The sequence below is a fragment of the Girardinichthys multiradiatus genome, chromosome 18, assembly GCF_021462225.1.
Source record: "Girardinichthys multiradiatus isolate DD_20200921_A chromosome 18, DD_fGirMul_XY1, whole genome shotgun sequence".
Classification (NCBI taxonomy): Eukaryota; Metazoa; Chordata; class Actinopteri; order Cyprinodontiformes; family Goodeidae; genus Girardinichthys; species Girardinichthys multiradiatus.
Window position 1 is genome coordinate 5,442,296 of NC_061810.1, and position 144,179 is coordinate 5,586,474.

The 144,179-nt window shown below is 40.5% G+C and overlaps 2 protein-coding genes across 4 annotated transcripts in view; one reads left to right on the plus strand and one right to left on the minus strand.

The window, feature by feature from the left end:
* The first annotated feature begins 4,273 nt into the window (after positions 1 to 4,273).
* On the plus strand, positions 4,274 to 62,985 carry snx19b (sorting nexin 19b). 3 transcript variants are annotated; one of them, XM_047391694.1, is made up of 14 exons: positions 4,274 to 4,331; positions 6,310 to 6,567; positions 8,205 to 8,399; positions 8,495 to 9,682; positions 15,150 to 15,348; positions 16,505 to 16,605; positions 16,702 to 16,821; positions 18,411 to 18,535; positions 20,924 to 21,017; positions 21,194 to 21,350; positions 26,731 to 26,860; positions 54,844 to 55,028; positions 55,519 to 55,606; positions 58,230 to 62,985. In XM_047391694.1, exons 2-14 carry the CDS (start codon positions 6,364 to 6,366, stop codon positions 58,351 to 58,353), a joined length of 2,910 nt encoding a protein of 969 aa, XP_047247650.1. In that variant the 5' UTR covers positions 4,274 to 4,331; positions 6,310 to 6,363; the 3' UTR covers positions 58,354 to 62,985. The 3 variants fall into 3 exon arrangements, with proteins under 3 accessions (XP_047247650.1, XP_047247652.1, XP_047247649.1); XM_047391696.1 differs by lacking the exon at positions 4,274 to 4,331 and adding an exon at positions 5,914 to 6,112 and having other exon boundaries at positions 26,734 to 26,860; XM_047391693.1 differs by lacking the exon at positions 4,274 to 4,331 and adding an exon at positions 5,915 to 6,112.
* Positions 62,986 to 134,279: 71,294 nt separating this feature from the next.
* Positions 134,280 to 144,179, minus strand: part of LOC124884738 — a 14,158-nt gene continuing 4,258 nt past the window's right edge. The window contains exon 3 of the mRNA XM_047392785.1: positions 134,280 to 134,506. Coding sequence (XP_047248741.1) covers positions 134,354 to 134,506 — 153 coding nt within the window. The 3' untranslated portion in view covers positions 134,280 to 134,353. The remainder of the gene's footprint in view (positions 134,507 to 144,179) is intronic.

Consider the following 144,179-nt stretch of genomic DNA (forward strand, 5'->3'; position numbering starts at 1 on the left):
CCGGCGATGGTTCTCCTGGGGTTACTGTGTTCTGGGGGGCCTTTGGATGACTGTGACTCGGATCTCCTCCGTATCTGTCCCAGGTCCAGGGGGGCAGGTCTGTGGCTCCTCACACTCACTATTGCATATTTTTATGGAGAAACCTTGTATACACAAGCACACTCACACTCCGACCCACAGGTGCTTAGATTCAGGTGTTAACAGATACACAAATGTTCTACATTGAGCCACATTTACCACTAAATACATCTTGCATTCATAAGTACCGTGCACTTTTCGGTAAAAAAGCTGGTAATATGAAAGTTTCTGCAGGTGTAGAAGCAAGCAGGGTGTTGTCTTGTATTCTCTTCATCCTTCTTTCTTTCCTCCGTTCTTTTCTTTTCTCCTCTCCCCTTTTCCTTTTTGCCCTGCGTTTCTCTCTTTCGTGCTTCTTTTTTTTTCCTTTTAATGTCTGTCTCCGTGTCTGTAACAATTGAAATAATCCGAAAGCATTTTCTAATAAAGTTTATTTTTATAAATATCTAGCAGAGCTTTAAAGCATTAGCTGTAATGCTCCAATTGTGAAAGTAAATCTGCTGGGCTTTTTCTTGGCACTCCGACAACAATTCTGAGCCCTACTCTGCCGGACAGGACATGGTTAAAAAAAAAAAACTAGGAAATAGGAATTTTGGGTTTTCATGAGCTGTATGCCAAAATCATCCGTATTAAGACAATAAAAGACCTGAAATATTTCAGTTAGTGTGCAATGAATCTAAAATATATGAATGTTAAATTTTCATCATAACATTATGGAAAATAATGAACTTTATCACAATATGCTAATATTTTGAGAAGGACCTGCTGCAAGACAGTGGTGAGGTGTGCTGTAGGTGTGACAGAGGAATTCAAGGTGGAAGTGGGACTGCATCAAGGATCGGCTCTGATCCCCTTCTTGTTTGCTGTGGTGATGGACAGATGAGGTTAGACAGGAATACCCATGGACATGATGTTTGCAGATAACACTGTGATCTGTGGTGACAATAGGGAATAGGTGGGGAGAAATCTAGAGAGGTTGAGGTTTGCCCTGAAAAGGAGCGGAATGAAAGTAAGCCGAAGCAAGACAGAATACATGTGTGAATGAAAGGGACCAAAGTACAGGTCCTTCTCAAAAAATTAGCATATTGTGATAAAGTTAATTATTTTCCATAATGTAATGATGAAAATTTAACATTCATATATTTTAGATTCATTGCACACTAACTGAAATATTTCAGGTCTTTCATTGTCTTAATATGGATGATTTTGGCATATAGCTCATGAAAACCCAAAATTCCTATCTCACAAAATTAGCATATTTCATCCGACCAATAAAAGAAAAGTGTTTTTAATACCAAAAACGTCAACCTTCAAATAATCATGTACAGTTATGCACTCAATACTTGGTCGGGAATCCTTTGGCAGAAATGACTGCTTCAATGCGGCGTGGCATGGAGGCAATCAGCCTGTGGCACTGCTGAGGTCTTATGGAGGCCCAGGATGCTTCGATAGTGGCCTTTAGCTCATCCAGAGTGTTGGGTCTTGAGTCTCTCAACGTTATCTTCACAATATCCCACAGATTCTCTATGGGGTTCAGGTCAGGAGAGTTGGCAGGCCAATTGAGCACAGGGATACCATGGTCAGTAAACCATTTACCAGTGGTTTTGGCACTGTGAGCAGGTGCCAGGTCGTGCTGAAAAATGAAATCTTCATCTCCATAAAGCTTTTCAGCAGATGGAAGCATGAAGTGCTCCAAAATCTCCTGATAGCTAGCTGCATTGACCCTGCCCTTGATAAAACACAGTGGACCAACACCAGCAGCTGACACGGCATCCCAGACCATCACTGACTGTGGGTACTTGACACTGGACTTCTGGCATTTTGGCATTTCCTTCTCCCCAGTCTTCCTCCAGACTCTGGCACCTTGATTTCCGAATGACATGCAGAATTTGCTTTCATCCGAAAAAAGTACTTTGGACCACTGAGCAACAGTCCAGTGCTGCTTCTCTGTAGCCCAGGTCTGGGGAATGCGGCACCTGTAGCCCATTTCCTGCACACGCCTGTGCACGGTGGCTCTGGATGTTTCTACTCCAGACTCAGTCCACTGCTTCCGCAGGTCCCCCAAGGTCTGGGGGCCCTTTTCCACAATCTTCCTCAAGGTCCGGTCACCTCTTCTCGTTGTGCAGCGTTTTCTGCCACACTTTTTCCTTCCTACAGACTTCCCACTGAGGTGCCTTGATACAGCACTCTGGGAACAGCCTATTCGTTCAGAAATGTCTTTCTGTGTCTTACCCTCTTGCTTGAGGGTGTCAATAGTGGCCTTCTGGACAGCAGTCAGGTCGGCAGTCTTACCCATGATTGGGGTTTTGAGTGATGAACCAGGCTGGGAGTTTTAAAGGCCTCAGGAATCTTTTGCAGGTGTTTAGAGTTAACTCGTTGATTCAGATGATTATGTTCATAGCTCGTTTAGAGACCCTTTTAATGATATGCTAATTTTGTGAGATAGGAATTTTGGGTTTTCATGAGCTGTATGCCAAAATCATCCGTATTAAGACAATAAAAGACCTGAAATATTTCAGTTAGTGTGCAATGAATCTAAAATATATGAATGTTAAATTTTCATCATGACATTATGGAAAATAATGAACTTTATCACAATATGCTAATATTTTGAGAAGGACCTGTAGAACCGTAAAGTTACAGTGAACAAAGATAGGGAAGGTGGAGGATTTTAAGTACCTAGGGTGAAGAAATGTGTCCAAGCAGGTTGGAATAGGTGGAGAAAGGTTTCAGGAGTGTGATAAAAGAGTATCAGCAAGAATGAAAGGTAAGATGTACAAGACAGTGGTGAGACTAGCCACGTTGAATGGTTTAGAGATAGTGGCACTAAGGAAGAGACAGGAAACAGAGCTCAAGGAAGTAGAAATGAAGACGTTGAGGTTCTCCTTGGGGTTGACAAAGATGGATAGGATCATGAATGAATACATCAGAGGGATAGCTCAAGTTAGATGTGTAGGAGATAAAGTCAGAGGAGGGGATAGTGAGTACATTGGTAGAAGGATGATGAGGCTAGAACTACCAGGCAAGAGGCCTAGAGAAAGACCAAAGAAGAGATTTATGGACGGAGTGAGAAAAGACATGAAGTTAGTAGGTGTGAGAGAAGAGGATGCAGAAGATAGGGTTAGATGGACACAAAAGACTCCCTGTGGCAATACCTCAAAGGGGAAAGCCAAAAGAAAAAGAAGATCCATGTCTACCAGATTATTAGGAACTATTCCCAAAATGTACAAGGTTGGGTCCAAATATGTTTCAATCCCCAGTGTGCTCTTTATGTCCTATTGCACATATTTCCAAAAATCTACAACTCACAACCATCTATTCTTTTGGAATGGAATAAAATTCAAAATACATTAAAAACCATGTCTCTAATAGACAAAGCAGGCAACATTACAGAAACTTAAAATACAGAAAACAAAAATTCGATTTTTGTGAAATATGTAAGATAAAGAGAACACTTCAAAAACCAGCTTCATAAATTGGATCCTAGTTTGTCATCGTATTAACTATTAGTCCAGGCCTCCTAATGCAATTTCTTCCACCAGACTTGGTACTTGCAGAAAAAGCAATAACATAATTCTGTATTGGGAAAATACTTTTTACATCGGTGTATAGACACACACACTGTATATAAAAGTATTCTGTTGAGCACTGTGTAGCTGTTGGTTTAATGAAATTAAAGGGTTTAGAGCTGTTGTTTATGTGTTCTTTTCAGGTGAGTCATTGTGTGAGGATCATAGAGCAGCTAGTCACAGTGACAAAAACAAACATAAAAATCCTCAAAATCAAAGTAACTCATGTAGCAAAATTTCCTAAAAATATTACAATTGAGTTTTTCTAAATATATTTAAAGTTTTACAATGCAATATTGTACAATTAAATTGAGAATGCTGAAACAGCATTCTCACATGATATGCTAAATGAAAAATGTCATTACACTGCTGATGTTCTAATGTTGCTTGTCCACAACAATACTTCTGAACTGAGTTTACCATAGATTTGTTATGGCATGTCATTTAGTAACATATTATCCCTTTGCTATGTCTGCATGCAATTCCCCTTCGTTATATTAGGAATGTGTCTGAACTTTTATAACCAAACCGTGTGGCTATAGACGTTTCTAAGCTGCAGCTGTCATAGGTTTGGTCATAAAACGACATTTCCCATCAGCCCTTTAGTCACTGACTTCATAAATCAGGAAGTAAACGCTGAAGAAAATGTAATCAAGCGGCTTCCCAGTGCCATGACAGATCGCACAGGTTGCAAACCTTTTCTCTTCTCTAATCGGGTATCTGAACCTGCTAACCGTGTCTGTTTGCTAGTGATGCAGCTGAAGCTTTACCGTGATGCTGTGCAGCCGTAGCTGTTCTGTTGGTTCATGGTGGCTTGAATAAAACATCCCAGCTGTCATGTCGTGGTTTCAGACTGCTGACACTTAAAGGCTCTCGGATCATTGCGGTGTGCTTGTAACAGATATAGCGCTGTCCTTAATGTTCTCCACTGGTTTCAGACGCTTTAACAAGAGGTCTGTTAGTGTTTGCATGAAGGTCAGCGAGCTGGGAGACATTTAACGGCGTTCATTTAAAAAAAGCATCAGCCCGTCAAATTGTCGCGGTCCATACTTAAAAACAGCTAAGACAAATTAGCAGCTGCAGAGTGTTTACATATGAGAAGCAAACAGTGTTTTAACACCAAGCTAAACTAAAGTTAGTGTCTGATTTGCACCTTCCTATTAGATTCTTGAGTTAAGGGCCAATTTCACTGCTTTTAAAGAATCAAGGCCGATTTAAGCTTTTTTCACGCTTACATCCCTTTGATGGAGTAAAGCTTGTAACTGCACTGACTGAACAAAGCTGATCTAAATACTCTGAGATTCTAACAGAAAACAGCTGGCTCCATCTCATCCTCCTCTGCCACACTAAAGCTAACTTAACATAGCAAGGCTTCACATTTGATGTGACACAGACTTAAAGGTGGCTTTCACCCTTTCTTCTCTGACAAATGAACTTACTTATGTCCAAGAAACAATCCATCCTTGTACTAATGGTAGAAATACAGTCTGGCCCTGATATCATTTCTTGAATGGTTTTTGCTGCTCTTCTAATCACAAGGTCACTATGCCAAAGCTTCTCTTTGCTAAGTGTGGATATGCATACGCATCCTTCTGCTGCCAGTTTTGCTCAAGCTCTGTACCGGTGGCAATACAATTCTGTAGCACACTCTTTACTAAGACAGGTCCTGAAGCTGGGTGGACACTTTTGTGTGTCTAGAAGCCTCATTCTGCTTTCTGCGGATGATGTGGTCCTATTGGCTTCATCAACTCGTCATCTACAGCTCTCACTGGAGCAGTTTGCAGCTGAGTGTGAAACGGCCGGGATGAGAATCGGTGCCTCCAAGTCCAAGGCCATGGTCTTGAGCCAGAAAAGGGTAGAGTGCCTTCTCCGGGTTGGGAGGGAGGTCCTGCCTCGAGTGGAGGAGTTCAAGTATCTTGGGGTCTTGTTAACAAATGAGGGGAAAATGGAGCGGGAGATCGATAGACAGATTGGTGCTGCGTCAGCAGTGATGCGGGTTCTTTACTGGTCTGTCATGGTGAAGAGAGAGCTGAGTCAAAAAGCGAAGCTCTCGATTTACCGGTCAATCTACGTTCCTTCCCTCATCTATGGTCGTGACAGAAAGAATGAGATCACGGATACAAGCGGCCGAAAGGAGTTTCCTCCGCAGGGTGTCTGGGCTCTCCCTTAGAGATAGGGTGAGAAGCTCGGTCATCCGGGAGGGACTCAGAGTAGAGCCGCTGCTTCTCCACGTCGGGAGGAGCCAGTTGAGGTGGCTCAAGCATCTTGCTAGGATGACTCCTGGACGCCTCCCTGGTGAGGTGTTCTGGGCACGTCCCCCTGGGAGGAGGACTAGAGGAAGACCCAGAACATGCTGGAGGGAGTCTGTTTCTCGGCTGTCCTGGGAACGCCTTGGGATTCCTCTGGACGAGCCGGCCCAACCATAGATAGAGAGTGGTGTCAGCTACTCTGATGATGGCCATACTAAAGTAAGGTTGATCAAAACTACAGTGATAACTATCACAGAAGAACTGAAGCCACAAAGTTAATAAAACCCAACATTTGTAGACCTGCGATTTTACTCTAAAGCTTGTCCCACCCCATAAAGAAATACCTACACAAATGATGCCTCTCGGTCTGTTAAAGGGTCACTAAATCTTTAACCTGGATTTATTTTTTATTCCAGGCGTTTCCCTGGCATGTATGATTGCTGCTTCTCTCTGTGAGGGTGCTCAGGGCCATGGCTGAGGTGATGGGACAGAGGAGCCTTGTGGGCTTTGGTGTGGTGTTGGCTTGGCTCGTGCTTTTTCACCTCCTGGTCAATATTTGGCTCCTGTGTGTGTTCACCAGCCTGCTGTTGGTGCTCGGGGGCTGGTTCGGCGCACAGGCTATCTTGAAGTCCAGCAGCGTGGTTCACCTGGACAGGTTCATCACCCTGGAACAGGTAAGTGCATTACTAAATGTGTTGGTTCGTCATTAAATGTGTTGGTTCAATAGTACCTACTAAGGAAACCTTACCCTTTAGTTCCTTGAGTAAATACAGAGCCTTGCAGAAGTAGTCATACCGCTTGAACGTTTTCACAGCTTGTCAAATTACAACAACAAACTTAATTGTGTTTTACTAGGATTCAATGTTAGAGTGCATTATTTTGAAGCGGAAGAAAAAATATGAGCAATTTTCAAAACATTGTATAGATCAAAATCTGAAAAGTGTGGCATGCATTTGTATTCAATGTTTTTTTTACTCTGAAGTAAAACCCAGTGCAACCAACTGCCTTCAGCAGCCATCTAATTAGTAAATCGAGTCCATCTGTGTATTCGTCAATTTCAGTCTATATCTAGCTGAACTCTGAAGGCCTCACAGATTTTGGTAGAGAACAATGGTGAACAAACAGCATCATGGAGACCAAGAAACACAGCAGATGGATCCGAGCTTAAAGTAGGGTTGGGATGTAAAACAGTGTATAAACTGTTTTAAGGTTTGAACATTTTATAGATCTTTGTTTAATCAATCATCTGAAAATGGAAAGAGTGGCACATCTACATGCCTAACAAGACACAGCCATCCTCAAAAACTGACAGGTCGCTTAAGGAGAGCATTAATTAGATTATAGTAACTCGGGAGGAGGTGCAGAGATCCACAAGTCAGGTGAAAATACCTGTTCAGGAAAAAGCTTTTAGTTGAACTGTAAATATGTGTCCTTTATGAAAGAGTATCAAGAAGAAAGCCATTGTTGAAAGTAAATCTGAAGATGTTGCATTTGCATTTTGCAAAAAGTCATGTAGTGGACATGGCAAATATGTGGAAGAAGGAGTTCTGGTCAGATGAGAGAAAAGTTTAACTTTCTGGCAGATATGCAAAATGCTATGTGTGGTGGAAACATGTCAACCAGAACAGACCATCCTTAATGGTGAAACATGGTGGTGGCAGCATCATGCTGTGGCATGCTTTTCTTTAGCAGGGACAGGGCAGTTGGTCTGAGTTGATCGGAAGATGAATAAACAAAGAAAGCAAGAAAACCTGCTAGAGACTGCAAAAAACTGGCAAAGGGCTCACCTTCCAGCAGGACAATGAACTTAAACATACAGCCAATGCTACAATAGAATTATCTAGATCAAAGCATAATTTTCTGTTAGAATGGCTTAGTCAAAGTCCACAGGTTAATCCAATTAAAAATCTGTGGCCAAAGTTGAAAACTGATGTTCACAGATGTCCTAAATCTAGTCTGGCTGAGCTTGTGCTATTTTGCAAAGAAGTCTCTAGATGTGCATATGTGGCAGAGACATACTCCAAAAGACTTACATCTGCGAAAGCAGCTAAAGATGGTTCTCCAATGTCTCGACTCAGGGGAACTGAATACAAATGCAACACTTTTTTCTTGATATTTGTAGGAAGATTTGAATATTATGCATCATTTTCCTCCACTTCACAGTTAAACACTACATTCTGTTGGTCTAATACATAAATTCCCTCCCAAAAGTACATTTAAGTTTTTAATTGTATAGTGATAAAATGTGAAAAAGTAATGCGAGGCACATTTATGTCTGGGTCAAAATAATTTGTTCTCTGCTACATTCCAGGTTCAGTCATCTGCTGAGGATGATGAACATTTGGACCAGGAGATCCATAACACAGTGAGAAAAATAATTAGAGACTTTGTCACTTCGTGGTACTCCACTGTGTCCGCAGAGAGTGGTTTTGAAATGGAAGTTCAGGAAGCCATGATCTCCATGGCCATGGAGCTGAAACTGCGTGCCAGACATGGTGATAGAAAGGTGAGAAACTTTAACAACAGTAGAGAAGGTACATTCAGAGTTTGGAAACCATACACTGTCATTACTAGGACATGCAATGTTTTGTGTTCCCTTAGGAACTGACACAGAAGGTGCTGAACCTGGTGGGAGGCCACCTGCAGGATTACCTCGGAGCTAAGGAGCTGGTGAAAGAAAAATGGCCCAGTGACAGCAAGCAGTTGTGGAAAGCTTATTCCTCTGTTGTCACACCTCATGTTGTCATGAGCCATGATGCAGCAGAGGTCAACTATGTTCGAGCCATGGTGGATTTGCTGCTGCATGTTTTGGTGCCATTACCTCATTTAGAAACCCACACGGGACGGTTTGTTGTCAGGGAGCTCATCACCTGTAATGTTCTTCTCCCTCTAGTTGCTAAACTGTCGGAACCTGACTGGTTAAATCTCCTCATCATAGAAATCCTTGGTAAGTCCAGCACGCCGGTGAAGATGGTAGCATCCGAACCAGAGACTTGCACCCTACCAGTACCTGCTGCTGATTTAGAGACAGCTCCACCTCTACAGGCTGCACGTGTATCTAAGGCAAATGGCGAGGCACCTCCACAAGCGGAGACAGAGCGGACTGATGACACTGAAGCAGTGGTGCCTGAACTTGATGCATATGATGTGGTTGACTCTGAGGAGGTAAAGTTTCCCCGGGCATTCTCTGAAGAAGATGAAGCTTCTCTACCCTTTTTAAGGTGTTACATGAGAGGAAGAAAGTCCAACCCATTTTACCAAGAAACTGATTCTGACCCAGATTCTCCTTTGGCGGACTATAAACCCAGCTCCGCCGATTCCTTGCTCATGATAGGTCAAGAAGATTGTAGCACAACTGGTGAAATCAACAATGGTATAGACTTGGAGGAGGTTTCCCCAAGTCCCGTAGATGGCTTTTGCCCTCAAGTCTTGGTGAATGCAGTACTAGTAGACAGTCCTAATGACAGATGCCTATCACCAGTTAGGGATGCCGATGGGACTTGCAGTACCAACAGCCTTCAGGATCTGAAAAGAGAAAACAGTTCCCCTACAGTAACCCAAGGCAGAGAGCTTATCTTGGGTGTAGAGCAGACTGGAATGGGGAATCCCAACGAGCTGATCGCTGCTAGTCCGCTTCAGAGCTGTTCTCCCATGTCAACGTTCAGTTTTGAGCCCCTCAGCAGCCCAGAAGGACCAGTCATCATCCAAAACCTCCGCATCACGGGTACTATCACAGCCAAGGAACATCGTGGCACTGGCTCACACCCCTACACTCTTTACACCATTAAAGTAAGTCACTTATGTCAATTTCAAAATTAGTTCTCTCTTTAGGCTCAACATCATGACTCAATATTTCCTCCTCTTGTTACTACCGCTGCATCCATGCTGCATCCACCGTGCTTTTACTTGCCTTTCATCTGCATCCTATGATCCATACCACCCTATCCATCATAGGATGCAATGGTAGAGCTCTTGTTATCCAGCAGGGAGGTGTGTGCAAAGTTGGAAAAAGTAAAAAAAAAAAAAAAAGCTGTATGTGGCATCACCCAAGCAACAGGTAGCATAACTGCATCCTAATGTTCAGGCATGTTCAGTAAGATTTTAGATCCAGACGGAAGCATGTGTCTCAGTCGGATCCTTAGCTTCAAGCCTGGAGACAGTGTTGTAGCGACATTAGGTATGGGATGCCATAGCTGCCACAAATGTGTTGCTATTGCATTAATTGATGGACTCAGCGTGATATGTTTTAAGACATTGAGCAACTGTGATGTCTTCCCTGAATCATAATGGACTTTTTTATATTAAAACAATCCCCGCCCCCCATGTCAAAAAGGTAGGTCAGCCACAGAAAATATGTTCTTTGTCTTTATTATTTAGTTTTTATTAATATGTCATAAATGTAATGCTTATAATGCTTTTGTGTTTTACTTAAATTTAATGCCACTAATGCTAAAATACTTGTAATGTGTAAGAAGCAAATGGCCTGTTTAAATGTGATACATTTTCATTGAGATGGTCCTCTGTATTTTACTAGGTGTTACCTCTACATTTCCTGAATCAGTTAAAGTTAGATTTATTACTTTCCTGTCAGTTTTTAGTTAATTCTTATAATCCCCACATTCTAACACAACTGAGAAAACATTATATAATTTCATTTGCTTAAACAGATCGCAAGGTGATCAAAAAGAAAGAAATTAGAGTTAGGAAAACATGTAGGCTGAAAACTAAAGTAGAGAGAAAACAAAATCTTATTTCCTGCGGCCTTTTAAACTTACACAAAGAATGAACAGTCAGATCCAATAAAGGAACTAATGTTTGCACAATGTTAGCTTAACAACGTAGTATTTTTGTGCTTGCTTATTTAATCGTGGGGCCTGGAAAGTCACAGGTTCCGATGCGTAAAGGGAAGGTTTCTGTGCTTTGGGTTGGAACCACAAACAAAGTCAGAGCATCTAATCTGGCAGATTGCAGCACTATAATCCTGTTTTCTAAAATGAATTTGATCACAGAATAAATTTTTATACAGTTGTATAAATAATCTGAAATTACTCATAATATTCGTCAAAGCAGGTTTGTACTGTTGCACCAGGTTAATATGGAACACATTTTTATTTTTCTGGAAGTCCAGTTATTTTTTGCTCATTTTCTAAATTATCTGGTTGTTTTGTTTACTGTAAAAAGCAACATCAGCCCTGATGGTTTTGAAGTTCACTTCCTCTTGCTTTGCAAACAAAAACACCTTTTGAAATCATTTCAAAATCTCAAAATAATTATTTCTCTGAATAAATTACATATTTGGTCAAATAACTTGTTTCAAGAGTCAAAATAAAAAGTTTAGAACTACGACTCGACTCAAGACTTGCATGCCTTGACTTTGATTTTGACTTGTGACTTTCATGCCTTTACTTGGGACTTGACTTGAGTTTTCAGTGAAAAGACTTGAGACTTACTTATGACTTGTGATACAATGACTTGGTCCCACCTCTGGGTCTCCAAGTAATATTTTTCTTTATTGCTGTCCAGGTTTTAGTAATGGTCACTGTTGTCACCAACTTATGTATTGTTCAAAAGTCAGAATTTAAAGATTCAAGGCTACAAGAAAACACTCACTGGCAACTCTATTAGATACATGTATAGCTTGTTAACACAAATATTCAAATCTGCCTATTGTATGGCAATAACTCAATGCATTTAGGCATCTAGATATCGTAAAGACAATTTGCTGAAGTCCAAACTTAGCATCAGAATGAGGAGCAAAGGGGATTAAACTGACTTAATACTCAGACAGGCTGGCCTGAGTATTTTTTTAAACTGATGATCTCCTTGAGATTTCACACACAACTATTTCTTGTGATAGAGAATCATGTATGGACAAACATTCATTTTTGAGGAAAATGGGCAGATTGGTTCAAGATGACAGCAGTAGCTCACATAACCACTAAGATTGTGCAGAAATCCATTTATTAGGTTGTTGAATATTTTCATAGCATACACTGGACCCCATGGTTGCAATTGAGTATCATTAAACACCACAGCCTACCTGAGTGTTGCTAACCATCCCATCTTCATCCCTTAATGACCACAGTGTACCCATCTTCTAATGGCTCCTTCTAGGAGGATAAGACACTATGTCTTAAAGTTTAGATAATCTTAAACTGGTTTCTTGAACATAGGTTCACTGTACTCCAGTGACATCCACAGTCACTAGATTCTGGTTCGTTCGTTCGTCGTCTTCCGCTTATCCAGGACCGGGTCGCGGGGGCAGCAGACTCAGCAGAGACGCCCAGACGTCCCTCTCTCCAGACACCTCCTCCAGCTCCTCCAGGGGGAGCCCAAGGCGTTCCCAGGCCAGCCGAGAGACATAGTCCCTCCAGCGTGTCCTGGGCCGTCCTCTGGGCCTCCTCCCGGTGGGACGTGCCTGGAACACCTCCCGAGGAAGGCGTCCAGGAGGCATCCGGTATAGATGCCCGAGCCACCTCAACTGGCTCCTCTCGATGTGGAGGAGCAGCGGCTCTACTCCGAGCTCCTCCCGGATGGCCGAGCTCCTCAACCTATCTCTAAGGGAGAGCCCGGCCACCCTACGGAGGAAGCTCATTTCAGCCGCTTGTATCCGTGATCTCGTTCTTTCGGTCATGACCCAAAGTTCATGGCCATAGGTGAGGGTAGGAACGTAGACCGACCAGTAAATTGAGAGCTTTGCTTTTCGGCTCAGCTCTCTCTTTACCACAATGGACCGGCACAGCGCCCCCATTACTGTGGCAGCCGCACCGATCCGTCTGTCGATCTCCCGCTCCATTCTTCCCTCACTCGTGAACAAGACCCCAAGATACTTAAACTCCTCCACTTGAGGCAGGAACTCCCCTCCAACCTGAAGAGGACAAGCCACCCTTTTCCTGTCGAGTACCATGGCCTCGGACTTGGAGGAGCTGATCCTCATCCCAGCCGCTTCACACTCGGCTGCGAACTGCCACAGCGCATGCTGTAGGTCTTGGCTAGAGGGGGCCAGCAGGACCACGTCATCCGCAAAAAGAAGAGACGAAATCCACTGGTCCCCAAACCAGACCCCCTCCGGCCCTTGGCTGCATCTAGAAATCCTGTCCATAAAAGTTATGAACAGGACCGGCGACAAAGGGCAGCCCTGCCGGAGTCCAACATGCACTGGGAACAGGTCCGACTTAGTGCCGGCAATGCGGACCAAACTCCTGCTCCGCTCGTACAGGGACCGGATGGCCCCTAATAAAGGGCCCCCGATTCCATACTCCTGGAGCACCCCCCACAGGGCATCACGAGGGACACAGTCGAATGCCTTCTCCAGGTCCACAAAACACATGTGAACCGGTTTGGCAAACTCCCATGAACTCTCGAGCACCCTGTAGAGGGTATAGAGCTGGTCCAGTGTTCCACGGCTGGGACAAAAACCACACTGTTCCTCCTGAAGCCGAGGTTCGACTATCGGTCGGACTCTCCTCTCCAATACCCTGGCGTAGGCCTTACCAGGGAGGCTGAGGAGTGTGATCCCCCTGTAGTTGGAACACACCCTCCGGTCCCCCTTCTTATAAAGGGGGACCACCACCCCAGTCTGCCAGTCCAGAGGCACTGTCCCCGACCGCCACGCAATGTTGAAGAGGCGTGTCAACCATGACAGCCCTACAACATCCAGACACTTGAGGTACTCAGGGCGGATCTCATCCACCCCCGAAGCCTTGCCACCGCGGAGCTTTTTAACCACCTCGGTGACTTCAGCCTGGGTGATGAAAGAGTCCAACCCCGAGTCCCCAGCCTCTGTTTCCACCACGGAATGCGTGATGGCAGGATTGAGGAGATCCTCGAAGTACTCCTTCCACCGCCCGATAATGTCCTCAGTCGAGGTCAGCAGTCTCCTGCCCCCACTATAAACAGTGTTGGCAAAGCACTGCTTCCCCCTCCTGAGGCGCCGGACGGTTTGCCAGAATCGCTTCGAGGCCAACCGGTAGTCCTTCTCCATGGCCTCACCGAACTCTTCCCAGGCCCGAGTTTTTGCCTCTGCCACAGCCCGGGCCGCAGCACGCTTGGCCTCGCGGTACCCGTCAGCCGCCTCAGTAGTCCCACAAGCCAACCACAGCCGATAGGACTCCTTCTTCAGCTTAACAGCATCCCTTACTGCCGGTGTCCACCACCGGGTTCTGGGATTGCCGCCACGACAGGCACCGCAGACCTTACGGCCGCAGCTATGGGCAGCAGCATTGACAATAGATGCAGAGAACATGGTCCACTCGGACTCTATGTCTCCAACATCCCCCGGGATCTGGTCGAAGCTCTCCCGGAGGTGGGAGTTGAATGCATCCCTGGCCGAGGGCTCCGGCAGGCGTTCCCAGCAGACCCTCACTATGCGCTTGGGCCTGCCAAGTCTGTCTGGCTTTCTCTTCCTCCAGCGGATCCAACTCACCACCAGGTGATGATCAGTGGACAGCTCAGCCCCTCTCTTCACCCGAGTGTCCAAAACATGCGGCCGAAGGTCTGATGATACGACAACAAAGTCGATCATCGACCTCCTGCCTAGGGTGTCCTGGTGCCAAGTGCACTGATGGACACCCTTATGTTTGAACATGGTGTTCGTTATGGACAATCCGTGACTAGCACAGAAGTCCAATAACAAAACACCACTCGGATTCAGATCGGGGAGGCCATTCCTCCCGATCACGCCTCTCCAGGTGTCACTGTCGTGATTCTGGTCAAATAGATTAACTTTGGGATGTGGTGGAACATGAGATTGCCATCATGGATGTGCAGTTGACAAATCTGCAGCAACTGTGTGAGGCTATCATTTCAATATGGACTAAAATCTCTGAGGAACGTCTCTGACATCTTGTTAAATGTTTTAATTCTTGGAGAATTAAAGCAGTTTTGAAGGCCTAATTGGGTCCAATCTAGAACTAGATAGGTGCACCTAATAGTCAGGTGAATGTAGATGTTAATTAGGCAACCTTCTGATGTTTCCAAAAGATAGTCAGTGCACACCCACTTCTTTGACTGATTGAAATCTTTGGCAAGTGCTTGTAGCACTATTGCTCTAACAATGATGCTCCAACAATGATGCCACCACCTTTGCCAATGTCGATGATACAATGTTTTTCAGCAAAGTAATTGTTGATGAAATGTCAACCTTGCTGGCAGTTTTTACAAACCTTTTACCTTAGAGATGTCTTCATTTGAAATGCACTAATGTATACACAATATAACCTGTAGCAGACATAAATAAAGCTGTTTTGGTTTCCAGTACGAGACTTCAGTGGGCTGTGAGAACCCAGAAAGCATCCAGCCAGGCTCTGAGCTCTTAGAGTCTATACAGACAGGCTCAGAGAATCCAACTCCCATCCAGCCTGTAGCATATCACTTGGTCAACAGACGATACAGCGAGTTCCTTAACTTGCAGACTCGGCTTGAAGAAAAAGCGGAACTGCGGAAACTCATCAAAGGTATGTATAACTGTTCGTAACTGACTTTATTTTTCTCAGGTCAAAAATAGTCCTCTAAAAAAACCATGCATGATGTTTTCACAATGATTTCTAATTAAAACTGACTATAAATAAAAACAGAAGCTTGATCTACAGAGTGAATATGAGTTTAAAGATAATAATTCTTAAATAAGCACTCAAACTAGTAATAGTGCTGATTAATATCTAAAAGTAATCAAAAGACTATTGATTTTTCACACCCCAACAGGAAAAAACAAAGAAAACCCAAAGTTTCAGAGCTGCCACGATAATCTGTCAGTTTTCGGTACAAGACTATTGCTAGCAATTGGACAGTGAAAGATGCCTTACTTTTGGTCCAACACATGCTGTTTTTCATCTTTCTTTTCGGAAGTAAGTTGGTTTCCCCAGACATTCAGTACTACATCTGTCAGATACCAGCTTTACAGGGCAGGAGGTCACCTTTGGACCAGTGCACCATCAGGCACCAGAACCTTGGATGTTTTGAGGTTCCTTACTTTAAATTAAAAACCATGCTTTGAGTTTGCAATCCCAAAGCTGATGAAGTTAGAGGGTTTGAATGCAACATCAGAGATTTGAAAAACAAAGAAGTCCTGCAGAACTTCCCAAAAATAGACAACTTAGCATAATGTACAATGCCAACAAAAACATCTATTGCAAGCTATTCCAAATAGGGTGATCAGTCCTGGTTCTCCAGCTTCTCTGATTGACAAACATTTCTCTAAAGAACAAACACAGCCTCTCCAGAGATCAAGCTATTGGGAGAGGACTCATCAAGAAGAACTGATCAGCCAATCAGAAGGAGAGTTTAGTGCAACTATGGTCACAGGTTGATAGATGATGATGTACTGCATTACCCAAGATAGACTTTCTTTACAGCATCTAAGAGATAATGCTTGTGTAGATGCACTGTATTTACATTGACCTTAAGAACAAAAAATTACAACAGTTTGGGAGGCCATTATTTTTAGAAACCAGCTCATTATTTTTAAAGCCGGTCTTATTGATAAATCTGAATACTCAGCTAGTCAGCTGAAGCGGCTGGAAAGCAAACTGGCTTTGCAAGTGAAAGGTCAACATTAAAATGTGTACCGTACGTCGGTTCACCAGAATAATGTTGTTGTAATACGACTTTTAGGTGTGAAAGGTCCGAAGAAAATCTTTCCAGACATGCCGTTTGGAAACATGGACAGTGACAAGATTGAGGCCAGGAAAGGACTCCTTGAAGCCTTTTTGAAGGTTAGTTATTTGTTTGTTTTGTTACAGTTTGCTGGTTTAAAACACTTTGGCCCAATGTAACAAACTAATAAATGCTTTTTCTTTTGATTTCTACAGCAACTTTGTGCCATCTCTGAAATAGCCAACAGTGAAGAGATACAGGAGTTCCTTGCTCTCAACACAGATGCCAGGATTGCCTTTGTGAAGAAACCTTTCAATGTGTCACGCATAGACAAGGTTGAAAACTAAACTTTTTATTATGACTCTCTTATGACAGGCTGGATTTTTCAGTATATTTTTCTTTACGACACTATAAGATACGGTTCATCTGCCTAGGTCATTTTTTGCACACATGCTCCTTTCTGTTTTTTTTGTCCACTTGTCAGCTTATTTTTTTCTTCATCTTCTTTTTTTTAATTTTTCCCCTTCTTTCCGGTGCCTCTTTATTCATCGCCACATTGGATCATGCGCCTCATCTCAACTCATCATCACCACCTTCCTCTGTCCTATCCATACTTTCCTTCACTACATCCATGAACCTGTTCTGTGGTTTTCCTCTTTTACTCCTCCCTGACAAACAATATTCAACATCCTTTGTCCATATATATTTTCTGTCCAAACTCCAGCTCAGTCTTTTTGTTAGTGCAACCATCTCCAAACCATATCTGACAATAGCTCTCACACACATATTGCTTCCTGTTTCTACTGACTATAAGCTCTCTTCCAGCTTCTTCCTGTTGTCACTACATACATTTTTAAGCACACATTGCATGATATGCTATCATGGTCAGGCTTGTGGACTGGAATATATAAAGTGGAAAAAAACAGCTAATGTCTAAAGAAATATTTTAAAATAACTTTTGTTAAAGGTCTACTTCAAAATACAAAAAAGTCTGGCTGCTTGGAAGCAAATTACAGATTGCAGGTGAGAGAGTTTATTAAATATGTCTTAAATTTGTACTTACAGGTGTCTATTCTTTGCTTTTTCCACTAACTTTAAAAAAAATGCAGTGGTAGCATTTATTCGTTTTGTGTGTTGTAAGATTTTGGGTAGTATGATGTTGTGCCACAGCTACAAGGTCCATGAGTCATGATGGCAAACAGGTCTGTCAGAAGTTGTTAGCTACAGTTTGCTGAAATCTGTTAGTATTAAAGTATTAGACTTATATAAGCTGGGTGTAAAAGCTTTTAGGCCAGAGCTAAAACACAACGCATAATATTTTATTTAAGTTAGTAAGGTTAAATGACATTTCAGTAAATAAGTTATGCTAACTTGCGTTTTGTAATTAATTTAGATCTTATGTTTAAATCATAATGATCTTAAAAAGAAGTCTAATATAAAACTTCCTGAAACTTGCAGAAAACTTCATTTCAGAGTTCCCAAACTGTGTGTAAAGTTCCCACCATGTTATTATACCCCAGGCAGATCACACAGGAACAACTCACTCATAAATCGGATGGTTTTCTGACATTTAACTTCATGATAGCTCCTGAGGATTCAGGAAGAACCTAAAAATTAACTCTGACAACTTTATCAGAAAGTAATGGCAATAACCTGCTGCCTTTTGTTCCCAGAATATTTGTAAATGTGTTCCACCTAATTCCTTACAATTTCACTGCACATATTTATAACAAACACAAATCTTTCTACAAATGTACAAATTTTATTTGAATACAATGTGCACTCTTTACAGCTTTGGAAATCTTTGTGAAAAAAACATCAGTGTCAGTTTGTCAGTGAGTCCAATTTGAGCCTGTGGTTGTACTGTGAGGAGCATGCTTAAGGCTTTGAGTTTACCTTCATATGTTTTTGTTTGCACATGTAGATTGTAGTGAATGCTATTGTAGACACCCTGAAGACAGCGTTCCCTCGCTCTGAACCTCAGAGCCCTACAGAGGATACCGAGGCCGAGGTGGATGGAGGGAAGATAACTGCAGACAAGAGGAGCAGGTAGGACAGTTGTGGATATAATGTCTCCAAGGGAGATACTGGTATTAAAAACTGATTGAAACCCATTTCTATCAGACTTTAAGTAATTATTATTATTACAATCATGAAACAGTTTGATTTTGTGTGGTATGTACTTAGATTTTACATGAGTTTTTCAGCACCCTGTGCCTAACTGGGAGAGGCTCGTTCTAAATACACTTCACTTGCCCACATACAGGTCCTTCTCAAAAAATTAGCATATTGTGATAAAGTTCATTATTTTCTATAATGTCATGATGAAAATTTAACATTCATATATTTTAGATTCATTGCACACTAACTGAAATATTTCAGGTCTTTTATTGTCTTAATACGGATGATTTTGGCATACAGCTCATGAAAACCCAAAATTCCTATCTCACAAAATTAGCATATTTCATCCGACCAATAAAAGAAAAGTGTTTTTAATACAAAAAAACGTCAACCTTCAAATAATTATGTACAGTTATGCACTCAATACTTGGTCGGGAATCCTTTGGCAGAAATGACTGCTTCAATGCGGCGTGGCATGGAGGCAATCAGCCTGTGGCACTGCTGAGGTCTTATGGAGGCCCAGGATGCTTCGATAGCGGGCTTTAGCTCATCCAGAGTGTTGGGTCTTGAGTCTCTCAACGTTCTCTTCACAATATCCCACAGATTCTCTATGGGGTTCAGGTCAGGAGAGTTGGCAGGCCAATTGAGCACAGTGATACCATGGTCAGTAAATCATTTACCAGTGGTTTTGGCACTGTGAGCAGGTGCCAGGTCGTGCTGAAAAATGAAATCTTCATCTCCATAAAGCTTTTCAGCAGATGGAAGCATGAAGTGCTCCAAAATCTCCTGATAGCTAGCTGCATTGACCCTGCCCTTGATAAAACACAGTGGACCAACACCAGCAGCTGACACGGCACCCCAGACCATCACTGACTGTGGGTACTTGACACTGGACTTCTGGCATTTTGGCATTTCCTTCTCCCCAGTCTTCCTCCAGACTCTGGCACCTTGATTTCCAAATGACATGCAGAATTTGCTTTCATCTGAAAAAAGTACTTTGGACCACTGAGCAACAGTCCAGTGCTGCTTCTCTGTAGCCCAGGTCAGGCGCTTCTGCCGCTGTTTCTGGTTCAAAAGTGGCTTGACCTGGGGAATGCGGCACCTGTAGCCCATTTCCTGCACACGCCTGTGCACGGTGGCTCTGGATGTTTCTACTCCAGACTCAGTCCACTGCTTCCGCAGGTCCCCCAAGGTCTGGAATCGGCCCTTCTCCACAATCTTCCTCAGGGTCCGGTCACCTCTTCTCGTTGTGCAGCGTTTTCTGCCACACTTTTTCCTTCCCACAGACTTCCCACTGAGGAGCCTTGATACAGCACTCTGGGAACAGCCTATTCGTTCAGAAATTTCTTTCTGTGTCTTACCCTCTTGCTTGAGGGTGTCAATAGTGGCCTTCTGGACAGCAGTCAGGTCGGCAGTCTTACCCATGATTGGGGTTTTGAGTGATGAACCAGGCTGGGAGTTTTAAAGGCCTCAGGAATCTTTTGCAGGTGTTTAGAGTTAACTCGTTGATTCAGATGATTAGGTTCATAGCTCATTTAGAGACCCTTTTAATAATATGCTAATTTTGTGAGATAGGAATTTTGGGTTTTCATGAGCTGTATGCCAAAATCATCTGTATTAAGACAATAAAAGACCTGAAATATTTCAGTTAGTGTTCAATGAATCTAAAATATATGAATGTTAAATTTTCATCATGACATTATGGAAAATAATGAACTTTATCACAATATGCTAATTTTTTGAGAAGGACCTGTATGTGTTGTCTACTGAAAATGTTCACCAACATGACCTGAAATTATTCACACCCTCTGAACATTTTCGGTTTTTATCACATTTCAAACAAAAAAAATTCAAGGTCTTCTTCGTGGGACAGACTAACAAAAAAACCTTGAAACCGTTCTTCTTCACAATGATGCACCTCTGTGTGCACCTCGGTCTGTCACATAAGACCCCAATAAAACACGTTTCAGTTTGTGGTTGTTATGTGACAACATGGTAAAACGTTCAGGGGCTTTTCGTACTCTAGTCTTTCTTTGCTAGACTTCCAACTTTACAACAGCTAGTAATCTAATTGTTTAATGGGGTGACTCTCTGTATTTTGCATTCAAAGAAAGTTGCAATGCTTGCTAACTTCATGAGTCTTCTTATTAATTATAGTTTTATTCAGCTTAGTGTTATTTAAAGTCCTTTTTATATTCAAATACATTTTTTTTCTGAAATTTGTGCCGTTAACATCAGCCTCATGTCTTATTGTGGTTTACTGGCTGAACAACTGTGATTCCTGGAGTTGATTTATAATCCTATGCTTAATCGTAGGTCCCGTCTGAAGCTCTCAAGCAAAGGCATCCCCTTCATGAACGGCTCGGACATCAGGCCTCCTGTGTTGTTTGTTTGGGACCAAACCAGCACAGTTCGTGAACTTTGTTAACATTTAATCACAGTTCTTGTTCTGCAGCAAAAGTTACTGTTGCTCGTTCTGATAAGCGTTTGAGCAAAGAAAATGATATACCTACATGTTATTTCCCACTCAAAATAAGAAAGTTGGACTTCGTTTTCTCATTTCCTTTTCCTGCTGTTTCTCCACAGGTGTTTCATGGCATGTCTCTGGTGGACTTACAAGCCTTTATTACTGAGGAGGAAAAGCTACTGTTGAAGGAGGCAGACAGGGAGGCTGGTACAGTGTTAGGAGAGTGTGTAGGCGGCCGGGGTCACAGTGTGAGAGGAAAGTGGAGTGAGGAACACGGTAAGGGAATATCGCTATTCAGTCATTTTGTTCAGCCTTTCAAATCAACATTGACATTATAAACACCGTCCTTATTTATTAAATAAAGTTGAAGCCAAACTGTCAAAAAAAACCCAAAAAAAAAAAGTACACCCTTGCTTCTTCCATCAGATGTGAGGGGAATGGCAATAGTTAGGTGATGCAAATCAAATTCACTTGCGGAACCATCTCTATAAAAGCAGAGGTTTTTACAGTGTGCTGCCGAGAAGCATAAAGGTGTGTCCTACTACAATGCAGAGTAGAAAAGACATCTGGTAGTGTAGTGAGAAGAACATCTGTGGAAAGATTCTTCATAAGTGGTAGACATTCAGGATATATGTCACCTCAAGAAGTGGATGTCCAATCAAAGTCACCCCAAGGTTCAGACTGTCCTTAAAATGTCCCAGGAGCTCCATCTCAGATTTTACAGGCCTCTGTTTACATCTTTAGTGTTGAAGTTACATGTCAGCACAAATACCTCAAACAAACTGTTAAACATGGTAGAGGAGGTATGCAGCCACCTGACCTGAATATATTGTACTCACTGAGCCATTTATGAACTCGCTTCTTTATTTCGAAATATTCTAGAGTCCTCTATGATCCCAGCTGAGGGGTGGCCCAAACTGGGTCCTGCAGGCAGTGAAGCAACATTGGAAATTCCTCCACAACAATGTGAGACATTTACTGTTTACAGAAGGCAGGAAACTACTTCAGGTCATTGTTACTAAAGGTGATTCTGACAGCTGTAGAAATATGGGGTGTACAGAGGTTTTAACACATGTTTTCATGTTTAACTTCATCTTTGTTCAATAAATAAAAACTTTATTTTTACTGTGACTGCATTTTATTATCATCATCCTGACCCAGTCAACTGCTCCAGGGTTTAAAGTAAAACATCAAATTTTCAGTGTGATTTTAATGACTTTAAGGAATCTTTGTAAAAGCATATAATATCAAACTGACTCTGTTCTCAGATGTTTGGATTTAAACAGAAAATCTGAAGTCCTATGCTGAACCTCCCAGACTGTCATCATCCCTTCAACATCTCTGTCTCTCTGACTCATTCTAGCCCGTCTCCTTTCGTTTTCCTTTGTGTCTGACCAGCTCGCTGTCTTACCGGTATTACACTGAACCATGTGACAGAAACTAGTATGTTCCGTTTCATTGGGTTTATGTGTTGGTAAAGTTTGGAATCACGCAGGAGCAGAAGAAATAGAAAGGCAGTGGTGGTGAGGAAACCAAAACAAGAATTGAAAGTGGAAGTTTGCTTTTTCCAGTAACATTTGACATTAGTTTCTTTGTTATTTATAAAATAACACATTGCTGCCCTTATAGGACCATTTTATCAATGCAAATGAGAGTGAAAACTTAACAAGGCATAGAATGTTTAAAACCTGAACGTTGGTCCTGATTATTTTTGGTCTTGCAAAACCTCAACTAATTTTGCCAATTCAGGGCACACAATCTAGGTCTCTTTTTTTTCTATATTAAGATTTTTTTGCAGGACTAGTGGCCTTTATTTTTGTTATTTGGGTTAGGGTTAGTAGTAGTTAGAAATAGGCAGACAGGAAGTGGGGTAAAGAGAGAGGGGGGAGGACATGTAGCACTGGTCACCAGGTTGGAGAATCGAACCAGGGACAGATGGACTGAAGCCTCCATATAAGGCTCACGCTCTCTACCTCTACACCCCATCTAGGTCTAATTATTAACTGTACCTTACTATTTCATTAAGTCAATTACGCAATTAGATACCCTCATGAGAATTCATTTTTGAGAGCAAAACTGCCATGACACATGTAAGTGAACAGCTTCTCTATATGGTATGCCTGCAATGCTGAGAAACAACAACAAAAAAAACCACCTGTGCTGTTTCTTTTTTTTTATCATTCTGTAATTGCAGTTGGAGGCCGCCCTTTGGACACCCATGATCTACAGTGGGACGTGCTTTTGACTAGTCAATAAGAAGTGCTGCACATTAGTTTTTGGCATCCTGTTGTCTTGGCATTGATCACTTCAATGTTGAATTATTGAAGAATCTGTGTCATCTGCAGTTGGTGCAGAAATCTACATCCAGATCCCTAACATGCACCAAAAAGAGAGACAGCAGTACAGGTCCTTCTCAAAATATTAGCATATTGTGATAAAGTTCATTATTTTCCATAATGTCATGATGAAAATTTAACATTAATATATTTTAGATTCATTGCACACTAACTGAAATATTTCAGGTCTTTTATTGTCTTAATACGGATGATTTTGGCATACAGCTCATGAAAACCCAAAATTCCTATCTCACAAAATTAGCATATTTCATCCGACCAATAAAAGAAAAGTGTTTTTAATACAAAAAACGTCAACCTTCAAATAATCATGTACAGTTATGCACTCAATACTTGGTCGGGAATCCTTTGGCAGAAATGACTGCTTCAATGCGGCGTGGCATGGAGGCAATCAGCTTGTGGCACTGCTGAGGTCTTATGGAGGCCCAGGATGCTTCGATAGTGGCCTTTAGCTCATCCAGAGTGTTGGGTCTTGAGTCTCTCAACGTTCTCTTCACAATATCCCACAGATTCTCTATGGGGTTCAGGTCAGGAGAGTTGGCAGGCCAATTGAGCACAGTGATACCATGGTCAGTAAACCATTTACCAGTGGTTTTGGCACTGTGAGCAGGTGCCAGGTCGTGCTGAAAAATGAAATCTTCATCTCCATAAAGCTTTTCAGCAGATGGAAGCATGAAGTGCTCCAAAATCTCCTGACAGCTAGCTGCATTGACCCTGCCCTTGATAAAACACAGTGGACCAACACCAGCAGCTGACACGGCACCCCAGACCATCACTGACTGTGGGTACTTGACACTGGACTTCTGGCATTTTGGCATTTCCTTCTCCCAAGTCTTCCTCCAGACTCTGGCACCTTGATTTCCGAATGACATGCAGAATTTGCTTTCATCCGAAAAAAGTACTTTGGACCACTGAGCAACAGTCCAGTGCTGCTTCTCTGTAGCCCAGGTCAGGCGCTTCTGCCACTGTTTCTGGTTCAAAAGTGGCTTGACCTGGGGAATGCAGCACCTGTAGCCCATTTCCTGCACACGCCTGTGCACGGTGGCTCTGGATGTTTCTACTCCAGACTCAGTCCACTGCTTCCGCAGGTCCCCCAAGGTCTGGAATCGGCCCTTCTCCACAATCTTCCTCAGGGTCCGGTCACCTCTTCTCGTTGTGCAGCGTTTTCTGCCACACTTTTTCCTTCCCACAGACTTCCCACTGAGGTGCCTTGATACAGCACTCTGGGAACAGCCTATTTGTTCAGAAATGTCTTTCTGTGTCTTACCCTCTTGCTTTAGGGTGTCAATAGTGGCCTTCTGGACAGCAGTCAGGTCAGCAGTCTTACCCATGATTGGGGTTTTGAGTGATGAACCAGGCTGGGAGTTTTAAAGGCCTCAGGAATCTTTTGCAGGTGTTTAGAGTTAACTCGTTGATTCAGATGATTAGGTTCATAGCTCGTTTAGAGACCCTTTTAATGATATGCTAATTTTGTGAGATAGGAATTTTGGGTTTTCATGAGCTGTATGCCAAAATCATCCGTATTAAGACAATAAAAGACCTGAAATATTTCAGTTAGTGTGCAATGAATCTAAAATATATGAATGTTAAATTTTCATCATGACATTATGGAAAATAATGAACTTTATCACAATATGCTAATATTTTGAGAAGGACCTGTACTTGTGGACTCTGGCTTCATGCTAAATATAGGTTTGCATTGTGTGGCTCCTGAAGACATTCCTGACTGCTTTGGCCTTGTTCCTGTTCCAGGTCTCTTAAATCTCCCCAGATCTGGATTGGTTATTATGAGACTGTGCCTCTGACACTTCTAAATCAAACTCAAGGCAAATTTATTTTTACACATTTCGCGTTTTCTTTAAAAATTTTAATTTAAGCTTTATATTATGTGAAGAGTTAATAATTACACAGTGTAGTCTTCTTCATAAATCTGACATGCTGGAAATCAGCTTCTGGGCCAAGTCCTGTTTGGTGGTGACCCATTCTTATCTTCTTGGTGCTGGAAGTTGATCACAGTTTGTTGGCTTTTGTTTCTCTACCTAACTGTCCACAGGTTCCCAGTGTGCTTATGATCTGGGCACTTTCCTGAACATTAGCCCGAACAGTGAATGTTCTGATCTTGGAGCCACTTCATCTCTTTTTGCCTTGTGACACGGCACTCCTTTGTGTTGAAAACTTCAAAGAGCATCACCACATTGTTCCAGGATTGTGGGAAGAAGGTGCTCCTGGAGCACATTGTGATCCGTCTCTTTATTCTTGGTTGTGTTCTTGGGATTGAGCACATTCCCTTGGATGAAATGCAATCCTGCACATGGATTGGATCAGGGTATTTTCACAGCTGCCTCAGCACAGGGCTCACTGTGTTGCGGACATTTTATTTTCTGGACAAATATGTTTTAATATTCTCACTCATCAGAGAAGAAAAACTTTATCCAGTCTTCTTCTGTTAATCCTTGTACCTCCTGAATTCCAGACTCTTCTTGATGCCATTAATGAACAGACGTGACCAATCTTTGCCTCCCTGCTAGTGGAGATGCACTCCCACCTGCACTGCTCTGTACTGCCAGCATCATGATTCTGTAGATAAGCCCTCATCAAGCACACTTGCTGGACACTTTTGGACATCCTGAAACCTTCATCATTGCTACTAAACTCGTTCTTGATGATCCAGAAAACAGATCTTTTTTTTTTTTTTAGCAGCGGTTTCCTGCTTATGGGGCAATTTTGATTCAAAGAGATCATGACTTTTTTTAAGGCAGCCATTGCTAACACAAGAATTATATCTCAAGCACAATTTCCTCTATTCAATAGCAACCAGCCTGTTAATTAGATTGAGTGAGCGATCTTAATGAGTTTTTTTTTTTCACATCTTTACCTGAGATGATAATCTGGCCATAGTGGCAAGAAGTTAGCGGATCCTTTTGTACCAGAAAAAAAATACATGGAAAAATATATATTTTTATAAAGTAAACTTTTAAAGCAGTTAAGGTCTTCGAAAAGTATTCCTCTGATCACTCTGTACAATAGTAGAAAACCACCAGTGTGAGGCTTTGTGCTTTCCCATTGACTGAAATCAACACTTCTTGCATTGTTAAAGGTTAGCCACATGGGGGCAGTGTCAATAAACCTATAAGATGGTTGGAACTGTACTCATCAGTTTTGCACATCTATCATATTCAAACAGACAGTGTAGATCTCTTTGTTACTGAAAATAATGCATGTTTTTTCTTCCATCAAATCTTCTGTCAGTCACACGTTTCACAGTGTTGAGTCAACATATTGAACATGTTTGTGTGTTTCAGCAGGTGAGATGTCCCTTGCTGAGGTGACTCTGAACATCCTGTGTCTTCTGATGAAGGAGCAGTGGAGCTGGTTATGCTCGGAAAACATCCAGAGGACCGTCAGGCTGCTTTTTGGAACTCTCATTAACAGGTGACATATTATTTGACACTGCTGGGATGCTACAACATGGTGCCGCAAGAAAACACTGGTCTAATAAGGCTTTTCAAGAAAAGCTTTCCAAGCAAAAGCTAAATAATTTCCCATCTGCCTTTCTTCTGCACATCGCATGAAATGCAGACATTCTTGGCAGCAAATGTTCTGCACATAAAACTCAGTGCTTGAAGGAATTTTGTTTTTTGAGCAACATTTCAGCTGTACACTCATGCTAACAGTGGTTTTAGAGTGCTCTCAATATACTGTAGAGTTTTACTTTTTAGAAAGATATATGAAAAAAGTTAATCTGTGTAAAAACAAAAAATAGTAGAATATTAGCATTGTAACCTTTTGTAAAGCATTTAGCTCACTGCATGCCCCATCAGATCACAGCAGGGTAAAGGTTGGTCCTACTTGTCTTAAGGAGATATATCTATCTATATATAACTTAATTACAGATATCAAACAGCCTAAACTTTAATCTGTCGGATCATTTATGGGGGGGTGGTTGACTTACCCCAGACAATGATCCAACCTGCAAAGCTGATCTGAAAGCTGCTACATGAGAATGTTGACACCTGACTGATGAGCAATATTGATTCCTGAACATTTCTTTATAAACTCAAGCTTTTCAGTAAAACAACAATGTTTTTAATTACAAAGTTTCTGTACATTCACTGACATAAGAAGTTAAGCATCAGCATAAGCATCCAGAAACATTGATCTGATTTGGGTGTAACTTGGTTCCAACATCGGTCCCTATTATATCTGTACAACCCTCATGTTGGTGAATTACACAGCATGAACACTGCGATCCCTATCGAGCTCTATGGAGCCACGGCAATGCTGTCTATTGGACAGGGGTTGGACAATGAAACTGAAACACCTGGTTTTAGACCACAATAATTTATTAGTATGGTGTAGGGCCTCCTTTTGCGGCCAATACAGCGTCAATTCATCTTGGGAATGACATATACAAGACCTGCACAGTGGTCAGAGGGATTTTAAGCCATTCTTCTTGCAGGATAGTGGCCAGGTCACTACGTGATACTGGTGGAGGAAAACGTTTCCTGACTCGCTCCTCCAAAACACCCCAAAGTGGCTCAATATTATGATCTGGTGACTGTGCAGGCCATGGGAGATGTTCAACTTCACTTTCATGTTCATCAAACCAATCTTTCACCAGTCTTGTTGTGTGTATTGGTGCATTGTCATCCTGATACACGGCACCGCCTTCAGGATACAATGTTTGAACCTTTGGATGCACATGGTCCTCAAGAAGGGTTCGGTGGTCCTTGGCAGTGACGCGCCCATCTAGCACAAGTATTGGGCCAAGGGAATGCCATGATATGGCAGCCCAAACCATCACTGATCCACTCCCATGCTTCACTCTGGGCATGCAACTGTCTGGGTGGTACGCTTCTTTGGGGCTTCTCCACACCGTAACTCTCCCAGATGTGGGGAAAACAGTAAAGGTGGACTCATCAGAGAACAATACATGTTTCACATTGTCCACAGCCCAAGATTTGCGCTCCTTGCACCATTGAAACCAACGTTTGGCATTGGCATGAGTGACCAAAGGTTTGGCTATAGCAGCCCGGTCGTGTATATTGACCCTGTGGAGCTCCCGACGGACAGTTCTGGTGGAAACAGGAGAGTTGAGGTGCACATTTAATTCTGCCGTGATTTGGGCTGCCGTGGTTTTATGTTTTTTGGATACAATCCGGGTTAGCACCCGAACATCCCTTTCAGACAGCTTCCTCTTCCATCCACAGTTAATCCTGTTGGATGTGGTTCGTCCTTCTTGGTGGTATGCTGACATTACCCTGGATACCGTGGCTCTTGATACATCACAAAGACTTGCTGTCTTGGTCACAGATGCGCCAGCAAGACGTGCACCAACAATTTGTCCTCTTTTGAACTCTGGTATGTCACCCATAATGTTGTGTGCATTTCAATATTTTGAGCAAAACTGTGCTCTTACCCTGCTAATTGAACCTTCACCCTCTGCTCTTACTGGTGCAATGTGCAATCAATGAAGACTGGCTACCAGACTGGTCCAATTTAGCCATGAAACCTCCCACACTAAAATGACAGGTGTTTCATTGTCCAAACGCTGTAACTGTCAGATGTTCCAGAAACTGTCTGATAACAGTTGATTCGCTCATTAGGCCACCATTTATGCCTTCCATCAATGCTTTACAGATCATGTCCAACCTGCAGCGTTGGTTTTGCATTGCCTTACCTGTTTTTTTCAGTAAATGTTTTTACATTAAGTTATGTTTGACAAGAATGTTTATTCAGTAAATAAAATGGTTCTATTTCATATCTGGGATTAAAATAAAATAAAATTATATACAGTACAGACCAAAAGTTTGGACACATCTTCTCATTCAAAGAGTTTTCTTTATTTTCTATGAATATTGTAGCTTCACACTGAAGGCATCAAAACTATGAATGAACACATGTGGAATTATATACTGAACAAAAAGTGTGAAACAACTGAAAATGTGTCTTATATTCTAGGTTCTTCAAAGTAGCCACCTTTTGCTTTGATTACTGCTCCGCACACTCTTGGTATTCTGTTGATGAGCTTCAAGAGGTAGTGACCTGAAATGGTTTTCCAACAGTCTTGAAGGAGTTCCCAGAGATGCTTAGCACTTGTTGGCCCTTTTGCCTTCACTCTGCGGTCCAGCTCACCCCAAACCATCTCAATTGGGTCCAGGTCCGGTGACTGTGGAGGCCAGGTCATCTGGCGCAGCACCCCATCACTCTCCTTCTTGGTCAAATAGCCCTTACACACCCTGGAGGTGTGTTTGGGGTCATTGTCCTGTTGAAAAATAAATGATGGTCCAACTAAATGCAAACCCGATGGAATAGCATGCCGCTGCAAGATGCTGTGGTAGCCATGCTGGTTCAGTATGCCTTCAATTTTGAATAAATCCCCAACAGTGTCACCAGCAAAGCACCCCCACACCATCACACCTCCTCCTCCATGCTTCACGGTGGGAACCAGGCATGTAGAGTCCATCCGTTCACCTCTTCTGCGCCGCACAAAGACACGGTGGTTGGAACCAAAGATCTCAAACTTGGACTCATCAGACCAAAGCACAGATTTCCACTGGTCTAATGTCCATTCCTTGTGTTCTTTAGCCCAAACAAGTCTCTTCTGCTTGTTGCCTGTCCTCAGCAGTGGTTTCCTAGCAGCTATTTTACCATGAAGGCCTGATTCACACAGTCTCCTCTTAACAGTTGTTCTAGAGATGTGTCTGCTGCTAGAACTCTGTGTGGCATTGACCTGTTCTCTAATCTGAGCTGCTGTTAACCTGCGATTTCTGAGGCTGGTGACTCGGATGAACTTATTGTCCGCAGCAGAGGTGACTCTTGGTCTTCCTTTCCTGGGGCGGTCCTCATGTGAGCCAGTTTCTTTGTAGTGCTTGATGGTTTTTGCGACTTCACTTGGGGATACTTTCAAAGTTTTCCCAATTGTTCGGACTGACTGACCTTCATTTCTTAAAGTAATGATGGCCACTCGTTTTTCTTTACTTAGCTGCTTTTTTCTTTCCTTAATACAAATTCTAACAGTCTATTCAGTAGGACTATCAGCTGTGTACTGTATCCACCTCCTGCACAACACAACTGATGGTTCCAACGACATTTATAAGGCTTGAAATCCCACTTATTAAACCCGACAGGGCACACCTGTGAAGTGAAATCCATTTCAGGTGACTTCCTCTTGAAGCTCATCAACAGAATGCCAAGAGTGTGAGGAGCAGTAATCAAAGCAAAAGGTGGCTACTTTGAAGAACCTAGAATATAAGACACATTTTCAGTTGTTTCACACTTTTTTGTTCAGTATATAATTCCACATGTGTTAATACATAGTTTTGATGCCTTCAGTGTGAAGCTACAATATTCAGTCATGAAAATAAAGACAACTCTTTGAATGAGAAGTTGTGTCCAAACATTTGTTCTGTACTGTATATTTTCTAAAAACAAAATAATTTAAAAGAACATATTTAGTCTTGCAGCAAGCTATACAGTAGTAATACTTCACTTCACCTGATTAAGGTGCTTCCAAAACTGTTTACTATCCTGCTCTGTATGTTGGAACATCTAAAAACATGTTTTGTGATACAGCACATTTGTCAAATTTATAGCTAATGTGTGTTTCTGCTGTTATGTTTAATGCATGTCTATTGGGATAAAGGGTGTAGATTTCAGTACAGAGTATGTGCCTTTTGCTTTGATGTCTCTGTTTCATATTAGTTCTTTCTCTCCAAGTTTGAGCATCAACTGGCCCTCTGGAGTTGGAAATTTATTGGTCCACAAGCGCCAAATGGTCAAGTAATTATTACATGGGTTAATCAGACAGTAGATCTAGCTGCCATCAATTCAAGCCATTGTAAGCATGAGACATGCTGAGGTGAGTGAATCTTCATCAGTTCAGACAGAGCATCTGCAATGCATAGTACTGGGATTCTCATTGCTAAATCCTGGAGCAGTTTTACATATATGAGGTATATATGGGATCTCAGTGTTGTGATGCTTATTCCAACAAAGTCTTTAACATTTTCAAAAATGTCTGTTGTATCCTGGCTTACTTGGTGATCAAACTGTGCATGCTAATGTATCAGGTGCATAAAGAAGTGATGAAACAGGCTTATTAGCTTATTTAGGTAGCATATCTTTCTGAGGGTAGTCATATCACCCCTTCACCATTTTCTACTTTTTTGGATATGAATGGTTGCCATTTACTGCGGGACATTTTGCACCGAACATGCATAAGCTCATACCCCCCTCTCAGTACATTGAAAGCAAAGTGAAACCAAAGTCAAATTCCATGTCTGTGTGCACAAAGTTGACTAATAAACCTGGTTCTGATTCTAAAAAACATAAGATTATAATGTAAACATATGCACAATTGTAATTATTTTTTTCACAAATATCTAATTATCAGTGTAGTTATTTCTGTGAGATCTCTGCAGGACATTTTGGTTTTGTTCTGTCCTGAAGCGTCTTTATTTTTATTTCCCATCTGTTAATTGTTCAGATTTTTTACCACAGACAGTCGGACCTGATTTTATTTTTCCCAGTGTGTCACCAGCTTTAAAATATGAGAGGGCCATGCGCCGTGCCCATTTCTCTTCTTACTGCTTTCTTGGTAAACTTGTAAGTAAGCTTGAAGAGTTTTCAGCAAGGATTTCTGCAGCAAATGAATGATGGAAACATCTATGTTTTAGAGAGCAGCTGTGTATGCTGACTGAGCCAGGATAAGACAAGGTGACACATGTTTCCCAGTGGAGATTCCACAGAGAATGCTGTTCATGGGCTGCAGAGGGATGCTGGCTGACAGGCCAGTCATTAGTCAAAAGCAGTTGATATTTTAGACAAGAGTATGAGCTTTTAACAGTTGTCCACGCCCTAACAACACCAGGACATTTCTATCCCTGCAGGTTAGCTGAAACAAAATCTGCACTATGTAAAATGAGAACATTTCTCTCACCTTTTGTTTACAAGTCATTTATCTGCAACATTTGTTGTAAAGTGTTTCAGTGCATGTGTATACATGCATGCCTGCAGGGTTTGACCCTGACATCAACTCCCCAAGCATTTGGCACCGATGGTTTTAGCTCGTGCTCCCAGTTTCAAACATGCAGACAGTATTTTCAGGATGCTGTGTCCTGTGACCTCACATTCTCTGGGGTGTCAATACCAGCGTATTGTGTCCTCATTTTAATACTCGGAGCATTATTTTAAGAAGTGCCATCCAGCAGGCATAAAAAGCCCCTTGCTTTTTGTTTTCTCCATCTGAGTTAGACAGCACTGTCAACAAAACGCCGGCATCTTGGAGCTGGTTCTACCGTCATCAGCTGTTTTTTCCTTTCAGAGGAGAGGAACTGTTGATAGAAGTGTTGATGACTGTTGATGGAAACACAACAAATCAAACTGTCCCACACAGAGTTCAGATTACAACTTCATCGATTCCACATATATAAGAAAAAACAAGACCAAGAACAACCTTTGATTACAAATTCCAGGCTTTCATTTTATTTATTTATAAAAATAATTAACAAGCATCTATCAGCAGTACTACACAGAAAAATTGGCTATTTTATTTTTGCAAGCATGTATATAAAATGGGTTAGACTTTAGGGTGAAGAAAAGCATCTCCACACCATGATGCTGCCACCACCCATTTCACTGTCACATGGTGTGGTCAGAGTACTGTTGTAAAATGGGAGTTTTTACTCTGTTTCCTCCCTGTACACCACCGGGTCCGTTCCTCTCCAGTTCCGAGACCCAACCAGTAAAACCAACAAAGTATTTACCTTGTGAAATAATGAGAAACGGTTATGTATAAAATCAAGATTTAATGCCAAAATGATCAGTGTACAGAGTACACAAATGAACAGATACAGAATGACATTCACCTTCGGTACCGGGCCCCCCTCAGCCCATCTTAGGGATGAACCGAGAGGAGCAAAGAATGGAGCGTGAGTCCTGCTTTTATCCATGCCTGTTCTTAACACTCCTAAAGAGTGTCATCCTCTTGTATCAGTTTATTCTTGACTATGTGTTGCATCTTATGTGAAATCAACAGTTATGTTGTGTAAACTGTAGCAATGAGCGGTGCAGCAGATAAGCAACAAGGGAAGATATATTTAATTAAGGCAGCAAAGAGATGATTAGAAAAGGCCACAGAATCATACATCCATAACAATCCTCCTGTTGAGGTGGGGAAAACCCACCTCACATCAATCAATGTGTCTGGTGCATATGGACCTAAGCTAGAATATGGCAGGCAGTTCCTTCCGGCCGTCGCATAACTCCACCTCCCCAAACGGAGTGCCATCTCTCCGGTTACTGCCTGCAGTCCTCAGTCCTCAGTGTGTGCAACTCCTCTATTTCCCATAGAACAGACCTATGCTGATGTATGTCTGAAATTTAAATGATTAAAACATCGCAAATAGATAATAATGCCCTGTTGAAAAATGAAAAACAACAAAAATAAAAACCTAAAAGCACAGCGGAAATGAGCAGCACAATGGGTATCAGTATATTGTAGACCCTAAATCGTAGATCCTGTTCAATTATCTATTGCAGTTGTCTGGTCCGGTCCCCCTCCAGGCCGCAGGAAAGGGTTGGTCATCCTCCTGGTGTGGCATCCTTGGTTTATGGCTGTGATTGGATTTTGCTCCCATTTTCAGGCTGGCTCTGAGCAATGGGTTTCGACCTCCTCACAGCACAGTATTATAATTTCTCCAACACTTTGGTTTGGTTCTAAGGGATCCACATCATCACTTGTGCTCAAATATTCAGTGGACAACATCAGTGCGTGCTCTGGCACCACATCCATTTGATATTCTCAGAATCTCAAACCTCTGGTATCAGTGGAACCAATCGCACAATCAATACACCTGAGTATGAGAGCTCGAATACATGTTGCACAATAGCAAACACAACCTGCGATCACCTCAACAGTCAATGAAGTGAATATACTCACCAGTAGGTTTCCCCATTTTCCAAACCACGTCTCAAACATGTTTGTGAATTGTTCTTTGATTCCTGAGTGCGATTTTAATTTAATGGATAGTGATTGCAATCCTTTTAGGGCCTTCGTTAGAGATCCATCAGGTGCTGTAATTGTTGGGAATAAAAGAACAACACGCCTCTCCAGAAACACCACACAACCTTCTTCTTTTTGCTAGGATCATATCCAAAGCTATTCTAATTTGACAAGAAATAATTTCAACATCCTGGTTACACAGCCTTCAGCTGTCCTGTATTGCCGTGGTGTCATTTAAAAGATTAGAATCGGTTCTAACAGGAAGCAGTTTGTATTCTAGCAGAACTATCAAATTCAAAAACACATTTTCTGAAAGGTTCCCTCTGACAAAGTAGGCCAATCGGTGTCAGGGCATCCTGGATGGAGAGGGTAACCAGGGCACATCTTTACTGTCCAGTCAATAGGTAGTCACCCCCAAAGCAATTATTACCCATAAATCAGTTCTGTTCAGCAGCAAGTAAAAGTTCAAGGCCTTGTATCAAGTTAATTTACAATCTAAGTTGCAAACAACATCATCTATAAATAAATAACTCAGAAGCACATGGGAAGTTATAATTTCTATTCATGAAGTTATTCAAATTGATTAAATGGTTGAACACTCCTTTAACCCTTTATGCAATTTATTCCACAATTTCCCACATTCACAGAAGTAAACATTTGTTTATTGACTCTTCACACAGTTTTACTTTAGAAATCCTTCTCCCCTCTGTGATTTTTGATTTTGTGTCTTCCTTTCATATTTACCGGGACATACTCCCTCAAGCTTTAACCCAACAAGTAGAATTTTTATTCTTTATTTCTTTATCACATTCCCTCTGTTGAAGTAACCCAGCCCACTCAGAAATTCATGAAACAGGTTCCACATAATTGTATTTTGTTAGTTGAAAGCAAAGAGATGAGTTAATTTTACCTTTTGACCTTATGGTTACTGGAATATATTAATTTAGTTTCACAAGCATATTTATGATGTGTTAGCTGGAAATGAAATGTTAAGTCAAAAGATATCCAATCGCATTTATTCGTATGTTCTTCCTCAGGTGCTTTCTGATTTCTCTGAGGTTTCCTTCGGAGGATGGCTCTCCCTTCCTGCTATATGATCTGCTGACCTTAGTTTTGTCCTCATCCAGAGCTCCATTTGTTTCTCCTGTTGGTTCTTTGGTTAGAGCCTCATGTGTGTTATGAGACAAAAACTTCACAGCAGATTGAAATATTGAGCATAGTGTGTCAGTTGCTCTCTCTGTGAATCCAGATGGGTGCACAACCTGACTGAAAAGAGAAGGTGAAAGGTCAGGGCATGGTTCTTCCTGTCAGCAGCTGATGGGGAGTTAAACCCATGAGCTCAGTGGGTGATGATCTGATGTAAAACATCACCAAGGGCAGCACATCCAGCCACTTCATTTTTGTATCAGCACAAATTTTAGCCAATCGTTTTTTGATTGTGTGATTAACTCTCTCAGCCGACCTGGTAAAAGTGTCAAGCACATAATGTTTCATAGATCCAGCCTATGATCAGTCAGCAAAACTTCCACACAGTGTGATGTTATTTCTGCGGTAGGTGCAGTTGTTAGTATCTCATGTAGACTGACATATACTGTTGCATTTGGAGAGGATCTCATATTAAATAAACATAGTTAGAGCTTCAATCCAGGTTAATTTTGTGTCTGCAGACTTTAGCCAGTTTTTCTTTTTGTATAAATAGTTCTGTTAGCTCTCCATACTAACCCATGAGATGCTGGTTTGAAAACCTGCACCAATTTACATTTTACTCCCATTCATCTTTCAACTTCCCCTGGATCTTTTATTGGAGAAAATGAGTGTCATCATCACATCTCATGATTTCAGGCACTCCCATGGTGTGATTTCCTGGTCTTTCCCTTTTTAGAAGTAACATTTTCCTTCAGTTTTGTGTTCTGGTCCCATCTTAGTGAAATCAATCATTATTTGATTCCATGGAGCACTGTGGACTGGAACGCTGCCCAGTCCTGCTTTTAATGAAACCTTTTGATTAAACTGATTGCAGATTTAACACAGTTACACAAAATATGTTTTTCAAATTATCCTTCAATTTATGACTTTTGAGAAATGGGACTTGTTGCTTTGAACCAGCACAGTGACTTCTGCTGTTTTCCTATACTTCCCCCTATTGAGAGAGAAAAGGTTATCGTATCTAAGGTTCTACTTCTCGAGAATCACATAAACTTCTGGTGGGCGGTGTTTTGGCCCGCGGGCCTTGAGTTTGCCACATGCAGGGTAGAGTTACAATCTTTATCAGAGCTCTCAGAGCTTCTGCTGTGTGCAGAAGTGTTATCTTTGTTTTCAGGCCGCTGCATGTCTGTGTCAAGTTTAATGCTGCAGTCATTTCACAGAGCTGAGGAGAGAATTGAACTTCTCTCAACAGAGGAAAAATCAAAAATGCACAGAATCTGGGTCAAATATGGAATTATTTCCCTGTTAAATGAATCTTCTGCACGTTATTATAGTGTCGCTTGTAGAGTAACACCATAGAAGGATTTTCAGGCACCTGCTTCACCTTGTGGGAGTTTTGATTGGTTTTAGCTACTGGTCTGAGTTTTAGATTCCTCCTCTGAGTAATTTGGAACTACCTTGGTGTTCTGAACTGGGATGGGTGGCGGTCTGCCCCCTTTTTGTTTTACGTTTTCAGTTGAGCTGAAATGTCTGCCGTGTGCTTTTCAACAGGCCTCAACATTATGGCTATGTTAGTTAAAGGCTGCTCTTGCTGTTTTCTCTGTTCTTTAATTTTCAATCTAGTCTGACACCATGCTTGAGTAGACTAGGTTTGTTTTGTGAGTTTTAACAGAAAGCGGGGGAGGCGCACACTGAGTTATAAAACTATTTTCTTCACCTGTTTATGAATTGCAGTGCCACGGCGGCTGAATGACAGTGGGAGAAAATGATTTACCTATAAAATCTCCATGAATGTCCAAAACATTCCCACAACCTGCATGTATTTGCACCAGCTGTTAAGAGTCCAATTGTTGTTTTGTGGTTTTAGCTGGATTTATGATTCGCTGTTTGCCGTTTCCACCAGCGTCCTTGTGGACACTGCTGGATAAGGACTATTACTCTCATTCATACTCACTCAGTTTCTCATGGGGCCGCCCCCATGACTTGCTTTTTATTCACAACACTCAGTTTTGGCCAACCGGGACGTATGACACGCTATGTTCCAAGCTCCCGGTCCAATTGAAAGCGCTCTAATCGGCTTCCAAGACACCAGAATACATTCACTCCACCGGAGGATGGATTCAGTGTGCAGTCTTTGTTATCACCGCTAGGTTTCCAGTCTACACACTTCCTCAATCCACCGACCTCTTTCACACAGTACAACAAGTTATGTAAAAACATTAATCATCATTCACAGTACTACTGTTTAACGAGGCGAGCCTGTAAAAACAGGTGGAGACTATCTTTTGCTATGCCGGAGTTTCAACCAATTTCCGATCCTCCAAAGCCAATTCTCTATCTTATTCAACCACTGTGAGAAATTTCCTGATCACTCTCAATCAACATCAAAACTACTGTTTACGTGAGGCGTGCCTGTAAAAGCAGGTGGAGACTTATTTTGTATAACTTCGTACGCAAGTTTCCCGGAGTGTCAAGATCATTGAGTCATCAATCAATTAATCAACCAACCAATCCACAGATTAAATCCATATAGATAAATTCACCAATTAATTCAACCAATCAGTCACCCTGAGGTTAACCGATCCCCACTCCTCAAGCCGGATCCGCTATCTTATTCAAACCTTTCTTCGTTAAATCACTGATTCGTTTTTCTATCTCATGCATGAGTTCTCTACCCCTGACATCTTTTTACCTCTTCATCTTTTTCACCAGTTTCCACAACAATATAGACTAAGTGAATGTCACTCTGTACTTAAATTTGGATCAGTGGAAGTCCAGAAAAAGAGACATGAGAGTCGAGCCTTGCAGTAAAAGCGTCTGTCTACCAGGTATTTCTGCTTACCTGATGAGATGACCGCGGTCTGTACTGAAGGCTCGGTCCCCCCGCCGCTGTCTGGGGTCCTCCTTGCAGGGTTGGTCTCGTTTGGAATCTGGACAGTCGGACGAGCCCCCACTGTTGTAAAATGGGAGTTTTTACTCTCTTTTCCTCCCTGTACACCATCGGGTCCGTTTCTCTCCAGTTCCGAGACCCAACCAGTAAAACCGACAAAGTATTTACCTTGTGAAATAATGAGAAATGGTTAAGTATAAAATCCAGATTTAATGCCAAAATGATCACTGTACAGAGTATACAAATGAACAGATACAGAATGACATTCACCTTCGGTACCGGGCCCCCCTCAGCCCATCTTAGGGATGAACCGAGAGGAGCAAAGAATGGAGCGTGAGTCCTGCTTTTATCCATGCCTGTTCTTGTATCAGTTTATCCTTGACTATGTGTTGCATCTTATGTGATCAGACGTTATGGTGTGTAAGCTGTAGCAGTGAGCAGTGCAGCAGATAAGCAACAAGGGCAGATATATTTAATTAGGGCAGCAAAGAGATGATTAGAAAAGGTCACAGAATCATACATCCATAACAGTACATTGTTAGTTTTTTGCCACACAGAGCATGTTGCATAAAGCTACCAATCATCCTCCCTCTTTAAAGCACATTTGCTACTTCAGTAAGAAGCATCAAAAAGCCAGTGACTTTTGTAAAGAAAACTGACAGTTACACCTAAACCAGGTGGGTCAAAGGGCCAGACAGAGATTAAAACCACCTACTGATATGGATGGCGTAGGACTCCACTGGCTTCTTATCTTTTAATGCTCTGAAAAGTTAATTTTTGTATTGGTGTGGTTATAAAAGCAGCTAGCTGGGTAAACCAAGTTGTTTGGTTTGCCGTTTCTTTATTTTGTATTCAGCTAATAGCCCTGACTGAATTTGGTTTGGTAAAGTCTTTCACAAACCTCTCATTGGCACTTATTTTTCAGCTGAGTATGGAAGTGCTGTGGAAGTTTTTATATAATCTGACAGCTCTTCAGTGGGATGCAAACAGCAGCTCCAGGCAGTAAAAACTTTAGTCTCCCTGGTAGACTGCATATGTCTTTCTGAATTTAATATGGAGTTTGGGAATAATAGAAAAAGTGTGTAAGTGATGAAGCCAAATCAGGGTCTTAGTCAGTGTGTGAGACATGTGAGGCTGAAAAAGCCATCTCCTGCTCCTATAAAAGGGGTTGGACAGGTCTGGTTTGTGATATGTCTGTTTTTTGTGGACTGGAACCCAGGCCAGTTCAGGATGAATATAGTTTCTCTCCATTCACTGTCTGGATGGAAAATCCAGCCTGAGCCAAATTGTTCTCAAAGTCTTGTAAATAAGGGTAGAATTGCTTCTCTTATTAGCTAACAGGCTTCAACACAAATACTAATGAACAAAATGACCAAACAGCTTACAGCTAATATATCAGTTATGTAAATGCATGAATTAAAGCTTTTTATTTGGGTATACACTATGATGGACTAATACATTTCCTCTTATCTAGAAGTAATCCCACTGGAAGACTTGGGTCTCAACAATGAGGCGGAGAAACTGAGTAAAAGATGATGACAGTGCATTACATCGACTGCAGTTAATTAAACTGGACTGAGAAGTTCCGTTTTTTTTTAAGAGGTTGGCTGTAAGCCTGAGGTCAGTAACATCATGTCAGGAATGATTCTACAACAAACATCTTTTGCACAAGTTAGAATTCATTTTGGATTTTCGTCACAGGGTCAAAATCATACACACCATGCTTTTCAGGAGCTTTTTATATTCCAGAGCCATTGTTGATGTGTTTGACATCATTATCTTGATGGAACTCAACTGGCTCACAGTGTAAACCATCTATCTGTTAATTCGAAATGAAGCTGGAGACTTAGGGGGATGACAAGTATCGCTGGCAACAAAACGGGCTCATAGCATGATGCTACCACCACCATGTTTGACAGTTTGTATGGTTCCTTAAATCTAAGAGACTCACCTTGACTCCACCAAACCCACTTTTTGTCAATGGGATCAAATAGCTCAATCTGTTTCGTCTAATTAGAAAATCTGTCCTAGGGACAAATCGGACTTGTCCAGCTTCACTGTGGACACTGACACTGGTGGATCAGGACCAGCGTTAGTTCCAGGCCAGGCCAAGGTGGTTCCTGGGTTGCACTTAAACATTCTCCTGACTCTCCTTGAACCTGAGGCTAATATTGTAGGTAGTTGAAACAGGATAGCGATCCAAGATGCACAACAAATCTGGTTTTGGAATGAATACCACATGCTGAAATTAAGCTTGTGGAATGGCCCAGATGTCAGCTACACTGAAACGTTGTGCACTATGCCTAAAACCCAGCTATGTGCCAGGAAACAAATTTACCGCATGGAGAGAAGAGTTGACCCATAATTATCTATGAAGCTTGTTGATGTCTATCAAAACCATCTGGTTAAGGTGCCACTATCTAGGGGACATTTAACCGAATATCAGTGGAGGTGTTTGAGCCTGTATATACACCTTTGACCTTGTGTGGATTAGAGAAAATCCACTATAAATTCCAACTTGTACACCTAATTTTTGTGTTGTTGGTTTAAGTTCATCATGTGTTTCACTTCACCAGAGTCCATGTGGCCCCTCTCTTCTTCTAGTCACATGCAGAACTTGTTATACAATTACAATTATTCTTTATTTTTACTGCCTAAAACAGCGTATTAATACTTCCATAAACAATTCTGAATGACACTACAAGTCCTTGCTGACAGCTTGATGATGCAGGGCAGAGTACAGGGGCGTTGGAGCGATTTAGACTGTGTCAACAGTCGTCACGAAGAACGCTCTCGCTCAGCCTTTTTCTGCTAGTCGCTCTGATTCTACTTCTGGTAGGCTGTTAATTAATACCCAGGGATCTCAGTCTGATACCCAGTGGTCTGCTTTGGTGAACATTTAGCTTGGCTCCAGTCAAAGTGGTTTCTGAATCCCTGCTGTGCTATTCAGCTTATGACCACATTGTGTTATTCGGAGAGGACTCTGAAGCTGTGGTTGGAATGTGTAGCAAGAGCTGTTCCTCCGTGGGTTTTCTTATTTACTATTCATTCACGTTCCTGTTTGAAGTTGGCAGCATTGGAGGTGTGAGCAGGAATTAAACTGGTGGGCACATTTTTAGATTTTTTTTTGTGGCACTAGTGGTCTATATTTTTTTTGTTGCTTTTTGAAAGTAGGCAGGCAGGAAGCAGTTTGGAGAGAAGGGAAAGACATGCAGCACAGGCCTCCAGTGTTGGGACTTGAACCCTGGACAGCTGCGTCAAGGACTGAGGCCTCCGTATATGGGTCGCATGGTCTACCCCTGTCCACACCCTGCGGCCCATTCAGTACATTTTAAGTAAGAAAGCTTACAGCTACTCCCAGGGAAGTGTTCTCGCTGATATTACTTCAGACCAAAACACATGCAATGTACAGTACATTTAACCCTATGCATTTTATTTAGTCCCTCAAATGTCCCACAGCACTGCTTAAATCATGTTTTCAGTTCTGTTAAGAGTACACCATGGCTTGTTACTGAATGAGGGCCTGCTGATTCTTTATGACAGTGAGAACTAAATCTTACTCTAAATAAATAGCCTCAGCGACATATATCTGTCCTCAATACCTGGACATTGGTGGTTGTTTCTGCAGCGAGGAGAAAGATTAAACCCCTATGCTGTCCATTTTTGTTCTCCTCTAATGCTGTTCCTTGACACATGGAGCCTGTGGAGATAAAAACAGGGAAGCCTGCTGGGAAGCAATAAGCTTCTCCTGTCAGCAGGAATTTGCTCCCTGGCTGAGGGAGCTGGTGACATAGACGGGGCTAACATGAAGAATTTGGTGCTGGTGAGGAGAGGGAAGGGATTGTTGGGAAAAAAAGGGCTGTTACATAATAAAGTGTGTTATCTGTCTACTCCTGAAGAGCAGACGAGGTGGGACATCTAGGGACACGCTGTTCCTGAGAGGAGACAAAGTCAGAAGTTGTGGTGTGATCAGGCAGTCTGAGGGGTTTATATCTCACATCATGTATAGGTCAACACCTATATATGAGGTGTAGTGTCACTATCTTGTTTGCACAGTCCAATATTTCTTTTCAACAGCTTTTTCCCAAGTTACACATACTGGGTTGTTTCAGGATGGGATTTTTTTTCTCTGCTGTATGTAACACCCTCAAAGGGCTATAACATGTCATCCAGCAAAGTTACTTTAGAAGCATATCAAACAGGACATCATCATCATCTGAATGTGCCAACAATTAACCGCAGACAGCTTCTCTGTGTATTCATCCTTATTTGGCATTAGAGAGACTTGTTGCGACTCTGAAATCCTCCCTTGGTGGCACGTGTAAAATTACACAGCTCATTATTGTCTGCAGTTGATAAAGTTAGATGGAGGACGAGTGGTGCGTGCCTAAACACCGCAGCCAAGTTTGCAGAATTAACTCGGTAAGTGATAAACACATGTTTCAAGTAAGAAGAGTCATGCTGAAGTCATGCAGTGACCCCTTGGCCTCTCCACATCCACGGTGTCCGTTTTCACCACTCACCTGAGACATGCATCCAAAAGGCACACTTCATCTTCTGCCTCCAGAGACATACTTGTGCAGTGACATCTTGTCTGTGGAAATCTGGCTGTGGGCTTATTTTAGCTCTAACAGGACCTGGTTGTACTTGTCTTCGTTGACCTTAAATGGCAACTAAAATAAATCCATCTGTAGTCTAACACACACACACACACACACACACACGTCTTGCTCAGCTGGCCTTATGTTTTACACACATTTGGACTGTGTTGTGTCGGTGATTGATTTGTTTCTTGGTATTCCAAGCATCTTGCTTTCATCTCGGTTGTTCCTGGTAATTATCAGCTGGGTCAGTTAGCCAATTGACTCAGACCTTCTAGCAGCTTGTGATTGTTACCTTCTCACCTTTGGCAGAAAGATGAGAGATATAGTTTTCATTTGGCACATAATTGCTTTTATTAAAAACAGAAATGCAGTCTCCATTTCTAGAACTGCTGCTGTAACAATATTACACATGGCTATATATTGATCACTGATGTTGCTGTAATTTTATTTTATGATGTTTACCATTTACATTTATTTTGATTTTGATTCACAGACTTGCATATGAAAGTGTGAGAACACCTAAACACATTTTAGTGTGATTAACTAACCTAACATGCATGTTTTCGGACTGTTGGAGGAAGCTGGAGTATCCAGAGAAAATGCATAATGTGAACGTGGAAACTCCACCCTGATGGTTTTCGTCTTAATTTGATCGTTTTACAATATGTGAGCATCCCATACCAAGTGCTACTAGGTTGCACTACCAGCAACAATCTTTAGTGTTGCCACTTTTACTGAAGGAAGTAGCTCTATGTTAGCAATCTTAGTATCAGTCATGTTTTTAAAATGACGTCTGAGGAATCACACAGCTGTAAGAGACAGGAAACTGTATTTACATGTGAAATTTAAGAAATATCTCGAGGCAGAGAGAAGGACCCCATAATTTTTAGCAGATATCAGTAAGGCTAAACAAATTGCAGCAAAGGTGCTCTTTTTTATTCTTTTCAATTTTCAACTGCTTAGTAAAGCTAAGTATCAATATTCTCTAGGAAAAACAGAGAATCAGTTGCTAATGTAAGATGCTAAAGTTTACCAACTTGACCTTCATGTTTCATGTTTAATTAAAAATAGTAAAACCCTGTTTTACAGCGTGACATTACTTCTGCTCCTAATATAACTAATGAATGACCGCTCATGTCAGTAAGGCTGTTTTTGTATCTTCCTAAAATACCATTCTTAAAGAGAGGTCAGTATCTGCTAACATCAACTTAGGCAGGTCAAAGATTTACAAAAAATGGTTATCTGACACTGGTTGTTCATCTGATCAGTGGTTCTCTACTTGGTTTGTTCATTCAGCACACAGCAACAGGTGGGGTAGGGAAGGGGCTACTTAATGCTGCGTACACCATAGTCACTCTTAATGAGCCCTTGTCCTCTTGTTATAAAAAGAAGGAACAGCATGATGGAACATTCCACTGGGTTTGGAAGTGGTTTTAAAACAATTTATTATAATAGTCGAATGTTTCTAAGTTACACTGACTTCACTGAACACTTTACAAGTCTAAATCAGTTCATCGTTGTACTTTAGATTGTGTTATTAGTTATCATTAGGTCCAAAGTATACAAGCTGTGGAGCTTTACTCTGCTTACAGCTCTCTATGATTTTTTTTACATCTGTTCCCTGCCTTTGTGCCTTTGCAAACCCAAGCATTACAGTGAAGGGGACTTTTATCTTGGGTAAATGTTTCTTTCCTGGCAGGTCCATCTAAAGGACTAGAGTAATCAGTCAGAGAGGGCAGTTTGCTCAACTCTTCTGCTGTGTTGTGAGGCCAAAGTGTTTTTTACTCAGGTGGCTGTGTCACCTACAACCATGCAATCAATACCTGCGTACAACACTGCTTGACTCTTTCTGTAATACTCCGCCTTTCTTTTTCTTTGGGCTTCTTCCTACTGTGTGTATCCTGTTGTCGAGTAAAGCAGACATTTGTATACACTGTTTCAAAATTTTGCTGGCTGACGGAAAAACGTAGTGACTTACACATACTTTGCAGGCTGTGCCCGAGCTGATTTAAATTTGTGAGTCACTTCATTTAATAACACTTTATGTTTAGTTTGATTTAAGCCACATGAAGCTCACAGGCAGAAAGCAGAACATTACTTGGCAGACTTCTCCACAATTTCCAGCTTAAAAAACATCTCTGTGGCAGAGTGGAGCTGGAAAACAACTCTGGTGGTTTTCATGGTCACAGTCTAAGTCTCAACTGGACCACAATCTCTCGTATAGAATTACTTGGCATTTGTCAGCTTTAATTGGTCAAAAGTGCTCTGCTGTGTGTATTAACTGTGCAGGGTCTAAATCTGTGTGTGGTTGCCTGCTCTGAAGGGAGAAGTAATCTTGCAGGTGATTGGCATAGGATTACAGTGGTGATGACAGCAGAGGCTTAATTCAGTAAAAGATGTTGCATGGACTGCGACATGGAGCTGTGTGCACGCATCTTTGCATAAATACAATTGTTAGTGCATAGTGCAATAACCACTTAGCAATGTGACTGCCCTTTGCTCCAAAAGAGCAGAGTTTCTACGCTGCAGTGACAGAAAACTGTGACAGCCGGACTGTAAAACCCAGCGACGCGTGGGTGGTTAAATTTGGGCACGAGTCTGTAACGTTACATGTCTGTGTTTTGACCAGATACGAGGACAGAGGCGCCCCGACAATAAAAAAAAATTTCCAATAAAACCAGGCCCGGCACACTCTGACACACACTGACACACACTCAAACATACACTGAAGAGCAGAGCAGACCTTAAACAGTCTTCAGATAGCTGTGAAATGGCGCCATAGCATGAATAAAGGTGCTGATGGTATTAAATTTGTGGGCTGGACCAAAGATATGAGGGCATATACATCACAGTAAGTGGAAACCATTGCAATCACTTATGTGTAAAAAACATACATTATGCTGATTTGATTTTTCTACTAAAATCAATCTATTTTTTTATACCTGCTGACAGTGCAGAATCGCTGGGTAGCTGGTGTCTGTGTCTGGCGGTCATTGGGCTAGAGGTGGGGTACACCCTGGACAGGTCATCAGTCCATCACAGGGCAACACAGAGAAACACAGGACAAACAGTCATACACACCCTCACACTTAAGGACAGTTTAGAGAGACCAATTAACCTAATAGTCATGTTTTTGGAGTTATGGGAGTACCCAGAAAGACCCCACACATGCACGTAGAGAACATGTAAACTCCATGCAGAAAGACCCCAGGCTAGAATCCAGGCCCTACTTGATGCAAGGCAACATTATACCAACTGCACCACCGTGCAGCCCATTCTTTCAATCTATTTTCCTAATGTCGTTACGCCTAAAGTGTATGGAGAACTGTAGAAAAAGCAGCACAGAGAAAATGACATATTTGGTTTTAGATTTTCATTGTAATATTTGTTCCTCAAAATCTGAATTGTTTTCTGGAGGATATTATAATAAACTTTAACTGCACTCTGGTTATGCAGAAGGACAACGATCCAGAGCACACCAGCACCAGTCTGTACCTAAATGGCCCAAAAAGCTGTAGTTAAAGGTTTGGAGTTAAATCTTATTGAGATGCTGTGGCATGGCCTTAATATGCTGTTAATGCTTGAAACCCCTCACCATGGCTGAATTTAAACAATTCTACAAGGAAGAGTGTGTAAATATCTCCCTGTAGCATTTTAGTCATTGCAAATGCATGATTAGCACACAGATACAAGGTTTACGTGTCAGTTAGGTTTCCCATAGGCCCTGCTTGGTTTGCATGGCCTTATTCCCTTGACACATTTGAAAACAGCCTTTTGTGTTTACTCAGGTTATTTTTGTCTGATATTAGAACATACCACTGGTCCAAAAATCACAGAGCAGTCACTAATATACATACAGGCTCTAATAATCCCAGCAGTAAACTGTCACTTTATATCACTGTTGGCTGTTGAAGCAAATATAAGAACAGCTTTTTTTTGGTTTTCAGTGATTTAAAAAACAAAAAAAACAAATCCGTGTTTTTTTTTTACTTTTTTGCCAAATTATTGATGCATTTAATGATTTAATGAAAACTGGGCATTTACAACTGAACCTGGACGTTCTCGTATTGATTTTACACTAAATTGTTAGAACTTTATTATGTTGTTTATCAGCTCCTTATCCTGTCACTAAGGCTAAACCCGGTTACTCTGTGGCAGAAGTGATTTGGTTCTTTCATTCATGATCCATGTCATATTTTCATAGGTAAAAAGTAGAGCGTTGACCCATCTTGTGCTCCATCTCACTAAAACTTGTGACCATGACACCATGATACTTGAACTTCTCAGCTTAAGGCAGAGACTCTCCCAGAACCTGGGAGAGGGTTCCACCTTTTCCCATTTGAGAACCAAGGCCTCAGATCAGATGGATTTTATTTTTTATAGGGTCCTGTTTTACTGACTGATAACATGAAGTGGATGGATGTATATGTATGTATATGAAACCTGGATAACTTGATTTAACAAATGGTAAACACCATCAGGCAGTGAAATCTTTAGCATGATAGGAAGGTAAAAGGGTTAGGGTTAGCCCTAGAACTTCTAGTCCACCAATTGTTTTGCAGCTATGAGCACTCTGTTCACACTGGACAATAAAAACGTCCCCACATTGACTAAGCTCTAAATGTATCCTCACGTTTAAGGATCACCTGATCCTACCTTTATTTATACAGTACTGTGCAAACGTTTTAGGCAGGTGTGGAAAAAATGCTGTAAACAAAGAATGCTTTCAGACATATAAATGATTATTTTTTTATCAATTTACAAAATGCTAAGTGAGTGAACCCAAACATACAGCCAAAGTCATTAAGAACTATCTTCAGCGTTAAGAACAAGACTTATTGGAAGTGATGGTATGGCCCCCAAAGAGCCTTGATCTCAACATCATGGAGTGTTCTGGGATTACATGAAGAGACAGAAGGATGTGAGAAAGTCTACATCTACAGAAGATCTGTGGTTAGTTCTCCAAGATGTTTGGAACAACTTACCAGCCGAGTTCCTTCAAAAACTGTGTGCAAATGTACCTAGGAGAACTGATGCTGTTTTGAAGGCAAAGGGTGTTCGCAACAAATATTGATTTGATTTAGATTTCTCTTTTGTTTATTCACTGCATTTTGTTGATTGATGAAAATATATGATTAAAACTTGCATTTCTGAAAGCATTCTTTCTTTACAGCATTTTTTCACACCTGGCTGAAACTTTTGCACAGTACTGTAAAACAGTAGTTTTTAATTTAAATGCTGGATTTTTGTGGTAGATATTGTTTATAAGAGAGATGTTCAGAATGTCAGAAAAAGTAGGTTTTAGGTTTTTTGGGTTCAGTTTTGGGTCTGTTTCCCTCTGTGCCTCAGGTATTACGCTATCCATTAAGACAGGGTTTTAAATCCACATGTTGTGTAACTGTTAAAGTCACCTTCTAAGGCACTATTTTAAGTCAAACCAGCTAAAGCAAAAGGTTATCTTTAACTCAAGCCAGCTGTTCCTCCTTGTTAAACAGCTTTTATTGTTTTCATTTTTCACACGGGCCTCTTGGCTGTCATGGGAAAACAATACGATAAGTTGATCAAATTCAGTCCGTGTTATTGACACGAATGGGCGTCACACTTTGAACAAAACCAGCAGTTCAGGATGAGGTCTGTGATTGGTGCTTAGATAAGCCAGGGGTGAAAAAATGAACATAGAATTTGTTGTTGGTCAGTTAGTAAATCAATAGAAAAAAAAGGTTTACCCCCATAGAAACTTTTTCAGGTTTTTCTTTTTTGTCACACTTAAACATTTCAAATCCTTGAACAAGTTGTAAATCAGACAGACGACCTGAGTAAACACACAAAGCAGTTTTGATTCTGTCTGCTCATTGATGTTCTCTGAGAAACCTATGAGGCCTTCGAGAACAGCTGGAATGCTCATTCAGTGCTGAAACTTCTTAATCCTACTATTAGAATTATCCAACCATTTTAAACCAGATAATCTGGTATAAAATGTCCCTGTAACTCACTCCAAGATGATGGTGCAAATACTAATGGTGCTAATTATGTGACTACTGAAGATGATGGGTTTCATGGGATTTTATTTCTGGCCACCAGAGTAAAGAGGGCTGAATACAAATGCACAACAGACTTCTTAGATTTTTCATGTGTTAAATATTTAGAAAAGCATTTTCTTCCACTTACCATTTGGCACTACTTTGTGTTGTTCAAACGTTGAATCCCAAAATCTCAGTAAAATTCTATGAAGTTTGCAGTTGTAAGATGACAATTAAAGGTGTGCGAATATTGTTGAGGCACAGTTGAGTCATCTCAGTCACCTTATAGAGAAAATATTCCAGCTCATTTGATCCAGTCAGGTCTCAGTTTGAACCACTTCAATGTACAACAGCTTAATCAACTCAGTTCAAACAGTATGCAGAGTGGGAAGAACATGCAAATGAATTACTTAAAAATCACAGTTTGATGTTCTGGATCGTTTTAGATTCCGTCTCTAACAATTGAAGAGTATCTATGATAAAAATGAAAGACTTCTACATGCTTTGCAAGTGGGAAAATCTGCAAAACTGGGAAGTGTATCGAATACTTGTTTGGTGTTGGGTAGGGATTGACAATTATTGTATCGTCTATTACTGGGGAACAATGTTATGATAGTTGTGATTTATTGTGACAATGATAAAGTCTAATTGATGTTGATGTTTGATGATGGCCGGGGTTATTTTGCTCTTTGAACTATGTTTTTCTACATAATATAACTGGTGTGGTTAGTTAGCCTATTTAAAAATGACTGAATGTTAAATTCAGAGCAGGAAGTGGGATTGACTGCATACAATGACAGATTTTACTGATAATGAGTTTAATGAGTTTTTAAGTACTACTCACTTTTATTGTTATCACAATAAATACCACAAAATATCATGATAACATTTATAATCTGTCTTTTACCAAAGTCGGGAAACCTTGAAAATAAGACCTTTTAACAGGAGTAGACCTCCTAACCCAAGAAGGGTGGGCATCTGGGCCCAGTATGGGGAGGCAGCCCAGTCTGCAGTGTGACCGCCAAAGTGGAGCAATGAAGGCTACAGCTTAACTGTGTTGCCAACTACGTTGTCAAGGGTTAAGGTTATTAAAATCAAGGAACGAAAATTGAAATGCACATAAATCCGTCCATAAACATGGCACATACAATATTCAGTTTTTCCATCTATAGTTCTTTAAGGATTTGCTAATTGTAAAAAGATATATATGTGACTTTAACTTTATGATTCTTTATCCAGGTCTGAAGAAGTACTAAAAGACTGGACACCAGCTGGTTTTTTAAATTAGGAAACATATCCTTAATATGTTCACAACGTTAATGCTGGGGGGTCCAAACTGACCTCAGACCAGCAACGTTCAGGGCGAACCATGTTGCTCAGTAAGCTGTGAGATGGTTTTATGCTTTTCTGCTGGTAATTGTCCCACCTGTCCATGTCCTTCACTCAGAAAAGGAGTCCACGTTCTTACAAAAAGGGGTGCATTACACTCAGGAGGCTCTTTCCTGCAGAAGAAACATGTGGAGATCATTTATGATAGAAGGCAGACCTGTCTTTGTGAGTCTTGATGCACCTATTTAGACCATAGTCATAAAAAAACAAGTTCATGTTCTTCTTTAGGGCTTTAAAAAAGCAAGTTTGCCATGTTTTATTTCTCTCTCGAAAGCTCGATTTGAGGTGGAGGTATCATGTGCACAAATGGGCTCCAGCAAAAAAAAAAAAGGCCTCTCATCACTTTAATGTTTGATGTACAGCAGGGAGGTGTTTTTTCAGTTAACAGGTTTTACAACAAGGTTTTTTTTTTACTACCAGATCTGTTCATGAAATGAGGTATATAATGTAAACTTTAATGTTTGGGCTTCTTTCTTTTTTGGGCTTTTCACAAAATCAATCTAACATTAAAACTATTTGAGTAATACAATATTTTTTAAATCTGACGTATATAACAATATTCATAACCTAAGTAATTTTTATTCACATGGCACCTTTCAAAGATAAAAATCACAAAGTACTTCACAAGAATAAATATAGTAAAAGCCTGTCTAACTAAGTACATATTTAGGTGTAGTCAGACTATGGAGCGTAGAGAGAAAGGGAGTCCAGATTCTCAGAGCCGCCGTCTATAAAGCCTGATCTCAGCAGGTATTCAAATGAATCCAGGGAACCACCAGCGGCATCTGGTTAGATGATTAAAAGACAGGGGCTTCAATATGCCCGCAATATTTTTAAGGGCTTGGACAGAGAGTTCCCTAAAATGTTAAAATTAAAATCTTTAACGCATTTCTAAAATGAACAGGGAGCCAATGCAATAAGGCAAGAACTAAGGTCATGTGGTCTCTCTTGTTAGCCATGGTTAAAAGTCTTGCCTTCGAATTCTGCACAGTCTGAAGGTGATCTAGACATGCCTTATTTAAAGTAAAAAGAAAAAGAAAAACAAAACGAGATGAAATAGAAGCATGGATGGTCATTTTTCAGTCAGTTTTCACCAAAGACACCCACATTTTTAACACCATCTTTTACAGAAGCAGATAAAAAGCTCACATGGTGCATGATAACTGGCATTTTACCATTGGGAGCAATGATCAGAGCGTCTGTCTGCTTGCCATTAATCTGCAGATAGTTATTGTAGGGCCACAGTAATGACAAACATTGGCTAAGTTAATGCAGTTTGTACAATTCTGACATTTTAAAGGAGCAATACATTTGAATGATTAAAATACATTTTCCACTGCCTTTTAGAGTGGCGGAAACAGAAAGCGCACAGATTATCTGGGATTTTACCCAGGTAAAAACATTCTAGGTATTTAAATCCTGCGTCTTTTGCGGGAAAAGAGGCCAAAAGAGGTCATTTTAGAAAGCTCCAGCAGAAATGAATGGATGTTTTCAAACCAATTAACATGATTTAACACTAACCAAAAGCAAAGCACTGATTTGATTTTCAACTTGCTTTCATTTTTCATGTTTTTAAAATTTCCTGAAAAACCAAGTAAATAATGTCATTCATACATTAATATTCAGAAGGGGATTTTAGAGACAAGGTCCTTCACCAAAATTAAAAATATTAAATAAATCGGACAAAAGTGAAGAAATGAAAACACGAGTTCACATTACAGTGAGTATCTTGAATCACTGTAGCTGTCAGCTAATATGTGCCTGTAAGCTTAAAACAATGTGAACTGTTTGGTCTCCTAGGTTAAAAAAAAGCTCAATATCAGGACGTTTGCAAAAACTGTTCAGCTTTTTTTTTGTTTTGGGACCCTAGATTTGCTGTTGTCTATCTGTTTACCTAGTCAACGATAAATGTGCAACTGATGTTTGTGCATCTACGCACAATCCTACCTACAATTTATAGGAGTTAACTCTGAGGGAACGTTAGGGGAATAAACCTTTAATTGAATCATTAAAGGGAACACAGCTTTCATTAAAGTCTAAGCAAATTAGAGACAAGAGCAGCAGATTATTTATAGAAACCACATAAAGCCATCAGGGCTGAATTCTCACATCAACCTTAGTAACAAGAAAACATTTCAATCGTGGCTGTTTAAAGCCAAGCAGGTGGACAGAGATGTTTAACATTCCCCATAGCCCTTAACCCTCATAGAGAAGTAATTTACAACTGGACTGAGATTCCATGCTCTCTCTACTGCTCCACTGTAAATCTTTACAGGGCTGGATGCTGCTGCAGGATGGATATGTTCATTGTTCTCTAAAGCACTCTATGTACTTAACTTCCTCGGAATTATTTTGAGCTGTGGACAAGAAAAGCCTGTGTCCAATCATCTGGTCGGGTAAACGGTACAGACAAAAAAATGATCCTTGTAAGCTATTTGGAAACAACACATCCATGAAAGTGTTATTAAAGGATCCTCAGTGACCCAGTTTCCAAAGCAAACCACAGGTCTACTAACTCATTTTTGGATTCTAAGTCCATTCAATTATCACCCTATATACTATAGACTGTAAACAATTGTATTGTGAATGTGTGCAGTTCTCTTCAAATGTGCCTCTTCAGAGTGAAAATAATGGCTTTGGCATTTCATCCTATTTCATATGATTAAAAAAATAAGCTGAAAGTCCTGAAGGCATCTTGTGTTTTTTTGTTATTTTGCTGTGGTTATAAGTTTGATTAAATTCAGATTAGAAAATAAGTTAGACATTAAGTGCAGTAGATTGAGGCTATACTACACAGTGCTGTTTGTTCACTAATGTTCTCTTAACAAACCTCTAAGGCCTTCAAAAAGCATTTACACTGAGATTAAACCACACAGAAGTGGACTTTGTTTACTAATTAAGCACTTTTGTGAAAAAAATTAGATAACAATTTGTAGAATAATTTGAAAAACAATGGTCCTTTTCTTTGTACTTTAGTTATGCACTACGTTTTTGTTTAAAACATAAAAATCTAAGGGGTATAACTGTACACATATTTGTACTAAAAATATCCGGTATTGTCCTGTCGGTTCGATAAGCGCATGTAGTGAATGAATGTACCGTGAACAAATGCAGAATATTTATGTGCAGAACAAAAGTGTGCAATGCAATGTTCCTTGGTGCAGCTTTAAAAAACTGACACCAAAACAAAACAGAGAGGACTCCCAGGTATCAGTAAAATCCCCTCTGGCCAGAGTAAAGTACATCTGGTACATTGAAGTGTCTAAATATAAAAAAAAAATCAATATGGATTTAAACTTTTTTTTAAATTCTCAAATCTCTGAACAGTCTTATTAAAAACGTCCGTCCGTCCGTCCATCGTTCGTCCGTTCGTTCAATCCTTCGTTCCTTCCTTCATCCATTCATCCATTATACCCGCTTATCCTTTATTAATGACGACCAAATTTCCAGTGAGTTCTGTAGAGGCCACTTTTTACTTGTTTCTGAATCAAGTATTGTGTTTAGTGGTTGTAGCGTTACAAAACATGGAAAAGGTCAAGAGGGGATGACTACTTTTGCTGGGCATGTCGCACTAGAAATCTAGAATATACTGTAGATCTGTGAGAACGTGTTCTATTTGTGTGCTAAGTTTGCATCTTTCACATTGCAACTCAGGCCTTAAAGAGGGTCTCATAACAGCATCTGTCTGGTCTTTTTACCTTTTCATCACTACAGATTGATCTAAACATGCTGTACAGAGCCTAAAGGTCTGAGCTGCTCAGAGATGTTTCACTTGTTGCCTTTAATAACCTTCTTTGGATTTGGGGAGCATGTTGGCTGTTCCCATTGGGTGCAATGTAAATCCTGCCTGGAAAAAGGTTCAGGTCAAAACAGAACTGTTTAAAGTCCTTCGGCACCTCTTGACCTATTAAATTCACTCATCAAGATGTTAAATGTAGCCGATGTGTTTAAGGCTTTTGGGAAATGAGCTTGATTTGAGACGACTTCCTGTACAAGGCTGTGCCCGGTCAGGCTCCTCTGGTGCTGCGTAGCTTCAAATCTTCGTGGGAATGCAGTGAAGCTTGACATTGGCTTACGTGTAAAAGTACACACTCACCAGATGATGACTCAAAGATCAGTGGACCATTGAGTATTGGTCCGGTCAGGCATAACAGGGTCACGATACATTGAGCTTCTAAATCCAGGTTGGCCCAACTGGTTTCAGAATTGTTCCACTCTGACATGGGACATGGGAAAGTCCTGCAAAGGTCCTCTGTGTCCTCTGTCTCCTCAGTCTCAAACTGGACCATGCTAATTGAACAATAAATAAATACACTGTGTTAACTATAAACCACTTTCATGTTGTTTTTGTGGATTTTTAGATGGCTCGATGTGAGTGTAGCCAACCTGACATGTACCAGATACTGGGCGGTGTACCTGCAGGTAATTCAGGAAGCTGTGTGGCCGGGAGGGGTTCTGCCATCCGCCCCTCCACCTGAACGCAGCCAGCAGCAAAAAGACAGCACCAAGCAGGAGGCCTTAGACTGTCTGATGAAACTTCTGCCAGGTACAGAGAACCTCAATCATTCAACATACCATCAGCTGTGGGGCTATGTATCTTTTAAAGTAGCCCATAGTCCAAAGTATTATGTTCGTTTTTAGACAGCCATTCCTGTGACTGTATGGTTAACCTGAGAAAAAATACCACAGTTTCATGATATCACTATATGTGAAAAACAACAACAGTTTAATGTTAAATTAATTCAATGTAAAACACAGAAACACCATGACTGTCTCTGTTTTTTGCAAATGGAAGTAATGCATAATAATGCATAGTGGGAGGTGTAATAGGGTTCTTTGAGGAAGCTGACCAGCAGTGTGCAGCAGGAGGAGCAACCGGAGAAAACTCCACTCACTCCCCCACTTTGTCTGACATCTCATTAAGAGGACATTAAACAGCTGGAACTGTTTGAACCTTTGCATATCTCGATGCATGAAACCACTTCATGCCTGGTCATTTCAAACTTACCTTCATCTTCTGGGCTTTTTCTCTTTAGATTTGGTCTCAGATATGCTGGGTTCTGATAAGTACAGGCTGAGCTGGCAGACTGCACTGGATTCTTTTCAAGACCCTTACATTAACAGGTAAAGATCCACCATACACTGTGTGTATGTTATTTTGGGGCTCTTAACTTTTACATATTCTTTTACAGTATCAGAATGGCCATGATGGATTTTGTAAGCAAATATAATTCTACTTTTTATGGAATTTCATGTCATAGACCAACAAAACGGAGCTCTTATTTTTAAAGTGGAAAGAAAATTATGCATAGGTTTTTTTTGTTTTTCAAATATAAATCTGTTAAGGTTGTTATGTGTTTGTCTTCAACCTCCTTCATTCTGACTCCTAAATAAAACGATTTATTTAATTCCTGACAAACTTCTAAATAGATAAAACATTATGAGGTTTTAAATTTGTGGGTATAATAAGAAATAATGCAAAAGCAGCATTTTTATACAAGTGTGTTCTTAGTAAAAACAATCGTAAAGTTCATTTAACACAGATAAACCATGTTAATTAACCTCTCTAATCACCTCAATTGTTTTGTTTGATCCCTCTTTTTAAAGCACAGCTTCAGCTAACTTAAATTAAATTTATAGGCCATTTCTGTGCTGGGATTCTGGTAGGTTTACACGTTCGATATTAAGCCAGAATGTTCTGGTGTCCTCTTCTCTCTGCCTTGTCTGCATGCTCAAATCCTGCCTGGATGCATGACAGGAACTTCACGTAGAACTAAACGTTCTGGTACAACTCGATATAAATTTGTAGCTCTTATTGTTGGGGCGCCAGCCCTGAGTTTTTGTAGCTACATTTAAAAATACACAGGGAGAGCCAGGCATTTTATCAGTAACCAGTTGCAACAAAGATAGAGGTGTCCTGAGAAAGCAGATGTACCCTGACCTGGCAAACTAAATCGTGTCCTCACAAAGGACACTTTGTGCTGCGTAAAGTTGACTGGTTTTTCTTCCTCTACAGCATCCATTAAACACCGTTAACCGTTTCTAGCCTTTCATGCTCAGTTCATGTCCCTTTGTTAAAAACAGTCTTGTTAGTGCTATAAAGACTTGTTATAATGTGTTTGTGCACAACATGGAGATGTGTGTGAAACATTAAGCCCAAACTTACTGTTTCTGCAGAATTTTAGTGATGAAGAAGCGTTCAGGTACAGAGAGACACACTTTAATGAAATGATTATGATCTGGTGTGAGTACTGCTACAAGGCTACGTCTGTAAGTTGACTGACGTTCACGTAAATTAGTGTGTTTTCCCTTTAACAGTCTTGCCTGGAGAGGGCATTTTAAAGGTTAGACCTTCCAGTAAGGAGTTTACCATTCATCCATTGAGGGGATACATGATTTTGGGATCACAGGACTAGACTAGATTTTAAAAATATTTTAAAGAAAACTTAAGAATCCCCATGATTGTGTTTTTTAAGGATGTGCAATCAGTGTAGAATAATATAAGTTCAGGTTTGAAGAGTATTTATCGTATTCTTTACCCAGGTCTTGTCCCTCGTCTATGATTTGTATTAGGACCACTTACAGTTGATCCAGAAACAAAAAAAGAGCAAATTTAAATACTTCGTTTTCACAAATTCACATATTTTGTCATAAATAACAGACTGTATTTTAGAGAACCTCTAGTGTTAAACAGTTTTAGCTCAGGTTTGACCAGCCTAAGTGTTTTTAATTTAGATCTAGAGCAGATCCAATTCTAGAATAAATATTCAAAGTCCCCTTTAGCTTAGGACCCAAACAGAAGCTGCAAAGCATATGTCACCTGCAGCTCTGTTAGCCAGTCATGGTGTAAAGCCATGTGTTCTTACAGTGCTTACAAATGGATCTAGTCTTTATTGCCACTGTGTGTTGTTTATATCAGATGCCTAGGAATGCTGCCTCACTGATGAGTCAGAAGTTGGTTTAAGCTTCTTCAGTTTTAAATTCAACCGATGAATTCATGCTAAAATTGCTTTGCCTTAACAAGAAATGTTATCATATTTTATTATTATGAGACTTCATTCCATAACATCTCATTAAACCTCAATTTCAGATATGTTGAAAATACAGAATGAATAAACAATGAGACAAATTGAACCTTCTCCAAAAGAAGACTTACCAAAATAAAACCTTTCCTCTCTTAAAGAACAACTCTTGAGAGCAAAGCTTAGGATTGCAAGGTTGCATCTGAAGAAATAAGATCCTAGTAGAGATAGAAACCAAACTGAAGACTGAAATATTTTCAAATTTATTTTATGTGATTGCAGGTGTTCAGGAATAAGCAGATAACCACCAAATGTCAAGCTTAACACAAATCTGGAGCTGCATTCGGTTAGCAGTATGCCAGAACATTTATGGCTACAAAGAACATGTGCTCCAGATGCTACTTGCTAAAGGAAATGTAACCAAATGTTACTAGGGGTGTATGTATATAATTGAGGCTGTTTGTATCATTTTGACCCTGTGTGGAAAAGGAAAACCCATAATAAATTCAAACTCAGTTGCTGCTTTTAAAAAACATTGACCTTTGAAGAAGTACGGTGTCTAATTAGCCCACAGTGAAGACAGAATAGTCAGTGTTTCATTTGTAGTCCTAAATGAGCGACAACCATGCCAGGGATGTGTATATGTAAACTTATGACTGAAACTGTAAAATAGTCCTAGTGTCTCAAATTACAGGAGGGTGATGATTTGCTTTGTGTTTCTGCAGACACCTGGTCTATTGTATATTTGACCTTCTGTTGGACTTCTTGGTTCCTGAATTACCAGAGGAGGATTTCCAAAGAAGCCTTCTGCAGACTCTCTCTAAGAACCCAGAGAAGATGTTGGCATGAGAAGACAACTCAAATGCAGCTCAAATATTTTTCTGTCATCCTAAGTGACCTCTGATCAGTGGTGAAAAGGGGTGGAGCTGCTCCCATTCCACCAATATTCAGCAGTGAGTGTGAAAGGTGTTGTGTTCGATCAGGCTCACCATCCTCCGTATTCACTTTAAACTTCTGAGGTCCTTCAGTCTCACCCCCTGATGATATCCTAAGGTCATATTGTTTCATTAGACATTACTAAGGTTATTCAACAGTGTCACATACACAATAATACAGTCACTAACTTTCAATCTGCTTTTGATCACAGTCACACACGGCTTGTGTTTGATCCCAGAGTACGGCTGATCTTTTGTTCAGATCCAAACGTGGTAAATCCTCATCCAACCTTCAAACTTCACCTCTAAACTCCCTTTAGACGCTCCTTATGCTCTGACTTATCCCTGGCCTCCACACTCTGACTTCTTCACCATTCCACCAGCTTTGTATAGAGCTCCACATGGTAGCCTCACATAATGTGAGCTTTATTTCCTTGAATCGGAGCTTTCCTGAGGGATTTACATGACAAGTGTCGATGTGCAGGCAAAGTACACACTGTATGGGATGAGTTGTAGAGTTGTCCAAGGGAGTTTGTTTTACTGGTTTTACAGGCACATGTCTCAGCTGTTTAAACAGGCACTTTATAAAATGAAACCAGGCATATACCATTGACATAATATGGGTTGAACTAAAACGTTACATAAGGGCTGTGTGATAAATATTGGCAGAACTTCATTTAAAACCATACAAAACATGTTAATGAGTTAATGATATGAGTTATGTTGATATGCAATGGTGACAAACAATGCCACCTATGATTCTTTTTTCTGATTTTTGTCTTTTAAACTCCCTGAACAGATATACATCACATGACCTATACTAGTTGTTTGCTGCTGTTACTGTATTTTACAGAAACATGTGAAATTCCATGTCCTCGTGATTTTTATTGAAAATCTATTCTTCACAGGTCGGTGTTTTCTGTTCATTATTTATCCAGTTATAATTAGATTGCACAAATCTGGTGGAAACACTCAGGATGTTCTGTATTGTCTGGGATATCTGCATCTGAGTTGCGCCTGAAAAGCGTTGTAAAGATATGTGGGAAGAAAGTTCACTGAACCTGCATATAACCCTGTGTACCTGGTTCATGGCACAGTTATATGGTTTTGTTCAGAAGTGAGGTTCTAGGAAGTTATCAGCAAATGTTCGCTTAGCAGTTGTAAAAACATATATTGCCACGAGTTTGTAGAAAAGAGAAGCCATTTTCAGCGTGGTGCAGGGCTAACGGCTGGATATGAACTGAAAATGTTCATATCCAAGGGATACAGTGCTGTAGTGTTCCATCAACTGAGGCCGCTGGCTGTATCAGTCCCTCTTAAATGTTTACCCGACACCTTTTCTTCTATTTAAAATTAAACCTGCATGTACTGTTCACGGTCTGTTAGATTCCAGTCAAAAATGCTGTAAAAGATTTGGTCCGCCAGCAGGTGGCGATGTTAGCATTAACTATATCATAAAGAAAAAGAAAGAGATTCCTAGACTAGCACTGCTAAAGCAGTACTTGGCTAAAGATTCTCCCGAAACAACGAGCAGCCTGTTTTCTTTGACACTGTGGCTCTTTCTGCTATTGGTTATGATCTTCTTCAGTTTACAGATGACAACATGATGGAAAAACAGTGAGGACAATGCGAGAACGATGTGGAAAACCTCTCAAAAACGTCTTCACTGTTGTGGTTTCTATCACGAAGGGCTAGAGGATGAGGTGAGCCTCTGTGCTGTCCTCACATCTACACCTCAAACAGACCTTTAAAACATCTCAATTTTGAAAAGCATTTTTCTTTAACTTTGCATGCAAACACAGCAGAAGCGCTCTGTTTTGCTGGGTTACTGTGGACAGGGCCTATGGCTTCCAAGAGTGGTGTAACATTGTTCAGATGAGAAAATGGCGATAACATCAGCAATGGCCTCTTGTTAAAGTGTAGAAAGTTCATATCTGCTACTTTACTGTTGCATGCCATGGATATAAACATTTTCGATTTGAGTCATTGAAATAGCTAAAATCAGCTAAAACGCTGGACTGTCTTTTAGCCTTTTACCGAACTTATTTCTTCCTTCTACAAACTCATTGCAATATGACTACAGGTGATGAAAGTATTACAGATAAAAACTTCACAGAACCTGACTTCAAACAATTCAAACTGGCATGCTGCCACCTAAATGACACTGTTGAAGGTTTTGCACTTTAAAATGACTGCCTTAGCGTTTGATGGCCTTCATCAGTGACTTTTTTTTATCTCAACATCCTCATTATGTTTGTTAGAATGCACATTATTATACATCTTTGTTAGAGAGCCGGCAGCTAGTAAAGTCCTGCAACCAGGTCTACTTTTTCCACCTAAGCCTCACAAGCTTGGGATAAATGTTACAAATGTCACATTCCAAGTTGAAGAAGTTATAGAATTTTATTCCAGTGTTTTGCATTCATCTTGAATAAGTTGTCTTTATTTTGCCTTTCATGCCTGTTTTTTTCTTAGTATTATTCGGTGTATTTATGAGCCTATTTATTTGCTGGAGTTTAGTAACTATAAGCTAGTCCTGACATCAGGAGATGTGCCAATGCTAACAGGGATGAATGTTTTTTCTGACCATTTAATTTCAGCTTTAAAATATAACCCCATGAAATTCAGTTCCATGTCCTTTTAGTAGATTGTTTTTTTGATGAAGAAATTTCGTAAATGTAATTCTAAGCCTATTTTTCTCCTTTTTGCAGTAATCATCATATAACTGAAGTGATCTTTATTACTGAATTTGTCCTTTTATACAAAGTAATTATTTCATCTTGCCATAAGGGTTGTCACAAATTAAAATTTCAAGACGAGTACCAATGCCTAGAAAATTCTAGAAAACATTTTCAATAATACAGAAAGAAAAATCTATGAAGGTTTTCATATCGTTTTCACATTTAATGAGAAAATGTCAGATCTTAATGACTCTATCAAAGTTTTTTCTAATTAGAACGACTTTTTTATCGTAACATTACGACTTTACTCACGCAATATTATCAATAAGTATTTTTCTTGTAATATTAAGACTTTAGTTTGCAATACTATGAATTTATTATCGTAACTTCTAAAAGTTATTTCTTAGTCTGGCCCAAATACTCCGTCGTACCACTGCATTCAAAATCTAATAAAAAAATAAATACATTTATTTATTGGGTTAACTAATTTTATTTTACGTATAAAAATGTTTAGGTAAAAGGTCACGAGGAACTACAGCTTTAATCAACACAGGAGACCAAATTAAAATAAAACAAATTGGTCATTCTTATGGCTAAACTGTTTGCTCATGACCAAAACACTTCAGAGTGATGCAGTTAAAAGATTAAACCTACTATCCCCACTATGAGTTCCATGTGGGGATTAAAGAGCAATCAGGCTGTGGCAGCAGTGGATTTTTCTCTTCGTTTCTTTATTTTGTATAACTATAGATTATTTTGTACTCATAGGCAAGATCCCAAGATTGTCCACCAATCTTTCCCCATGAAACATTCAGTACAACATGGATCATGTTGAGTTTATTTGGCCCCAATAATGATCTCATACCAAAGTATTAAATAGTTTTAGGTGAACCAGATCAGATCACAGTTTTAGGATTGTAGAAGTCTGCTGTGGTCTGGACTCAACATGGATTAGCTGTTGGTCCAACCTTTAGAAACAACTAAGATGGTTTTACACAAAATGAAGAAATTAAGATGTTTGTCTACTTCTACTCAGATATTGACTCCAGCCCACATAAAAAATCTGATCTGTCACTTTAAGTTGACAGCTCTACCTGTCAGGCTGTGTGAAGTAGCTGGATGAGGGAAATGAGCCGCATGTATCTTTATCTAATCATCTGAAAACTTACAGGATTATTTAAGGATTATTTTGACAACTGTACATTGTATATAATGAAGCTGTCTTGTCCAAAATCAGTGTGGTTCATTAAAACAGAGGCGAGCATCTGCATTCTAACTTTCTAGAATGCATTAATAAATTATGAATTAATAATAAATGGCCAGATTTAATTTTACTTTGCTATATGCTGTGTGCGTTTTGTTGATTGGTCCCCATTTGGTGTAAGAATATGCTTTAAGGTGCTGGGTTTGATACATGAGCTTAATGTTTTTCAAAAAGCTAAAAATGGGAACGGCTGCCAACTACATCCATAATGTTTCCAAGAAAAAAAAGTCAGTAATGAATAATATCTTCTTTGTCTAATTCATAGAGCCATAAACTATATTAATAAACCGCTGTGTGTTACAGGGAGACCTATTATAAATCAGTTTTTGGACTAAAATGTTAGATACTATCTACTTTGCTTTTACAGTCGGATGGATAATATGCCAACTGATTATTAGAATAGCCAGAAACTAATCAGCGATAGAGACACTACAGCTGCTTTTACATTCAGAATATCTGGAAGGACCGGCTCTTGGTACTTTCCTTCAGTGTCTGGTGTTTCTCTGCTCTGGGATTTGTGAACATGTGAATGTGTTGTGCATGTGTTATGCTGTCCTGTAAATATTTTCTGCTATCTGCACAATAAAGTTACCAAACATGAGGTATTAAATCTTCAGCGCTTATTCGTTATGGTCTTGGCTTGTGCAGTGGATGGGAACGTTTTACAAGAGGCTGGATAGCGTTAGGTTTTATTAGATCTTACTTTTGCTTTGTCCCAGGCATGTTTTACCTTTGATGTGTTCCAGAGATCTGCCCAGCCTCTTTGGGTTCGAATATAATCTCTGCATTACGGTTCTGTACTGCTTTGCGTATATTTCCCATTTGATGTCATCAATCAGCTTTTTATTTATTTGGTATATTTTGCAGATTTGGGTTTGAATTCAGACAACAAAGATGTGTGTGAAAGCTGACCTTTAAGCACCTCATAACAAGAACCAGAACCATCCCTTTGAACCATTCCTTATAAGCCCCACTCATTGAGCAAGACAGGGGAGATTGGAGAGTTCTGGAGGCCGGATTTGCATTGCTGAGAAATCCTCTTAAATTAGATTTAAAGATAAAGAATTGGAAGCAAAACACAGGATTAGGACTGGGACATGGAGAATTGTGGTTAAATGGCTATATGGTTTGGATTTATTTCAGTTCACTAAACCATTACTGCCATCTCCTTACTTCTAAGGCACAATCTTGTTCAAGACATTCTCATTACAATTAGATTTTTTGGGATTTTCTACTGATGTTACAGTATTTCAATTCAGTTTTTAGAACATATTAAGTGTAAATGATGCCAACCATTTTGTTTCCACGTTTTTAAAGCAACAGAAGCCTATCAGAAGGATTATTTAAAGCCATTATTTCTAGAGTCAGAAAGATTTTCCACTATAGTCAACATTTTTCTGGGAATTCTTACCTATCTCTCGTTAAAAGTTGAACAGATGTCTGCAGCGAACACAGATCCATTGAGTTGTTTAAACATACCCCTGCTGACATGTCAGGGTTTTGTGATGTAAAAACTGAGACCGCCAGGCAGTTGAAGATCTTGCGTCAAAACCAGCTGGTATTTTAAACTTTTCATAGTTTCTTCCATCTCATTTTCAAATAATAGCACGATTGTGGAATGTAGTCCAATCATCCTGGGCTAGAATACATTTTGACAGGTTCTTGAAGTTGGTTGACTTCATACATGACATAGATGTGAAGCGGTTCTCAGAAACAGTAGTTATACAACTAACTATTAGTTTAGTGATTCACAGGAAAGCTGAATCTTTTAGCATTTCTTTCAGTTTAAATAAAATGTTTGAGTTTGGAAAGAAAAGTGCTGACGCTGTGATATTCTGAACAGCCTAATATTCATTTTCTCTCACCTTCTGCTGAGTGAGAACAAATTTGATCAAATGTAGCTTCATGTTTTGCTGTGGAATGGATTGTGCAGTGTTCTCAGTGCATTTGGAAAAAAAAAAATCTTTTATAAGCTTGTTTGAAAACAACTATAAGTAAGCTGTTCATATCTCTGGAGACATACTGTAATGTGAGTATCTCCTAGAATTTCAATAACTTCTGACATCTGTTCCAGATTATATGTTAAGAGAGTCCTTGTAGTTTTCAGGACACTGTAAAAAACAGTGCCAGTAAAAGCGACGCTGTGCTTGGTGAGCATCAAATCCTGGAAGTCCATCCACAGAGCTGTTTATTGTTCTTAGAGCAGGAAGTGATCCAAAGTCAGTGATATCTGTTGGATTTTATGGTATCAAACCTGATGAACCTGTGCAGGAGATCATTAATAATTCTTTAATAACAGCAATAAATCATAGTAATTATTATTAATAGTTACTCCCAATGCAGATCCCTGATGACATCACCTGGTTTAAAAACATCACTGTGGTCATGAAACATGCATTTTATTTTGCACGTAAATGTTTCAAATCCTTAAATTAACTTTAATATCAAACAAACATAAAAGTCCATGCAGAAATCTGCTTTTGCGTCGGCTCGGTTGACAGAAATCCTGTTTTTCACAACTTTAGTTTTTATGGTGGTAGTTTGAAGGTGGTTCAAAGATAAAAATGCAGATAATTGCAAATGTGATGAAAGTTAGGAAAAATGAACTTAATCAGAAAAAACTAATCTGTTCATATTACCCTAATGTTAGGGGTAAATAGGGGAGAACAACTGATATTCTTCTGTTGTCTGCTGTTACCTCTCCAAAGAAATATGTGCTGTCATCAGTGCTTTGCATCAAAAGGGTTTCCCAGTGCTGCTGGTAAGCAGAGTTAACCATCAATGTCAAGGAGAGAGATTAAACAGCTGTGAAGGATGTTTAGAGCACTTTGAGTGTCTCGTTGCTGAAAGGTGCTATATAAATAAACTTACCTTACCTTACCTTACCTTAGAGCATCTGACAAATCCAAGGAAATGTTAGAAGCATCTCATGAAGATGATTCAACTAAGTTATCAAGTTAACACCAGCATAGAGCGTGCTCTGGAATGGCAGCAGACTGGTGAAAGAAAAAAAAGAAGTCACTTCTCTCCAAGAAAAGGTTCGTGGGGAGGCTGACACTGGAGGTACCAGCATTCGCTTTCAGAAGACTGGGGGCAATTAGTTTCTCAGATGATGTTTCTGACATTGGCATCTGCAAAAAGAACAGTTCTACAGTGAGTTCTGTGTCATGGTGACTGTTTAGAATCCTCCTGGAGCAACTTTGCCCAAAGATCTAGGATGAATTTCCATCATGATGGAGCAGCATTTCTTTGATTAAAAATGAGGACTAACTGCTACAGGAATGACAACACTTAACGTTTAGGTTCCACGGCAGGAGATTCCTTAGATCTTACCCCACTGAGAACTTCTTGATGCTTTGCATAACACTGATGTTTTTTTCTCAATAGAGCTCTTTGAAACTCATGAAATGTTTAAATGTCAAACTTTATTTTGACACAGAAATATTTGACAAAACTATCTAAAATCACTGAAGGAGGAAGGTTTGTGTAAAACAAACTGTCCTGCAACCTGCTTGTGTTTCTCCGGCAACCGGAGACTGATTTGGATTTGATAAAGATCTTTGCAACGACCCAAAGCTACAAAGTTTAAGATCCACTGTCCAGTTTTACATTACCACCTTGTGATGTGTTTGCAAAGCTCCAATAAGTTATGAAACATAAATAGATGAAGGTATTTTTGTCCTCATGTTCAAGTTGTTTTACAAAAATGAATTCTACCTCTTGCTGATTTAATGAGGCAACAGCAACATGACTGATGTCCTTAAGGGAAGACTATCTTGTTTCAGACCACAGAGCTAAATTAGCCATGTTAATAGTACTCCTGCTTCACACACACACACACACACACACACACCATGCACAGACATCAGCATCAGTGTGCAGCACGAGCAGGTTTACATGAAAGCCACATGTTTTCTGTCCTTGATAAGTTATGCAATCTACTTTCGCCACTCCCCCTCCACACACACACACACACACACACACACACTCCAAAATGGTTTAATATTCTGTGGTCTCTGGAAAATGTCTAGAGAGACACAACACACTCATTCCTTGTCTAACCCTTGTTTTCCTTCTTACATAATAAAAAACAAACACATATACGCAGACACAGCCCTGCATCTTAGAGGACACACATGTTTGAGCTGAATGCCCTTTAAAGGACAAAATCTGAGACAGAGAACCCCAGAAAGTATGTCCATCTAAAACCTTCTTTTCAAAGTCATGGCAAGAACGAAGTGTTTAAATCTTCTGTGAGGTACCAGGACTATATATATATATATATCTTTTATTTTACACCAAGGATTGTTCTCTAATGTATTTGTTCCCAACTGTTAAATATCAGGTCAGGACACCCATAACTGGAACAACATGTTGGCGGTTTTTATTTGCAGATGTCCTCTGCTAAAGTCCTTTGTTTTGAACACTGCACCTGATAACGGTCGTGTCCTTTTACAGCCCACAGATGTATTCTTTCTCAGTGAGCTCACTGAGGCAGTCACATATGGAGGAGTTTACTGATTTGGTGCTACGGTGCTGCTCTACAGGGGCCTCTTGTGGCTCAGAAGAAAGAGAGCTTGATCTTAACTAAAGTTTTCTTTCAGAGCCATACTGAAAATCTGGATCTTCAGCTCACTCTTCTAATTTTCTAAAACAAGCCACTATATGCTGAGCTGCAAACAAGCAAAGATACACAATGGATGATAACTGATACAGTTTTAAAGGTGTGGATAAAGAATTAAATAATCATCTGCATAATAAACACAGAATAAAATGCACTTTCTTAGTCCTAATACCGACTGGATTACCCTTTCCTTAAAGGAAAGTGTGAGACTGACTCAAAGCCTCCAGATGGCAACATTAGCAAACTGGTGACTTAGTGTTCTTATTTCCACAAACCGCTTGGAGGTGCTGACTGTTAAGCTTAAAGCAACCCATCTGCAGCTGTAGGGATGGTGATATGGAAAGAAAGTATGAGGAGGAGGGTGAGGGGAGTTTAAGTTGGCCTTATTGGTTTTCCCCCCTGTAGAGTATAACATCTCATATTACAGTACAGGTCCTTCTCCAAATATTAGCATATTGTGATAAAGTTCATTATTTTCCATAATGTCATGATGAAAATTTAACATTCATATATTTTAGATTCATTGCACACTAACTGAAATATTTCAGGTCTTTTATTGTCTTAATACGGATGATTTTGGCATACAGCTCATGAAAACCCTAAATTCCTATCTCACAAAATTAGCATATTTCATCCGACCAATAAAAGAAAAGTGTTTTTAATACAAAAAACGTCAACCTTCAAATAATCATGTACAGTTATGCACTCAATACTTGGTCGGGAATCCTTTTGCAGAAATGACTGCTTCAATGCGGCGTGGCATGGAGGCAATCAGCCTGTGGCACTGCTGAGGTCTTATGGAGGCCCAGGATGCTTCGATAGCGGCCTTTAGCTCATCCAGAGTGTTGGGTCTTGAGTCTCTCAACGTTCTCTTCACAATATCCCACAGATTCTCTATGGGGTTCAGGTCAGGAGAGTTGGCAGGCCAATTGAGCACAGTGATACCATGGTCAGTAAACCATTTACCAGTGGTTTTGGCACTGTGAGCAGGTGCCAGGTCGTGCTGAAAAATGAAATCTTCATCTCCATAAAGCTTTTCAGCAGATGGAAGCATGAAGTGCTCCAAAATCTCCTGATAGCTAGCTGCATTGACCCTGCCCTTGATAAAACACAGTGGACCAACACCAGCAGCTGACACGGCACCCCAGACCATCACTGACTGTGGGTACTTGACACTGGACTTCTGGCATTTTGGCATTTCCTTCTCCCCAGTCTTCCTCCAGACTCTGGCACCTTGATTTCCAAATGACATGCAGAATTTGCTTTCATCCGAAAAAAGTACTTTGGACCACTGAGCAACAGTCCAGTGCTGCTTCTCTGTAGCCCAGGTCTGGGGAATGCGGCACCTGTAGCCCATTTCCTGCACACGCCTGTGCACGGTGGCTCTGGATGTTTCTACTCCAGACTCAGTCCACTGCTTCCGCAGGTCCCCCAAGGTCTGGAATTGGCCCTTCTCCACAATCTTCCTCAGGGTCCGGTCACCTCTTCTCATTGTGCAGCGTTTTCTGCCACACTTTTTCCTTCCCACAGACTTCCCACTGAGGTGCCTTGATACAGCACTCTGGGAACAGCCTATTCGTTCAGAAATGTCTTTCTGTGTCTTACCCTCTTGCTTGAGGGTGTCACTAGTGGCCTTCTGGACAGCAGTCAGGTCGGCAGTCTTACCCATGATTGGGGTTTTGAGTGATGAACCAGGCTGGGAGTTTTAAAGGCCTCAGGAATCTTTTGCAGGTGTTTAGAGTTAACTCGTTGATTCAGATGATTAGGTTCATAGCTCGTTTAGAGACCCTTTTAATGATATGCTAATTTTGTGAGATAGGAATTTTGGGTTTTCATGAGCTGTATGCCAAAATCATCCGTATTAAGACAATAAAAGACCTGAAATATTTCAGTTAGTGTGCAATGAATCTAAAATATATGAATGTTAAATTTTCATCATGACATTATGGAAAATAATGAACTTCATCACAATATGCTAATATTTTGAGAAGGACCTGTATATGCACCACCTTTCAAAATATTCACACCCCCAACAGTTTTTGCCAACCTCAAACATCAATTGATGCTTTATGATAGACCAACACAAAGCAACACATTAGTAAAACGGAAAGAAAATGATAATTTGTTTTTTGCATTTCTTAACAAATAAATATCTGAAGGACCACCTGTTGCTGTAATTACATCTGCAAGCCTTCAGGGCAACGGGGGCTCAGGTGGTAGTGGTTTGTCTTGTAACTGGTGTGTTGCCAGTTCGAACCCTCGGTCGAACCTCTGCTCCGTCCGGGATCGTTGTGTCCTTGCACAAGAAACTTCTCCTGCCATCAGACCTCCTGATGGTGATCAGAGATAAGTATCACCACAGGATGATGCTACCACCGCCATGTTTCCCAATAGAGCAGCTTTATTCAGGGTGAAATGATAGTTTTCTATAAAAATGTAGCGTTTTCATGTACTGTTTTTGTCTCCTTTGTCCAGAGCAGCTTTTTCATGTTTGCTGTGTCCCCTACATGGCTTGTAAACAGAATACTTACTTGTTTTATTTCGAGAATGCCTTTCTCTAAGTTCAACCACTCATGACTCTGTTTGCACCAGGCCGTCGCAATGCAGCTGGATTGCAGAACAGTCCAAACAACCTCACAGCTGCATTAAAAAACAGAATCCTCCTCAGCCAGATTAAATGACCCTAGCCCGTGTGACTGACTTCTGCTGGATTTGGTAGTGTTTCGACACAAAGCTGTATGATGGCTGAGGAGTCTGGGGAAATCAGCCTGCAATCATCAAACCACACCAAAAGTCAGAGGCAAAAAAGAGCTCTACAACATTCAGCCGAAAAGTCTTACTTGCAGGCAGTGAGCTCATAGTGAAGATTAGATATTCTCCACTCATTACGTACCATAAACTAAACTGCCAAAATGGCAGGTAAAGTGGTAGAAAACGTCATTATTGGCCTTTTTAAGGAGATGTTTGTCTAATCAAAATTCTGTTCCAAAAATGTTTGAACACTGCAGCTAGAGGCAATCACACTGAATTAAGCACTGTGTCTTTGCCTGGCACCACCACCCCCTCCATCATTGAAAAAAAACAAAAAAACAACCACATTTCCTCAAGAAAACAGTCACACTTTGCTTTGCATCATGACTTGGAGAATGTAAAATATTATGTAAATGCTTTCATATTGAAAATGTTCCCCTGTGAAACGGGTTTTATAAACTGTGACTTCAGTTTTTGGGCTGAAAACTTGTTTCAGGATATTGTCCACAATAATATATTACAAAGAACTTTTTTACCTCAGAAACTTTACTTTATAGCAACTTTTTCATTGTATTTTTGCCCTGGTACAAAACGTTTAGCTAACTGCATTTCAGTATAGTCAGGTAAAAGTTGAGCTAAAATCATTTTATTAATGTAATTAGATTGTTCAAAAAAACAGAGATGTTCTTGAAATTATTTTCTTTCTGTGGTAGAAATGGTTCCGGGTCATCCAGAACTTCAGGGTGAAAGCTCGACTGCAGTGAATAGAACGTTAGGACATTGAAGAGGACGCACCAGCTCCTGAGGAATGTTCTACAGAATCATGTTGCCACCTCTGCAGAGCTTGCTCTACATTGCCAGTAGGTGGGTGCATATGCACTCACTGTGAGATAAAGTCTTTTGGTCAGAAGCACAGAAGCCAAGTCTATGAAAAACATGAAATACAGAGTGAAATTCTACAGGAAGTAGAAAGATGAGCAGAAGACTGGTGCAAGGTTATTGTAGATTGTTTGGGACATCTGGAAAATAATTTGTGTAGAGCTGCTTTTCATCCAGAGGTTTACCTTCAAAACCAACTGGCAACACTTATGAGGCAAATCATAAAATCCTCCAATAGCAGCTTCTTCTACAGTCCAGACACAGTTAGGTGATGATATGTGGATTTCCCAGCATGATGGAGCATTCTCTCACTAGATAAAAATGATAATGATGTGGTTCATAGATAAGAACAATGATATTTTGGCCCCGAGTCATGGATGCTCCCCAAAACAGAACCCCACTGACAAGAATGGGTGAGAAGATGTGGCCCAGAAGCTGATATTGAGAATATCAGAGAGAATTACAAAAGCCACAAAGAAGAATGTAAATATTAACTTTCATTAACTGAATAAATTTGCAAACAGCCCTTTAAAATGTAATTGTTCTCTACCAAACCACTGAAACATGAGAATATTGCAATACAACTTTCTCCTTCAGGATGTTCTACCAGAGCGCAGAATTTATATCTCCATTTTTAACACAAGCTCTTCAGGTCCTAAAGCAAGACAAACCACCACACTTCCACCTCGGTGTTTGACTTTATGTAAAATGTTTTTTTTTCTTAAATGCGGTGTTCGTTTCATGCCAGAAGTAATTGGACCCACACCTTCACAAATGCTCCACTTTTATTTTGTTGGTCTACAGAATATTAGCCCAAAGTGTCTGGGAATCATCAATATGTTTTTTTAACCACTGTGAGATGGAGGTTTGACACAGTGGCTGTTTAAATGCGGCCTTTTATGATTAGTTTCCATAAAGAAGGACATGGCTACAAACAGCTGCACTAATGGAACCAACGATAAACAGGAGTGGAGCCAAAGGGTTAGGGTAAGCAGTGGTAAACAGACACTTGATTTCTACATGCACTCATTCTTTGAACTGTTTTATTGTGGTCAAGTTTAATGGTTGTGTTTGTTGTTCAGTTAGTTTTTCTCAGGAACATTTGGTCCTTTATATAAAGTTAGAATTTTCAAAAGCAGTTTAAACACTGATAGGCTCACATGCTCTTAAACTGGTCTTTAGAGACTGCCAGACATTAAGGTCGGTTAACAATAAGTTCTTGTACTTATTCTGTGTGCTCTTTAGTTCATATCTATGATGTGTGTTTAATTAGATAGCAAAACAAGTGAAGGCAAAACTAGGACAAAGTTTTCATCAGTTTTAATTCCCCAGACTCCACCCTTACCCCAAACCAGATTTCTGGCTCTTTCTTCATTTTATCTTCACTTGTTGTGGTTGCATCAAATTTATTAGTTAATGTGCAGCGGTTTGGGCTCCAAACAAAATCAACATTTTCTTTGCTGCTCGGTTTGCAAATTTCCTGAAGGAAATGGCAAATATGAAATATAACAGTTGGTGCAGGAAAAAGCGCAAGTATGACGTGTTCTCCGACATTCCACAGACCCCAAACAAGGCTGACGATGACAACTAACAGAGTCACACGCACTATATACAGAAAGTAAAAGTATTACCCATTGTACTCTAACAACTGTATGACAGACCAACACAATGTAGTGCATACTTGCAAACAGGAAGAGACACATGATTTTCAAACATTTTTGCAAAGAAAAATCTTAGAAGCGTGCCGTGCATTAGTATTAATTCCTCTGAGTCAATACTGTATAGAACCTCTCCTTTGCTGCAATTACAACTGCCAGTCACTAAGTGAATGTCGCTACCATCTTTGGACATCTGGGGACTGAAATCTTTGTTTATTCCTTGCAAAATAGCTCAGGCTTAGTATTGGATGATTATTGTGTATGGATATAAATTTTCAAATCACACAGATTTTTAATTGGATTTTGACTGCGGCCTTCTAACACCATAATCTAAATATTTCCATTGTAGCTCTGGGTGCTTGTTTAAGGGTCATTGTCCTGCTGGAAGGTAAACCTTGACTTAAGTCTCAAGTGTTTTGACTCAAACAGGTTTCTTCCCAGGATTGCCTTGTGAATACATATTATCCATCTTCCCATCAACCCTGGCTAGTTTTCCTGTTTCTACTGAAGAAAACGTCCCCACAGCATAATGCTGCCGCCACCATGTTTCACGGTGGAGATGGCATGTACAGGGTAAATGGGAGTATTGGCTTTCTGCCATAAATAGTGTTTTCCTTTTAGGCTAAAATTGCTTTATTTTGGCCTCATCCGATCAGAGCACCTTCACCACAGCTTTGCAAAGTGTAAGCTGCATTTTTTATGACTTTCCTTCAACAATCTATTTCTTATTCTGAACCTTCCTAAATTACACATAGGAAGATCTGCTTACTGTTTAGGAGACATTTATTTAGGGGTATCGGAGTAAAGGGAGCTGAAGATAAATGCATGCCACACCATTCTGTTTAAATTAAAATAATGTAAAATGTTCCTTCAATTTCACAGATGTGTTACAACACTGATGTTTGTGGTTGCAATGTCTAATCTTGAATAAGTATTAGGGTTCCCATGTACTCTGCAAAGCACTGTAAACTCTGTACACAGCAACATGCTTGCAGAAAAAGAAAAGTGCAGTTTGATAGTGGAGATGATAAGAAAACATCTTAACAAGGGTCACTCACTGCTCATCTTCTGTCACTTTCCCTAAAACACAAACACTCGCAGAATTTTTTGTTATCCTTTCTGACAAACCTCTCCTAATGGATGAGGATGAATGAGGGAAGAGGTGAATGGGAGGTTAACTGAAGGCCAGCCAAACTCGGGAATGGACTGAGCTGATGCAACTGCAGCCCGAAGCACTGACGGCACAAAGCTGGGGTAAGCATCAACTTCCAGCACCATCAGTCAGACTTTAAAACAGAACCCCTTCACAAAATCATCACATCAGTGAACAAGAGAAGAGCAACAGACACAGCAGGCAGGTCAGGGACAAAGTTAGCAAGTTTCAAGCTGGGTTACATTATAAAACAACGTCCCAGGATAATTAATCAGAGAAGCCAAGAGGCCCATGGTTACTCTGGAGGATCTGCAGGAATCCACAGCTCAGCTGGGATAAACTGTTAAACAGGACAAATGTTGGTTCTGCACTGCAGAAATCTTGTCTTCGTTAAGGAGTGGAAGGAGAAAGCCATTGTTGAAAGATAGTCATTAGAAATCTGGTTTAAAGCTGACCACAGGCCATACAGGGAGCACAGCAAACATGTCGGAAAAGGTGCTTTGGTCAGATAATAGAATATTTGAACTTACTGGACATGCCAGTATTATGTGGTTAAAAAAACTACACTTGGACCTACCACTCCTACTACTGGCACATGGTAGTGGCTGAATCATGTTGTGGGACTGGGAAACTGTTCCAGAAAAGGTTTGAATCATCTAACAGGTTTTGTTCCAGGATTGACCAGTATTTAGTTTTACGTTTTGTCATGTAATGTGGAGTTGTAGGCGGACCCAAATGCAGACAAGATGACAACAGTAGTAGATTTTGTAAATCAAGAAACTTACAGGGTTGGAGAAACAAACAGTTAACCACAAGGAAAACAACAATAAACACAAGGGCTGAGGACCATACCAAGTAGGACAAACAGAGGGATCTGGCAAAGAGCTGACAAACTGAGAGATATTTAAGCTGAAGTGGTGATTGCTGAACAAGAAGGAGGTGGTTGTTTAATAGCAGGCTGCAGCTGTGAGGGAAACTAATTGGACCCGAAGTTCAACTGAGGATAGAAGAAGAAATGGCTGAGCAGAACTAACAAAGAGAAGCACAACAACTGAAAAAGAGTACAAACAGAAGTAATAGATGAAAATGTTTTTTTTAGGTCACATACTGAACATGTTCTAAAATAGTTCAGATTAAAAATAGGGTTATTTAAAAGAAATAAGTTCAGTTTTACATATAACAAGAAAAAATGACCTGTCGCAACCCTCTAACCTCAGATTAATTAAGGCTGCATTATAAGCAGCCTATTGCCCCATTTCCACTGGCTCGTTTTAGCCGGCGCGGTTCTGCACCACTCGGTTTCGCTCTACTCGGTACAGTAACTGTTGTGTTTCCACTGACCCGCCGAAGGCTGAAGTTATGGCGACTGAAGCCCCGCCTCCAGCCATGAGTGTAGAGCGCTTTGCTGCTATTAACATTACTGTGTTACATTGTCACATTAAAAATAAATAGAAAATAAAAACTTAATAAACTAAATACTAATAACGTTTGTATTAATATATATGCAACAATGTGTTATGCTTTTTCTATGTCTAAAATGATCCACTACGATAATTATCTGGACCATAACCTAGCCAGAACTTATAAAATAAGGCTCAGGGATTCAGATGTTAGGGGGGTTAGGCAGGAGAAGCAGAGAGGAGAGATGCTGCTGTCTGGATGGTGAAGCTCTAAAGTTTGTATAAAGTTACAATTTTGGGCTTTATGAAAAAAGTTTTTGTCTCAGCCATGGCAATAACGAGGACAAAGACTTAAAAGCGCAAAACCGCTGACCTATGACCTTTGAAGTTAGTTTTAGGTTGAATATTGCATATCCGTGCTCAGCAGATTCAGTGGACTCGTCCTCCTGTTTGGTCCGATGATTACGGGCAGCTGCTCTCTGCCTGCTCCCTACTCCTGCAGACACTGGTTCTCTTAAGGACCGTCAAGAAATGTCCGAACCAAACATGTTGTTTCATGGTGGTTTTGTTTTGTGTGTTTTTGGGGGAAATGTTTGTACCTCTGAACGACTGAGTTTATGTGTGACCAGCTGGTTTAGGATGTTATTAAATACAGCGATCTGCCTGCGTGTAATTCAGAAAGCTGATGTGTCCTTTTTCTTTTCTGTCAGCCTTCAGGCATGGTTTATGATCTGTGAATGTTAAAATTACTCCAGCCACTGTGGTCTTTAATATTATTGTAGTTGCTGTTGAGTTTTTTAACTTTTTCCTGCACTGTCTCAACGAAAACCTTCTCATTTCTCCTTCTCCCACAGCCAATCAGTGAACAGCAGTGTGTTCACGTCACATGTAGTCCCTACTCAGCCCCGGTCGTACCTGCTCAGGAGCAGGGACCAAAAAACTAGGCACCGGTACGGAAAAAACAGTAATGGAAACGCTTGCAAAGCGAGCCGAGTGGAGTCGAATAGGGCCAAATCGAGCCAGTGGAAAAGGGGTATGCTACTGCTGGCTCTTCACAGATGCTGGACAGAGTTTATCATGGAGCACTGAGATCCATATCATGATGTAAACCTCTTACCCACCTGTGCACTTTATTCTCTTAGATTAACTGGCCTTCATTGTCCACACAAGACTTTTGCTTCGGTGTCTTCTCATTAACAAATTAATTAATTAATTGGCTTACTAACACTGTATCTAACTTCGGATATGTCACCTAGGGAGAGCAAGTACAGCCTCCAGTCACGGGCTTTACTTAAATTCAGAGTTCCTTCGTTATGTACAGAACCTAACCTAACCCTAAAGACAAGGTCGGTTCTCAATCAGATTTAAGTCTGGACTTTGACTAGGTTATTTCAATACCAATTCCAAATGTTTTGAGCCATACAGAAATGGACAATTTTCTACTGTATAACCAAAGTGAGCTTGGGCTTTTAGTCTGTTGACTGGATATTTTCCTTCTGGACTTTTTACAAGAGAACAGAATTTATGGTTCTATTAATGTCGGCAAGTTGTCCAGATCCTGAGGAAGCAAAGCATTCCAAGACCATGCCTTGTTTGACTGTTAGCATGATGATCTTGGCTTGATCCTAAATGGACTCCAAAAAGTTTCACTTTTACTTTCTTTTTCTGCTTTCTTCATTTGTAATCAAAATTAAATCTGAATATGACACCATTTTGGTAACATTCAGACTTGTTTAATTAGAACCATAAACTCTAGATAATAAAAGGAAGAACTCAGCAGTGGTTTGTGCTGAGAAATCATTGTCAGACATTTTATTAGAGCATTGCTCTATCTGTCTTCTAGTTTCTGCAGTTTCTAATCCTATTTATTAGAGGCACTCCTGCTGCAGAGCAGAAGATGAACCAATCATCAGGGCTCAGCTGTTGCTTCAAATCTAATCACTGAAGAGAGAATGACAGAGGCGCCTGTCATTTAGCTCACATTTAACATGATGATGAGCACTAGATCTCTCTCTCTGTTATGATTCCCTAGGAGTTTGAGTATTTGGGTCTCTTTTGTGTCTGTTGTCTTTCTTTCCTTGTTGTTTATGTTTTTCAGGTGTTGCTATTTTATTTTGTTCTTTTGTGTATCAGTTTCTTAGTTCATTAATGTGTTCTTTGAACTTTAAGATTTATTCTGGTAGATTTTTTCCCCCATTTTTCCACTGGGTCTCCTGGTATCTCTACTCCTCTGCCTTCCTTCTATTTCAGTTGTTCCATATTTTCCTCTGATTAGCTCTTCTGGTTTATAGGCCATCTTCAACCCCTGCCTGAATATTTTAGCTCATTGGTTTTCATTGTTCTCTGCTGGGTCCTTCTGTTGTTCATATTTCTCTGTCATATTCTATGTCCTGTTCCTCTTCTGTGGTTCTCCATCCATCCATCCATCCATCCATCCATCCATCCAGTAATCTCTGTGATCTATGCAAAAAGTAAGAATGATAAAAGCAACCCATCCCCCATTTTCCCAATAGAAAACAATGATATGATATATGTTGGCCCTGTTGACAGAGAAAAGCTGACAAAGTCCATTGCTTGCATACTGTTTGAAATAGTTTAACTCCTTACTCCATACTAGAAGGCTATAAACATCAGAATCAGAATCAACTTTATTGCCAAGTTTGTACATACAAACAAGGAATTTGACTCCAGTACACTTTGCTCTTTTGTTCTGTTTTTGCATTACAGAATATACAAATTTACAATTTACAATTTACAATATACACATATCTAACAAAAGAGGTGCATTTGCAACATCTGTATGCTGTTGTTTTGTACTCTATTGAATGTTCAACAGAGAAACAGCCTGGGGGAAGAAACTGTCTCTGTGGAGGCTGGTTTTAGTGAACAGTGCTCTGTAGCGACGGCCTGAAGGTAAAACTCTAAACAGTTTGTGTGCAGGGTGTGTGGAGTCGGCAGAGATTTTAGCAGCTCTTTTCCTGACCCTAGACCTGTATAAGTCCTGGATGGAGGGAAGGTCAGCTCTGATTATTCTCTCTGCAGTCCTGATTATTCGTTGCAGTCTGGACCTGTCCTGTTTTGTGGATGAGCCAAACCACACTGAGATGGATGAAGACAGGACAGACTGAATGATGGCAGTGTAGAAGATGACCAGCAGCTCCTGTGGAAGGTTGAACTTCTTGAGTTACCTCAGGATGTACAGTCTCTGCTGGGCCTTCTTCTGAACAGTGTCTATGTGTGAAGACCATCTCAGGTCCTCAGAGATGGTGGTTCCTAAGAACCTGAAGTCGTCCACGGCCGATACAGTGTTGTTGAGGATGGTGAGGGGGGTGTATGGGGGTGGTGTTCTCCGAAAGTCCACCACCATTTCCACAGTCTTGAGTGGGTTCAGTTCAAGGTAGTTCTGACCACACCAGTGTACCAGCCGATCCACCTGCTGTCTGTATGCAGACTCATCACCGTCCTGGATCAGTCCAATGACAGTGGTGTCATCTGCAAACTTAAGGAGTTTCACGGACAAGTCCGATGAGGTGCAGTCATTTGTGTACAGAGAGAAGAGGAGTGGGGATAGAACACACCCCTGGGGGGCACCAGTACTTATTGATCTGGATCGGGAGAAGATGCTCCCCAGTCTCACCTGCTGCTGTCGGTCTGTCAGGAAGCTGTTGATCCACTGACAGGTGGAGGCTGGGACGTTGAGCTGGGTGAGCTTCTGGTGGAGGATGTCTAGTATGATGGTGTTGAAGGCCGAGCTGAAGTCTACAAACAGGATCCTGCGTAAGTCCCTGGGTGGTCGAGGTGTTGCAGGATGAAGTGTAGACCTAAGTTAACCGCATCATCTGCCGACCTGTTTGCTCGGTAAGCAAATTGCAGGGAGTCCAGCAGGGGGTCTGTGATGTCTTTCAGGTGCTTCAACACCAGCCGTTCAAAGGACTTCATGACCACAGACGTCAGGGCTACAGGCCTGTAGTCATTTAATCCTACGATGGTGGGTTTCTTGGGCACCGGGATGATGGTGGATCGTTTGAGGCACCATCTTCACAAGGATCTTCAACAAGTCACTGGAGATCCTTGTGAAGATCGGAGCGAGTTGATGTGCGCAGGCTTTCAGGCATGATGGGGAGGCGTTATCAGGTCCTCCAGCTTTCTTTGTTTTCATGCGCTGAAAGAGCCTGTTTACCTCTTCCTCGGAGATCTTTAGTGCAGGCAGAGGATCTGATGGTGGGGGGTTGGTTGCTTTATGGGAGGAATTTGTTCCTGAATGGGATGTAGAGGGGATGATTTGAGGTGTGAATGGCTTCTTGTCATATCTGCAGTAGAAGCCATTCAGACGGTTGGCCAGGAGACGACTCTGTTCAGGATGGGTGGAGGGGCTCTTGTAGGCAGTCAGGTTTCTCAGACCAGACCATACAGCCGAAGTATCACCAGTAGAAAGGCTGTTCTTAAGCTTCTCACTGTAGCTTCTCTTGGGTGCTTTGATCTCTTTTGTTAGTATGTTCCTGGCCTGCCCAATCTCCACTGCTGAGCTTCTTCCTTTTCCCTGCGCAGGTTCCTGAGGTGTAGAGTAAACCATGGCTTCTGCGCTATACGACTTTTTGTAAAGCAAAAGTGAATGACAAACACTGTCACAAGAACTGAACTTTTTTTTTTTTTTACTAAAGTTACATAAAGACACAAAAAGGTAAAAAATGAATTAAGCACCAATTCTGATACGTCTTTATTTCTGCTTGCTGAACATGCTGTTCTGACCTGGAGGATCTCTGTGGAAAAACTGCTACAGTTGTCAATAGTAGAGTGGAAATTTAACTATATTTTAGTTTCTGTAAAGCTTTCCCAAGCTAAAATACAGCTTTTAAACTTTTAAAAGTTGCTCAAATAAACTGTGAGGTTTTGTCAATAACTTTATCAGTTGCTCATTTTTTCCTGAAAGAATTATTAGTAAAATACATTTTTGTATAGCTCACTTACTGCTGTATTTATGACAGGGTTTTTATGCAGCCTGGGAAAGTATAGAAAAAGTATGGAAATTTCATATTAGTATTTTATAGGTCTAGATAATATTGGGGTCTAACCATGGGAGTAACAAAAATGACTAAACTACAGAGACTGATAAAAACTCTAAATCCCAGGATGCATGGTTACCATGCTTCACAGCTGGTATGAGGAATTTGAGCAGAAATGCTGAACTTTTACAACTGAGGCCTGTAAAGGAAATGTCCCGAGTACTACACGATCCACCGTGTAGTAACCACGTCCACCCCCTAGGAATATTCACAGGTGGTTTAAACCTTTATCCACTTGGTAACAATCTTTAATACAGTACAACACAAACCTCCAATTATTTTTAGAAATGCATTTAACAATGTTTGTCTTAAATCTATCAAAGCTTATAAAGAAGCAAAAATTGTTTAATTGCTGACACCTTTCCTTCCTGCTATTGTGGTATTACACAACTGTATGGTCCAGAGCAGCAGATTTGTGCTCAAACCTGTTGATGTTCAATTGGATATGATTTGCACAATTTGGCCAGTAAACTAATTGTTGGAGCATCATTTTCAAAATGTATTGCCTGATGTAGACCTGTTTCATCTTGACAAAAGACAGCAGGGATGTAACAAACCATTTGTTGAAAAGCTTTCAACTTCATCTATAAAGCCCCTGGGTTAACTGATGAAAAACAAGTTGAAAAACAAGATGGTAAAAAGTAATGCAATAATCCTTCACAACATGTGGAAAACATCTAACTGCTAACCTTTCAGACTAATTATTACTTTAAGTCAGTATCTTCTTGTTCTAGTTGATTTTATGCTCATTTCTGCAGCAACAACAGTTAAACACACCATTAGTGACAAGCTTTGGGATGCAGTATCACTGAATTATGGCCTTACTGGGTTAATAAATGAATTTCATGAGATGCTTGGTGAATCACTGTGTTTATTATTTCATTTCCGGCCTCATTTGTGGGTTCATATCTGTTGGCGTGTTTCTGTATACACCCTTGAAAGGAATTACCACATTTATTTTGTGTTAGTATGAGAGTACATTTACATATAAACTAGGATGACTGCAGACTCAATGCCTTTATTGTCTTTTTAGCTGTAAAGTCGTTTTTCTATAATGTTCTCTCATCACAGCTCTGATTCCATTAGTTTTACTACTTATTCACAAATGTCTTAAAGCCACTTCACATTCCTCTAGTCTGCTGAATGAGTTAGAGATAACTGGGAGCTACATCTTGAGGGGTCACCAAGACATAAGCAGTATTTATGACCTTTCAGCATCAGTAAATCACTGTCACATTACTGTGAAGGGTGAGTGATTTTCTGGCTTTTCAACTGGCTTTTACTCTGGATGGGTAATTTATGACTTAAAAGAATTCACCAAAGTGTAGCGATAACTCTGCAAGAGGTCATGAAAGAAAACCACCCAGAGATGACACATTGTTATTGATAATAAAACAAATATTTCCCCACTGTGGGACAATAAAGTATAACAATAAAGGGCAACAAAGGACATGTCTATTCTATTCTGTAAAACATGACTTTATTAATTTAACTTTGTTTATGAAGGAGATATAAATTTGTATGGTAGTTTACATTCTGAGCTGTTCTTTAAAACTATCTTCATCATTTATGGATTCAGAGTAGCAGTGGAAACAGTTAAGAAACAGTTAAGAGGTTTGTCTTGCAGATTTTGGGGGGTTCCTTGGTTTTTATCTGCTAAGACCTAGAGCTCTCTGTGAGTAACGCAATTTTTTCCTCCCACTTTTGCAATGACTGTTTCCATTTCCAGTGAATTGAACCAGTCAATCCAATCATACAAATCCCAAGTCAAATAGGCCTACATACATTCCAAATTAATCCTGGCTATCAAACATAATAGCCAAGTTTAGTTTATAACTTGAAATGGGTAAAAAGTTTTTGACCTAAGGAAATCCAGCATATTGCACTGAGTCACTGACTTGCAGCATTGGGTCCTTGAAAAATATAAACCTTTAAATAAAATGTAAGTGAGTTATCAGTTAGTGAAAAAGCACCACGCTTCTCTCAGATTATAATTATGTGAGGTCACAGTTGCCTTGATGCTGAAACCAGTTTTAGTTATCTCACTTAACATTTTAACATGTGTCCTCTGACCAAAGCCAAGCACTCTGTCACTGAAGCACAAAAACAGATGAAAGATTATTAAAATAAAAGAAAGTCAGGGCTGGAACACCTATCATCTATCCGTCCGTCCCTCCGCCTCATTTAAGAGCTCCTTTGGTACTTGCTGAGAGAATGAGGAGATATTAGGGAACATCAAAAACATCCAGGATGCCAACCCTTCATCATTCCTCCAATTATACCCTGTCTGTCTCAGGTCTCTGGTTTCTCTCATTGCTAATTTCTATCGATCACCTGTGGCCTCATGTACGAAGCGTACTTACACACCAAAATCTTACGCCGCAACGCTTTACGCACAACTTGACAGGTACAAAAATTAACGTTGTGTGAAATGTGTGTAAATCCATACAAAGCTTTGACCTGTTGTGAAAATGTGCAGCACCCACGCAAACTTTTTCAATCGACAATAGTAATCTATAGAAAACTAAAACTCCCCTAAATACACTGAAAGATGACTCCATTCAGTTTTATTTCATTCATGGATCATCAAACCCAATGTTTTTTCATATGTTTGAGCTTTTATGGTTTAAACCCAGAGCAATGAAAGTGAATCACATTTGACCTCATACAATAACATAATACCTCTGAAAATGATGGAAAAAAACGTAAGATATAAACTCTGAAACATCCTCTGTTTCTGTCACATGTAGGTGGTCTGTGCGCTGAGCATAAAATGCATGTAAATCATTTAAGGGACACTTTCATTCTCCCTGAAAATAAAAACAGTGTTGGATCAGCAGATTAATTTTACACAAGTCAGGTTTGATGCTTACTTAGGTGAACAAGCCGGAGACAATCACAAGTCCATAAACAACTGTGTAAAGTTGCACGTTATTGTGGAACGATGGCAGATTTGGTAGAGCTGGAGAATGAAAGAAGTTGGAGGGAGCATTTTATTCAGAGATCGTACTGACCTGCTGGCACATGATGATGCATGGCTTATTGGCTGTTTTTTATTGCCCAGGGCATGTAGCTGGCCTCAGTGTTACTGAGGAAAACCAGGAGGAATCGTGCGTCTGTGGTGCCAGTTCAAGTTCTCACTACGCTGCTGTCCTTTTAACCGGAGCTTTTCAGAAGGAGCTGAATGACAGCTCTGGTATTTAACAGTCATCACTGAGTTGGGCCATGTCAGCCATATGGTTCAGCCTCATCCTTATGTTGCTCTGATATATACTTTCCCCTAAGCTGTGGCTCTCATTTGCAGCGAGGAGCTAATTTCTGAATAAAATCAGAGCTATGGACTGCATTCATACTACTATAAGGGCATCAGCTGTAAGTGAAAATGAATTTATGAAGAGAAATTGTATTCAATATATGTGCAACCTATTTGTGATGTGCAAATGCACTGGCACAATGCCCTCCTCAACTCATGATTCCTTTATACCAGGGGTATTCAACTAAAAAAGGTCCAGGTAAAGAAAATTTGCTTAAGCAGGGGTCCGGAAGAGTATAAAATATAAGTATTCAATGTCATATATATTTAAGTAGCCTTGTAGCTGTCTCAGCATCTGCATATGATCAAACCTTACACTCAATTTAATTCACTTCAACTCATAGAACGTTTTCACAGTATTTATTGTTGTTATACTGTGACATATTATAGAACGGAATATATATGTATAACTGCTCATATGTGCAATTTTCTTTCATTTACTAAATAAAAATTAGTTCTATATTTGCAAATAAGAAAATATTAATGAATAATAAACTTAATTTTAAGTCTCAATCTCAACAGGTTTACAGATAATAAATTTGAACAACTTTAGAAGCAAATTTTCATCATCTTTCGTATTGAGTTCCCTCCCTTTTTTGCTCAGTGAGAAAACTGAGCTCGTGCTTCCCCTGCCAGGACTTTAATCCTGGGCTTGAATGGACTCAAAACCATTCACATGCACATATGGAGGTGTTCATTAGTGAGTTTTGAACAATATTTAGTTTTGATAGTGTTCATAGTAGAAAAGGCTACTTCACAGTTGTGTGTGGAGCAAAACATGGTCAGGATGTATATGGCTACTTTCTTCAGACCTGAGAAGGTTGTTTCAGGGACCATTATAGCCAGAAAATGGGAGGGTCTGTTCTTTCAAACTCCTCTTCCAGGGCCACATCTGCTTGAAGATTAATCAACTGCATCTGGAGAAGCCCATGATCTACCCATTTAAGGAGCTTTGCTACTTCCTTCTTGACATCTTCTTGACATCTGTTATGAGAAATGGGTCCTGAATGAACAAGTTGAGCTGCGGCCCAAAGTTGAAGCTGTTAAAACGGTTTCTGTTTAGTTTAGAATCAGCTTATCAATAAAATCAACAAAGAAAGACACATCTCGCCCCCCCATCTGAACCTGTCCTTGTAGTGCTGGGAAGTGGGCACACTCTCCCTGCAAGTCTTCCTTGAACACCTCAAGCTTCCTTTGAAAGGAGCGGACGACTGTCATCAGCTCGGAGATAGAATTGTCCTTGCCCTGTAGTCTCAAATCCAGTTCATTCAGATGGGAGGTAATATCAACCAAAAAGCCCATGTTGTCCATGTATTTCTTATTTTCTAAAAAGGAAGAAAACTGTTTTGCCTTCAGACTTCTTAGCTCTGTCAAAAAAGATGCAACTTCCTTCCTAATGGACCAAAAGCATGCTAATACCCTCACTTTGCTTAGCCATCTCACATTGTTCCAGAGCAAAAGATCATCAGCATCGGCATTAACTTCTTTGAGGAATCCCCTTAGCATGGTGGTAGAATGAGGATGCCCTGAGAAAATTGATCATTTTCATCATTATATTCATCACTTCAGCATACTCATCTGACGGGGATGCGCAGGGGGCAGACTGGTGAATGATGCACTGGTATGCTACTAGATCAGGATTGGCCTTTTTCAGTCTTGCAACAGCTCCTTTTTCTCTACCTATCATAGCAGGAGCTCCATCTGTGGTTATGGAAACAATTTGGCTCCATTTGTCATTCTGTTAACATCTCCTTAATGGCCAAGTAGATGTCCGCTCCTCTTGTATTGGTCTGAAGGGGAGTGACACCTAGGAAGTCTTCACAGACTATTTTCTGGTCTGTGTTGAAAAACCTGACATAAATGTCAGTGGACTCATTCACAGTTAAGCCGACGCATGGCTTCATCTAACTGAGATAGCACATCCAGGGTCACAATTTGACCTCTTTTTGTTGCAGATGATACTGATAGGGCTATTTGCTTTATGTTATCACACAGCACTTGTTTTTGTTTCCCATCAATTAGTGTTTCAGCTATTGTGCATTCTTTGACAACCCCTGCCTCAGTAAATGCTTTTTTGCGTTGACCCAAAATCCAAGCAACTCTAAGGGAACATTCATGAGCTCGTTGTTGGGCAGTGAAAGTGTGGTTTATGATCCTGGTGGACTGCTCATATTGGACAACTAAATTTTTTTTTTCTTCAGATTTGACTGTTAGGAATAACATTAATATCACTCATAGCTGTTTTTCCCATTTATACCATAGTGATATAAAGCATAAGTTCTAATGTTTCCCTTTTGTTAAAATAGGATAAGAATGCTCGACATACATTACATGGATAAATGGCCCAAGATTTGTCATGAATGACCTGAGGCTGGGGCACTGGGTTTGATAGTGGAGCAGCCGATATAACTGGTTTGATTAGAATGCCATGGCACACTTAGATTAAGGATGGACACCCGCTACTACACAACCTACCAGATAAACACCACAATGGTGACACAGAGTCTACTAACAATCACTGAGGCATTGGAGTGCCAGATATAATACTACATGTGACCTTCTTTCGAGGCTCTTTTGTCATCCTTTCACAGCTTCTGGGGCCCAAGGACCAGAGGAACTCTGAGACATCTGACTGCCAACAGGGTGCTGTGGCTCGGACAAATTGGTATGTATGTTCAAAACATTTATGTTTTGTCTGATAATGACCTTTCACACTGGCACTTTTAATAAGTACTACAGTTTCTGACCATATGAGACACAACAGTTTAGTGCTTCCAGCGGGAAGGATTAATAAAAATGACTCTGTCCATTCTGGATTAAGGATCCTATTTTCACTGTCCACTTTTCTTTTTTTAGAAAGTGCCATCTGTTCCTTATCTTTTTGTTTCTCTGTCCCAGCCATCTCGCAACTCTCTGCAGCACAGTCCTGACTTCCTTTCTCTGGTGCAATTGTTACTCTCCTTTTCTTTGTCTCACTTGTCTCTTTCTCTATTTTCTATGAGGCAGCTGTCTGTACCTTCTCAACCTTCTCTTTTTGTTTCTCTCGTCTTTTCGTGTGTGACTTGGCTTCCTTCTAATCTGACTTCTCTCTGGACTTGCTGCAGTCGCAATATTTACCGCCAGGAATGCAAGGACTTGTTTGGCTGAGAGGTATCACATGGTGTGGCTTAACTGCCATGCAATTGGTGTGTCCTTTTCCGCATACGCTACTGCTACCGCAAAGTCTACAAAAGCAGCGCAAGCTAAAATAAAAGTGCTCGTCAAGTTTTAAATATTACTTACTTTTCTGTAGGTATGGGTCTGGACGGGACAGCTTCTGGGTCCAGACCCGGACCGCAGTCCGCCAGTTAATGACCTCTGCTTTATACTATCAAAATAATTATAATTAATCTAATAATAATAGTTGTGTTGGGAACAAACATCCGTGCACGATGGCTGGCCACTAGGTAATTTTCTATTTTTACGTGACATCCTGAATGGATGTAAAGATTTAAAATACTTCAGATAGTGTGTTAGGTAACTGTCTTCCTAACAGAAAAAATAGGAGGTATATTCACGTCATTATAATGATCAGCATTGAGCTATGAATGAGCTCAGTGTAGCAGCTGGACAGCGCCGTTTGAGTTAGATACACACATTGTAGAACTAAATACGTTGAAGCTGACAAACGTTTCAGTCATGTTTAAGTTGCTGAGTCAATAAGTTGTTGATTTGCTGTAACTGACTTCACAGCACCGTTGCCATGGTTATTTGGACACGTGATGGGTGACATATACTACCTTGCATATGTAAATGGTAAATGGACTGAACTTATATAGCACCTTTCCAGTCATACAGACCACTCAAAGCGCTTTACACTAGAGCCACATTCAACCAATTGCACTCACTATTGCTCACACATTCATACACCGATACACAGATCGGTAGGCAACTTGAGGTTAAGTGCCTTGCCCAGGGGCAGATTGACATATGGCAGGAGGAAGTGCCACATTCAGCTACGTCAAATCCATAAACAGGCTCTAGGTGACAGGTCAGACAAAGAGCGGTTCAAGACACCTTCACAAGGACCATAAAAATGAGGTACGTGACCTTGCCCGGTACGGCCTGGTCAAGCCCGAACGAGAGACACAAGGCCATCCCCCAGTGGGCCCACCACCTGCAGGGGGAACCACAAGGGACCGGTGCAAAGAGGATTGGGCAGCAGACGAAGGTGGAAACCTTGGCGGCCTGATCTCCGGATGCTTAGGCTGGCTCTAGGAACGTAGAATGTCACCTTGCTGGGGGGGAAGGAGCTTTAGCTTGTGCGGGAGGTTAAGAGATATCGACTAGAAATAGTCGGGCTCGTCTCCATGCAATTCAATTCAATTCAGTTTTATTTATATAGCGCCAATTCACAACACGTCGTCTCAAGGCACTTCACAAAGGGTTTGGAATGGTATAGGGTTGTTGGGGAGGTTAGATTAAACTACTGAGTGTTAGAGTTTGGCCATTTTAGAATGGGCTATGTGTAGGGGTACTAAGTAAAATAATACACTGATAAAGTGTGTCCATGTTAGAGCCCACTGGTGGCCATTGTTATACTAAAAACCACAAGGATTGGGGATACCTCTCTCTGTCAGACTGATTATAACCATAGGAAAAGAGAAGGGGTCGCACAGGTAGCAGAAATAAAGGGTGTGTTTGCACCTCAACCATAACTGAGCCGGTTTAGGCTAAACCTGACTCCCCCTTACTCTATCAAACAGGGAGGAGGAAGGCAGAATTAAACATAATTGAAAGGTGTTGTTTCCTGTTGCATTGTGGGAAAGGTGGGTAACTTTAAAATGGGCTAAGTCAATTCAATCGAATCATATAGATTTCAAGTCAGGCACATGCATTCCAATTAATAACTAATCATTGAACAGTACAGTCAGATTCAGTTATTTATTCAAATTGGATAAAAAGTTTTTCTATCTAAGGGAACCCAGCAGTTTGCATCGAGTCAGAGATTTGTAGCAGTCACTCCTCCTGGATGAGCATGTAGAGACAGTGGACAGTCACTGGCGTTGACTTTGCAGCAATCCCTCATACTGAGCATGCATGTAGTGGCAGTGGAGAGGAAAAACTCCCTTTTAACAGGAAGAAACCTCCAGCAGAACCAGGCTCAGTGTGAGCAGCCGCTGAGCACTGCTCTAGGAGTACTTTCTATGGGAAGGAAAAGTAAATGTTAATGGATGTAGCTCCTTTAGTCGTTTCATCTAGGAACAGATAAACTCTGAGCCAGTTTTCAAGGTTAGAGTATGAAAGAGAACACATACAGTTAGACACGGTAAAAGCTCAGTCAGTAGGAGAGAGACAGGGTTAAACACTGAAAGACAGGGCCAAGTGTATCATCAGTAGAAGGTGAGCATTAAGTTGTTGCCAGCAGAAGCTTGGACAATGCTTCCCTGCATGAAGGTGTCACAGGTAGACACAAAGTCAGGCCAGGTGTAGGTTCTAGGAAGAGAAAAGAGAGAGAACATAAAGTTAAAAGCTGAAATAACAGCAAATAATGTAAAATTGGAGAGTAGTATGAGAATGTAGTGAAGAGAGTGAAAGTGGTCATTATGTCCTCCAGCAGCCTAAGCCTATAGCAGCATAACTAGAGATAGCTCAGGATAACTTAAGCCACTCTAACTATAAGCTTTATCAAAAAGGAAAGTTTTAAACCTAGCCTTAAAAGTAGACAGGGTGTCTGCCTCACGGACTAAAACTGGGAGCTGGTTCCACAGGAGAGGAGCCTGATAACTAAAGGATCTGCCTCCCATTCTACTTCTAGCGACTCTAGGAACCACCAGTAAACCTGCAGTCTGAGAACAAAGTGCTCTGTTAGGAATATATGGAACAATCAGATCTCTGATGTATGACGGAGCTAGATCATTAAGGGCTTTATATGTGAGGAGGAGAATTTTTAATTTTATTCTGGATTTAACAGGGAGCCAATGAACGGAAGCTAAATAGGAGAAATATGATCTCTCTTTTTAATTTTCATCAGAACTCTTGCTGTGGCATTTGAATCAGCTGAAGGCTTTTAACTGCATTTTGTGGACAACAAAATGCAGTTAAAAGCCTTCAGCTGATAGTAAAGAATTGCAATAGTCCAGCTTTGAAGTAACAAATGCATGGACTAGTTTTTCAGCGTCACTCCTGGATAGGATATTTCTAATTTTGTCAATGTTCCGGAGGTGAAAGAAGGAAATCCTAGAAACCTGTTTAATATGGGTTTTAATGACATGTCCTGGTCAAAAATAACACCAAGGTGTTTTACATTATTACCGGAGGTCAATTTAATGCCATCGAGGTTAAGTGACTTTCTTTCTTAAAGACTCCGGTCCAAAGACGACAACGTCTGTCTTGTCTGAATTTAGAAGCAGAAAATTTAAAGTCATCCAAGTTTTTATGTCTTCAAGACATTCAATTCAATTCAATTCAATTCAATTCAAAAATACTTTATTAATCCCAAAGGGAAATTAAATTAAGACATGCTTGTACTCTACCTAACTGGTTGGGCTCATCAGGATTTATGGATAAATAAAGCTGAGTATCATCAGCATAACAGTGAAAATTTATCCTATGCTGCCTCATAATTTTACCTATTGGAAGCATATATATAGTAAAGAGAATTGGCCTAATTGGGCCTGGTGGACGGTACAAAACAACAAACAGAAGTGGTTTTAATGCTTTGCAAGTTGGATGAGGAAAACTAAGGATTACATATTCAAAAGAGTTGTAGCTATTGATTGGTCTGGGACTAATAAATTGGACTGATGGATGGTTGCTACTCCTCCTCCTCGCCCAGTATATCGAGGAATGTGGACATTTAAATAATTAGTAGGAGTTGACTCATTTATAGTAACATAATCCTCTTGCTGCAGCCAGGTTTCAAAGCAAAATAAATCAATCTGATTGTCACAAATCAGGTCACTAACTAGCACAGTCTTTGATGAAAGAGATCTTATGTTCTGTAAGCCACATTTAAATGTTTTATTTTTCTTTTTAGTCTGAGTTGTGTTTATTTTTATGAGATTTTCATGATTTCCTCCTTATAGATAATTTTTTAATCTATTCAATTTTGGATGTGTGCAAGACACTGTCTTAATAGGGTAATGGGTGGGTAGCAGTACAGAAGCTGCAGAGAGGAGTGTTAAATTACGACCCTGCTTCCTGGTTTGAACCCTGGGTTGTCAGAGTTTTGGAGAACTAATTCATTCGGCCAGATTCCTTGAAAGGAGAGCTGTTCCATCCAAAGTGGGATGGATGCCGTCTCTCTGGATCAGACCAGATTTTCTTTGGTGACCTCCGATTGACGTAACTGGGTGTCATTATCACCAACGTGAATAATAATCTTACTGTATTTACGCTTATCCTTAGCCAGCAGTTTCAGGTAGAATTTGATGTTGCCCATTCTGGCCCCTGGCAGACATGTGACTATGGTGTCTCACGTGGAAAACGACAGTGACACCTGGAGAGGTGTGATCGGAAGGAATAGCCTCCCCGATCTGAATCCGCTTGGTGTTTCGTTATTGGACTTCTGTGCTATTCACGGATTGTCCATTATGAACACCATGTTCAAGCATAAGGGTGTTCATCAGTGCACTGGCAAACCATCCGGTTCCTCAGGATGGGGAAGCAGTGCTTCGCCAACACTGTTTCCAGTGGGGATGGGAAGCTGCTGACCTCCACTGGGGACATTATCGGGCAGTGGAATGAGTACTTCGAGGACCTCCTCAATCCTGCCATCACTCATTCCCTGGTGGAAGCAGAGGCTGGGGGACTCGGGGTTAGACTCTTTCATCACCCAGGCTGAAGTCACCGAGGTGGTTAAAAAGCTCCGCGGTGGCAGGGCTTCGGGGGTGGATGAGATCCGCCCTGAGTACTTCAAGTCTCTGGATGTAGTGGGTCTGTCATGGTTGACACGCCTCTTCAACATTGCATGGCGGTCGGGGACAGTGCCTCTGGACTGGCAGACTGGGGTGGTGGTCCCCCTTCATAAGAAGGGTGACCGGAGGGTGTGTTCCAACTATAGGGGGATCACACTCCTCAGCCTCCTTGACCAACACCAGGGTATTGGAGAGGAGAGTCCGGCCGATGATCATACCTCGGCTTCAGGAGGAGCTGTGTGGTTTTCGTCCCGGCCGTGGAACACTGGACCAGCTCTATACCCTCTGCAGGGTACTTGAGGGTTCATGGGAGTTTGCCCAACTGGTCCACATGTGTTTTGTGGACCTGGAGAAGGCATTCGACCTTGTCCCTCGCAGCGCCCTGTGGAGGGTTCTCCAGGAGTATGGAATCGGGGGCCCTTTATTAGGGGCCATCCGGTCCCTGTACGAACGGAGCAGGAGTTTGGTCCGCATTGCCGGCACTAAGTTGGACCTGTTCTCGGTGCATGTTGGACTCCGGCAGGGTGGCCCTTTGTCACCAGTCCTGTTCATAACTTTTATGGACAGGATTTCTAGGCACAGCCAAGGACCAGAGGGGGTCTGGTTTCGGGACCACTGGATTTCGTCTCTTCTTTTTGCAGATGACGTGGTCTTGCTGGCCCCTTCTAGCCAAGACCTACAGCATGCACTGGGGTGGTTTGCAGCAGAGTGTGAAACAGCTGGGATGAAGATAATCTCCTCCAAGTCCAAGGCCATGGTTCCCAACTGGAAAAGGGTGGCTTGTCCTCTTCAGGTTGGAGGGGAGTTCCTGCCTCAAGTGGAGGAGTTCAAGTATTTCAGGATCTTGTTCACTAGTGAGGGAAGAATGGAGTGGAAGATCGACAGACGGATTGGTGCTGCTGCCGCAGTAATGGGGGAGCTGTGCCGGTCTGTTGTGGTGAAAAGAGAGCTGAGCCGAAAAGCGAAGCTCTCGATTTACCGGTCGGTCTACATTCCTACCCTCACCTATGGCCATGAACTTTGGGTGCTGTTGGAATTATGAATCTGAGAATATTATTTAATATTTAATATTAATATTATATCAAATAATATTTCGGTCTGTGAAGGGTTGTCCTGTGAATACCAGCCCAGTAAGGCGATGGTATTAGGACAAAATAGAAAGGTGTGAGACGAGCTCTGACATTATTGAACAGCATAAACTCTGCACATAAATGGAATGAATTCACACAATTTCTGAAAATACAAGAATTTATTAACAAAAATAAGTCAACTCAAAGTCAAACATATTTCAATCAACAAACTCTTTACTATGCTAAAACAATCCAACTAAACTACCAAGCAGAATTAAAGAATAACGAAGACTAATAGGGTATGTACAATATAAACAAGTTGATTAAAGATGATTGGAAATTATGACCAAAAGAGTGATGCAATATTACCATGCAATGTTATTTATGTTTTAGAACCAAGGATTATCTTGAAGAATCTGGAAATGAAGTTAAGTTAGTCTTGGAACCAACTTAGACAACCCTTCACAATGCAAGATCAGATAAAAATATTTTAATGAAACAATGTTTTAAATAATGATCTGCTGAATAAAACCAACCTTCTGGATGACCATTTCTCAGCGGTGTCTCATTAGCTGCCTTTATTTATTAAAATAACAGTGGAAGAAATATTATTAAGGGAATATTTTGGAAAGAGCCAAATCTTTCTGGAGAAATGGGGCTTAATGGTGTTTACTTAGTTATCAAACTTAGTAAAATTATGTTTAGGGACTCATTATTTACTGGATTGAAAACTAAACCTTTCTGGGTAAAGTTATTTGGCAGCAAGCACATATCCTTACCTGTTAGCAGTTGAAGCTAACAAAGAAGCTGCTAGCTTAGCACCAGAATCAAACACATATCTTTAAAATACCAGGGTTAATAAAAGGGTCAAAATGCATAAGCGCGGACGGCGCGTTATGATCAACCTTCTGTTTAAAATCACCCTTTAAATAAAGTTTGTCTTAACTTTAAAAACATACAAAGAACACAAACCGGGTGCGTGTGCTGCAGATAGCCTGCTAGCACTAAAATAGCCGAGTTTCACACAAACAAACCAAACTTCATAAAATGACAAACGTTCAGATTATTTAATCCTGAATGTAATAATGTATGCATAAAAACATTCACGTGCTTCAGCTGATAGCAGGAAAGTCAAGTCCTGATAAATGTGAGAAATTCAGCAAACAATTTTAATAATACATGTATACACATCTATTACATGTAGTCATATCCACAGCTAATACAAGTCCTGATGGTCTTTGTATTATAATAACATCATGACGTCATGAAATTCAAACATGATTTTAGACACGTGTCCCTGATGGATTCAGAGGGATGTGATGGAGAGATTGAGCAATCTCAGGTCATCTCCTTCATGGCACCTTGATGGATCAGAACATAGTGGTGGACAGCTCCTCTCTGTTCAACGCAAGACAGAGAAATTTGAAGATCATTCATTTCTGCAGCCATCAGGCTTCCTTTTTAAAAGCAAAATTTAAAATGCAAATTAAGTTGAGTGTCTCAAAACTTTGAATACACTAGCTTAAAACTGAAAATTAACTATTTCTGGTCTGCTTAGTTGTTTATGCCCAGCTGCTCTTCAGACCCAACTGTGTGGGATTAAATAAAGTTGAGCTGCAAAAGGGACAGTGAACGTTTGTGCAACAGGTCCTGGATCTGTTCTGGACAGTTATATGCAACTGAAATAGAGAGAGCCTAGTTAGCCCAAGCTAATATTTTTCTAAAACACATTCCCAAAATATAGGCAACAAAGTGATATCAATTTAAATAGTTCAAAACATACATAGTAACATAAAAATTGACTAAATGATAACCCTTGGCCGTCTCTCAATGAACCTTTGGGAAGTTCTTTCAAGGCTCTTTGGAAAACCAAGTCAGGTCATGAAGCTCATAGAGAGAATGCCAAGAGAGCAAATCAGTAGGAGCAACTCTGGCTCAAGTTGTAAGAGTTTGTCATGTAACCGGTGGGTTTCCCTGTTCGAACCCCCGTTCCATCTGTCTCAGTCGTTGGGTCCCTGAGCAAGATGCTAAGCCCCAGAAACCCCCCCGGGCGCCGCACAGTGGCATCCCACTGCTCCTTAAAGTGATGAGTTAAAATGCAGATGTCGATTTCTCCATTGTGAGATCAATAAAGTCTGACTTATTATTAATCACAACAAAGGATGGCTGTTTTGAAGAATTTAAAATATAAAAATGTTTAGTTACTTCACACTTTTTGTTTACTATATAATTCCATGTGTGTTCATTCACGGTTTTGTTGCCTATCGTGAGAATCTACAATGTAAATAGTTATGAAAATAAAGAAACCAATTAAGTGAGAAAGTGTATCTATCTGTTCGCCATCCATGTTGACTCGGACAAATCAAATAGATGGCACTGTCGCAGAAGAGAAGAGATCTAGAACTGCAGGTCTGAAACTGCGGTCTTCAAGTCTGCAGACACATGCTTCTCACAAAATCAGCCACAAACACAAGGATTGTGCAATGGTATGAGGGAGTGCCATGTTGCGTGCAGTCTCTGCCACCTAACGTACAAGTGGCGTAATGCTGTGGTCAGGGGCAGTAGAAGAAGAGTTGCCACTGACGTCACTCTCCTGCGCTGCTTGGAATTGCGAAGTCAAATTGATTTATAGAAAATTTTTGTGGGCATGAAAATGAAAAAGCACTTTCCTCTTAGTCATTTCTTTCGTTGTGTCAGACAATGAGCAGTCTTGAAGAAGAAAATGAAAATGCAGTTTGAAAGATCTATTAGCAATTTCATTTATGAGCCAAAAAATGCACCTATGACTTTAAAATGAAAAAGCATTTCTGTTAATACATTTTAATTTTCAAATTTGACATTTCAAAATGAATTTTGATCACTTTTTGCTAAGACATCTTTTGCAAATGAAATGTTATACGTTAATAATTTTATTTAATTCACAAATTGAGCAGTCTTGGAGAAAAAATTTAAAATGTAGTTTGAATGATTTATTTTTTTATTTTATTTCTGAGTCAAAAAATGCAGCTTCATTTTGAAAATTGCAAGATTCGTTTAGTTTATGAAACAAATAATAGTCAAGCTCTAAATATTAACAGAAAGAAAAGAAAAACTGTTAGTGCCAGCTTTAAAACTGTAAAACAGTGACTGGGGATCTTTCTGACAGTACAATATACAGAAAACTGATTGAAGAATGTTTTTTTACGTGTTTACATTTTTTTATTGAAGCATAGTTAACCATAACTCAACAACAATCTTGAATGAAAATAATCAAAAGTGAAAATATAGACTGGTCAGATGTGTTTAACTATAAAATTAGTTGGAAGAAGTCCATGACTTGATAAAGGATGCTGTTATCTAACAAATTACCAAGATGATGTGGATATCCTGTTATGATTCTGGCACGTCTGCTCTACCCTGTCTCCCTGGCTGCAATCAGCAGATTAGATGCACCTGGTGGCTGCTGCAGTGTAGTGCAATCTGTGGAATGCCAAGCACCTGTGTCTTCCCTGATATATACTGATTCTGACAAGCAGACGGTGCCAGATTTTTGAAAGCCATTGTGTGAGTAGATATCCAGCATTCCTTCCTGTCTGATCATTGTTCTTGACCTTGCCTTGCTTTTTGGATTTATGCCTCTGCCTGCTCCCTGCCGGACTATTTGGATTCTTGTTGTCGACCTTCTTTCCTGCATCTGGTTTATGCCTCTGCCTGCCCCTTGCCTGACGCCTCTTGTTCCGATCGTTGACCCTGTTTCTGTCCTTGGATTATTGAGCCAGCCTAGCCCTTGGATTATTCAGCCTGGAGTCACTTCTTACCTGTGCTGTGGAGATCACCGCCTGCCGCCCACTGAGGTTTCCCCTCTGGGTTTCAAGTTCCACGCAAGACAAAAGCAGTGATTCCTGGAAGCTGTGAGGAGTGTTACCTGTGTGACGTTTTCCTGTGGCTGAATAAACCTTTTAAACTTTCAGTACTGTGTCTGGCTGAATCTTGGGTCTGCCTTTTTCTGATTCATAGCATATCCCAAAAAAATATCACAATTAGCACATCAGAGTTTAATTTTCAAAATGGCACAAAACTGAAAATAAATATCTGATGGGTGATATTGGGCCATCAGGATGCGTTTCCTCAGTTTAATACAGGGGGAACAGTATCTGATGTCTCTTATTGGGCCATCAGGATGCATTATATAAGTAGGAGGAGGAAGGAGTGAGATTTAGGAACAAAAACATGGATTATTATGGTAGAGTAGAAGGTAGGGTGGTGGTGGGGGAGGTGGTGGAAGAAGCCATCTACTGAAACATTGTCTTCTGACTCTGCATTACAGCCCTGCAGTTCTGCCTATTCCAAGGTTTAAAGGGGACCTAATATGCAAAATTCACTTTTTAATCATTTTTATACATCCATTTGCGTCTCTAATGCTTCTGTATGTTGTTTGAAATACAACATGTGCAAACACTTCCTGGCGTAATTGTGATGTCACAATTACACTGGCACCTAGCAACGTTACCCGAGTCCCACCCCTGACTAGCAACTGAAGCGGAGCTCCACCCACTTGATTTTCAGTAGAGAATCTTGCTGGTTTTACATTACACGCCCTCTACAATGGCTCCCCTCGAAGGCAGATGTTCTGTTGCTGGCTACAAAGACCCACATGTGTCCATGCACATTCTTCTAGTGTCAGATAACAGAGATTCGTGGCTTCATTTTATTTTTGAGGGCAATGTCACATTGCTGAAGACAGTACTAGTTTGCGTGAAGCACTTCACCACGGACTGCTTTGAGAACTCACATCAGTACATGGCAGGATTTGCAGAAAAAAAAATTCAGTCCCTACTATTCGTGGCAAATCTGTAGATGACAGAAATGTAAGTACTTATTGTTTTGTCTTATAAGTGCAACCCGGGAAATATTTCACCTCGCAGGACACAATAACTGGGGTTCTTAATGTGCAGTATGTTTTTATTTTTCAACTGAAAACAGATTAAACAAAACTGTCTTGTCTCTTATCTTTTGTTCAACCAGAACGTATATTCATAACAACCTTTAGGCAACCACAGATGAAATGTGGCAAATCCTCCCCTGCAACTAGTCAACGCCCACGGTGACTACTAAACCTCATCTAACGGAAAGCTTCTTGCAGCGCTTTGTCAAACAGTGCTGGACCAAGAGTCGTTAAGATCTGACACACCATATCTGTGCTAACTGCTACAGCATTGCAGGCTGATTTGGGCAAATGAAATGGGTTTGAGTGTAGCCCTGCTGTACTTCCCTTGCTTTTTCTAACAGCGGGAGCGGCATTAGGGTTGTTGTTACACTCCACATCATTACTTAATCTGGTCTTGTGGAAGAGGGTGGTCTTATCACTGAGCTAAAACAATTAACACAGAACTCAGAGAAATCTCTCTTCACAGCCTTCATGGGGGGAACTTTTAGTTCTTACGAAGCACAAAACATCTTCATCAAAACAATTCCAAGTATCCCTGCTTTCGGTCCTTACAGAGCGGTTTTATACAGATACAAAACACTGATGTGTATTTGGTCCTATTTGACCAATTGAAATCATCATACTCATTTATGTAAAACTTTTGGCATCCTCAACATTGATTTTTGGTCGCAGCTCCGGGAATACATTCCAGCCAGACACCTGGACAAGATCAGATTGGCCTACGTGACAGTTTACAATAACATTCTCATCATTTATCTGGATGCAAAACTCCATTGTCAGAGTCACCTGGCAGCAGTTAGGGGTATCACAACTTTCCCAGTTGAAACACAATAACAAGCCTCTTATCATTCCTCATTCCTGAGCTCAACTGGACCCTTGTTATTTCCTTTTTTGGCCTTGCAGGACTCGAGGTCCAGGAATAGTCTGCCTGACACACACAAACACTTTTTAACCACACAAAATGCTTCCACAGTCTCTGATCTGATACAGTCGAAATCAGGGAAGTTAGTGCCTCCAACATCAGAAATAGTTCCCAAGTCTGTGTCTCGGTTAGTCACGTCAGTAAAACTTATATTCGACAGATCTGACCCCATACAATCTGCGTGTGCTGCTGACACTTGAAGATCGTTTCCCTCTGACACTGATAACACCTGGGGTACATCCAACTGGGGAAGGTGATCCACCTCCTCTACAACAACAAAATCTGGTTCAGGTACTACCAACTCTTCCATCACCACTGGCTGATAACTGATCTGAACCCTGGTTTTAGTCTTCGGTTTAGGATCTGAGGCTGCACAAGGCTGCAGTTCTGACCTGTGAACCTTCTTTGCGGAACCACTTCCAGGGGTTCAACTGTATGAGTAGTGTCTTTAATCTCCACTGCTTTGTAAATAGTGGGACCCCAAGCATCCTGGATTTTGTTCCTCCTCGAAGACCTATGGCGAAGAAACACCAGCTGCCCAATGTTAACTGGGGGACAATAAACTTTTTTGTTTTGAAAAGAAATCTGTTCTGCTGCTTTTTGCTCAGAATATTCCCTTGCTTGTTTGTGGGCCTGTTTGAGTCTGTCCTGATGAATAGAGAGCCAGTTCTGACGGTTATCTGACACACACTCTCGGCCTAACAATGCATCAACTGGCAGGCGGGGCTTAACACCAAACAAAAGATAATAGGGAGAATACCCTGTTGTTGAATGAGGGGTGACATTATAAGCATAGACAAGTTCAGGGAGATGTTCTGGCCACCTTCTCTTCTTTTCAGGTGGAACTGTTTTCAGCAGATCATGAAGTGTCCTATTATATCTTTCACACTGAGCATTTCCTTGTGGCCTGTATGGAGTCGTCCTACTTTTTTTAACACAATACAACTTGGAAAGTTCCCCGATGACCTCACTTTCAAATTTTCGCCCCTGATCTGAATGGAGTCTTTCTGGAAGTCCATACTTCATGAACGATTCTCTAAGCAAAACCTTAGCTGTGGTCTCAGCTTTCTGGTCCTTAGTAGGAAAGGCTTGTGTGAACTTTGTGAACACGTCAGTTACAATCAACACATTTTCTCGCCCATTTGATGCTGGCTCAAGGACTGTAAAGTCCATGGCGACGACCTCCAACGGTCTGGATGCTAGAAAGGCTTGCACAGGGGCATGAATACTGGGTTGTGGCATCTTAGATAAGACACACCTTTCACAGGTTTTAACCCAGTCCGCCACATCTTCATTCAAACCTACTCAAAAAAACCTCCCTCTGAGCAGGTTCACCGTACGTTCCATGTCCCATCTTGTTGTGGACACTCTCCAGTACCTGATCTTTGAGGCAACCAGGTAAAAGTAACTGCCAGACCAATCCATGGGGTGGTTCTGGAACAACCCTGTACAGCAAACCTTTCTTCTCCTGAATAAGGTTCCACTGTTTTAAGAGTTGTTTCATCGGGCTAGATAGAGCTGTTCTTTCTTTAGGGCTGGGTTTTCTTCCACAATCCCAAAATGCTCTGAATCCTGAGATGGTGGGGTCGCTTCTCTGAAATGCTAATAGTTCTTTGTAGGAGTGTTACCTTGCCCTACCACCACTTCCGAGCCTGAGTCCATGGCCCGTATCTGTCTTACTTCATAATATTCAAGACCTTTAACCACAAGGTCTGGCTCCAAAGCTGTCCCCCGTCTTATTAGGTTACAGACAACAATACAGCCCTCCAAATCTGAATCTGGATCAGTTTCAGGCTCCCCTGCAAACTCCTGCCTGGAGAGGGCATCCGCAGCTGCATTAGTGCTCCCAGGTCGATACTTTACTTCGAAATCGAAGACTGACAACTGCACAACCCACCTCTGCTCTATTGCACCACACTTAGCAGTTTTGAGGTGGCAGAGAGGATTGTTGTCAGTAAGCACAACAAACTTTCAACCGAGTAAATATCCCCTGAATTTCTCCGCAACAGCCCACTTTAAAGCTAGCGGTTCTAGCTTCATGCTGCTGTAATTACGATCATTCCTTTCAGCCTGGCGTAACCGACGACTAGCATAGGTTATGACCCGTTTGGCATTATCCTGTTGTTGATATAAAACAGCTCCTAGACCATGCCGACTGGGATCTGTTTCTAGTATGAAAGGCTGTGTGAAATCAGCAAAACCCAGAATAGGAGCAGTAGTAAGGTTTTCCATTAACTCCTCAAAAGCTGAGTTGTGCTGAAATTCTCTGAAACTGAACTTTACACAACTGGTCACTATTTACAGAGTCAACTTAAGTCAAAAGTCCAAGTCTGGGTTGCACCTAGATATCCTCATTGGAAACGTTTATGACCTGGACTGGAAAAACATGGTTCTCAGACGTTACCAGGGTGGGCACAACTATCAAACCCTCTGGTAAAGGAGCATGGCCAGGCTCCAGTAGCATTAGAGGCCCCTTTTCCCCGACAGTTCAGTCCTTTGGCCATAAGCGTAGCTGCAGAGCAGGCTGGCACATGAACCGCCTTTTTCCCAGCAACCCTGACAAATGAAAGCCTGTCTGACAAAGTAACTGTCTGCACTCGATGAAAAGCCTCCCTCCAGTTACAGAGAAGTTCACCATTCATTTTGGTTTCAAATTTGCCATGTACTCATTCTTGGCACTTTTTTATTACATTCATTCCAAGGAGACAAGGCACAGAGGATGACTGTGCTGAATCTTTAACTACAAGAAACCCTCTTTCCGGAATGGTCAGACCCATCGCTTCAACTTCAAGCTCGACCTAACCTAGGTAAGGTATTTCTAGTCCATTAGCAGCTGTGATTTTTAGCCATTCAAAAGTAGGATGAATTGTGCTGTTTTTTCCTGACCAGTGTTTGTGGAAAAGTGCAAAGTGGGCTACCCTTGTCACAAGTAAAACTGACTCTGTATCGTTCTTACCTCTGAGTTGACTGAATAATACCTAACATTAATTGGTCCTTTGTGACCGGATTAATTCAATAACCTTATTTCTCTTTGCTTTAACAGTGACTCTGGGATCCGTGGGGGAAGCTTGACGTCGAGCGAAGCACCGCTGCACAGCCTCCATTAGTTGGAGTGGCTGAAAGTCCCGGTGTGTGTGAATTCACACCTGGCCAGTGGGTTATCGCCTTCCTCGGCGCGGGGTGACTCTCACAGGGTCCAGAGAGTCACCAAGAAGTCAACTCCGAGGTGAAACAGTTTTAAAAAACAGTTCATAGGAAAAGTACTTAACAGTCGTTGGTAGTGCGTCGCCGGTAAGGACGCTGCATTCGGATGGTTTTATTCCACCGTGAAAGGAATAGTGACAAATTTGGTACAATCCCGCCGTGAAGGGGATTAAAGAAAACGACTGAGGATTATTCCCCTGCGAGGGAATAGAGTAAGCGCTATATACTGGTCCTTCTCAAAATATTAGCATATTGTGATAAAGTTCATTATTTTCCATAATGTCATGATGAAAATTTAACATTCATATATTTTAGATTCATTGCACACTAACTGAAATATTTAAGGTCTTTTATTGTCTTAATACGGATGATTTTGGCATACAGCTCATGAAAACCCAAAATTCCTATCTCAAAGAATTAGCATATTTCATCCGACCAATAAAAGAAAAGTGTTTTTAATACAAAAAACGTCAACCTTCAAATAATCATGTACAGTTATGCACTCAATACTTGGTCGGGAATCCTTTGGCAGAAATGACTGCTTCAATGCGGCGTGGCATGGAGGCAATCAGCCTGTGGCACTGCTGAGGTCTTATGGAGGCCCAGGATGCTTCGATAGCTGCCTTTAGCTCATCCAGAGTGTTGGGTCTTGAGTCTCTCAACGTTCTCTTCACAATATCCCACAGATTCTCTATGGGGTTCAGGTCAGGAGAGTTGGCAGGCCAATTGAGCACAGTGATACCATGGTCAGTAAACCATTTACCAGTGGTTTTGGCACTGTGAGCAGGTGCCAGGTCGTGCTGAAAAATGAAATCTTCATCTCCATAAAGCTTTTCAGCAGATGGAAGCATGAAGTGATCCAAAATCTCCTGATAGCTAGCTGCATTGACCCTGCCCTTGATAAAACACAGTGGACCAACACCAGCAGCTGACACGGCACCCCGGACCATCACTGACTGTGGGTACTTGACACTGGACTTCTGGCATTTTGGCATTTCCTTCTCCCCACTCTTCCTCCAGACTCTGGCACCTTTATTTCCGAATGACATGCAGAATTTGCTTTCATCCGAAAAAAGTACTTTGGAACACTGAGCAACAGTCCAGTGCTGCTTCTCTGTAGCCCAGGTCTGGGGCATGCAGCACCTGTAGCCCATTTCCTGCACACACCTGTGCACGGTGGCTCTGGATGTTTCTACTCCAGACTCAGTCCACTGCTTCCGCAGGTCCCCCAAGGTCTGGAATCGGCCCTTCTCCACAATCTTCCTCAGGGTCCGGTCACCTCTTCTCGTTGTGCACCGTTTTCTGCCACACTTTTTCCTTCCCACAGACTTCCCACTGAGGTGCCTTGATACAGCACTCTGGGAACAGCCTATTCGTACAGAAATTTCTTACTGTGTCTTACCCTCTTGCTTGAGGGTGTCAATAGTGGCCTTCTGGACAGCAGTCAGGTCGGCAGTCTTACCCATGATTGGGGTTTTGAGTGATGAACCAGGCTGGGAGTTTTAAAGGCCCCAGGAATCTTTTGCAGGTGTTTAGAGTTAACTCGTTGATTCAGATGATTAGGTTCATAGCTCGTTTAGAGACCCTTTTAATAATATGCTAATTTTGTGAGATAGGAATTTTGGGTTTTCATGAGCTGTATGCCAAAATCATCCGTATTAAGACAATAAAAGACCTGAAATATTTCAGTTAGTGTGCAATGAATCTAAAATATATGAATGTTAAATTTTCATCATGACATTATGGAAAATAATGAACTTCATCACAATATGCTAATATTTTGAGAAGGACCTGTAAATAAAAGAAGAAAAGTACTTAAAAGTCGTTGGTAGTGTGTCGCCGGTAAGGACGCTGCATTGGTATGGTTTTATTCCACCGTGAAAGGAATAGTGACAAATTAAGGTAGGGCCCCGCCAAGAAGGGGGCCAAATAAAATGACGAAAGGTTATTCCCTGCGAGGGAATAGAATAAGCGCTATAAAAGTAAAAAGAACGGAGTAAATTGAGCTCATAAAATAACACCAAGTTAACTTAGAAAAATTACAAGGTACCTGAAACTAACTGTGTGACTGTGTTGTGTGTATTTGGAGGACTAAGCATTTTAATAGAATCAGCAGGATTCTGCTAGTCCTGTGTTTTCTTTTGCCCAGATTAAAACTACGTACTGGTGACTTTGGAGATTCAGGTCGGATTTCATTCCAGAAAATTAACACCGCTGCGAATTAATCGCAGTAGAAGGCCGTGTTAATGTCCTCTCCATAAATCTCATGCCAGTGACCTTTTATCTAGGACATTCATACTATAATTAAACTAACATAAAACATAATGGGGAAGAAACAAAGTAAACTAATTGACTTAGTTTATGGAGAACTATGTAAAAGGAGCAGGTATGATCTGTCATAGATGGAATAAAAAATAAAAAACATGGGTTTTTGGGCAAATTAGATACAAAGGATGTCTTAAAATTACAAGGGGATCTAAAATTAGAAATAATGAAAACTAAAAAGAGAAAAATAAGACAATAAAAAACCTTGCCAGATTATAATTTCAAAGGGGACTTTTCAGTCCCTGAGAGCACACAGTTGATAAACAGACTAAAACAAAAAGATGAATTAAAGAGCAGCCTTTAACTGACATAGCCATAATACTGAGGCCTTAAGAAAAGCACAGAAAAAAAAAAAACTTTCAGCTTAACTGAAAACAAATAAAGGGGGGCGGACCGCCACCCATCACAGTTTAGAATACCAAGGTAGCCCAAATTATAAAGACTAAGAGGTGGTTTTAGAAGACGTGGTAAAGGAAGTTAAAAGAGGAGGTGACAATGTGGACAACATGGAAACTGTCCAACTGGACAACCCAGTGAACAATGACTAGAGAAGAGAGAACAGAATGTTGTTAAAGAAGTAATCTGAGAGTAAAAGATTTTGTAGGCAAGAGAGAATTTAAGTGCACCCTTTCATCAAACATTTTGACAGGTGGGCGGGACTTCCGGTGAGGGCGGTACTTCCGGTGGGGGCCATGTGGGCGCCATGTGGTTGCCATGTGGGCAGGAGGTCACGTGGTCAAGCAGGGGGGTGTGTCCAAGGGGCGTAACAGTGGATGTTGATTGGTTGTCGTCATTATGGGCGATACCTTAAATGAGTCAATTAAAACACAGGGGTGTGTTTAAGGGTGTTACGGGGAAGGCCTTAAATGAGCCAATTAAAACACACAGGGGTGTGTTTAAGGGTGTTATTAATAATCTGTATGTTTTTTGAGGCGTTAATACATCTAAAAAACAAAAAAAATAAAAGACATGCATCCTTTTATATTTTAAAGGTATAATCAACTTAATGTTGACCTATCACATGAAATCCTAATAAAGGAACTGTGTAACCTGACAGAATTGTAAGTTAATTTTGCTTTACAGCAGGACCTATTTGTTGAATATATGAGCCAGTCTAAATCCGTTCAAAATAGAAAAGACCTAAAAAAGTAAATAAAAAAAATTGTGCTTCACTACATCGATGGAACGAGAAAAACCTTCAGCTTCTGCGTCAACATACTGGAAAAGCAGCTGAAATAGGTAAGACGAATATCAGATTAACAGAAAAAAAAAGAACATCAGTATACTGTTTCCAAGTTACAAATTGACTCTAGCAATGATGTGTTTGTTTTTGAATCATGAGAGACTCCATTTTAGGAAAAAGGAATGATAATTTTAGTTACCTGTAGCTTTTCTAAAACATTTTACTTTTTCATCTTAGAGTTACAGGGTTACAACTGTTAGGGGCGATGTCAGGAAGGGGCAGTTACGTCTGTTTCTTAGATAACATATCACCTTTGAACTCAAGAAGGGTTTTGGTCTTAAAAACATAGTCTTTGCAGTTGAGATAACACTGTCATGTTCTGGTATAAATACTGTGTGTAAATGTTGGGGCTCTGTTTCATTGGTTAACCTCAGTGTCAGGGTCTTCAAATGCTGAATGTCTTTGAACCATAACACTTGTTACATTGAAAAATACCAGTACTGACAAGAAAAAATGTCGGTAAATATTTCAGGAAACCCGGAAATTGTGGCTTCTTCTTCTGATAATTCACAAAAGCACAATGACATCTTTAAACGTAAGTAAGTAAGTAAGTATTCATTTTTAAGAAATCATTAAATGCATGTGAATGTTCTCAAATTTTGTTTATATATATTGTTTATATATATATATATATATATATATTTGTTTCTTTGTCATAGAACCCACCGCTAATGACCTTGATGATTTCATCTTGACACAATCAGATTATGGTAAGTAAATGTTAAATGCAATAAAAAAAAAACAAATATATATATATATATATATATATATATATATATATATATATATATATATATTATAGTTAACCCTTGACAATGTTTCAATTTATAGATTTGATGAGAGAGGTAAACCCGAATGATCAAGTTGGAGGGTTCAGCGGCTGGAATCGACAGTCAAAATTAAGAAGGCGAATTATCTCCAAACAAGAAAAAACCGCAACAACTGAACTTTCTTTTAACACAGAAATTAAAACTGATTCTTTGAATACCCCCCCCGTCAATTATCATCATTTCCCCTGAAGACACACCGGACAAGTTACCGGCACCACCAGAAAGTAAGTCCTAAGAACTAACTATTTTTCTTTGAGAGTGAATGTATTTTAAACCTCAGATAAAAACTGTTTACAGATTCGACTGAGCTCTGTGGCAGACACAGCTGTCGAGCAGGAGCAAGGTAAGGAAATAAAAATTAAATAAAAATAATATATATATATATATATATATATATATATATATATATGTATTTTAAGCATAGTTCAATAAAATGTCATATAAACCTGTTTACAGATACATCCAAAGATGCCACATTGAATCCGCCCACCAGAAGGTCGCTTTTCAAAGATCAAGACAGCTTTCAGCAGAAAGGCACCGTTTCAGTCCAACAAGAAGTGAAATCTGGAGGTTTTACCGCAAAGAATCGGAGTAAGATAAAAAAAAAAAAACTTGTGTATTTTAAAAACTATTTTTCGTTTTATTTATGAATGCTGTGCTGCGCAGCGTAAGATAACTTTTATTGTCTTCTGTTTTTACAGAATATTTAACCCCGGCCAAAAGACAGCGACTCTCTGCGCTACAAAGCAGAGCAACACTAGTGAGTGGATTAATGAACGGTACGTTTTAATTCATACATACATACTGAATTAATTTGAATTCCTTTATTTTTTTTCCAGCTTTAATGTGATTATTTCAATGTATATATATATATATTTATTATCTATTTATTTATTTTTTGTTCATTCTCCTTACAGAGGTAACGTTGATGGTAGGACAGATTGGTCACAGAAACGGACAGCGCAGGAAGACAGTCTCTACAGCCTCACGGAATCTTCGTAATAAGGCCTCATCGTTAACGCTTCTGGCAGCATGTCAGATTCTGTTAAAGAAGCATTTTGGTGACATCAAGGTGATTTTAAACTGAACTGATCACTGTGTTTTGTTTTTTGTTTTTTTTGTTTTTTCTGTAGGTTAGTTTTATTTTTATTTTGTTTCTTATGTTCATAGAAATGGATAACCGAATCAGACTTGCCCTGGATGAAATAAGAAATTTAGTTAATGAACTTAACAAAATTCCCGTTAATGCAGAAGTAAATAGCGCACCGTCTCCACACAGCATTGAGCAAAATTATCATAATCCTTCTACGTCACACTCCGCAGATCGGCACGGGGGTCATTTTAATACGGACGTAGCAGTTAGTTCTGATCAAATAATCAGACTTGCCCTGGATGAAATAAGAAATTTAGTTAATGAACTTAACGAAATCCCCGTTAATGCAGAAGTAGCAGATAACATCGTTTTAAATGCATCTCCTGCTAACAGTGAAAATGTAATAAATGAACATCAGCACGGTGACGTTTTAAACGTAATCAATCAGGCTCTTTCCGATTTAAATAGCGCACCGTCTCCACACAGCAGCATTGAGGAAAATGATCAGAATCTTTCTACGTCACACGCCGCAGATCGGCACGGTGACGTTTTAAACGTAATCAATCAGGCTCTTTCCGATTTAAATAGCGCACCGTCTCCACACAGCAGCATTGAGGAAAATGATTCACCTGACACTCATCAGAATCCTTCTACGTCACACGCCGCAGATCAGCACGGGGGTCATTTCAATACGGACGTAGCAGTTAGTTCTGATCAAATAGAGCGAGATCCTCCAGCTGTGGTTGAACGTGAACATTTTAATAACCATGAAATAAGGAGACCTTTTACCATACCGCCGCCCTGTCCAAGTAACGTTCCAGATTTAGCCGCATTCTATACAGACATCATGCGTATTATAATTGAATTAGCCGACGCTGCGAGATCGTTAACCAGACGTAACGACGTTGTGCAGCTGGAATTAGTGGGTGAAAATCTCAATCGTCACATCACATTTACTGTTACAGATGATGGAAATATGATCCTGCCTGCTTTCGAAAACTTCCTCGACGGTTTAGTACAATCGAATGCAAATATACCTGTAGATAATAACATGGAATTTGTTCTTCAGGTTGTTAATGACCCAGCAGGAGGTTCTAAGCGTAAAGCTGCAGGAACGTTAGACTGTGAACTGTTTAATAAGAAAATGCGTCATTTGTATATTATAAACAATACCGGTAATCAGTTATGTTTTGCAATCAGCCTTGCACACATCTCTGACCCTGAGCTTACTGATGACCGTGCTGTAGAACTGGGGAGGAGATGGCAGCATCAGGCAGGCCTTGATGAGCAAACAGCAGTTACTTTTAGTGATATTGGTAAATTTGAAACCATTCTGAAGAGAAAAATTGTAGTGTTTCACAGAACCACGGGCTCTACTGCTCTGTGTAAATTTGAGACCAGTTTCCCTGATCGTTCAAACCCTCTGTTTTTGCTGTTATTTCAAGGTCATTACTATGGGATAAAAAATCTCAAAGGTTTTATGGGGCCCCGGTCATGTACGGACGCGGAATTGGATCATTATTTTCAAAATTATTCCGCTTCGTATCCCCTCTGGTTAAAAAAGGATTTGCAATTGCAAAACCCCATCTTAAAACGGCTGCATCAAATATCGCTTCGGATGTCATCGGTAGAGCCGTGAGTAAAATGAGTGGTTCTACACGCACCGAAGGTCAAGAAGGTTCAGGAATTATGGTTTTATCCAAAAGACCCAGAACAAGACCCCCTGGTGATCGTGATGCACCTGTAGGGCTCATCAACTACCCGTTAAACACCATCTTCAGTCAGTGTGACGTCACTCTCGGAGATCGAATGATTTCACAATCCAGCGCTACACATCCATATAGAACCATGATTGAGACATTGTTAAACTTTTCTGAGGATTCTTTAAAAACCCAGTTTAGCTCTGGTCTTTTTTATAAAGACACTGCAGGTGCTCTGAACTCTATTGTTACAACTAACAGCCCTAACCAAGGTCTTAACAGCAGAGCAGGCTTTACGGCAAATTCCAGGGAGGTACATCTCCTAGGCCCCCTGCATGCAGACATATTTTTCTGCGAGAGACTTCTTTTAAACTCTGTTGACCTTAAAATTAAACTTACAAGAGCCAACGATGCCTTTTGTTTCATGGCCGCAAGAGACTCCACTTACAAACTCAGGATATTAGGAGCATCTCTTTTTATCAAAAAGGTTACTGTCTCTCCAGCTGTACGACTGGGGCACGCTTCAGCTTTAATGAAAGCAAATGCTCTGTATCCACTTTCACGTGTGAATGTAAAAACATATTCCATCCCTGAAAATTCAAGGGTATGCAACCAAGAGAATCTTTTCTTAGGCATCTTTCCCAAGTATGTGGTGATTGCGTTACTGGATCATGACGCTTTTACAGGAACACGCAATCTCAATCCGTTTGACTTTAATCATTTTGATATGGAATATTTAGCTTTGTGTAAGGATGGCAGACAAATTCCTGCTAAAGCCTTCCAGCCAAATTTTAACCAAGGTCATTCAGTGAGAGAGTATTACAACTTGTTTACAGCTACAGGACGACATCTAAAAGATCTTCCACTGAGTATAACACGTCAGGAATTTAATCAAGGATACTCTCTATTCACATTTAATCTTAACCCGGGCGAGGACACAGATGCTCTATCTCCAGTTTCCAGTGGGAATTTAAGATTGGAAATGCGCTTCAGAAACCCGTTGCCTCATACCACCACGCTGATCATCTACGCTTGTTATGATTCTATTTTAGAGATTGATTCAAAGAGGCGTGTGCTGGTGGATTATTATTAATCTAATCAGGCATGAATAATCATGAAATTGAGAGCCTGATGCGTCATCTGCTGGGAGATTTGTTTTGCGGTGTGTGGCCGTGCGACCAGCTGCCGCTGCTAGCTGACAAATTCCCGGGGCCGGCCTACTTTATTGTGAATACACATCCTTCACACATGCCAGGGGAACACTGGCTAGCTCTGACATTGGATGAGAATGGTCAATCCAGCTTTTTTGACTCTTATGGATTCTCTCCGGATTTCGAGTTCTACCCATCAAGCATCGTAACATTTTTAGAAGACAGATCCTCAAAAATATTGTATCATAATAATCAGCTTCAAAACACTCTGTCCACTGTGTGCGGTCACCATTGCATTTTTTATCTATGTCATAGAGCGTGCGGATTATCAATGCAGCAAGTGTTGTCGAAATACACCGGGGATGTGATTAAGAATGATTTAATGGTATCTAACTTTGTGAAAAAATATCAGAAATGTGTCATTAATCAAAGTTGTACATTTTATACTCACGGAACATGCTCTTTGGAGATGTTTCTGGATTGTTATGGAATTTAAAATGTCTTATTTTCTTTTTTCATTGTTTTTTTTTTCTTCTTATGATTTAATATTTGTGTAATGATATCATATGTTAGTGTGTGAAGTAGAGAACGAAGTTAGACTTGAAAAATAGAATCAATAAATATTTTATTGAATAAAAGAAATAGACTACATGTTTCATTTTTCTTATAACGGTTTATGGTGAAAATGTAATCCATCGGGGTGGTAGTGTCGTCTTACGAAGAGACCTTTTTGATCTCCCATCAGCATTTTTTGGATCTTCCAGCTCAGATCTCGACCAGTAGGGAGAATGAGTTATCTGCCTTCTTCTTCTTTTTCTTCTCTGCTTAACGCTGGGGGGTGTACCCCCATTTTCAATCGATGTACCCTCTGTTTTGAAACGTCTATATTCTTCACGAGCATAAGGGTTAATGACTGAAGATATAGGTATGTTTACTTCTGACATGGAGTGTAGAAAATCAGACCATCCTCGGGTTTGTGATGCTCCAGATTTTTTAAACGGAAGCATGAGATTTTTCAACAAATCAATCATGTGGGACCCCTTTATAACATTTCCGTTAAATACAAATTCACCTCGTGAAGTCCAACTCTCACTTCTTTCGGATAATTTCTTCAAAATGTACTCGGCATTTTTACGATTGTGTTTAGGAAGGCTTTTCAGTACTTCCGTAAGAACCTGATCCTTAGGGGCCTCGTCCTGCCCTGGGCCTTGTTTTTCTTGGGACCGCTCATGTTCAGGAACCTCTGTGTCACGCTACAGCGTTAAACTGACTCGCTGTTTTTCTTCTTTGACACCTTGCTTAAGTAAAGTCAGATACCTCTGGAGAAGAGCATCGTATCTCTTGATTTTTTCATAAGAAGTCAAACCCGGCTCGTTTAATATCGCTCTCATTTCAGCATCCAAATTCTCCTCCGCCGTCTGTCTGATGGACGTGTCTGACTGGGTCAGACGCTTGAATTGATGAGGTGAAATGAGAAACATCTTCTGCGATGTTCTGAGAGACATTATCTCCTGATGATTCCACCCACTAGATCACCGATAAAGGGTGCAAGAGCCGTTAAGATGGGGAGAATAAAACCACCTCGTTGCTTTTTGAGAGCCAACTGTTTAGTTTTTATCCCGGTTCTTTTATCACCCAACAATCTGATGATATTTCTTTGTTTCTTCAATTGTCGGTGTTGAGAGGGTGATAGTTTAATGTTACCTTTTAGGATATTCAGTGCAATCTCGCACAGAGCCTGAATAAAGTCGGGAGAGCAGTGTGCGAGAATATCTTTACGTTTCTGTGGACAGGCCTGGTACAAAGCTCTGAATAATGGTAAATTCCTTTTTATACGCGCAGATATGATGACTTACTTTGTTCTGGGTACGTACACAGCAGGCCACTGCTGAGGAAGTATCCCCGTTCTCAGTCTGAAATGTTCTGGGCAGGTAGGCGTAAAATCGATGATTAAATATCCATGAGCTTCTCTCGTTGCGTCTTCAAAACTCTCCAAGAAGAGACCCTTTTGAGATGGAAACATTTGACGGGCCAGTATATTCAGCTGGAGTTTATCTCTTGGGTTCTTAAACAACACCATATAATTACAGTTCAAACTAATAGTGCGACTGAACTTTCCCTGATGAAAAACATTCTGAGTCAACATCATAACACTCATATTACGATGGTGACGAAACTGGGTAAAGACCTTCATCACGTTTTCATCATCTGAGGCTTGAGCGATAACATCGTCTAGAATAATCAGATGATTCTGATCAGGAGGAAACAGGTTTTCATCTTCAAAAGAATGAGGCAATCCTTCCACAAAGGTAATATTTTTATTCATCTTCTGCAATTCAGCATACATGGGTTGAAAAGATGTGTAAATCCATACAATATTTTCTGGAACAATATCCATGACATGATTACAGTTTTGTAAAATACTTTTTACAAAGAAAGTTTTCCCGCAGCCGCTGGGTCCAACTATCATACATGAGAAAGGGGCTCTAAATCTAGGATCAAAATCAATCTCCTGTAAATCCATGTGACTTTTTATTTTATTTCTTCTTCAACTCTAATAACCGAAAGGCAGAGTTGTCCCGTCAGAAAAAAGACGTCTCTTATCATACACCAGTCGAAACTTTTTAAGAAATGTCGCGTTTGTCAAACGGAATCTCTTTTTATCCCTCCTGATCGTGTGCTGAGGGATTTCAATGACACCCTCACTTGACCTCTGTAAGTAGCCCTCGACCAGCCCTTTGATGCTGTCAAAATTGACCCTCTCGCTGCATTCATGCGTCTGAGTGATGCCTTTAGCACGTATCACTACTTTTTTACGGTTTTTAGTTTGGTATGCATAACTCTTGGGTCCTGTCGATGCAAACTCCGAAATGCTGTCACCATCTAACTCGTCAGTAAGATCACCCAGATAATTCCCCAATTCCAGAGGAGTTTCACCACTTTTTGTCACATAAATCAAACTGTCCGTGTCAATATAAATCAATCTGTCCTGTAACTTCTCCATGCTGCTGAGAAGTTTTAAACGTGCATAAGCGGTGGTGAATGCTGCTATAAACACATTATTTGTCTTACTTGGTGGATATATGACACGTTTGCTATAGTTCCACTGCACTACACACATTTCAGGGTTGAAAAAATGAAAATAGTTAACCCTGTATTTACTCGAGAACATGAAGCTGAAAAAGTCTTCAGGGTTAGTGATGACTGTGGTCTGAGACAGATCACTTCTTTGCGCAAATTTCCCCCAAAAACTGTTTAAACACAATTTTGCAACCTGCCTTTTGGCAGGATTCATCTCGATTTTCTCAGGGTCTAATTGGATGCCCTGATGCAGTTTGTAGTCGCTTATATACTTTGACTTACTCTCCTGATCCACTGCTTCAGACGGATAGCCTGAAGCCTCCTGCTTACCCTTTAAAAAGCAATGAATGTAACCTTTAAAGATTGTATCACTTCTCTTTTCAAAATGCCACACCTCTGTGATTTTAGCAAGACGATAACTACACTCCAACGCTTTACAGAATTCTACACTCGTCCAGACTCCCATCAAAGCTCTTTCTTGATCATTATGCGTGCAAGGACCTGACTGGTTATTTAATTCAGCGCATGAGCGGCAGAGAGTGAACACAAGTTTACCTTGGGATGTTCTGTACGGTAAAACAGGGAACAACAGGTTACGTGGTGGGTAGACCACAGCTTTGATTATACCGAAGTAGCTGCTGGGGTCATCAAAATCTTTGTAAATGATGGTGGGGTGTCCGAGGGGAAAAACGCAGTTGGCGTTTACATAAGGGTACAGAGATGTGTAATCCACATAGTGTACAGTTTCATCCGGTTCCGCTGTGTACCTCAACTTCATAGGACAGGTGCGTCCACCATACAGCGCATCCCGGGGGGATAGCGGTTCGGGTGCATTAACTTTCTCAAGAAAGCTGATCACCCCTGGGTCTGATTTTTTCATTTCAATCCACTCATGCTCCCATATGACTTCGAGACGAAGGCCGTACACAGTTTGTAACACCTTGCTTCTCTCAACAGTGGCTGCGTAAAACTGTTCAAATGCGACCCCTCTCAACGGACACTTGTCATGAGGCATGTAACACTTTTTACAGCCGTGGAAAAAACAGCCATAAAATTCAAACGCAACTTTGACACCGTTAATCTCTGCATACCCATCCACTGAATATGGCCCGATTTTCTTTTCACCCCTATTTAATGCATGCTCGATAAATATGGCTCTGCTGTCTGCAATCCAGCCGAGCCATTGAATGGACGCGCTGGAGAACGTTTTACTGCTACGTCTGTAGTCCAGAGGTGATAGAATGGCTAAGGTTTGAGGAGGAAGGAAATTGGTTACAAAAACCTTCATCCAGGCTGATGCTATTGTGATACTTTTAAACGGATCCACACTTGTCTCCTTAAAGAACTCGTCTCTGAATTTTAAGCATCCTTGAAAAAGAATTTCAACGTCATTTTTACAATAACGAATAGCTTCTTTCTTAAAGTCAAAGACCTCTTTGCTCGCTTCTCTGTACCAGCTGCTAAACACCTGTTGTTCTTGAAGACTCATGCGTTCTACAGCGTAGCAGGATGGAGGAGGAAAAGGCCCCACATACTGGAGATGTTGTTCAGAGGAAAATAGGTGGGGAAAAAAACCCTTGCTTTGATCGGTAAAGCCTAACGCTTTCGGCATGGCACTAAGCTTCATGCACATGAAGGACAGGCTATCAATGTATTTTAACCTGTAATCAGGGTCGGTTAAACAGGGAAGTTTACTCCCTACCATGACGATATGAGGTTTAATCCCTAACTGCAGCATTGCTGTGAGAATCAGGTAACCATCGTACCCCCGCGCATTGTGCGCTATTAAGGTGTAACCTTTGTACATTGGCCTCCTGAAATGCAGGAGAAGTTTTTGGGTGCAATTCAGTCCATAAGCGTACCATTCATCACCTTTCAACGTTTTAGCACAGACCAGAAAGGGGGTATGCATGCCGCTCTCATTGACGAGGCATTCGAAATCATAAAAAATCAGTTTATCATCAAGCTGATTAATTGCACTGCAAGGCAGAATGTAACACTTATGATCATCGCATGTAATGTCTAGGCTGGGGGGTACATTTTCACCGCAAATACTGCATTTTACATTACACACGTGTGGTTTATTCGGTTTACTGATTGGAATAACGTATATCCGTTTGCATACTTTACACAGTTTTACCAACTCACAGTCACTCATAGGCCTTTCAGCACTATTTCTGATGCGCGGTTCCCTGTGTCTGCTGAAACATGAAGAATTACGACAGATTCTTTGACAGCCTGCACAGCTTACAGGATTGCTAATCTCTTGCATACATGTATATGTTCGACACACAGGACAATAACCTTCACAATGGTGTGTATTGGCATTCTGATAGCTGGCGTAACAGTAATTACAAATATATCTGCACCCCATAAAACCTTTGAGATTTTTTATCCCATTGTAATGACCTTGAAATAACAGCAAAAACAGAGGGTTTGAACGATCTGGGAAACTGGTCTCAAATTTACACAGAGCAGTAGAGCCCGTGGTTCTGTGAAACACTACAATTTTTCTCTTCAGAATGGTTTCAAATTTACCAATATCACTAAAAGTAACTGCTGTTTGCTCGTCGAGGCCTGCCTGATGCTGCCATCTCCTCCCCAGTTCTACAGCACGGTCATCAGTAAGCTCAGGGTCAGAGACGTGTGCGAGGCTGATTGCAAAACATAACTGATTACCGGTATTGTTTATAATATACAAATGACGCATTTTCTTATTAAACAGTTCACAGTCTAACGTTCCTGCAGCTTTACGCTTAGAACCTCCTGCTGGGTCATTAACAACCTGAAGAACAAATTCCATGTTATTATCTACAGGTATATTTGCATTTGATTGTACTAAACCGTCGAGGAAGTTTTCGAAAGCAGGCAGGATCATATTTCCATCATCTGTAACAGTAAATGTGATGTGACGATTGAGATTTTCACCCACTAATTCCAGCTGCACAACGTCGTTACGTCTGGTTAACGATCTCGCAGCGTCGGCTAATTCAATTATAATACGCATGATGTCTGTATAGAATGCGGCTAAATCTGGAACGTTACTTGGACAGGGCGGCGGTATGGTAAAAGGTCTCCTTATTTCATGGTTATTAAAATGTTCACGTTCAACCACAGCTGGAGGATCTCGCTCTATTTGATCAGAACTAACTGCTACGTCCGTATTGAAATGACCCCCGTGCTGATCTGCGGCGTGTGACGTAGAAGGATTCTGATGAGTGTCAGGTGAATCATTTTCCTCAATGCTGCTGTGTGGAGACGGTGCGCTATTTAAATCGGAAAGAGCCTGATTGATTACGTTTAAAACGTCACCGTGCCGATCTGCGGCGTGTGACGTAGAAAGATTCTGATCATTTTCCTCAATGCTGCTGTGTGGAGACGGTGCGCTATTTAAATCGGAAAGAGCCTGATTGATTACGTTTAAAACGTCACCGTGCTGATGTTCATTTATTACATTTTCACTGTTAGCAGGAGATGCATTTAAAACGATGTTATCTGCTACTTCTGCATTAACGGGGATTTCGTTAAGTTCATTAACTAAATTTCTTATTTCATCCAGGGCAAGTCTGATTATTTGATCAGAACTAACTGCTACGTCCGTATTAAAATGACCCCCGTGCCGATCTGCGGAGTGTGACGTAGAAGGATTATGATAATTTTGCTCAATGCTGTGTGGAGACGGTGCGCTATTTACTTCTGCATTAACGGGAATTTCGTTAAGTTCATTAACTAAATTTCTTATTTCATCCAGGGCAAGTCTGATTCGGTTATCCATTTCTATGAACATAAGAAACAAAATAAAAATAAAACTAACCTACAGAAAAAACAAAAAAAACAAAAAACAAAACACAGTGATCAGTTCAGTTTAAAATCACCTTGATGTCACCAAAATGCTTCTTTAACAGAATCTGACATGCTGCCAGAAGCGTTAACGATGAGGCCTTATTACGAAGATTCCGTGAGGCTGTAGAGACTGTCTTCCTGCGCTGTCCGTTTCTGTGACCAATCTGTCCTACCATCAACGTTACCTCTGTAAGGAGAATGAACAAAAAATAAATAAATAGATAATAAATATATATATATATACATTGAAATAATCACATTAAAGCTGGAAAAAAAATAAAGGAATTCAAATTAATTCAGTATGTATGTATGAATTAAAACATACCGTTCATTAATCCACTCACTAGTGTTGCTCTGCTTTGTAGCGCAGAGAGTCGCTGTCTTTTGGCCGGGGTTAAATATTCTGTAAAAACAGAAGACAATAAAAGTTATCTTACGCTGCGCAGCACAGCGTTCATAAATAAAACGAAAAATAGTTTTTAAAATACACAAGTTTTTTTTTTTTTATCTTACTCCGATTCTTTGCGGTAAAACCTCCAGATTTCACTTCTTGTTGGACTGAAACGGTGCCTTTCTGCTGAAAGCTGTCTTGATCTTTGAAAAGCGACCTTCTGGTGGGCGGATTCAATGTGGCATCTTTGGATGTATCTGTAAACAGGTTTATATGACATTTTTATTGAACTATGCTTAAAATACATATATATATAATATATATATATATATATATATATATATATATTATATATATATATATATATATATATATATATATATATATATATATATATATATATATATATATATATATATATATATATTGTTTTTATTTAATTTTTATTTCCTTACCTTGCTCCTGCTCGACAGCTGTGTCTGCCACAGAGCTCTCAGTCGAATCTGTAAACAGTTTTTATCTGAGGTTTAAAATACATTCACTCTCAAAGAAAAATAGTTAGTTCTTAGGACTTACTTTCTGGTGGTGCCGGTAACTTGTCCGGTGTGTCTTCAGGGGAAATGATGATAATTGACGGGGGGGTATTCAAAGAATCAGTTTTAATTTCTGTGTTAAAAGAAAGTTCAGTTGTTGCGGTTTTTTCTTGTTTGGAGATAATTCGCCTTCTTAATTTTGACTGTCGATTCCAGCCGCTGAACCCTCCAACTTGATCATTCGGGTTTACCTCTCTCATCAAATCTATAAATTGAAACATTGTCAAGGGTTAACTATAATATATATATATATATATATATATATTTTCTTTTTTTTCTTTTTTTTATTTTTTTATTGCATTTAACATTTACTTACCATAATCTGATTGTGTCAAGATGAAATCATCAAGGTCATCAGCGGTGGGTTCTATGACAAAGAAACAAATATATATATATATATATATATAAACAATATATATAAACAAAATTTGAGAACATTCACATGCATTTAATGATTTCTTAAAAATGAATACTTACTTACTTACTTACGTTTAAAGATGTCATTGTGCTTTTGTGAATTATCAGAAGAAGAAGCCACAATTTCCGGGTTTCCTGAAATATTTACCGACATTTTTTCTTGTCAGTACTGGTATTTTTCAATGTAACAAGTGTTATGGTTCAAAAACATTCAGCATTTGAAGACCCTGACACTGAGGTTAACCAATGAAACAGAGCCCCAACATTTACACACAGTATTTATACCAGAACATGACAGTGTTATCTCAACTGCAAAGACTATGTTTTTAAGACCAAAATCCTTCTTGAGTTCAAAGGTGATATGTTATCTAAGAAACAGACGTAACTGCCCCTTCCTGACATCACCCCTAACAGTTGTAACCCTGTAACTCTAAGATGAAAAAGTAAAATGTTTTAGAAAAGCTACAGGTAACTAAAATTATCATTCCTTTTTCCTAAAATGGAGTCTCTCATGATTCAAAAACAAACACATCATTGCTAGAGTCAATTTGTAACTTGGAAACAGTATACTGATGTTCTTTTTTTTTCTGTTAATCTGATATTCGTCTTACCTATTTCAGCTGCTTTTCCAGTATGTTGACGCAGAAGCTGAAGGTTTTTCTCGTTCCATCGATGTAGTGAAGCACAATTTTTTTTATTAACTTTTTTAGGTCTTTTCTATTTTGAACGGATTTAGACTGGCTCATATATTCAACAAAGAGGTCCTGCTGTAAAGCAAAATTAACTTACAATTCTGTCAGGTTACACAGTTCCTTTATTAGGATTTCATGTGATAGGTCAACATTAAGTTGATTATACCTTTAAAATATAAAAGGATGCATGTCTTTTATTTTTTTTGTTTTTTAGATGTATTAACGCCTGAAAAAACATACAGATTATTAATAACACCCTTAAACACACCCCTGTGTGTTTTAATTGGCTCATTTAAGGCCTTCCCCGTAACACCCTTAAACACACCCCTGTGTTTTAATTGACTCATTTAAGGTATCGCCCATAATGACGACAACCAATCAACATCCACTGTTACGCCCCTTGGACACACCCCCCTGCTTGACCACGTGACCTCCTGCCCACATGGCAACCACATGGCGCCCACATGGCCCCCACCGGAAGTACCACCCTCACCGGAAGTCCCGCCCACCTGTCAAAATGTTTGATGAAAGGGTGCACTTAAATTCTCTCTTGCCTACAAAATCTTTTACTCTCAGATTACTTCTTTAACAACATTCTGTTCTCTCTTCTCTAGTCATTGTTCACTGGGTTGTCCAGTTGGACAGTTTCCATGTTGTCCACATTGTCACCTCCTCTTTTAACTTCCTTTACCACGTCTTCTAAAACCACCTCTTAGTCTTTATAATTTGGGCTACCTTGGTATTCTAAACTGTGATGGGTGGCGGTCCGCCCCCCTTTATTTGTTTTCAGTTAAGCTGAAAGTTTTTTTTTTTTCTGTGCTTTTCTTAAGGCCTCAGTATTATGGCTATGTCAGTTAAAGGCTGCTCTTATTGTTTTTTTAATTCATCTTTTTGTTTTAGTCTGTTTATCAACTGTGTGCTCTCAGGGACTGAAAAGTCCCCTTTGAAATTATAATCTGGCAAGGTTTTTTATTGTCTTATTTTTCTCTTTTTAGTTTTCATTATTTCTAATTTTAGATCCCCTTGTAATTTTAAGACATCCTTTGTATCTAATTTGCCCAAAAACCCATGTTTTTTATTTTTTATTCCATCTATGACAGATCATACCTGCTCCTTTTACATAGTTCTCCATAAACTTTACATCCCCTTCTAAGTCAATTAGTTTACTTTGTTTCTTCCCCATTATGTTTTATGTTAGTTTAATTATAGTATGAATGTCCCAGATAAAAGGTCACTGGCATGAGATTTATGGAGAGGACATTAACACGGCCTTCTACTGCGATTAATTCGCAGCGGTGTTAATTTTCTGGAATGAAATCCGACCTGAATCTCCAAAGTCACCAGTACGTAGTTTTAATCTGGGCAAAAGAAAACACAGGACTAGCAGAATCCTGCTGATTCTATTAAAATGCTTAGTCCTCCAAATACACACAACACAGTCACACAGTTAGTTTCAGGTACCTTGTAATTTTTCTAAGTTAACTTGGTGTTATTTTATGAGCTCAATTTACTCCGTTCTTTTTACTTTTATAGCGCTTATTCTATTCCCTCGCAGGGAATAACCTTTAGTCGTTTTATTTGGCCCCCTTCTTGGCGGGGCCCTACCTTAATTTGTCACTATTCCTTTCACGGTGGAATAAAACCATACCAATGCAGCGTCCTTACCGGCGACACACTACCAACGACTTTTAAGTACTTTTACCCTTATACCAGATTCATGTGTTGTTTGTAGATGGCTCAGCATCTAAAGATGAATATGGAAAGAATAGAGTTGGTTATGCAGTAACAACCATCGATAGGAAAATAGAAGCTAAATCTCTACCCAATACATGCTCAGCCCAAACAGCAGAATTATATGCTGTAGTAAGAGCATGTGAATTACATGAGGGACAAATACTTACTATATACACAGACAGCCAATACGTCTTCGGATCAGTACATCACCATGCTAAGATTTGGCAAAATAGAGGTTTTAAAACATCATCAGGGACAGAACTAACTCATTTCAACCTATTAAAGAGAAAATGTCAGATCTGCTATTTATAGACAGACGTGCTGAAAGACGCCCAACAGTCAGCACCCAAGACAGAAATAAAGGCCTGGCTAAAGAAAGGAGCACAGAAAAAAGATGACAACTGTCAGAAGATAAACCAATCCTCCCAAAAAATGTATACAACACAGTGGCTACAGTGACACATTGGGAAGACCCACATGTCAAGGGGGAAATATGTCACATCTGGTAAAGCATCAATTTAATTTTTGCAGATCATGCATAATTTGCTGCAAACACGGGGGAAGAAATATTGCCTAGTTGCAATAGATGAACCTAGTGACACATTTCTTCCCCACATATGGTATCCCACAGATTATAAGGTCAGATAATGGAACTCATTTTGTAAATAGTGTAATAGAACTAAGTTCTAAAGCATTAGGGTTTCAGTTAAAGATTAAGGAAAACAATGGAAGAAACAGGGAGGCCATGGCCCGAATGCCTATCCCTGGTTAATTATGGATGAGAATAACTCCAAATCAAACTGGTCTTACTCCATTTGCCACCTACTGTTGATCATTGTATAACTCCACCCACTATATTCTGAGCCTGAGATCACGTGACACCAAGTTGCTGATATAAATTTGTATTCTCAAAGAAATAGTACATGGCAGACCGTTTTCTCTGCCCTATGACATGAATGAAATAGAGAAAGCACAACAGGAAACTTCATTAGCTGAGTGGATGAATAAAATGTTGCAGACAAAAGAAAAACAAATGTCCAGTGGTCTGCCAATAATCTCTGCTCCTATCCCACAGAATGACCTGAGGCCTGGAGACCTGGTCCTGATTAAGACACTCCACCGGAAGGATTGGAGAACTCCTCGGTGGAAAGGGCCGTTTCAAATACTCCTGACAACGCCCACAGCTCTGAAAATAGCAGAAAGGCCTTCCTGGATCCATAAAAGCCTCTGTAAGCCAGTTTTGCCGTTACAGGAGCCAGATCAACCGACGGGGTAGCAGAGGAAGTCCGGGTTCAAAGGAGTTGGAGGACCCATATGGCCCAGCGTCTCAAACCGGTGAAGAAAACAGCTGATCTGCGCCCAATTATAAAATGGCTCTCTGTAACATGTGGACAGGACTGATAAGCCTGAGCTTAATTCTGGTAGCAGGAATCTTTCTCTGTCTAAAGCAGGATCCACAGGAGGTGATACCGAACCAGAAGAGATGGACATCTGATGGAATGCATCTCAGACCACTGACGGAAGAACATGACGCACATCCATTCCTACAAAATTTCTGGTATCGTTCACGGTGGCATATGCAACACTGAACCAGGTAGAAATGCACGAAAATGAAGGGGACGATTATGATGACATGTTGTAAATAAATCACATCAAAAGCCTGAATGTACTCATACATTGTATTTCATAAAATGACCTTACTGCAGAAAATTGAAAGAAGTTGTTGCTTAAGTGAAATGAGAAAAAGTACAATGATGACATAAACAGGGCAGATTTTTTAATTCTTTTATTTTTATGTTTTCAAATATTATTCTTTTATTTTTATGATTTCAAGTATTAATCAACATTTAACTTTTAATGGTCGGCAAGGCCGTATGAGTATTTCCCACAAAATATAATCTGTTTACCGTCCGTGAGTTTTCGCTCATACAGAGTATTTTTCTTACTCGTTTTTATATTAAATGTTTTTACTTGTGATAAAAGGAGGGACTGTTGGATGGGTGCGAAGACTTGTTATCACTCATGTAAAAACTTTGTGCTGTAATGCACCTGCAGTCTGCTCTTCGGTATGCAGCTTGTCTCTGAGTGCAGTCCTCCCTCCTGTGTGTGAAATCCCTGTTATCTATTTCCCAAGCGAACCAGCCTCCTGCCACACACACACACACACACACACACACACACACACACACACACACACACACACACACACACACACACACACACACACACACACACACACACACACACACACACACACACACACACACACACACACACACACACACACACACACACACACACACACACACACACACACACACACACACACACACACACACACACACACACACACACACACACACACACACACACACACACACCCTGTCTGAACTGTCTGTTGAACTGTGCATATAAATAAAGAGATAGGGTGTCAAAAACTTTGTAGTTGCACTGCAAAGTGGGCTGCCCTTGTCACAAGTAAAACTGACTCTGTATCGTTCTTACCTCTGAGTTGACTGAATAATACCTAACAGAAGACATGGAACCTCCACATCCTGTAGTTTTATTTTTACAGTTTTAGATTCTCCAACTGCCCTCTCTAAAACATTGTCTCTGCCCAAGGCTTCAGTAGGTGAGCCAGTTGCTTCCTTTCTAGTTGTTTGGCTCATGACAACCGAGGGTTCCAGTTTTCCTGTCTCCCAGTAGAAACAGTGGCCGCATCCGCAGACACAGCTTTGTTTTGTGTACATTTTCTGGCAATATACCCAACTCCTTGACATTTAAAACAGATAGGCTGACCATCATGTGTAAACGAGGGCTGTGGTTTAACTCTTGGTTTGGGTTCTGATGAAGTCAGATGAGCACGTTTACATAATTCACCTAGGGCAGTGGATAGCGCAGTCAAGGCTTTCCCTAATTCAGCTAACTGTTCCCCTTGGTGGGCAACAGCTCGTTGCACCTTATCTAAAGCTGAAGGGGGGTCACTGTGTGGAGTTGTTTTGGTCACAGAGCACTGGGCTTCGAATGCCTCTGACTGAACCATATTGTTTCTCCCACCTTTAGCATAATGTGATCGGGGGGTAACAGCGGACTTCCCATGATGCCACTGGCCGTATAAAACCCCCACCTTTCCGATCTCTTCCACACCGGTGATCATCGGGACAGGGGAGGCACAGCACGCTAATGTCTCCTTGCTGGCAAACAGAAATAAACTCTTCAAACTAGATCCAAGGGTGTCATACGATCATCGATCATATGCACTGAGTTAAGTACGGTTTAATTACTGTTTGTGTACCTGGTATTCATTCATAAAAAGGGGTAATTAAGGTATAAGCCTGGCTTGACTTTCTCCCTGAGGCCTACAGAAGCAAACTGCGTTCCAGAGAGTTCCCTGCAGAGACGCTGCCTCTACGAAGCCAAGTGGAGCAGTTTTCCCGGTATGAAAGGAGGACAACAGGAGCCGCATCACCGTGGTTACGGTAACGTGCAGTTTGGTGGCCCGACAGAACAGCCGCCACTCTCCGCAGCTAAGGAGGTTAGCTGGAAGCTAACCCTTTTGTTCACAGAGCTTTCTTCAAACTTTGTTGTCGCCCGGACAACTCCTCAGCACGGTTCATTCGAGGTTAGGGTTTGGGCACAGTAATAGAGAGATATTTAGGATGAAATGATCTAAACGTTTTTCATTTTATGAAGTTGTGTTGAACTCAGCTATCTTGGTGATAGCAGGCTATCTGCAGCACACGCGCTCAGCTATGTGTTCCGTGTTTGTGTGTTTTTAAAGTTAAGACATACTTTATTTAAAGGGTGATTTTAAACACAGAAGATTGATCATAATGCGCCGTCCGTGCTTATGCATTTTAACCCTTTTATTAACGGTATTTTAAAGGTGTGTGTTTGATTCTGGTGCTAAGCTATAAGCTTCTTTTGTTGGCTTTAACTGCTAACAGCTAACGAAACACCATTAAGTCCCATTTCTCCAGAAAGATTTTGCTCTTTTCCAAAATATTCCCTTAATAATATTTCTTCAAATATTATTTCAATAAATAAAGGCAACTTAATGAGACAACGTTGAGAATTAGTCATCCAGAAGGTTGGTTTTATTCAGCAGATCATTCTTTAAAACATTATTTTATTAAAATAATATTTTATCAGATCTTGCATTGTGAATGGTTGTCTAAAGGTATGCTGATTATTGCCTAAGTTGGTTCCAAGACTAACTGAACTTCATTTCCAGATTCTTCAAAATAATCCTCGGTTCTCAAACATAAACATTGCATGGTAATGTCGCATCACTCTTTTGGTCATGATTTTCAATCATCTTTGATCAACTTGTTTATATTGTACATAGCCCATTAGTCTTCGTTATTCTTTAATTCTGCTTGGTAGTTTAGTTGGATTGTTTTAGCATAGTGAAGAGTTTGTTGATTGAAATATGCTTGACTTTGAGTTGACTTATTTTTGTTAATAAATTCTTGTATTTTAAGAAATTGTGTGAATTCATTCCGTGTGTGCAGAGTTTTGCTGTTCAATAATGTGAGAGCTTGGCTCACCCTTTTGATTTTGTCCTAATGCCACCGGCTTATTGGGCTGGTTTTCACAGGACAACCCTTAACAGACTGAAATATTATTTGATAAAATATTAAATGATTAATATTAAATATTAAATAATATTTTCAGATTCATAGTCACAACAGTTGTAAAATGACTGCAAAAGGTGTGCAACACCGCGTCTTTCACCAAAAGCGTTTCTCAGGAAAGAGAATAAATCACCAGGCCCTACTGATCTACTTCCCATACATAATCTGACTTCCTCCAGGGCTGGTCCCCGTAACAATGAAAGTATGAAATCACACTGTTCCTCAGTTGTGTTCCCTGTCCTTATGACTCAATCTCTTCAATAAATTATTCAACAGACCTTCCATCTTTTCCCCACTCCCCACAAAAATATTGGACATGGCATTCACGTGGGACATAAATGTATGAACCTGTGAAGGCACGACTATTGTTGTCTCTTTGAGCCCTGGTTTCATCATTAAGCCTGACGAGATCATTTCTCAACCTAGCAAGTTCTTGAAGCTAACATTGTATCTCATCATCTGGCACCCTGCTTGGTCCTTCCAGCTCTAATGGGCTCTGATTGGGTGAATCACTACCGCTGAGATTATTCTCGGCATCCGGAACAGTTGACATGATGTAACTGAAATGTTTGACTCAGTCCAGCTTGTAGTCCAAAAAGAAGATTAAAAGAAGTTTAGTGATTACAAGGATACTGTGGAGAAAGTCTGTGGTTCGTGGCACCAGTAAATTATGTTGGCCGGACCCCAATGGATGGATCCGGATGAGTTCTGTTCCAAAGCAGCACCAGTCACTCCACGGAGTCAGCACCTCTACCTGTCCTCTCACGTAAATGGGTGGTTCCCGTAGTCGTCAGCACTGCCATATTTCTTAGGTGAAAGTACATAAAACACCACTGTGCAATAATAAATTACACCAAGGTTCCAATTTTGTCTGCACACCCCACTCCTGGTACCAAAATTGTGTAGCCCAGGATATATTTCACCTCGCATGACACAATAACTGGGGTTCTTAATGTGCAGTATATTTTTATTTTTCAACTGAAAACAGATTAGATAAAGCTGTCTTGTCTCTTATCTTTTGTTCAACCAGAATGTATATCTGTAACAACCTTTAGGCAACCACAGATGAAATGTAGCAAATCTCTTAACAGAGTAAGTGCACAAAATAAACTACATGACATCAAATCAAATACAAGAAATACGGCAGTGGTCTTTGGATTCCACAGCAATATCACACAATAGTACACAGATGACCGCACATCTCATTCCCAGTCAGTCAGTCATTTTCTACCGCTTATTCCATAGTGGGTCACGGGGTAGCTGGTGCCTATCTCCAGCAGTCTATGGGCAGGAGGCGGGGTACACCCTGGACAGGTCGCCAGTCCATCGCAGGGCAACACACAAACAACCATGCACACACTCATTCATACACCTAAGGGCAATTTAGAGCTACCAATTAACCTAACAGGCATGTCTTTGGACCGTGGGAGGAAGCCGGAGTACCCGGTGAGAACCCACGCATGCACGGGGAGAACATGCAAACTCCATGCAGAAAGACCCCCGGTCGGGAATCGAACCCCGGACCTTCTTGCTGCAAGGCAACAGTGCTACCAACTGTGCCACCGTGCAGCCGACATCTCATTCCCATGCACAGGAAATAGCCACTCTGTGCTGCACATGCAGGCCTCCTAAAAAATCTGTTTCAGAAATACACCATCTTGTTAAGATACTGATTGCTTAACCCTTAGATATAAATGTATCCATATATTTCAACAAGTTATGTGCATATTTACCAATTTTCTTGCCAGAATTAGTGCCTTGAGAACAGCAATGTAGCACATCCAAGCGCAAAACGTAGCAAAGCAAAGCACTGCCCTCTGGTGGCCAAAATGTGCAGCAACAGAGACCAACTACCTGAGCATATTTACATGTGCAAAACATGTAGATATGAAATAAAATGCTATAACCAAAAGAAAATAACTCAAAAGCATTGCTACTGTAACATAAAAGAAGACCAACGCCTTAACCAGGATGGTCGCTCAACCAAAATAGAAAATATAAATTTACTACCCAGCTACATAAGTTTAATTTTCATGTGTAAGAAGTGCTGGTTGGGGCGTGGCCAGATACAGCTAATTTGCATAAAGGTGACAGAGCCCTAAAACAGCTCATTGTGAAAGGAGCTCAAAAAGGGGGAACTGAGGAGATGAAACATCATTATCTGAGAATAATTTTGTGCGAAAAATGTAATTAAAATGTTTTGTATAGCCCATAGACCTATCCCAAATGTTTTAAAGGAAGTAAAATAGGTCACCTTTAAACTGTTAAGTGGAGCGATGCATATCCCATTTCCTTTACTATTCTTAAATATATCTGAGAAGGAGGAGGATCTCCCACACAAGACTGAGCTAGTACACGTCTAATACATTAAAATTAATGTTCCATGCCTCCCTGATGATGATTAACTTTATTTGGCTAAATTCTGTTTCCTTCTCTGTTTTAGTCTTCTTTCTTTAACAGATTGGACCTGAAGGAGTTATAGTAATAAACTCAGGGCCTCTTTGAGTCTTGTATTCTGGTCACCTCCAGGCTCTCCTTGCTCATTTGTGTTAATTGGTCACTCCCTCTGTCTCCCTGCAGCCCTGGTCCACTCCTGTGCCATATTCACTTCTGAGTACGTCGTCCCAGCTTATTGGTTGTCACTTCACTTCCCTCACTTTATAACTCTCTGGTTTACATTGTTCTCCACTGATTCCTTCCGTTAACACCCTGTTATCATCCTGTTACCTACCCTGCATCTTTGCCCTGGTCCAGTCCTGATTCCTTCCATGTCTGTTGCCTGGATTTTCATGCGCCTGCTTCCAACCTGTTAATGTTTTTCACCTGCCTGAGTTCCTGTGCCTGCTCGTAGGTTTATTTTTTCATTAAGCCTCTTTCATTACCACTCTACTCTGCATTTGGGTCCCACCTCCAAAACTCATCATGACAAGGAGTCCTTCTGCATATGACATAGCCTTGGGTCATGACATTTACTCTGTATATCATCAAAATATACACAGCATATAATCAATATAATGGAAAGAAATTAAACTAAATTGTATCCTTTTATGTCCAACTGGAGGAATTTTATTGAAAGAAAAGAATAAGCAGTGAAAAACTATTTAAACAAAAGTACAAAAACAATTGGCATAAAAAACTATAAACAAAGGAATTTCTCACCTGCTGAAATTGTCCTTTGAGCATTTGAATTAGTATTCTTGATTATGTTAGGGATGGTGCTTGCACTAAAGAACAGCTTCAACAGGTTCAGCAATGACCATAATTTTATGATGTCAAGTATAGGTCCTGGAGGTTGCCTCTGGGTAAATGTAGGAGCTTGTGCCTCAATGTCAGGCTCACCTGGAGAGTGCCACTTGTTCTCGTCATCATGAGGTGTAGCTGTAGTCTGACTTACCCACCTTGAGAGTTGTTTACCTCTCTTTGTTGGCTTGAATGAGCTGCTCCTTTTTCTTGGGACAGAAGCTACCTTGAGTTTCATGGGCCTTGAGGCACTATGTAGCTGACGGGCATGTGGCTCATACTCATTTTCTTCGCCTTCTGCACCATCGTCACTGCAAAAACAGAAAGATATATGCTCAAGACTAAATTTATCTAAATGACATGCTAAAAAGTTGCATCTGCACACTGACTAATAATAAGCTTAGGAACACGATGGCAACAGTGTGAAGACACATCCTGTTTATTTTGTAACCATAATAGTTTGCAGAATAGACTTCTCACCTTGAAGAAGAAGATAAAGCCTCAACCCAAGTAGTAGTAGTAGTGGAAGGCTGGGTCCTTTCAGTGCCAGATGGTCCTGCCTCCTCCAGGCTGTAAAAATACAGATAATAAATAATTTCCTACTGTACACAGATAATAATAAAATAACATACAAAAGCAATGATGTATTTCTGTAACAGTAAAGTGGTATTGGGAAAGTGATATAACACCTTGATGATATAATAGTTATATAGCAAGCCTTCAACCAGTTCCACAAACAGGCCTTGCATTGTTGAAATAGCTGACAGGTAACGTAAAGTTGCTGGAAATAAAAAAATGACATTTTAACTTACTCGTGAACCAGGTCCTGAAGAAGAAGTTTCTCATTTTCATCTACTTCAAAATCCACATTGTTGTCCGAAGAATCTTCTACTTTGAGGTCACTGCCCTGCAAAATCTTTTCCCAGGCTTCAAAAGTGTCCGTTTACTCTTCTGCAACATTATTATGTTCGAAGTTTGCGTAAAAATTGGCGAAACAATAAGCAAGCTATGTGTGTAGCAGTGCTTAAAATGAGGTGTGCGTAAATGAACTGTGCATAAATGAGCTGTGCGTAAAGTTAAAGTTCGTAAAACTTTTATAACCTCGGATACGCATGGAAATTACCTGACCGGAAAATGTCTTACAAAGACGTGCGACACCTTGCTGCAAAGGTGGGATTCTCTAGTTTCCATTGGTACCAAGAAAGAGGGCGAGGGAAAAATCATATACGCTCTCTGTAGTATTTTACGTGTAGACTCAGATATGCCTGAAGGACACTTAAGCATCATCTTGTGTCTTTAAATTGCTTTAAAACCAAAACTATCTCTGAAAAACTAATTTAGCGAATTGCTTTGTAAACATTAAGGTCTCCTCTTGTGAGGGATTTAGGAAAACAAAACCTGCCAGTGTCTGACCAACTTTTAGAGCTGGCGAAAAATGGGCATTCCTCCATTTGTCTGGCTTAGCGTCGGGCCTAACTGGACTGAAAGCTTGGAGGAATTGATGGGCCTAACTTGGATGAGCTGGAGGAACTCTGCTGCACACACTTGAGAAAGCAAGCAGCAATAATTTAGCATGTCCAGTTCTGCACTAAGTGGGGCTTAATTTAGTGCTCTCTGAGAATATCATTAGTGACCTTCACCAGTGCTTTTTAAGTGATGTGATGAGCTCTTAAACCTGGCTCAAACTTTCAACTTCTGAATCATTATTCCTGTGTAAAGGCTCATGACACAACAGAAACTAACATTTCCGAGAACTTTGCAAAAAAAGAGGGGTGTATAATCAATATTCACTATACCATCTGACCCAAACTGTTACAAAGTCCATTCATGCCTGTGTAATTTCTGGAAAAATAATTGTTTTTTTTTCTCTTGCACTCGGTGGAAGACACACTCGTTTTCTCTCCCTCCCTCCCTGCTGATCCCTGCTTCTACTTTTTGTCTGTATTTTTCTCAGAGCCTCGCTTTGCATATCCTCCAAACTTGTAAATCATGGATTTGGTCAGCTGGACTCTCAACGTAATTGTTCAAATTTGTTTTCGACGGGAAGACAGGGTAAAGGAGACCCTCTTGTCCAGACGGGACCTTCTTCTCTGGATACACAATGGATTCTTGGCAGCAGTGGAAGATTGTGTAACTGACTACGATGATGGCCGAGGACATACAAAATGTGTATATATTTGGACTTTTGATAACAGGATTTCTGCTTTTTGGAGTTGGTGGTTACCTGGCTTATCGAGTGATTCGCAAAACGTGGGCAGCTGTTCAAAGCGTTCCAAAGCTGCCTGCGATGTTGGATGGAGTCTGTAGAGCGATCAACACTCAGACTGAAATGTTAAAAGAGCAGAATCGCAAGCTGGACACGAATTGCAGCCTGGCAGCGGTTGGATTCAGAGGTTAAAGGATATAATCTTGGAGAAATTGTAAGCTCCAGATCTGCGGAAAATACCAGAAATTTGGCTATTTGGATTCACAATTGAGACATACCAGTAAAACTCTTAAGGTAGTTGGAAATTCACAACTGCCTGAACCACAACATTTATTGTTTTTCTAAATCTGGCACCCCAATGTAGCCTTGGCAACCTCTGCTAACTGGCTATTGACAAAATATGATTTTTTTCCCTCCTATCTTACGTTACCTAAATGTGTGATTTCATTACGTTTCATAGATTTTCAGATTTCTCAGAAGGATTACCAGCAAAAGCCAAATATTATTAGTATTTGAAAATGTGACTACAGCTATTTTTACACCAATGACCAGAGATTTTTACATTTCTTAGAAGGATTCATAGATTTTTAGATTTCTTAGAAGGATTGTATTACAACAATTTCATACCAGTGAAAGCCAAACATTATTAGTATTTAAAAAGTTTGGACCTACCAGTGACCCAGATTCTCTACTTAGTCTTCAGTGAGTGCCCATGACTGTTACTATTACTACTATTACTAATGATGGGACCACAGCTGCCTCATACCAATGACCTCAAAGATTAATATTATCATTTTTTTTCTAGCACAGGAGGAATTCCTTACGACAGAGGAGTTAATTAGCTGATTACCTCTATTAGAAAGATTGGATTAGAACCAGCTCTTATCAGTAAACCCCCCAAGGATTATTAATGTCATTTGATTTGTTGTTCTGTGTTTGATTTTCTGTATCATTGTAATGTTTTCCTCATGTACAGTGCTTTGAGTGTCTTGTTGCTGAAAAGCGCTATATCAATAAACTTGACTTGAGTTGACTAGAAGATTTTGGATTTAGGCCAGTTCTTGTGCTTTAATGCCACAGAAAGTGGTTTAGCTTTTAAGTCTTTAGAGATCCGAATGTGAGTCTTTTACTGCAGTTTGATGATTTTTATTGGAATTATTGTATCCTGTGTTTTATTGGCAAAGGCTGTACAGTAACATTATGGCCATTGGCTTTTATTATGCTAATGGTAGTAATCTTCATCATTTTATAAAACTGTGTGTGTATATATGTTTGATAGCAAAAGCCCTGGCAAATGTAATTTTTACACTCTAAAATCATGGAATCAACAGTGTGACATCCACATTAAAACAAGGAAGGACTTCAGCTTTAAAAGAAATATATCATACTTTTAAATCCTTCCTTTTCGCATTTATATCATTCAGTTGTGGTCTATATAAAGTGGGACTGGAATGCTTTGGTCTGAATTTCTTGTAATTGAACTTCCACAGGCCCTTCTTTTAGCCCTGTTCTGAGGTGCGTCTGAGAGCAACTTGTTTTGGTGCAGTTTCTTTAAATGCTCTTGAGGCACTTCACACCCTGCCCCCATCCAGGTCGAGGTGCGCTCCACTTTAATCCGTTTGGCCATTTTTGTTGTTTGATAATAATTATCTTGTGCAGCAGAAACAAGACGAAAACGGTAAAACTAATGCTAAACTGTTTATGTAATAATAATATTCAAAACACGCAGTACGGTTCTGTCCTTGAGGAGCTCAAAGCAGCATACAGAACTAACATAAGAAGGCACGATGCTACTGCTTTCAGAGGAATGGCCAGGACGTCATATCAGCACACAATAAATTTATGTCTAAAATAAAGTTTGTTGTCATTTTAGTGTTATTTTCAGCTTAGTGCTTTGCTGCGTCAATCGTTTTTGTAGACAGAAGGAACTGACCCCTTAATCAGATTAAGTGTTTTAATAAATCCTTCTTGATACCTAACCAGGCATTTCAAAGAGGTTCTAATGCTGGGGGACCGTGTAATGAATTGTGTGGGTCACTACACCCAACAACTGAACCGCACTTATCCTCTTGCAGCATAACCATATTTGAGCTTGGACTACAAATTTGCAGTGATAAATCAATATGACAAATACGCAACATTTATCAGCTGGAGGTCAATGACCGTATTTAGCTGTTCCGCAGCAAATACTGTGACATAACAGTTGGAAAAACATAACAGATGATACAGAAAACTGAACAGACTGAAAAATGACCTAAACAGAATATAAAGATATCTCTGCAATGCCTGGAGGGGATAAAATCAACTTTTCTGGAGTTTGATGGATCAGGAGCATCTAACCCAGGAGCAGCTGAGATCTCTCTCTTTTGTCTTGAGTGGGGCCAAATAGAAGAAAAGCAAATGTTCTCAAAGGGAAAGGAGAGGAGTGGAGTATTTCCTCTCAAAAATTCCTCTAAAAGAAAGAAGGCTTAGTTAATCAGCTGCACCTGTTGCAGACTTAGGATTGCTTGGTGGGAACACACAAACACTTGCATGTAGACATTCATGCACAAATCAACATTCCCATAAGCATAAACACAAGGACACAGAGAGCCAGAAGTTGGTGGGAACATGCCTGTGCAATTGGTCAGCCTCTCTGGAGGTATAGTTTGGATCAGGAGCCAGTCCGATGCAGTGCTGTGATTGCTGCTCACATCTCAGCAGAAACAGAGGGACTTTCCACTACACGCTGCTCCGGCATAAAATGGTTTAGGCACACATGATGTCATCTCTCTGCACGTCACAGCACATTTGGAAGACGTTAGCCTTCTAAACCAGGCTGCGGCCCAGTTTTAACACATACATGACATAGCTAGGAGTGCATATTCCAACTGCTGATTAGTTGTTTCTAAATGATATTCATGAGGATAACGGACAGACTCACAAGTCAAAGGCTGTTTCAGGCAATACTGTAGCTTTACTTAAATACTCAACTTGGTTTCAAGCTAAAACATAACAAGCTATAGGGGGAATAGAAGAGACATATAATTTTGATGATAACATCTGCAAACAGTTGTGCATTTTTTATGATCAGACCGAGGGGGCAAAACTAGGGCTGAGTTTCACTAACCCCTATTAATCCGATTATCTGATTGGTCATTGTAGTGCCTGTCTCGGGAGATTAACATTCCTCTTCTGTTTGAGTTGATTGTCACTATCGATTCTGGTCAATATTTCAGACAAAGTGTAGAAAATAATCACAATGGCACTGAAAAGTCCACAGCCATGAGCTCTATTGCCAGTGTTTGAATCCTTGCAGCTGGCCATTTTCTAATATATGGGACATATGTAGGAATTTAAGTGTTATGTAACTGCAGTGTGTGTATGTAAAGTCAGCAGTTGTATAAAACAATGGCCCTGAAGCTGTTGGGATCAGTATGATATGTCAGAGCTTCGGCTCATTACACAGAGCAAAATGCCACTTTATGGAACATACATAAAGTATTTTAAAAGGGGAAGAGAACAGACATTTTTCTTCTTCTGAGTGTATACAGCTATGTGGGCCATCAACAGTGGTGTGTTTCTGTCCACTGGGAGCACTGGTGAAGCACAGATGCTGATGGAAAACATCTGTCCTGGTGTTCAGCCCCTAATTTATTGGAAAAAACATTATGATGATGTCAGTGACCTGAGCCAAGAGAAGCATTCAAATATGCTGTGTGTATATTGCATCTATATTTGGAGGAGCTCAGACCTATCAGGGTAAATTAGACTGAAGCTCTAAACATGTGTTTTGTGCAACATTTTACCTGCAGCCCAAGAGTGGCAGGAAAATGAGGGAGGATCAGGGGTGGGGGTGAGTAGGGAGAAAGGGGACTTTTAGGCTGCTCTGGATTTGGGTGTGGTGGGTGGGTGATGGCGTCTGAGTGCGCATTAAACCCACTGAGGCGTTTCAGATGTTGGTGTTGGCTGGCTTATGGTGGACTCTATCCCCATCTGTGTCACACTCACCTTCCGTTGCACTCACATCACACACATGGAACGCACATGGTAAACAGAAACACAATATCACGGGTGTAAAGGGAGGTGTTGAAAACAGCTGATCCTTAAAACAAAACAAACAATACTTATTATGCTATGAAGTGTCAGTTTTCTACACATTTAATAAAGTATGACGTTGCAGTTTCTACTTTTTAGGCATATTGATCATTACGAATTATAGAAATACTGGTGCAGATTCTCAGTCATTTAGAATATGGCAATCTAAAGTGCTTAGGTAGAAGGAAACTGGACTTTTCTTGAAGACGTTTTACCTCTCCCCCAAAAGGCTTCTTTAGTTCTGAAAATGGTTGGATGTAACAGGCTCATAAACTGTAGTCTGAACAATCACACTAATCGGACCTCTGAAGTCACCAATAGGGCAGTTAAAACACATGAGTCACTGGTCCTACCCTCTATTTAGCTCAATGTTTGCGACGTTGTTGCTTGACGTTCCAGACTTGTCCCTAACGATTTCATGTGAGTTGTTTTGCTCTCATGTGCCAAGGTGTAAATTCAAGTAGAATCATCTGGGGAGACAAGTCATGGCTACAGAGTAGGTGTTAGATATATAAAAATCTGAGACCAACTCCTCTGTTTAATGCTGGTTTTTCCATGTTTAACATAAATGGCTTCCTTCACTCTTCTCTCAGACCACCTGTCTTCCCTGTCTAAAATATTCACATGGCTGTCATCAAACAAGTGTCCCTTATCCTTGAGATGTAAATGAAGTGCTTATTCTTGACCCAATGAGTTTGCTTGTGAGTTAGGCCAGCCATTTGTGGGGCTGCTGTTAAGTTTCTCCTTTTTAGAGTTCTGAAGATTTCTTGCTGGACTGGACTTCGTTTAACTCATGACTGAGCTTGTGTTTTATCCAAAAACAGCCTCACTACAGTCTAGTGCAGCGAGCGATGTTCAGACCTCTGGTGCTAGCAGAATATCTGCAGCACACGTGTTCAGGTTGTGTTCTGTGTTTGTGGGTTTTTAAAGTTAAGACAAACTTTATTTAAAGGGTGATTTTAAACAGAAGGTTGATCATAATGCGCCGTCCGCGTTTATGCATTTTGACCCTTTTATTAACCCTGGTATTTTAAAGGTATGTGTTTGATTCTGGTGCTAAGCTAGCAGCTTCTTTGTTAGCTTCAACTGCTAACAGGTAAGGACATGTGCTTGCTGCCAAATAATTTTACCCAGAAAGGTTTAGTTTTCAATCCAGTAAATAATGAGTCCCTAAACATCATTTTGCTAAGTTTGATAACTAAGTAAACACCATTAAGCCCCATTTCTCCAGAAAGATTTGGCTCTTTTCCAGAATACTCCCTTAATAATATTTTTTTAAATATTATTTTAATAAATAAAGGCAGTTAATTAGACACCGTTGAGAAATGGTAATCCAGAAGGTTGGTTTTATTCAGCAGATCATTAGTTAAAACATTATTTTATTAAAATAATATTTTATCTGATCTTGCATTGTGAATAGTTGTCTAAATGTTTGCTGATTATTGCCTAAGTTGGTTCCAAGACTAACTTAACTTCATTTCCAGATTCTTCAAGATAATCCTTGGTTATCAAACATAACTAACATTGCATGGTAATGTTGCATCACTCTTTTGGTCATGGTTCTCAATCATCTTTGATCAACTTGTTTATATTGTACATACCCTATTAGTCTTCGTTATTCTTTAATTCTGCTTGGTAGTTTAGTTGGATTGTTTTAGCATGGTAAAGAGTTTGTTGATTGAAATATGTTTGACTTTGAGTTGACTTATTTTTGTTAATAAATTCTTGTATTTTAAGAAATTGTGTGAATTCATTCCATATACAGGTCCTTCTCAAAATATTAGCATATTGTGATAAAGTTCATTATTTTCCATAATGTCATGATGAAAATTTAACATTCATATATTTTAGATTCATTGCACACTAACTGAAATATTTCAGGTCTTTTATTGTCTTAATACGGATGATTTTGGCATACAGCTCATGAAAACCCAAAATTCCTATCTCACAAAATTAGCATATCATTAAAAGGGTCTCTAAACGAGCTATGAACCTAATCATTTGAATCATGGGTTAACTCTAAACACCTGCAAAAGATTCCTGAGGCCTTTAAAACTCCCAGCCTGGTTCATCATTCAAAACCCCAATCATGGGTAAGACTGCCGACCTGACTGCTGTCCAGAAGGCCACTATTGACACCCTCAAGCAAGAGGGTAAGACACAGAAATAAATTTCTGAACGAATAGGCTGTTCCCAGAGTGCTGTATCAAGGCACCTCAGTGGGAAGTCTGTGGGAAGGAAAAAGTGTGGCAGAAAACGCTGCACAACGAGAAGAGGTGACCGGACCCTGAGGAAGATTGTGGAGAAGGGCCGATTCCAGACCTTAGGGGACCTGCGGAAGCAGTGGACTGAGTCTGGAGTAGAAACATCCAGAGAGCCACCGTGCACAGGCGTGTGCAGGAAATGGGCTACAGCTGCATTCCCCAGGTCAAGCCACTTTTGAACCAGAAACAGCGGCAGAAGCGCCTGACCTGGGCTACAGAGAAGCAGCACTGGACTGTTGCTCAGTGGTCCAAAGTACTTTTTTCGGATGAAAGCAAATTCTGCATGTCATTCGGAAATCAAGGTGCCAGAGTCTGGAGGAAGACTGGGGAGAAGGAAATGCCAAAATGCCAGAAGTCCAGTGTCAAGTACCCACAGTCAGTGATGGTCTGGGGTGCCGTGTCAGCTGCTGGTGTTGGTCCACTGTGTTTTATCAAGGGCAGGGTCAATGCAGCTAGCTATCAGGAGATTTTGGAGCACTTCATGCTTCCATCTGCTGAAAAGCTTTATGGAGATGAAGATTTCATTTTTCAGCACGACCTGGCACCTGCTCACAGTGCCAAAACCACTGGTAACTGGTTTACTGACCATGGTATCACTGTGCCCAATTGGCCTGCCAACTCTCCTGACCTGAACCCCATAGAGAATCTGTGGGATATTGTGAAGAGAACGTTGAGAGACTCAAGACCCAACACTCTGGATGAGCTAAAGGCCGCTATCGAAGCATCCTGGGCCTCCATAAGACCTCAGCAGTGCCACAAGCTGATTGCCTCCATGCCACGCCGCATTGAAGCAGTTATTTCTGCAAAAGGATTTCCGACCAAGTATTGAGTGCATAACTGTACATGATTATTTGAAGATTGACGTTTTTTGTATTAAAAACACTTTTCTTTTATTGGTCGGATGAAATATGCTAATTTTGTGAGATAGGAATTTTGGGTTTTCATGAGCTGTATGCCAAAATCATCCGTATTAAGACAATAAAAGACCTGAAATATTTCAGTTAGTGTGCAATGAATCTAAAATATATGAATGTTAAATTTTCATCATGACATTATGGAAAATAATGAACTTTATCACAATATGCTAATATTTTGAGAAGGACCTGTATGTGCAGAGTTTTGCTGTTCAATAATGTCAGAGCTTGTCTCACACCTTTCTATTTTGTCCTAATACCATTGCCTTACTGGGCTGTTATTCACAGGACAACCCTTAACAGACCGAAATATTATTTGATAAAATATTAAAATATTAATACTAAATATTAAATAAAATTATCAGATTCATAATCCCAACATCACCTTCCTAAAACAATGGCCTAAGTCAATTTTTCAGTTTTTCAGGAAACACTAAAAACTTCACAAAATATATGTAATATTTATTAACAATTTCACCCAAAAAGATAGAGTGTTGAGATAATCATTACATGTGGTCCTTTCTATTAAGCTACATATCTTTCTTGATTAGATCATATAATGTGGAAAATTTAAAGAAAAACAGTTGATGAAGTAATCTTTAAAAAGAAAGAAAATAGTTGACAAAATTATTACTTGTTACAGACAGGTTCTGGGAGCTCTTCCACTCTTTGTTAACTGCTAGCTTCTGTAGCTAGCAACTTTAGCTACTTTGCGGACAAAAATGCTGACTGAAAGACATAATTAAATTACTAAATATCAATGCAATATTTAATGCCTAGTCTATATCGCAGTCATCCTTATCACTTACCAATAGTGGTTGAACCCTGAATTATGGAAATAGCTTCAGTGGCTATTTTCAGTGGCAGAGTAGATTTTGTTTTTTCCTGAAGCGGTCGCCATTTTGAAAAGCCTGTAAAACTGTCTAATGCCCTGTCCCAATTCCCACACTACACCCTACGCCCCTCTATGAAGTGTTTACTTTGTACAAATGCATGTAAGGGTTGAAGTGCGCAGGTTACAAGCGTGCAAAATTGGAGAATTGGGACAGTATGGGTTACGTCATCGACTTGCACCTCTGCACCGTAACTGCAACATCAAAAAGGGCGGGAACCAGGGCTGTTTTCACAGTCTTGCTGCTAAATAAAACTATTTAAAACTGCAACAAGCAATTGTTTTGAGGAGAAGAAAGTGCAGGAAGCGTCGGAGGCTTATACACCAGACTTTCGCTGCGCCAGTGTTTGTTTGAAAGGTAACTTCAGTGTTATGGCCTACTGACTGCCCAGACTCACTCTGAACCCAGTGGTTTCTTACAATGTTGAGTCTGGAAAACCAGTAAAAAAATATATTTGTCGGCTTGCTGTCTAAAGTTGACGCAGTTCTTATTATTCTGATTTGATGGCTGGTTATGTTGACGGTTGTGATTGGTTTTTGCTCAGAACGTCACCTGCAGCAGTGAATTGTGGGTAATATACTTCGGCGAAGTCCGCTTCGATGTGGGCTTCGCCGAAGGGCGGATGTGGGGCACAGAGGGGGCGGGGCTAAGGACCACTCTGGAGAATTGGGACACACTCTGCACTCGAACCCATCAACGGGAACGCGCAATTCAGGGACACAAGGGTGGAAGTGCGAGTATTGGGACAGGGCCTAAGTCACACTCTTGACATAGGAACCAGGCATGGAATTGCATGACCTCCTCAATGGAGGATTTAGACAATTTTGCAAGAGGTGGCTAGCATCATAAGAAGATTATTCAGGCAAAAAAAAATAATTATTGACAAAAAATGACATAGGCCATTATTTTATGAAGGTTTTGGTAATTGTTTTTTTTTTTTTTTTTAAGTGCATTTATGAACTGTGATTTACAGGTAGGTCACAATGTATGGGTGTTTGGACTCAAATTTACCGACCATAGAGATAGGGAAAAAATCTGGCTAATTATCTATGTAGTGAGTGTTATGTGGAGCTAGACAACTGTCTGACATTAGTTACTTTAAAGACACAGGCCATGGGCTATGGAGAATGAGCATCCCACAACTTTACCTGAGAAATAAAAAAGAAAGGCGAGACAGGAGGAATACATAAAGAAGAAAAGGGAGCCTTGAAAGTCTAGACCTCAACAAGGTATGTTTCCAGCCAATCTTCTCGAATGAAGAAGAAAACAAGGACAGTTTTCAAACACTACTGAAATATCATGGTGAAGCACGGCAGATATATGTCAGTTGTGACAACAGAAATTGAGAAAACAATAAATCACTTTTGTCAGAATTATCAGACAAAAATAAAATAAAAAGAAGCTTCTCACACTGTCTGCTTGGAAAAATGATGGCCTTTGAGCACATCAGGAATGTTCTACCAAATGGAAAATAAAAAAACAAGAAGATGTTCTGCTATAACCTGCACCAACCCTACAAAAATTATAATAAAGTCATCATTCTGAAATTTGTGGTGAACTACTGGAAAAAGCTCCAAACAAGACCAGCTTTATCTCTTAGCCCAGCTTTATCTCTTGCCCCAGCCATGAAAGTCACCCGATACCCAGCTGTTGTCAGGCAGGCGCTTGCTTCTTAATCTTCAGCTCCAGCAGAAGCTAATCAGAGGCTTCAATGTTTCTCTTTTCAATATTTTTCCCCATTCTGCAGCAGCATGAACATATGGTTTTTATTCAAGAGGATATTAAATGGATTTTTTAAACCACTGTTAAAAACAGTGATTAAGAAGACACCCTTTGCTTGAATATTGACAAAATTACAGTTAATTAAAAGATAAACTCTTTGAATGCATTTCAGTGAACAGTAAAGCCAAAAGAGGTTTAAACATTTACTGAAAGAGAAGCTTTCAGTTACATAAAATGGTAGATTTTTGGAAACTAATACAAATCCTTAATTGTGTATCTGAAGAACCAGTTAGAGTCTGCTCCAGCACCAGCACCAGTTTATGTACTGTATAGGTACATATTAACAAAAAGGTAATGTATTTTGCACATTGAATTTAAAATTTTGGATAATATACAAATTCATTCCCTATGATGATTATGGTTTACAGTTGATGAGAGCTGACATGTACTTTCTTAGAAAATCAGAGTATAGAAAGAGCCCAAGGTGATTTTTAAAATACAGAAATGTCCTGATCTATAAATGAGTGATCTATAAATGTATACTAATAGAAAGCTGAGTGGAAAAGTATGGTGAAATATGCACAAGCAACAGGGATTTCTGCAGATTTGACACTATTGTAAAGCAAGGGCCTTTCAGAGGTTTGGTAGAGGTTCAGAAGGCACTCCCACCCCTCCTGAACCAGAGACAGCATCAGTAGTGTCTTTCCTATTGACTGAGCTGTTGCTCTATGGTTCAAAGTCCTTTTTTTCAGATTAAAGTAAATTTAGAATTTCATTTGGCAGTAAACCTCCCAGAGTCTGGAGGAAGAGTAGAAAGGCACACAGTCCAAGCGTTTGAGGTCCAGTTCCGTGCAGGGCCATCTAGGACATTTTAGAGTAATCCATACGTCCTTTAATATCACTGCAAACTGGTCTGACCTAAAGGGGCCTTTTTCACCAAAGTGTAAAAACTGGACTAACTGGTGCTAGTGTTTTACCAAGCACCAGTTCTTTGTGTTTCCACCGAACCAGGCTCTGGGCCTAGCAATGAAAACCTGTCCTATCCCAGCACCAGTTCACCTCTTGGCCAGTGGATAGAACCACTGTGGTCAGGAAACAGAGGCGGGCACATGGGGAACATTAGCCAGTCAAAACAATTGAGCTGCTAAACTTTAGAGTTTAGTTTAGTCTTGGGTTCAAATTTAAGACACAAAAGAAGTAAAAACGCCAAGCTGTAATAAGAAAAAAAAGTTGGATTAGCATCAGAAAGTGACTAATTCTTACCTTCTCTCAGTTTATTTAGACTAGACGAGATAACGTGAATGCATGAATAATGTTTTCAAGATCTGCTCGGGAGACCATGGCACTAATTTTAATGGATGAATGGAAGGATTATCATAATAATCAAAATTACAATAAATAAAAGGCAAAACCACCCACCAAGAGCACGCACACACACTTTCCATCAGCACCTGGGCTGTGACTGATGGCTGGGTGCTAAACGACAGCAGCAGTGACTTCAGACCGGCTGACATTGCCACAGTCCCGGCAGGTAGCTGGCGCTGCCAGATGTGGGGCTGCTGCAGGTTTTTGCAGCTGTACAGGGACAGAGGCATGGACAGAGTCTAGTAACGACCTGCTCCATTTCAATGTTCCCAGGAGACTTGTTGCTGCATCTTAAGACATTCTTACTGGAACCTTTGAGACGAGTAAGCAAGTGTTACTTGGTTTCCAACAGTTTGTGCTTAGGAACAAGAAGGACTTTCTCGAATTTGAAGACTTTTAATTGTGAGGTTTGTGAAACTGTTCTCTTAAAAGGCTGCAGAAACTTATTTTATTCTTGAGATAACTTCCTGATAAAGCATCATTTAGAGAACATGTGTGATCCATCAGGCCTTTACAGGGGTTGGACAATGAAACTGAAACACCTGTCATTTTAGTGTGGGAGGTTTTATGGCTAAATTGGACCAGCTTAGTAGCCAGTCTTCATTGATTGCACATTGCACCAGTAAGAGCAGAGTGTGAAGGTTCAATTAGCAGGGTAAGAGCACAGTTTTGCTCAAAATATTGAAATGCACACAATATTATGGGGGACATACTAGAGTTCAAGAGAGGACAAATTGTTGGTGCACGTCTTGCTGGCGCATCTGTGACCAAGACAGCAAGTCTTTGTGATGTATCAAGAGCCACGGTATCCAGGGTAATGTCAGCATACCACCAAGAAGGACGAACCACATCCAACAGGATTAACTGTGGACGCAAGAGGAAGATGTCTGAAAGGGATGTTCGGGTGCTAACCCGGATTGTATCCAAAAAACATAAAACCACGGCTGTCCAAATCACGGCAGAATTAAATGTGCATCTCAACTCTCCTGTTTCCACCAGAACTGTCCGTCAGGAGCTCCACAGGGTCAATATACACAGCCGGGCTGCAATAGCCAAACCTTTGGTCACTCGTGCCAATGCCAAACATCGGTTTCAATGGTGCAACGTGCGCAAATCTTGGGCTGTGGACAATGTGAAACATGTATTGTTCTCTGATGAGTCCACCTTTACGGTTTTCCCCACATCCGGGAGAGTTACGGTGTGGAGAAGCCCCAAAGAAGCGTACCATCCAGACTGTTGCATGCCCAGAGTGAAGCATGGGGCTGGATCAGTGATGGTTTGGGCTGCCATATCATGGCATTCCCTCGGCCCAATACTTGTGCTAGATGGGTGCGTCACTGCCAAGAACTACCGAACCATTCTTGAGGACCATGTGCATCCAATGGTTCAAACATTGTATCCTGAAGGCGGTGCCGTGTATTAGGATGACAATGCACCAATACACACAGCAAGACTGGTGAAAGATTGGTTTGATGAACATGAAAGTGAAGTCGAACATCTCCCATGGCCTGCACAGTCACCAGATCTAAATATTATTGAGCCACTTTGGGGTGTTTTGGAGGAGCGAGTCAGGAAACGTTTTCCTCCACCAGTATCACGTAGTGACCTGGCCACTATCCTGCAAGAAGAATGGCTTAAAATCCCTCTGACCACTGTGCAGGACTTGTATATGTCATCCCCAAGACGAATTGATGCTGTATTGACCGCAAAAGGAGGCCCTACGCCATACTAATAAATTATTGTGGTCTAAAACCAAGTGTTTCAGTTTCATTGTCCAACCCCTGTACTTCATCCATAACATCAGTGCTACACCAAGAAGACAATCTCATCGGATGTTTCAGAATGGTCCAACTTCTTCGTGTGTCCTCCCAAACATGTTCTCGTCTTACTGAATTACAACCAAGAAATTGCATGTGTATTTGATCACAGTGTGTGGGTGGAATTCAGGGTGGAAGCTGATTGTAATGTGAATACTTCACACTGAGGCTCATCCCTGAAGTGAATATTCTGGTAACTGGATGTCGTTTTGTGGATTTTCTAAGAACGCTACATTCAAGCACACATCAGAAACAGAAAACAGAGTCTGTGTGTGTGTGTGTTTGTGTGTGTGTGTGACTGGTCATGTGTTTTTAATAGAGGGTGGAGTGAAAGGTTCATGTTCCTCATTCAGAACCATGTGGTTGAGAGGGGGACCACTCATTAACTTGTATTTAGACAGCTGACAAAATCTTAACACATCTCTCTTTCCTCCTGCGTAATATCATGTGATCTACAGCTTAATACTGTGAACATGCAGGGCATGTTCTTGGCTAACTTAGTTGGAATTAACATTGTGTCAATGAAAAGTCTTGTTGCAGTTGTTGTTTTCAGTTAAACTTGTTTTGGTCCTTTAATCCATCAAGTGGCCAATTTCATTGCTAACACAAGAGAAGAACAGCTAACATCCATTACAAATGTGACAATCACATCCTTAGGTTTCATTACAGGCGTCCTACTCTCTTTTATTTTAAACTTTCATTGCT

Coding starts and splice junctions, on each gene's coding strand:
- snx19b (XM_047391694.1), top strand. CDS start 6,364: ATGGCTGAGGTGATGGGACAGAGGAGCCTTGTGGGCTTTGGTGTGGTG. Junction 6,568..8,204: donor GGTTCATCACCCTGGAACAG/GTAAGTGCATTA, acceptor GCTACATTCCAG/GTTCAGTCATCTGCTGAGGA. Junction 55,029..55,518: donor TCTGATGAAACTTCTGCCAG/GTACAGAGAACC, acceptor TTTTCTCTTTAG/ATTTGGTCTCAGATATGCTG.